Below are 105,714 nucleotides of genomic sequence, written 5' to 3'. Positions count from 1 at the left end.
TGTGGATATATTGAAGCAACATCTCAAGACATCAGTCAGGAAGTTACAGCTTGGTCGCAAATGGGTCTTCCAAATGGACAATGACCCCAAGCATACTTCCAAAGTTGTGGAAAAATGGCTTAAGGACAAAGTCATGGTATTGGAGTGGCCATCACAAAGCCCTGACCTCAATCCTACATAATATTTGTGGGCAGAACTGAAAAAGCTTTTCTGAGCAAGGAGGCCTACAAACCTGATACCAGCTCTGTCAGGAGGAATGGACCAAAATTCACCCAACTTATTGTGGGAATCTTGTGGAAGGCTACCCAAAACATTTGACCCAAGTTAAACAATTTAAAGGCAATACACTGAATTAGTATTTTGTAGCATGTAAACTTCTGACCCAATGGGAATGTGATGAAAGAAATAAAAGCCGAAATGAATCACTATTATTCTTGAAATAAAGTGGTGATCCTAACTGACCTAAAATTGAATTTTTACTAGGATTAAATGTCAGGCATTGTGAATAACGGAGTTTAAATGTATTTGGCTACGGTGTGGAGTCAGAAGTTTACATGCATAGAACTAAGTGCACTACAATTGGGATGTCTCTGGAGCAACACACAAACCACTCATCCTGAGATGGAGACTTGTCCTGTCTTCCCATTAATTTAATTGAGAGGTATCACGATTATTGTAAGAAATATTTTGAAGTACACATTGTAGTTGACTTGATTTAACAGAAGGCTTTTCTGGTGAAGGTTAAATAGCAGCCCTGTAGTATTATTTATTACAGTATACTACATGTAGAGTTATAGAATGTCTTTGAAAAAGCTGTACCTTAAGGTTTATGGTTAAATATAACAGGTTCCAATCTGCTGAATGCATTTTGGGACTTTTGAAAAGTTTGGTTTTTACTTTGTGGTACATGAGGCAGTATCTTCCTGTGACGAGCTTTAGCTGGGGTCAGGGTTAGTTCCAGAAGTAAAGCCTGTATGTTCTGTCAACTGTATCCTGCTGCATCAGGAAAGCTCCAATCACTAGGCACAGTTAGCATTAATTCCAAACCAAAGGAGTGTAACCTTACATCACCTTCCTGAAGTGAAGACCCAGGTGTCTTTGTCATGAGCTTGAAGGATGGTAGGTGTTCTCCCTCAGTGTGGAGAAGAAAGAGCTGCACCTCCACTGTCTGTGTGTACAGGAAGCCTGCGGTCTCTCATAGTGAGGCGGTCAGTTCGCTACTTAGGCCGTGTACCAGCTGACTGAGCTTGGACAGCAGGGAGAAGCCCAGAGATGCTCCCCCAACAGGATTCACCCACACGGCCAGCAACAGATCATGGGCCAAGCCTCCAGGGTGACTCCCTGCCTCTGTCCTACGAACCATCAGCAGAATGGTGGGCATGGCACAGCAGAAGAACCAAGGCACCGGCTCTTCCACCAGCCCTACGATGGTACTCAGCAGCACAAGGATGATTTGAGAGGGATAGGACTATGGGCAGTGGTGGATTTACCAGCGCCTCCACCTCCCAGAACAGGTAGAACTTCTCCAGTAAGACCAGGGGAGAGTCTTCGTCCTCCACGGCCGAGCCCAGAGACAACAAGTCCAGCTGCTCCTGTGTGGAAGGGTGGCACCATAATATACAATCAAAGGTGAGGAAGACATTTCATGACAATAGCACTGACCCAGGCTATACTTACCACCAGCTCCAGCCTTTGGATGAGTGGATCGTAGGCCAGAAACACCACCACGCTTGCGTTGTCCAGGGCCTCCATGAAAGACTATTCCTGGCAAGCACCAGCTCCAGACCATGGAAGTACTGTTCCACAGCCTGCCGGCCCTGCCTCACTAGGCCCTCACAGCTGGCCTTTGCTGCTCCCCCAGCTCACACACCTTCAGGTAAACTATCCAGAAGACTACAAAATGGTAAATTGGTCAGAAGCATTAAATCCATTATTACAGGTAATTACTGGTAAGTGATAATGGTGCCAGAGGGGATGTCTGCTGTTTTTACGGGCTCCTAACCAACTGTTTGTCCAGTGACGCGAGCCTACCAGACGAGCTCAATACCTTCTATGCTTGCTTCAAGGCAAGCAACACTGAAGCATGCATGAGAGCACCAGCTGTTCCATACGACTATGATCACACTCTCGGTAGCTGGCCGCGGGGCCAGATGGATTACCAGGATATGTACTCCGAGCATGCGCTGACCAACTGGCAAGTGTCTTCTCTGATATTTTTAACCTGTCCCTGACCGAGTCTGTAATACCTGTTATGTAATTTTCTTGTTACTTTTTGATTCGAATTTCATTTATTTACTAAATATTTTCTTCACTATTTCTTGAACTGCATTGTTGGTTAAGGGCTTGTAAGAACTTCACGGTTCGACACATGTGACAAATAAAATCTTATTTGAAATAAACTGGTAAATCACCTCTGCCTGGTGACCCAGGCAACACCGACCCGGGCTATCCTTACCTGCAGCTCCTTAATGAGTGGATCGTAGGCCAGAGACACCTCCGCGCTTGCGGTGTCCAAGGCCCCCATGAAAGCCTTTCTTCCTGGCAAGCACCAGCTCCAGCCCCTGGTCAAAGGCATTAAATCCATTATTACTGGTAAATCACCTCTGCCCGGCGGTGGTCTGAGCGCCTCGCCAGCAGGTGAGCGGGCGCCTGCCTCTCCCTGATAAAGGCTGCCTGCAGGTCATCGATGGGGTTTCCCTGGTGCTGGCCCACTGTTAGGCAGACGCCACGGATGAGCTGGCGGTCCTGGACACAGACGTTGAGGGGCTGTCGGTGGTGCGCAGGGCAGGAGGGGGCCTTGGGTGGCTGTCCTTCTGGAACTGATAGATAAGGATGGGAATAAAATAAATGATATACCACTTCATTATACTGTACACTGTAAAGATAGGTCATTGTCCCATCGGGACATAAGCTCAAAAACGTATTAAACAAATGGTTTCCTTCTCAATGATGGCGTGGAGAGGCATTTTTGGGCAATGCGTCAACACCCGTTGGTGGTAGCTCTACCACACTGGCAGTTAGGGAACTTGAGTGGGAGCCGCAGCAGACGCCAGATGGAGTAGATGGCAGAGACTTGGAGTACGTTGTCCATGCAGGACTTACAGAAGGTGTGGGAGCAGGGCAGGCCCCGAGGATCAGCATTGAGGGAATAGCACACTGAACAGGTCCCCCTCTAGGTTATCCATGCTGAGTTGATGGCACAATGAGGCTGCGTACCTGGCTTGTTTCTTCCCTTGCAATTCAATGCATCGTTTAGCCTGTAATTGGAGAAGCAAACAACACTTGAGTATTCTAAATCAAGACAGAAGTTCAAAGATTTGTGTTGTCCTGACAGACTCCAACCTCACTTGGCTTGATATGTGTAAACTAATTGATGAGTGAGTGTTTGGTTCTTTAGGTGTTCTTTACCATTCGGCCATCAGATTTTCCACCAATGCTCCTTATAGGACACATCACTGCACTCCTCTGTAAACTGGTTCTCTGTATACCTGTCGCAAGACCCACTGGTGATGCTTATTTATAAAAACCCTCTTAGGCCTCACTCAGCCCTCATCCTCCACATACAACACCCGTTCTGCCAGTCACATCCTGTTAAAGGACCCCAAAGCACACGCATCCCTTGGTCACTCTTCATTTCACTGCAGCTAGAACAAGCTACAAAAAAAAAATTAACTGGACAGTTTTATCACCATCTCTACATTAAGACTCAATTATGTGCACTCTTACTGACAGTTGTGGCTGCTTCATGTGATGCATTGTCTCCACCTTGCCCTTTGTGCTGTTGTCTGTGCCCAATAATATTTGTACCATGTTTTGTGATGCTTCCATGTCATGCTATTTTTAATACCCGCAGGTGGCCTTTTGGTAGGCAGTCATTGTAAATGTTGTTCTTAACTGACTTGCCTAGTTAAATAAAAATGTGGAGTCGCTTCATGACAATTTGCAAAGTTAAGTGGTTGGTACTTCTGTGGCCAACTAGCATATTAAAATGACTGTCAAACCCGTACCTCCAAACCTGAATAGCGGTGGATGACGACTTCACACCGGATGACTCCCACCTCACAGCTAGAAGCTATTTCAGTCTGACTGGATGATCTTCAGTTTCTACTGTCTCGGTCTAACCCATGTATCGGTTTGTAGGGCACTACAATTATTGGCACTTGCATATAATGAATAAGGCTGGTTGACTGAGATGAACAACACAGACCCACATGAGAATTGTTCCAGGACAATAATTAATTCAAATGGGGATGCAATATACAGGGCTGCTTGGGGGTCCTGATTCTTACCACCAAGTGGAAGAAAAGTGTCCCTCACAGAATTGACATGTGAATGTCCTACACATTTTTGCCATGGGGTGGAGAGAAAATGTAGCAGTTTTATAACACATTTCATGAAATTCTACATGGTTTGCCATGGGGCAGAGTGATTTTTTTTTTCTCCTGCAATTCTACAAATTTTTCCTTGACTGAGTGACTAAGTCAATGGCGGCCCAGTGCAGGTCAGGGCATGTGTCCTGCGTGCCTGTGTGATATTCGGGCAGGATTACTACAGGTTATGCCTTATGCCAGCCCTGGTTACAAAATGACTAAAGAGTGGTTTTCCTGGGACAGGTTTCCCAACTACAGTATAATGCAGTCGGTTGGGCTGGTGTAGTGCAATTGCCTGAAATGTAACAGAACAAATAAATCTAGGAAACAGTAAAAGCTCCAGCTACCAGAGATCAAGACTGCATTTACATTTAAGTCATTTAGCAGACGCTCTTATCCAGAGCGACTTACAAATTGGTGCATTCACCTTATGACATCCAGTGGAACAGTCACTTTACAATAGTGCATCTAAATCTTAAAGGGGGGTGAGAAGGATTACTTATCCTATCCTAGGTATTCCTTAAAGAGGTGGGGTTTCAGGTGTCTCCGGAAGGTGGTGATTGACTCCGCTGTCCTGGCGTCGTGAGGGAGTTTGTTCCTCAAGACTGCTAGTACTGTATTATGTTGATACTGTGGGGGTTTGAAGAGCCTACTCATTTTGGTGGCAGGTTGCACTAAACTAATTGTACAAGAGCAGTTTGTTCAATTGGCACCTCAGGTTAGATTGCACCGCTCATGCGATGCTGCCCAACACCTGACTAACACTATTCTAGTTTTAAATAATATCATGGCGGTCTGACCAGGTCTAGAATGATATTTCGCTTAAAGGTGTTGATTAATTTGGATTTATCACGAAATGTGGGCTACAGGTGTTTAACTTCCTATTTGTGCGGCACTGTTGACAATAGACATAGCGTGTAAACATAGTAGCCTATAACATGGACTTCGTTCACACTCCCAATATTTCTGGCATAAATAATATCTTAAAATAAAACATTTAACATTAAAACAAAAGCATTGAGACACTTTAAAAACGCTGCCGGAAGTATTTGCTTTTGGAAGAAAACAGTGATACCAGTATAGGCTGGAAAATAAAACCGAGTCAAAATTTGCCCAAGGCCGAAAAATGGCAAAAGAACGTTAGCTAAACTGGAACACTATAGCGCGAGCCGATAGCAAATGAATGGAATCGAACGATCTGTTTTGCCTGAAGTGACGCTTAGAATTCCATTTCGCCTTAATAGCAACAAATAATGTATACATTATTTTACCACTCCAATCTGTTCTTTGGACGAAACTGAAAAATAACTCGTGTAGAAAGTCAACACCCTCACCTTGATGGTACCAAGTGTGCTTATGTCTGCATATCGAGGTAGGGAAAAAATGTCAACTTGACTATTTCTGGTCGAGCGATCGATGACAGCAAGAGTACGCTGACAAACTTTAATTAGAAATAAATTATCCTGATTAAAAATGGTGTCCGACTTCAAAAAATAGACACATTTCCCTATAGTAAACAATGATCTCAAAGTTGCACGAGGAAATGTGTTTACATTTGAACTACCAACGTGGGCAGGTCTAATTGCAAACAATAGCAAAGCAGACATTGTGACGTAGAACAATAAACTGGGAATAGAACGTTCCGAAGGCGAGTTGGTGCCACGGTGCTCAATAGAACTAATAGGAGCTGGCATTGTTAAAAATGCACTAAAATAAGTCAGTTTTTTTCATGATTACTTCCAACTACGGCAAGCAGCTGAGATATATGGTGATAATATGAAACTGGCCTCCACCGCGGATGCAAAGAACTAGTTATCATAAAAAAAGCATAGTTAAAAATGTAGTGTTTCCAGCGTAGCAGTATATCTGCCTGACACAGCTGGTTATTTGGGCTGCGTTTCAACGAGGTTACTGTGCATTTTTAATCAAACTCAAAACGGTTTCAAACTTCGATACTTTCAAAGTACAGTGTGTAATTTTAAAACACTCACCGGTGCCCGGACTTCGCAGATACGTGGGGAAGATACCGTTCCGTCCTCGGTTTGGTCCCTGACTATAGTATCTCAGTGCGCATGCGAATTACCCAATGGTTTGACGATCCTAATCTTGAGAAAACGTACACTAAAAATGTAGAAATCAATCCGCCATAATTTAGAAATCAATCCACAATGGAAAATCAATTTTATTTTGAATAGCATGAGCGACCGAGAAACTAGTTGATACAATTTATGAGCAAGTGGCAAAATAATGCAGGCCGGATGGAGGTGTGAGAATGCGGGTCTGGGTAGATGAGATGTTTGTAGTAAAATATATACACTAATGCTTAACTTCTTTCACCATAACACTGCATTAAGGACATTTATTTTTGACAAAGATATTGAAATGCTGCAAATGCTGATCCTCAATGAAATATCAAAGGCAACAACACAAAATGACAGAGCATACTTGTAGGTTTCACTATTTATTTTCTTGAAGACAACCTAGCCTGTAGATCCAACTCAACAGGATAACCAACTTCTTCCATCCCATTTTTTTTGAAACCACATCTTTGCTAACAAGGAATGCTGCTGCTAAAAAAAAAAAAACCTAAGGGGAAGATGGTGCACCTAAATGGTAAAAAGGGGGAAGGGGCAAGGGGTTTGGGAGGTACTGCAAACTTGTTCATGAGTTTTAGATTAAGGAAGAAGGCTCAACATGTATCATTGAGACAACTTGTCGAGGCTAGGGGGTCCAATCGTTGATACTTACCTTTCCCTAACTCAGGGGTGCCTCAACTTCGAGACAGAACAATTATTGCCCCCCTTTAAAAAAAATGTTTCTCATTCACTAAAATGGCTCAACATGAGTTGATCATGGCTACAACTGAATATAAAACAAAGATTGTGGTTGGATGATGCATATTGTTGGTGTTAGCAGGTATGATTGAGAGTCTAACCACACATTTTGAACAACTTCAGGCCTCACTCTGCAGTACATGTGCAAAACTGTTCAGATTAATCTTCAAATCAGAAATTTAGGTCAGTAGGGGAGGGGGAGACATGTAACATTTAAAACAGCACAGTTTACAAAAAAATTAAAATGACACTGTGTACACAGCCTAAAGAAACAAAAAAAAATGTTTTAATTAACTGTGCTATAGTTTAGTACATGCAAAGGTTATGAATCGGTGTTACATAACTGCCATTTTTCATTCCCCCTTATGTTAAGTCAAAGCTCAAAGCTATGGCAACAATACTGCAAAGCAGTGATTTTTGCTTCAAGAGAAAGAAAAAACATCAAATCATGCTAGGGGAGTATATAAGTCATTTGGTTGACAATAGTCATGTCAGAATTTCACAGCATCAAACCCATATCTGGTGCAAAGGTATGGTTATTGTGGGAAGGTGGAATATGATCCTTATCACCATAAGCAATGAAAGTAAAAGCAGGGGAAAAAAATAAAATAAAATTTTACACTGGATGCAAAAAGAAAAGCCACCAAATGCATCTGAATACAATGCACCCACTGCTCCACCTGCAAAAAGTATTGTCCAGTGTTAATTAATACTAACTTAACAATCAAAACCCTTATGATGATGTCTTTTTTTTTTTCCATTTCCAAAGTTCTTCTTTTCAGGGATTTGTATCTGCCTCTTAAGGCAGAATTTCTTCTGGTATTTTCCTTCGTTTGCGCTTCTCGGTTTTGTTACTCTTATGTATTTTTTTCTCTCTGCATGCGTTCACATCCAGTCTTCTTGCACTCTCCAGACACGCACACACACCACTCGTCCATTCTCTCGCACAAGCGCAGCTGGACTCTGGCCCTGCCCACCTCTGCGGGGGGGGGAGACGCCCCATCGAGGGCCTCTGGTTGGAGGAGATGAACCTGGCTCCTCAGCACTGAGTCCAGACATTCATACACAATGGGTCCATTCACACACGTCTGATGGCGTGGCCGATTTGGGGATGGGAGCACAGGTGGCGCCCCCTCCGGTCGGAGGACCGCAGAATTGTCATATGGTTCATCTTATGCTTGTTTTGTTGGTTTTCCTTTTGTGTTTTTGTGATTTGTTGCCTCAATTTCTTGATTTTGATGTATTTGGTTCTCCCCGGGCTGACACCGCATTTTTGTTGTCATTGTAGTAGTTTTCCGTTTTAGTCGACAGCTCCAATAACATGGAAGTTACTTGGCATGTCTCAACGCATTCGATGTAGATGTTTGGTTTTTTGCAACATGTAGCCACTCACTCACTCGCACCCACTCGCCATCTCAAACTTCATTTGGGCTGGTTCCCCCGGAATGCCAAACGAAATCCACACATTTTCTCAGATAAGATGCAGCCACGGATCCCACGAGCCAAGCACAATGGATCTAATTTCTCTCACACTCTTTCGCTCTCTTTTTCTCCTAATTTGTTTTATGTTGAACAGAGTGCTGCATCGCGAACAAAACTCCAGACTCCCGAGATGCCTTCTAGAACTGGAACCCCTCTGTTGGCACGTTGGTGGAGGAATTGAAGCCGTACGTTCCCCCCTGGATCGCCTCCGGAACCAGGCTGGAGTCTTCGTCAATCTGAACATCAGACAATAAGTTCATCATCTATACCAATAAGACATTCCCCACAATGGAGTATGCAGTACCTTCCCCAACCAAAACATGACCATATCAGTGAACTGACTTACATCATCAGATGAGAAGAACTGATCAATAATTTCATAGGCCAGTTTATAGATGTCTTCATTCTCATGATTCTGGAGCTGCTCCACCTTCTCCAGACCTGAGGGGCAGGAAAGAGAGATGGTTCAAGTCAAATCTACACAGCCACTGAGATACTAACACTATACTTCAACATAATTGTTCCTACCTACTGTTTATGTTTGAAAGGTAACTCTGGGCTGGGCACTCACCTCCACACTCCTCGATGAGGTTGGCGATGGTCTCGGCCTCGTCGTCGGCCATCTTGAGGATGTTGCTGAGTCCGTCCAGGACCACCTGCACCACCTGAGCATCCTTCACTGTCAGCAGGTTACAGAAGGGAGGGATCACCTGCTGCTGGATCAGGTACGCCACCTACAGGACCGGAGAAGGGTCAGCTTTAGGGTTTACAAAATACATTTTTACAAAGTGGCAATTTGAGTGCATGTCTAGATGACAGGTCAGGTGTATGTGGTAAAGCAGGTAGGCCTCAGTTGAGCTCACCTGGTCCTTCCTCCCGCTAATTGTCAGGTTGCTGATGGCCCAGGCTGCTTCTTTCTGTGTTCCAAAGTCTCCCTGCAAAAACATTTGTATTAATTTGTCATTTTGTGTGACAGAAAGCACTGATGAAGTGATGAATGAAGCCGTGAAAGTGATGAAACAGACCTTGTCCAGAAGGTGGATGATCATGGGTACCAGGTTGGCGTCGATGACGGCCTGCACCTGCTGCTGGTTGCCTGCTGTGATGTTGGACAGGAACCACACTGCCTCCTGCAGGATGGGAGAACAGCAGTACTCAGTCTGACTACTCCTTCAAGTGTTGTGTGAGAGCCAGGGCTTAGAGACTGAATAAGCAGTCAGTGTGTGATAGAGCCAGGGCTTACAGAGACTGAATAAGCAGTCAGTGTGTGATAGAGCCAGGGCTTACAGAGACTGAATAAGCAGTCAGTGTGTGATAGAGCCAGGGCTTACAGAGACTGAATAAGCAGTCAGTGTGTGATAGAGCCAGGGCTTACAGAGACTGAATAAGCAGTCAGTGTGTGATAGAGCCAGGGCTTACAGAGACTGAATAAGCAGTCAGTGTGTGATAGAGCCAGGGCTTACAGAGACTGAATAAGCAGTCAGTGTGTGATGTGTCAGGAGGACTGCAGACATGGTGATTAGTTCCCATGTGGAATTCAAAGGAGTGCGGACTGAGCTAGATCAAACTCCAGGGGCCTGCTCAGAGCTGAGGGGTGCTGGAGGCGGGTCAGGGGTGGTAGTGAGGCCCTAATCATTGACTCAGTCACTGAGGGAGGGACCTCTGAGTGACAGGCCTCAGATGCACTCCGATATCAGCAGAGACCCATGGGTCTTCAACGCCCACTATCCTCCACCCAGAAATACTACACACACACACACGCACTCACATCTCATACTCTACCCACTATCCCAGACCACCCCAAAATCTACTTAAACTGCAATTTCCATCAGCTTCTTGATCCAGGTCTTCCATGATGTGAGTACCTAACTAATAGTTGTATCCCCATTCACCGTGATTCATATAGCATTCACACTAGCACCATGTCTCTGATATCATCATGTCTAGCATGATCAGTCCCACTGACACACCTGCTATGCTGTGGCAAGGTGAAGCAGTGCAGAGTGGATGTTTTACAGTGTGTGTTACCTTGTTGATCTTCTCCTTGGGGTGTGTGAGGAGAGAGGGGAAGTGTCCCAGGGCGTCACAGTTGAGCACCACCTGGGTCTGTTCATCTGTTCCAGTCACTATGTTGCCCACCGCCCGCAGAGCAGCAGTCTAGAGAAACACACAATCGAAGTTTCACATAAGTCAATACAAACAACTCCAAGCATCAATGAACATTCATGCAACTAACTATAGTAAGCAAACCAACCAATAAATGCAACCGCCACCCAAAGAATGACTTGAGTATGAATATCAGCACAGTAAGCACCAGACTGGGGATCAGGGCCAGGAGTAAGACCCATTCAAGTCCTGAGCAGTATCATCTAGGGCCAACTTACCTACTGCACCATAGTAACTGTCTTACACACACCCCCCCCCCACAGGCCAGACAGGAATCGGTCTCCAGTCAAAACACCGCAGCAAAACACAAGAGCTCTTTTCCTAACACTTGCCCTTCCCCCCAAACATAACTTTATCTTGCCACCACAGTGCACAGGTCTCCAAGTACTTGACCACCCCTAGCCACGACTGTCAGTGTTTGCAGACCTGAAGGAAACTGATATGGATAAGTAATAGGATGCTCTACCCATCATTCGAATGAGCATAGAGAAGCCACCTCCATATTGCTTACACACCAATCTGATTCCATCACATCTGTAAAAACAGCCATGGTAGGTCAAAGGCTCAGTCCTTACAAAAGCAACCATTCCATTTGGTGTGCATCGGTCTTCCTGAGCCCCACTGAGTAGGATGAAGCTGCTCCTAGATGCTGATCTACGGACAGTTTTGTAGTTAATGATGGGATTTGGGGGGGCTAAGCTGATCCTAGATCTGTGGCCCACTAGCATCTGTGTCTCCGTACCTGGACTTTGACCTCCTGGTGGCTAAGCAGGGGCACCAGGTTGGGAACGATGCCCGAGTCGATGACCATCTGAATCTGCTCGTTGCCAGCGTCCGTCAGGTAGGACAGAGCCCACACCGTGTCCACCAGGATCTACAGGGGTCAAAGGTCCCAAAAACCAAATATTCACTCTCATTCATCAACACATGGATCATATACCAATATCTGTTTGTGGCTATTAAAAAACATCAATATTATCAATGTCAATGTTTTACTATTCAGGTTCTCTTTCTGGATACCATCATGGAATCAGGAATACTCACATTAACATCAGTGTGGTGGATCAGCACACAGAGAGCTGGAAGAATCTGAGAGAGAAAAAACAAGGGAGAGAGCAAGATAGTCAATGAGGGAGATGCCAACATGACAGGAATAGGATATTCCCACTATGGATGTGACAACTGGACAATTTTTAAAACAGCCCTGTGAATTCACAATGTGGCTGTGCTGCTGCCAGCAACGGTTTTCAGAGCATCCCCTTCAGATGGTTAGCATTGCACCTGTACTACCATTACTGTACCTCTCAGAAGTTGGCCTTCACTTCTCATTTAACTTGTCAAAGTTGGAAGTTTACATACACCTTAGCCAAATACATTTAAACCCAGTTTCACAATTCCTGACATTTAATCCTAGTAAAAAGGTCTTAGGATCACCACTTCATTTTAAGAATGTGAAATGTCAGAACAATAGCAGAGATTATTTCTTATTTCTTTCATCACATTTCCAGTGGGTCAGAAGTTTACATACCTTCAATTAGTATTTGGTAGCATTGCCTTTAAATTGTTTAACTTGGGTCAAATGTTTTGGGCAGCCTTCCACAAGCTTCCCGCAATAAGTTGGGTGAATTTTGGCCCAGAGCTGGTGTAACTGAGTCAGGTTTGTAGGCCTCCTTGCTCGCACATGCTTTTTCAGTTCTGCCCACAAATTTTCTATAGGATTGAGGTCAGGGCTTTGTGATGGCCACTCCAATACCATGACTTTGTTGACCTTTTTGCTACAACTTTGGAAGTATGCTTGGGGTAATTGTCCATTTGGAAGACCCATTTGCAACCAAGCTAACTTCCTGACTGATGTCTTGAGATGTTGCTTCAATATATCCACATCATTTTCCATCCTCACTATGCCATCTATTTTGTGAAGTGCACCAGTCCCTCCTGCAGCAAAGCACTCCCACAACATGATGCTGCCACCCCCGCGCTTCACAGTTGGGATGTGTGTTCTTCAGCTTGCAAGACTCACCCTTTCCCACCAAACATAACGATGGTCATTATGGACAAACAATTATATTTTTGTTTCATCAGACCGGAGGACATTTCTCCAAAAAGTACGATCTTTGTCCCCATGTGCAGTTGCAAACCGTAGTTTGGCTTTTTTTATGGCGGTTTTGGAGCAGTGGCTTCTTCCTTGCTGAACGGCCTTTCAGGTTATGTCGATATAGGACTCATTTTACTGTGGATATAGATACTTCTGTACCCGTTTCCTCCAGCATCTTCACAAGATCCTTTGCTGTTGTTCTGGGATTGATTTACACTTTTTGCACCAAAGTACGTTCATCTCTAGGAGACAGAACATGTCTCCTTCCTGAGCGGTATGATGGCTGCATGGTGTTTATACTTGCGTACTATTGTTTGTACAGATGAATGTGGTACCTTCAGGCATTTGGAAATTGCTCCCAAGGATGAACCAGACTTGTGGAGGCATACAATTTTTGGGCTAGATTCTTTTGATTTTACCATGATGTCAAGCAAAGAGGCACTGAGTTTGAAGGTAGGTCTTGAAATATATCCATAGGTACACCTCCAATTGACTCAAATTATGTCAATTAGCCTATCAGAAGCTTCTAAAGCCATGTCAACTTAGTGTATGTAAACTTCTGACCCACTGGAATTGTGATACAGTGAATTGTAAGTGAAATAATCTGTCTTTAAACAATTGTTGGAAAAATTACTTGTGTCATACACAATGTAGATGTCCTAACCGACTTGCTAAAACTATAGTTTGTTAAAAATAAATTTGTGGAGTGGTTGAAAAACAAGTTAATGACTCCAACCTAAGTGTATGTAAACTTCTGACTTCAACTGCTGTTGCTTGCCTTTCTCTGACATTTTCCCCAACTGTTAACAATGACGACGTAGTGGTGGCGAGTCAACTCCAAAATAATTGATTCCGAGTGTCAAGATTAGATTCCACTAGGAAATCGACTCCTAAGACTCAGTATTTTTGGAACGGCGGAGACTTATTAGTTGCTGTATTTCCGAGGACACAAACAAGAGCTAGCGAGGGATGGAAAGAAAGGGGAGGGGCACAGTTTAGGCAGGTCAGCCAACAGGCAGACAGAGTCAGAACCATGCACTAGGCCCATCTATCAGCAAGCTGTATCTCACAATGTTTGGGGCTTGCCATGTCTCGCAACTTCAGTAAAGCAGGGCCTATCATCACTGAATAGATTAGGATATTGAGATGGAACACTTCGCACTCTGACAGCCACACACAGTATCTGTGTGGGTTCACTTCACGCCATTCACAGGGTGGTAGCTCAGGCACCAAAACAGTGGAGAAGTTGAGCCTCAAGCTAAAATTGACCCACTCTGCCGTTTACTTTCTGCATCTACTTCATATCACAGAGTCTACCTTCAAATTACACAACTTAACTTTATTAAAAACGTATATAGCGTGATTGAGTACATACAGAAATCTCAAACGGATTTAAAGCAACAACAAAACAAGCGATTTAAAAACAATGTAATTAATCATCATGAGTTGATCGATGGACAAAAATCTGAAGGTTGAGAAAGTTCATGGCTTGAGTGAGGTCAGCGGAGGGAGGAGGTCAAAGGGGAGAGCCTTTATAGCCCATCATCTAGTTAGGCTATAACAATGAAAATAATGTTTTGTGATAACTGCACTGCGATTGTTTTCGGTTAAGGATCCCAATTTCCCACGCCTTTTTTCTGAGGGGCTTATGGCAGTTTAGAGACATGGTCCAGTATTATTCAGCAGTGGTGCCTCTTCCACAGACATGCCTCTCTGAGCACTAAATCAGCCCTCATTTCCCCAGCTTAGGAGCACACCTGCTGGGTACCGACTAATCCTGCCCTCTCCCTCCCTCCATTCATCCCACTGACAACCAGCCAACTACTGATCAATTCCTCCATCTCTCACATGAGGGGAGAGTGACATTGGCAGGAAACAGGAATGTACAGCAGGAGCTAGGAGGACAGACAGATGAATACATATACCCCAGGGGCACACACAGACACTGTACACTACTGTAAATAATGCTCAGATTCAACAACATACTGACCGACAGAGATTCAGAGACAAACAAACAGAGCCAGTAACTCCTGGACAGTGTCCTCAGGTAATTTTGCCAGGACAGAGGGACCATAACTCAGGTGGCACACACACTCCCTCTCTTACCTCCTGGATGGTCTCCATGGGTGGCGGTGGGTCCTTGTGGCGGCAGAGGTTGACCATGACCCAGGTGACGTTACGGAGGAAGGTGATGGGGATAGAGGGGCTGATGAAGGACAGCAGGGGCTTCACCACGCCAAGACTGATCACATAGTCCCTGCACTGGGGGCCGTCGCCTACGAACAGACACAGAACAGACGGTGTCAAACACTCACCGATAATGCCTCGAGACAAACCTCAGAGAATCCCTGAGCCATTCCTAAAAATCAGCCTCCATTGTTAATGTCCCATAATGAAGGATCCAGACTCACCTATGATGTTGCCTAGGGCCCAGACCGCCTGTTCACACACATTCTGGTGAGGAGAGTGCAGCAGCCTAAGGAACAGTGGCACAGCATCTGCAGGAGAGGAAATACTCTCAATATTCAATAGCTAACTCAATCACCAAAGACCACAAATAATCTACTTCTCAGGGTAACATAACCAACAAATCCAATACTTGGTAGGCATGACGATCGAAAATCCCACCTAGCCCCCAGAGAGTGCTGGCAGTGGTCGCGCAGAGGTTGAGAGCTGGTACTTACTGGACTGGACTACTGCCTGGGTCTGCTCTGAGGTTCCTGAGGCAATGTTGGTCAAAGCCCAGGCAGCTTCAAACTGTAGAGATGGACTGGAGGCAGGAGTAAGATGCGGTAGAAAGAAAAAAGGGGTAGAGAGGAAGAGGGGAGAGATAAAGACACAAAGAGTGATGAAACAAGAAATGGAAAGGGTTGTTATGGTAATACAAGGGCTTTGACAATCCTCACACCTGATTCGGGAAAATCCTGACATTTGCACTTTCATCATCATCTGAAAAGATCTGTTCTCAGTGCAGCAATGCTTAGGTCACAACCACTGTGTTGTGTTATGTAAGAAAGAATATCTATAATAAAGTAAAGCCCTGCATACTTGTCATCTCTGTCCAGACAGTGCACCAGGATGGGCAGAATGCCCGACTTGATCAAGTCATCTATGGGAGGGTTACGGTCACTAGACAACAGCTTCCTGCAGGGAGAAAAAGTTATTATTTCACACGTTTGCACTTACGATACCCAAAACACACTGAAACACAGACACAAAATAAAGGAATGTGAAATGTAGACATTGAGCTGTTGCGCAACACAGGTGCTGTTGAGTACAGATACGACATCGCAATACAATCGCACAACGATTACACAAAACCGGTGACAATGACACAGAACTAAGTCAGCATGCTCACCGGAAACCATGAAACAATTAACTGCACAACATTCTAGAGATGGTTTTTGGAACCATGTTTGAGTGTGAATCACCATAGCAACCAGCAGGGCCGGGTATAGGAGGATAGAGTTCCTACCTTGCAGCCTGCACGGCACTCAGCTGAACTCCCTGGTTATCACTGGTGGCATTCTGCAACAACAGCACACAGGGGATCACATACATGGGAAGGAAATCAGTGTCTAAGACCTTTTTCAAACATGGAAGTGAGATGCACTTACTTGTACTATTGCTTCAAGAGAGGTGTTTTGCTGCAAAATAAAAGTAGGTACTTGGTTAGGGAACAATTTTATTTTGCCAAACATGACCAGGGGTATTGTCATGTGTTTGTTTGCACTGTGGCCACACCTCAGGGTAATTAGTCAGGCCTTAAGAGGCAGTCCTGACCGGGAAAAATAAGTCAGAATCTATATAGACACTAACCAGTCCCTGAGGAACGTCAATGGATAAAACGTTGTGTCACAAATCGTTACAAAAAATGAAAAAAACATTAGTCGATATTCATCCTATATATATATATTTTTTTACTGCAACGGCAAAAGGCCCCCTCCCATTTGATTAGGACTGCATGTGGATATCTTTAGCTAACAGTTCAAGGAACTCAGTCTTAACATAGACCTCAATCCCCATCAGTCATTACTTCAAGGAAGGACAGAAAGATGCTTTTTCAAAGTATTTGAACAGAGCCACGTACCGATCTGAAGTCTCCGTCTGCATCAGAGTCCTCACAGATGTCCTCGTGGGGCACGTTTCTCCTCTTCAGAAGGTGCTCGTCCCTTTTGTTCTGCATAGAGCAGGGAAAGACAGCCGTCTTAACATACATGTATCAGCATGGCAACAGGCTCAACTATTAAACAGGAATTTAAACGGATACTTCGGGATGCTAGCAGATACCCATCGACTTCAGGTCATTGCGCTAACACTAGTTAGCATTGGCTCGTAAAACTACCTTCAAACAGGAGACATAAAAATGGTATCCACAAGTTCATCGGACTCATGGGAAGCAGTTAAAGGGCCACAATGCCAAAATCAAGAAGTATCCCTTTAAACTCATCTTTGATAACCTGACTGAAATGCATTTGTATCTTACCTGACAGATTAAAGGAAAGAAAGTGAATGATTACCTTGCGGAGTTCCACCACCACCTCCGTCCTCTGTCTTCTCATCGTCTGTAGGGGAGGAAACGCACACATTAGTCCAGATATACACTGTGTGCCTGATTGATTGTTGATTCTTCCACAAACCAAGCCCAAAAAATAAAATCAGATGTTTATCCTCCCAATATGATGAGATGACGGCATCCGGTGTACTCATGCCTAGAGCTGTTCAGAGTCTGATTTCATTCGTTTCCATGGACATTTGTCATGATCGGATTAAGTTAAATTCTTCCTTCGGTCTAGAAGGGAACTACCCATTTCCTTCTTAAAAAATTCTTATATTCCCTCTCCACAGTGAAGTGGGAGACAGTTCAGCACTTTATCATGTCTTGGTGTGATTTAGCCTAGTCATGCACATTAGTTGTTATTCAAGCAATATGCTTGTTCCCACCACAAACAATGCATCTGCCGTTAACTAGTCATATTACTTAATTAAAAAGAGGCAGGCACTTCTTGTTAAACAGGATACAAAGACAACACGATTTCCTGACCATCTAGCTGAAACACAATAACACATAGGCCTAGCTAGTATAGGTGTTCCTCTATCATCTGTTTCCCTTGCCTATAATCATGTTGCTTCCACTAGTTTGAACTGAAAATGTTTCAAAGTTGAAGAAGCCTTGGGTGTTGGTGTGGCGCCCTCCTCCTCCAGAACGTTACAGATGGGGTGCAAACTAGCTTTGGGACACATCAGGAGTCTGTATTGGTTGGACTCCCGAAGTGTAAAATAACCCTACCACAATATAGCCTGCTTCACAAAAAAAACAAAAAAACATTCCCTGTCAACAAATGCAGGTGCATAATTTCTAGGAACTCTACATACCAGATGTAAAAGTGAAATGTGTCCCTCGCTATCAAATAAACATCTGAATCCAACTTTTGTCTGAACAGCACCATATTACTGTTTAGTGAGACAGTGAGCTGACATTAGACCACACACACACACATCCTACCACATTACACAGCATGAATATTGTGCAGTTGGGTCAAAAGTTAGATTAAGATTTTTATCTGATAGCGAGGGTAACATTTCACAATATATCTAATAAATATAGTTCCTAGAGATTATACATATGCATTTGTTGACAGGAAACTGATTTTCTGTCGCCAACCACCAGAACGATTTACAACTAAAGGAGTCCAACCAATACACTGACTCCCGATGTTGTGTTCCAAAACTTGGGGAAAAAAACACTGGTTAGTATAATGTAACGCTAATGTTAAACTCCTCTACACTTGTTGCCTATCCATCCATCTACCTCACAATGCTTATAACTTACGTTATGGGTGTGCCAAGGCCTGTAAAGGGGCCCTGACCAGCTAAATTCCGCCGTTGTTTTGAGATACTAGATACTATATATATTAGATACTAACCTAGCTACCGTCAACGGGTACTGGCTAACTATATAGTGTAACGACCCTGGGTTTATAAACGCGGATTTCGCGCTTTTGGGACACAGTCGATAGCGCGCTGGACTTCAGCTAGAAGGTCGTGGGATCGAGACCTGCTCCATTACAATAGTTAAAGATTTGTAGTTAAGAACGCTGCTAACGAGTATGAGGTAAACATTTACCATTACATTTGACACTTTGAACTTTATATTCGTAGTTTGTACTATGACAAACTTAGTATTGTAGCTAACTTAGCTGACCAGCTAACGTTAGCTAGTATAGTTGAGGTTCTTACTGCGTAATTTTCTGAGGTCATTAGTTAGTTAGCCAAGTTGGCCAACGGTACCCACTAGTTTCAACATTTTACTGGTTACTTTGCTATAACTAACGATGTATACCATCTGATAATTAAGTATAAATTAGTTAACTAGCAAAGTAGAACGTTAGTCGGGGAGGGGTGGTACTATAGCTGGCTAGCTAACGTTAACTAATCCAACCTACTGAGATGGCTGACTAGCGCCGTTGTTTGAAAGGGATACGAATCTCGTTTAATGAAATTATCCCCCGACAAGATGTGGTTAGGTATGTCAATTACAAACCTCAACACCAAACTGCGTGGGCTCTCTGACACAGGTACCTAACTACATTTCAGATGACAGTCGAATAGCAAATCTAGCTATCCCGAACAGCGTGTTTGCTATCACGGCCTGTAGTTAGCTAGCTAGCTTAGATGAAACTGGAAGTCATTGCTAGTTTGGTTAGTATGGGACGATTAACGTGTTGATTGTTACTTTTATTTAGGTTCAGAAAGTCGGGTGGATTGACAGAAATTACTTGATTTGACGATCAGATAAGGCTTGGTTTGGTGTGGGTGCAAAGTTCCAGATCCTGAAAATTACAAACGACGTCACACAACGCAGCCCCAAGCCACAAAATAGCGCATATATGAAAAGGGACCCCTCGACGGAATCAGATACTTTACCTCCAAATCGCGACCCTTGTTCTTGAAATTCTTCAGCCGCTGGTTGTCTAGTTTCTCGTTGTCAGCCATATTAGCAATTTTAGCTATGTTTTAACACCGTTAGAAATTAATTAGCTAGCAGCTACCCCTTTCAAGTTCTTTTTTTCTCAGGCCTTTCAGTTACCGGACTATTTTTTGCTGGTCTGTCCGCGGTGCATACTGGGAATGCCGGTGGTAGAGGCACAGCCTCGCTCTGGCGTGGAAGGGTGGGGAATTCCCCTTATTGCTCACTCATTGGTCTTGCGAAATAGGTTATCATTCTATTAAACCCTCACTAGGTTGCGCTGTGGTAGTTCAGACCACCACACTCTATCTCCAATTATTATCATCAATAAATTCTACAAATAGTGGGAATGAAAGTTATGCTATAGTCTCATGATTGAGTAACGTTATGATCTGTCAATGAGTCCATTCTGGTCAAGCGTTAGGCCTAAATAGTTACTAGTCCTATACTGATATATAGATATAGACTTCTTCCATGTCGGTGCCCATCAGTAATATACATATCAAGTTATGTTTTAATGCCTTTTGGAGCCTGAAACTTTCAATAGTAATCACTATGGCAACAATCATAAATATCGCTAGGCACCAACTGCCAATGTCAAATGTCAAAAGTGTTATTTAACTTCACAATCTTTTATAATTAGAATATTACACACAAGGACAACATATGATATACTAAAGTACACTGAATATCTATATCAATTGATACATTAACGTTAACAATGTGAATGGACATTCAGAATAGGCTACAAGCACATAGCTAGTAACATTACAACAGTAAGTTAACGTTAGTTGGTAACTTTAGCTATGACTGTTATAATTGGCGAAAGTAAGACATATATATATATACCATCAAATATGTTGTTTTCAACATAAAACAACTATGTTGTGCATTATAGTGAGCTTCATAGTGTATAGGCCAACATACCTGCAGGTCCATTTGCTGAACACTTAATTAATATTTCCAGGGCAGTACCAAGTTGTCTAAAATGCAAAATTCTCCAGTTTCATCAAAATAATGATGTGTCCCACTTATGTAGATTCTAGAAGGTTGAACAGGGAACTAAAACTAAATTGGATGTTACAGAGCCAATTGAACTGTATGGGACATACCATTATGGAAGCACTGTTTTGGGACATATTTATCATTCTAATCCACAGCTCCTACACACTATTTTGAAATCTCTCAATTAGTGTATTTGGTATAGGCCGACTACTACTTTTACTAAACTTGTAATTTCTAAACCACAGCGACTGAAATGACACTTAACAACGAGTTAAAGTTAGTTTCAGAGTGGGTGGCAAGGAATAAGTTAGCCCTAAATATTTCTAAAACTTAAAGCATTGTATTTGGGACAAAACGTTCACTAAACCCTAAACCTCAACTAAATCTTGTAATAAATCATGTGGAAATTGAGCAAATTGGGATGACTAAACTGAGTGGAGTAACCCTGGATTGTAAACTGTCATGGTCAAAACATATTGATAAAACAGTAGCTAAGATGAGAAGTATGTCCATAATAAAGCGCTGCTCTGCCTTCTTAAAAACGCTGTCAACAAGGCAGGTCCTACAGGCCCTAGTTTTGTCTCACCTTGACTACTGTTCAGTCGTGTGGTCAGGTGCCACAAAGAAGGACTTAGGAAAATTGCAATTGGCTCAGAACAGGGCAGCACGGCTGGCCCTCAGAATAGGGCAGCACGGCTGGCCCTTGGATGTACACAGAGAGCTAATGTTAATCATATGCATGTCAATCTCTCCTGGCTCAAAGTGGAGGAGATATTAACTTCATCACTTGTATTTATGAGAGGTATTGAGAGGTATTGACATGTTGAATGCACCGAGCTGTCTGTAAACTACTGGCACAAGGCTTGGACACCCATACCCCACAAGACATGCCACAAGAGGTCTCTTCACAGTCCTCAAGTCCAGAACAGACTATGGGAGGCGCACATTACTACATAGAGCCATGACTACATGCAACTCTATTCCACATCAAGTAACTGATCAAAGCAGTAAAATTAGATTTAAAAAACAGATTAAAATACACCTTATGGAACAGCGGGTACTGTGAAGCAACACAAAGTTAAGCACAGACACATGCATACACACACACACGATAACATACGCACTATACACACACATGTATTTAGTACTGTAGATATGTGGTATCGGTGGAGTAGGGTCCTGACGGCACACAGTGTGTTGTGAAATCTGTGAACGTATTGTAATGTTTTTAAAATGGTATAAACTGCCTTCATTTTGCTGGACCCCAGGAAGAGTAGCTGCTGTATACTTAAAAAATGACAAGAAAATGCAGAAATTCACACTTTTGAATAATCAGCAAACGTGCAAAATACTAGCTTTCAGCGTGAGATACGTTGTGATCTCAAGTTTGTTCTGGAGAGTCTTATTCCCATATTCAAGTATGAGTGGGTCAGAATGAACCAACACTGGTCATTCTGAATCTTAACCTACTCTGCTCAACATAATCCTGAAGAAGAATACAAAATAATCCAAGGGAGATTATTATACCCATCCACAGAGTTTTTTAGTCACTGCAGCCCAGTCCTTTTGTCTCGGTCATCATCGTTATGGCTTTGGGTTTCGGTTATTTTATTGTGTTCTTTATATCCTCCCGAGTGTCGCAGCGTTCTAAGGCACTGCAACTTAGTTCTAAAGGCGGCACTACAGACCCTGGTTCGATTCCAGCTTGTATCACAACCGGCTGTGATTGGGAGTCCCATAGAGTGACGCACAATTGGCCCAGTGTCGTCCTGGTTAGGGTTTTCCCCGGGGTAGGCTGTCATTGTAAATAAGAATTTATTCTTAACTGACTTGCCTAATTAAATAAAGGTTAAATACAAATATATTTATATCCGCCCCAGTCTGCTTTAGCGAAGTCTTCAACAGATAGGCAACCCTTCTGAAGCCTTCCAGGCCCAAGCCAGTCCTCCCAGAGCATGACTGGACAAACCAGTCCTTATTCCCACACCCTGCTCAGGTTCAATCTGTGGGTGATCTCCTGTGGGCTTGCTGAGGTCCTGCTTAATGGTCAGCATCACCAGAGGAATGCTCTTTAGACTCCCACTCCTCAGCACCTGTTGGGTGAAAAGATCAGTATACACATCATTATACCCAAGGACTACATGGTCCAATATGACAAGAAAGAGAACTGGATATGACCTGTAATTTATTTACATTCATGCATCAGGATTTGGCTGAATTGTATAAAAAAGTTTTACTATGAATAAAAAAGTATTACCTGATGGAGCCCTTTGCCTCCTCCAGACGCCTGCGGTCCCAGCTGTCCACCACAAACACCAGGATCTCCGTGCCCAGGCAGTGGTGCTTCCGGTGGGGCCTCATCCTCTGCTGGCCTACCACGTCCCACATGGCCAACCCCAGACCCCTTGCCTCCGTCTCCAGCATCTCTACTCGCTGTACTTGAGCGTGTAGAGCAGGGTGGACTTCCCCGAGCCGTCCAGGCCCAGCATCACAACCTGAGCCTGCTGAGCATGCTTAGACCCATGCAGTCCCATGCTCAACCCAAACACAGGTCCTGTTGTCTGGAGAAGAAGGCTGGCTTGTGTTATTGTTGCTGCCTCAGCTCTGTGCAGCAATGCCCTTCCCTGCCCTGCCTGCAGTTACTTTGTGCTCTGCTCTGTAAGTTCTGGCTGTGATGAATCCCCTCTTATAAAGGCAAGGTGCAAATCTGAATGGCTTATGTACACAGAGGGTTGCAGAAAGACCTCGCCCCTCATTTTAGTAAGATGCCCAAGTCATTACGCAGCTTTCAGCTGGTGATGGTTCAGGTTAGAGTCTCTGTGTCTTCTATTACTATTGCACCGCTGAGAGTCACCTGCTTCAGACCATCAAACTCAGCAGAAAGTCCTTTTTAGGGCGTAGGGGGGTCTGTGTTCCTTCTTGAGTGACCTTCTCCTGGAAATGGCATCAGTGACAGTTTTAGACCAGTAGGTCATGGGTACTCGTCTGGCCTGTATGGTTAATGGGTTACATCATACAGTTACAGTATCTTTGAAGCCACAACATGCCAGACCAGCACTCCGTCACAACAAAATCATTTAGCAAAGTTAGCTGAGGGTGTTGATTTCAGGCAGCATACATAGCATGAGAACTTTCATAGCCCCCCATATAAATAGGCTGGTCTATTGTTCAAACATAAAAGTCATGATTAGGATCACCAGTAAAAATCATATAATAAATCATATATATTGTATATCATAGGCTAAGGCTACACCCATTTATCTACACTGAACAAAAATATGAACAACATGTAAAGTGTTGATCTCATGTTTCATGAGCTGAAATAAAAGTTTCAAGAAATGTTTAATATGCGCAAATAGCTTATTTCAGTCAAATCATTTAACATTTACATTTAAGTCATTTAGCAGACGCTCTTATCCAGAGCGACTTACAAATTGGAATGTTGGCACAAATGTGTTTACATCCCTGTTCGTGAGCATTTTATCCTTTGTCAAGATAATCCATCCACCTGACAAGTGTGGCATATCAAGAAGCTGATTAAATGGCATGATCATTACACAGGTGCACCTTGTGCTAGGAATAAAAGGCCACTCTAAAATGTGCAGTTGTCATAGATGAGGGAGTGTGCAATTGGCATGCTGACTGCAGGAATGTCTACCAGAGCTTTTGCCAGATAATTGAATGTTCATGTCTCTACCATAGGCCATCTCACAGTACATCCAACTGGCCCCAAGACCGCAGACCACATGTAACCAGCCCAGGACTTCCAGATCCGTCACCTGCGGGATCGTCAGAGCGCGGGGGGGGATATTTCCGTCTGTAATAAAGCCCCTTAGTGGAGAAAAACTCACTCTGATTGGCTGGGCCTGGCTCCCCAGTGGGTGGGCCTATGCCCTCCCATGGCTGCACTCCTGCCAAGTCATGGAATATCAATAGATTAGAGCCTAATTAATTTAAATTGACTGATTTGCTTATGAATTTAGCAAACTCTTGGAAATTGTTGTATGTTGCATTTATATCATTATACATAGTGCAGTTCAAAATGCTGAAAACAGGGCACATAAATTGTCAGATCAAAAAACAATGTATTTTAACAGTTTAGATTTATAAAACAAACAATTACAAATGTATAAAATACATAAAGCCCATTATAAATAATTTAAAGTACACCTTAATGTAAAGTGTTACCTGGATTTACCCAGTCAACATCTACCACCATGTATCCCATTTACCGTACAAAACAAGTGCTGGTGACAAACCAACAGGTGGCATGATCAGGCTTCTTTAGGCTACTCATTAAGCATGGTCATTGAAATACTGTATTTGCAGATCTCTCAAAATCAACATCAGTTTTTTCTCCCATGAATGAAGAGGAAAGACAATTATGATCATTAATCCTTTTATTGTTATCATCCGTTTGATTTTCTTAAAATTCACAGATTTATTTTTTACAGTTTCTTAAATTCAACAAAAACAAATACAAAGTTCACAAACATTCTGTAACATACATTATTTTGGAAGAATGTACAACTGAAAAAGCACATAAAAACATACTAGTCTAGTACATACTGCTTTTGTTAATCTACCAAAGAGTTGGTGCATTGCTTTCTTCATTGCAGATGTGGAGGGGAGGATAACATGGGAACAGCATGTACATTCATGTTACACTTCCTTGTCTCATGGAGACATCTGTGATGGTATTATATACGTGACATATGATATCTACATGCGATGTGAATGTAATGTCAAACATTAAATTTGAAACCATGGAGTTCGTTTTGGCAACAAATGAGGAAATGTGTATTTAAAAAAATAAGGCAACAAGTACATATTTCATTCAAAGGCTTCATATTACGTTGAGTCCGTCAGTTGACAGAAAAACTTAAAAAGTTAACTGTACAATATGACAGGCAGTGACATGGGTCTGTTTATTGTGTACTCTCCCACCCCAGAGAACCCTGATGTAGAGGGAGCATGAGACCACAGAACTAAACCCAAATTCAGAAAGACAATCGGCTGCCAATGATAAGAATAAAAGACGTATAGACTATTCAAACAGTACAATGCCATTGCGCCTGTGAAAATGTATTTGTATACTCCATTCAAAAAGACTGACATCACAATAACAGCATGGCGCAAACATTTGTCAAAAGTGCCACTCATTCCTAGATCAGGGTTAACTCTGGGAAATGCATTCTGGGCAGAGGGTTATACACAGATAGTTGACAGGCAGGCATAAATGATATCATTAGTAGTTTGCATGAATGAGGAAAGGAATATTATATTTAGTACCAATGAACTTCAGAACTTCAAAATACAATTGCAATTTTCAGTGCAGCCATTCAGGGGGGGTACTCAACTGCAGGTCAAAAATCAACATGGAGATCGGGAGCTGACTGGTTTTAAGGTCTATGGAGCCGACAAACAAGATGGAATGTTTAGAATGACAGAACATTAGAAATCAAGGGGGGACAGTGAATCATCAAACTGAATGTGATTTCTATAAGACTCATTTGATATGATGCACTCACGCATGCAGCAGTCCATTGATTAGGACTGCAGAGCATGTACGTATCTCCTAATGCCATTTAAATCCAATCAGTCACATTGTCTGTTTAATTGGCCCTCCCCAAAAATAGGCCATGCCAGACAAAACAGAACACAGTTAAGTTGGTCTAGTCTCAGCTCTCTTTAAAACATACAAACTATTTAGCCCCTCCGGCTAACCAAACAGGTGCCCAGTTACTGGTGCTCTGATGTATGTAAGCACCAATCAGATGAGACATCTGCTGATAAAGGTTCTCTCAGAGATGTACAAATTACTGCCTCGACTTCAAATTATGTCAATATCTCAGTGTACCTCTTATGCAAAACAGTGACTCAGTATAGGGCCTGGAGGATATGACTGCTTAAAAAAACTAAAAACATAAATGACACGTTATGTAGATTGAAGGGGAAAAAAAGAAAAATGACTGTCGGACTGAGTGAATTTGTAAGTGTTCGTTTTAGTGTTTGCATTATGGTGGTGAACGGCTCATTTCTGTAAATATCTTCGATACAAACAGTTCTCGCTCCAAAAACTGCGGGCTTGTTTTGTCTTTTCTCTTAAACCTGTGCATATACATACAGTACATATATAATATAGATCTCTCGTTTGGATGCATCAGTAGGTCTACTGCTCTGTGGCCTTGCCACCGGCACCTTTAAACTTGACCACCATGACAGTTATGTTGTCTGGGCACCCGCGGTAGAAAGACTGCAGGACGATGCTCTTGGCGCCAAAGTGGGGTTCGTCGAGACGCTCTTTGATGAAGCGAATGGCCTCCTCGTTGCTGAACGCATCCCACAGCCCGTCTGATGCTAGGATCATAAACTCTGGCTGCAGCTTATCTAGGTCAAAGGTCATGATGTCAGGGTCAGGGATGACCACATTCAGGTTCTTCAGAGGGTAGTCGCCCAGCGAGCGAGACATGGCCAGGATGCCCTGAACACGCCACGAACCGTTGAAACTGATGAAGCCACCTGGAGGGGGGAGGATGGGGAGAAGAGAGGACAAGAGAGGAGAAACCGATGGCTTTTAGTTACAGCAGACGGGATGAAGAGATAAAATGCAAAAAAGTATTTAGTCAGCCACCAATTGTGCAAGTTCTCCCACTTAAAAAGATGAGAGAGGCCTGTAATTGTCATCATAGGTACACTTCAACTACGACAGACAAAATGAGGGGAAAAAATCCAGAAAATCACATTGTAGGATTTTTAATGAATTTATTTGCAAATTATGATGGAAAATAAGCATTTGGTCAATAACAAAAAAAAATCTCAATAATTTGTTATATACCCTTTGTTGGCAATGACAGAGGTCAAACATTTTCTGTAAGTCTTCACAAGGTTTTCACACACTGTTGCTGGTATTTTGGCCCATTCCTCCATGCAGATCTCCTCTAGAGCAGTGATGTTTTGGGGCTGTTGCTGGGCAACACAGACTTTCAACTCCCTCCAAAGATTTTCTATGGGGTTGAGATCTGGAGACTGGCTAGGCCACTCCAGGACCTTGAAATGCTTCTTACGAAGCCATTCCTTCGTTGCCCGGGCGGTGTGTTTGGGATCATTGTCATGCTGAAAGACCTAGCCACGTTTCATCTTCAATGCCCTTGCTGATGGAAGGAGGTTTTCACTCAAAATCTCACGATACATGGCCCCATTCATTCTTTCCTTTACATCGATCAGTCGTCCTGGTCCCTTTGCAGAAAAACAGCCCCAAAGCATGATGTTTCCACCCCCATGCTTCACAGTAGGTATGGTGTTCTTTGGATGCAACTCAGCATTCTTTGTCCTCTAAATACGACCAGTTGAGTTTTTACCAAAAAGTTATATTTTGGTTTCATCTGACCATATGACATTCTCCCAATCTTCTTCTGGATCATCCAAATGCTCTCCAGCAAACTTCAGACGGGCCTGGACATGTACTGGCTTAAGCAGGGGGACACGTCTGGCACTGCAGGATTTGAGTCCCTGGCGGCGTAGTGTGTTACTTATGGTAGGCTTTGTTACTTTGGTCCCAGCTCTCTGCAGGTCATTCACTAAGTCCCCTCGTGTGGTTCTGGGATTTTTGCTCACTGTTCTTGTGATCATTTTGACCCCACGGGGTGAGATCTTGCGTGGAGCCCCAGTTCGACAGAGATTATCAGTGGTCTTGTATGTCTTCCATTTCCTAATACAGTGCCTTGCGAAAGTATTCGGCCCCCTTGAACTTTGTGACCTTTTGCCACATTTCAGGCTTCAAACATAAAGATATAAAACTGTATTTTTTTGTGAAGAATCAACAACAAGTGGGACACAATCATGAAGTGGAACGACATTTATTGGATATTTCAAACTTTAACAAATCAAAAACTGAAAAATTGGGCGTGCAAAATTATTCAGCCCCCTTAAGTTAATACTTTGTAGCGCCACCTTTTGCTGCGATTACAGCTGTAAGTCGCTTGGGGTATGTCTATCAGTTTTGCACATCGAGAGACAAATTTTTTCCCATTCCTCCTTGCAAAACAGCTCGAGCTCAGTGAGGTTGGATGGAAAGCATTTGTGAACAGCAGTTTTTAGTTCTTTCCACAGATTCTCGATTGGATTCAGGTCTGGACTTTGACTTGGCCATTCTAACATATGTTTATTTTTGAACCATTCCATTGTAGATTTTGCTTTATGTCTTGGATCATTGTCTTGTTGGAAGACAAATCTCCGTCCCAGTCTCAGGTCTTTTGCAGACTCCATCAGGTTTTCTTCCAGAATGGTCCTGTATTTGGCTCCATCCATCTTCCCATCAATTTTAACCATCTTCCCTGTCCCTGCTGAAGAAAAGCAGGCCCAAACCATGATGCTGCCACCACCATGTTTGACAGTGGGGATGGTGTGTTCAGAGTGATGAGCTGTGTTGTTTTTACGCCAAACATAACGTTTTGCATTGTTGCCAAAAAGTTCAATTTTGGTTTCATCTGACCAGCGCACCTTCTTCCACATGTTTGGTGTGTCTCCCAGGTGGCTTGTGGCAAACTTTAAACGACACTTTTTATGGATATCTTTAAGAAATGGCTTTCTTCTTGCCACTCTTCCATAAAGGCCAGATTTGTGCAATATACGACTGATTGTTGTCCTATGGACAGAGTCTCCCACCTCAGCTGTAGATCTCTGCAGTTCATCCAGAGTGATCATGGGCCTCTTGGCTGCATCTCTGATCAGTCTTCTCCTTGTATGAGCTGAAAGTTTAGAGGGACGGCCAGGTCTTGGTAGATTTGCAGTGGTCTGATACTCCTTCCATTTCAATATTATCGCTTGCACAGTGCTCCTTGGGCTGTTTAAAGCTTGGGAAATCTTTTTGTATCCAAATCCGGCTTTACAGTATCTTGGACCTGACTGGTGTGTTCCTTGTTCTTCATGATGCTCTCTGCGCTTTTAACGGACCTCTGAGACTATCACAGTGCAGGTGCATTTATACGGAGACTTGATTACACACAGGTGGATTGTATTTATCATCATTAGTCATTTAGGTCAACATTGGATCATTCAGAGATCCTCACTGAACTTCTGGAGAGAGTTTGCTGCACTGAAAGTAAAGGGGCTGAATAATTTTGCATGCCCAATTTTTCAGTTTTTGATTTGTTAAAAAAGTTTGAAATATCCAATAAATGTCGTTCCACTTCATGATTGTGTCCCACTTGTTGTTGATTCTTCACAAAAAAATACAGTTTTATATCTTTATGTTTGAAGCCTGAAATGTGGCAAAAGGTCGCAAAGTTCAAGGGGGCCGAATACTTTCGCAAGGCACTGTAATTGCTCCCACAGTTGATTTCTTCAAACCAAGCTGCTTACCTATTACAGATTCAGTCTTCCCAGCCTGGTGCAGGTCTACAATTTTGTTTCTGGTGTCCTTTGACAGCTCTTTGATCTTGGCCATAGTGGAGTTTGGAGTGTGACTGTTTGAGGTTGTGGACAGGTGTCTTTTATACTGATAACAAGTTCAAACAGGTGCCATTAATACAGGTAACAAGTGGAGGACAGAGGAGCCCCTTAAAGAAGAAGTTACAGGTCTGTGAGAGCCAGAAATCTTGCTTGTTTGTAGGTGACCAAATACTTATTTTCCACCATAATTTGCAAATAAATTCATTAAAAATCCTACAATGTGATTTTCTGGATTTTTTTCCTCATTTTGTCTGTCATAGTTGAAGTGTACCTATGATGAAAATTACAGGCCTCTCATCTTTTTAAGTGGGAGAACTTGCACAATTGGTGGCTGACGAAATACTTTTTTGCCCCACGGTATATATAAAAAAAATGTAACCTTTATTTAACTAGGCAAGTCAGTTTTGAACAAATTCTCATTTACAATGACTGCCTGGGAACAGTGGGTTAACTGCCTTGTTCAGGGGCAGAATGACAGAGTTTTTACCTTGTCAGCTCGGGGATTCGTTCCACCAACCTTTCGATTACTGGCCCATCGCTCTAACCACTAGGCTACCTATGGTTAGAGCTATAATGAAATCAAGGAAACATTAAGATAATAATCTGAGATCAAGGTCGTGCGAATAGTCATGATACTGCTCCTGATTATAATTTTTTAAAATCTTAATTTGGCAGAGACTTGGTTTTTACACCTCAGTATATCTACAATATAACAGCTGAACCAGGGATAGTTGTGTCGTTTCATCTATAATGTTTAAGATCAGGGCTAGTGGTGGAGAGAACTGATCCTAAACCAGTTATTAAGGCATGTTATTTTGCTTACCAGCTTTCTTGATCCTCTTGCGTTCTTTGAGCTGGTAGGGCTTGTGATCATGTGACAGGGCGACGGCGTTGCCGTCTTTGTCACAGAGGACTCCGCGCGAGTCGCCAACGTTCGCCACCGTCAACTCTTTATCAGACAGCAGGGCCACCAGGCATGTGGTACCTGAGAGAGGCAGGATAGAAGAGGAGGAGAAAAATAATACTTCCATGTTGGTCTAGAATAGAACTTCAACGTCAAAGACTGCCAAAGACACACTATAGCAGGGGCGTCAACCTCATTCCAACCAGGTGAGGGAAGTTCCTCTAATCAGTGACCTTTGTTTGTTGAACTAAGTCAAAGGGAGGAGCGAAAACCCAGACACTCGGCCCTCCGTGGAACGAGTTTGACACGTGATCTATAAAAGGTTCTGCTTGTCCTCTTCTACTTGTCTTCTCCCTTTCCCTTCTTTGTTTGGTTTCCCAGTCTCTGGGCTGAGACTGAAACCCATTGTCTGAGATCCAAGGCCCTGCAGTGGGAACAGACCAGTCTGTTTGACCATCTGTCTGTTTGCACACCACACAACTCAGAACATTGGGGGGGGGGGGTGGGGACATCTGACTGGACCACCCCAAGGAGGAGAGAGGCTTTGGGAATGGCAGAGAGAGTGAATGAGGGGAGGTCCATTTCATCAAATGAACTGAACCTGCCTTTAGTTTCCACCTCGCATGTCCATACTTATGATTGTGATATACACTGCAGTTTGAGGGCTTAGTGAGGAAATTAAACAGGTCCAGCTCCCTGGTGATGTGTTTTTTCATTCACTTCAATCATTTAGCAGCAAAGATGCACAGAGCCGCCTGAAGCTGACCAAGAAATAAAGTGGGAAGAGAGAAAAATGGGGTGAGATGCAGAGAGAGAGATGGTGAATAAAAGGGGAAGGAGAGAGAGAGTGAGGGGAAAATTAGATTACTTCTCAGCAGGACAGTGATTTTATTATTCCCATGTATAGCTTTGAGTGAGGGGAAAATGACAAAACAAACTGAGAAAACCGACACACACACACACACACGAGAATGACAGAAGAAACAAGGGAAGGTGGGAGACAAAAAGTTAGCTATTCTATCTTTTCATCTCTGTGTGTGCCTAATCCTCTCCTGCTCCGGTGTTCAGCTGGCACCTCTGTCCCATGCCGTCCAGCTAATTATTTTTATCAGGTTCCCGTGGTGATGGAGAAAATGAGCTGCACTGCCCTGCAAGCGCACCCTTCCCCAATTAGCTTCACGAGCCGCACAGACACACACCTACCCTTCTCCATTGAAACTATCATCCTAGCACAGACATAGCACTCTCTGATTAGCTAAACTTTACCCTGTGCACATCCACAACTCCAATTAAAACCTAGCATATCTACACAGACTGACTTCTCCAAATTAGCCTAGCATACCTTCGCTAGTTCACTTCTTCAATTTGCCAAGGATACCTACACAGGCTGACTTCTCCAATTAGCCTAGCATATCTGCGCTAGTTCACGTCTTCAATTGACCTAACAAACCTAGGCTAGCTCGCTTCTTCAATTAGTTAGGCTCTACCATGTTCCGATCTCTTTTTGCTGAGCATTAGTTATGGCCTGGGCACGTCAACTTCTCCAAATAGTCTACTTTAGTGTGTGCGCATGACATTGTCTACCCACTTAATTTTTTTAAAAATAATATGGCTTCCCCATACATCCTCGGAGGCTGCATTTATTGTAGCTGGGGATTTTAACAAGGCTAATCTGAAAACAAGGCTCCCTAAATTTTATCAGCATATCGAATGCGCGACCGGTCCTGCGAAAATTCTTGATCATTGTTACTCTAACTTCCGCGACGCATACAAAGGCATCCCTCACCCTCCTTTCGGAAAATCTGACCACGACTCCATGTTGTTGCTTCCAGCCTATAGACAGAAACTAAAAACAGGAAAACGTGCTCAGGTCTGTTCAACGCTGGTCCGACCAATCTGATTCCATGCTTCAAGATTGCTTCGATCACGTGGACTGGGATATGTTCCAGATTGCGTCAAACAACATTGATGTACACGCTGATTCAATACGAGTTTATTAGCAAGTGCATCGGTGATGTTGTACCAACAGCGACTATTAAAACCTTCCCCAACCAGAAACCGTGTATTGATGGCAGCATTCGCGCAAAACTGAAAGTGTGAACCACTGTTTTAAAATCAGGGCAAGGCAACCAGGAAACATGACCGAATATAAACAGTGTAGCTATTCCCTCCTCAAGGCAATCATTTTAGAGGCAAAGTAGAGTCGCAGTTCAACGGCTCAGACACAAGAGGAATGTGGCAGGGTCTACAGTTAAGCACAGACAACAAAAGGAAAACCAGCCCCATCGCGGACCCTGATGGCTTGCTCCAAGACAAACTAAACAACGTCTTCGCTCACTTTGAGGACAAAACAGTGCCACCGACACAGCCCGCTATCAAAACCTGCATACTCTCCTTCACCGCAGCCAACGTGAGTAAAACATTTAAACGTGTTAACCCTCGCAAGGCTGCCGGCCCAGACGGCATCCCTAGCCACGTCCTCCTGAGCATGCTCAGACCAGCTGGCAGGTGTGTTTACGGACAAAATCAATCCCTATCCCAGTCTGCTGTTCCCACATGCTTCAAGAGGGCCACCATAGTTCCTGTTCCCAAGAAAGCTAAGGTAACTGAGCTAAACAACTATCGCCCCGTAGAACTCACTTCCGTCATCATGAAGTGCTTTGCTCTCAAAGCACTTCATGATGACGGAAGTGAGTGCTACGGGGCGATAGTCATTTACTCAAATGTAAATTAGTTTAACAGCGTTAGTGCCTTCGCTAAGTGGGCACGTAGCAGGAGGAGTAACCTTGCCTGGGAGTACCTTAAATAAGTCAACTGCCGCCCCCAGCACGTGAGTTAACTTACGGTCTCGGGTTCAACATCGGTCCATTCTACTTTTCCAATCAGGGTGTCACATGACCTCCGGTAGAATGTGACTGACAGCTTGAATGGCCCTTTTATACCAGCCACTCATTCAATTACACACTCATCTGAGTCATGTGAGGTTCTGTGCTGTGAATAAACTACTATAGTGTTCTGTACACTCAACAAGGAACACTCCATCGCTCTCTCCAACCCGCACTCTCCACCTCATAATAAAGTTAACATGCAAAGAAATACACTGAACAAAAATATAAACGCAACATGTAAAGTGTTCTTCCCATGTTTCATGAGCTGAAATAAAAGATTACAGAAATGTTCCATACACACAAAAAGCTTTTCTCAAATAAATGTGTTTACATCCCTGTTAGTGAGCATTTCTCCTTTGCCAAGATAATCCATCCACCTGACAGGCGTGGCATATCAAGAAGCTAATTAAACAGCATGATCTGTTGCCAGAGAATTGTATGTTCATTTCTCTACCATAAGGTGCCTCCGACGTCGTTTTAGAGAATATGGCAGGCAGTACGTCCAACCGGCCTCACAACCGAGGACCATGTGTATGTCATCGTGTCGGCGAGTGGTTTGTCAACATTGTGACAAACCCATGGTGGCGGTGGGGTTACGGTATGGGCAGGCATTAGCTACGGACAATGAACACAATCGCATTTTAGCAAATGTCAATTTGAATGCACAGAAATACTGGGATGTTATCCTGAGGCCCAATGTGTGGCCCATTTGTTTTAAGGTATCTGTGACCAACAAATGCATATCTGTATTCCAAGTCATGTAAAAATCTTTGAAACGGTTGCATGTTGCGTTTATATTTTTGTATATTTGCGTTTATATTTTTGTTATGTAAATATTCCGTAGACACCCTCCCTCTCAATCTCTTACTAGTTTGTTCTCTTCCTCTCTCTCGGACTCTCCCTCTTTCTCCACCTCCCACTCTGAACATTAAGGTAGAATGTCAGGATCAGGAATGCGTGGAGAGGCAGAGACGTTCCGTGTGCTGCATTCCTGAAATCGCAGTGTGTGAAGGGAGTCTTTACCGCCAGCTTATCATGAATATTTTAGCTCTCTTTTCTCTTCCCTACATTCTGAATAAACCATCAGTGCATCTGTGGTGACAACTTCTCTCCCCACGCTCTCTCCCTCAAGGCTTTCCCTCCCACTGCTCTTTGGTCCTGTAGGTGCTAGATGAGTGTGGGTGGAGGTGAAGACGGATGGAGCTCCATCTCTCGCTCCTTCCCTCTCTAGGAGTTCAGGACTACACCCTTCCCCTTTCAGTATCACCTTCTGTCATCTCTTCATCATATCACTGTCTCATCCCTATTTTTGTCCCTTGGCTAACACCTTCTTCTCTCGCTTTCTCCCCCAACCTCACATCTTTTTCTCGCCTTTCCATACACTGGCCCTTTGTCGCTCTGTCCAGCCTTTTGTTCTCTTTTTGTCCTATTTCCCTTTTATGTAACTCTATACTCTCTCACCCTATGTACAAGGCCTTCAGAGACATTCACACCCCTTGACTTTGACACATTTTGTTGTGTTTCAGCCTGAATTTAAATGAATACATTTGCGATTTATTTTGTCCCTGCCCCCCACACACACACACACACACACACACACACACACAGTCAATGTGAAATTATGTTTTTAGACATTTTTACAAATTATTATTTTATTTTAAAGGAAAAGCTGAAATGTCTCAAATCAATAAGTATTCGACCCCTTTATGGTAAGTATGAATAAGTTCAAGAATACAAATTTGTTTAATAAGTTGCATGGACTTTTTGAATGACTACTTCATCGCTGTACCCCACACATACAGATAATTGTAAGATCCCTCAGTCAAGCAGTGAATTTTAAACCGATTCAACCAAAGACCAGGGAGGCTTTCCAATTCTTAGCAAAGAAGGGCACATATTGGTAGATGGGTGTAAAACAGTTTTTTTTATAACAAAACATTGAATATCCCTTTGAGCATGATGAAGTTATTAAATTGCACTTTGGATGTTGTATCAATACACCCAGGCACTACAAACTCAGTTTCCGGTGAGGAAGGAAAACCACTCAGAGATTTCACCATGAGGGCAATGGTGACTTTAAAACAGTGAAGAGTTGAATGGCTGTGATAGGAGAAAACTGAGGATGGCTCACCAACATTGTAGTTACTTCACAATACTAACCTAAATAACAGAGTGAAAAGAAGGAAGCCTGTACAGAATAACAAATCTTCCAAAACATGCATCCTGTTGGCAATAAGGCACTAAAGTAAAACTGCAAAAAATGTGGTAAAGCAATTAACTGTATTCAAGAAAAAAAGTTGTTTTGGGCAAATCCAATACAACACATTCCTGGGTACCACTCTCCATATTTTCAAGCATAGTGGTGGCTGCATCATGTTATGGGTATGCTTGTAATCGTTAAGAACTGGAGAGTTTTTCAGGACATAAAATAAACAGAATAGAGCTTAGCACAAGCAAAATCTTAGAGGAAAACCTGGTTGTCTGCTTTCCACCAGACACTGGGAGATGAATTCACCTTTCAGCAGGACAATAACCTAAAACACAAGGCCATATCTACACTGGAGTTGCTTACCAAGAAGACAGTGAATGTTCCTGAGTGGCCGAATTACAGTTGACTTAAATCTGCTCAAAAATCTAGGGCAAGACCTGAAAATAGTTGTCTAGCAATGATCAACAACCAATGACACAGCTTGAAGGATTTTTAAAGAATAAATGGGCAAATATTGCACAATCCAGGTGTAGAAAGCTCTTAGAGACTTACCTGGAAAGACTCTCAATGAGCTTCTACAATGTATTTAGTCGGGGTTGTGAATACTTACGTAAATGAGATATTTTCCCATTTCATTTCTAATAAATTTGCAATTAAAGAAAAAACAACATGTTTTCACTTTGTCATTATGGGGTATTGTGTGTAGATGGGTGAGAAAAAAAACATCCATTTTGAATTCAGGCTTTAACAAAATGTAGAATAAGTCAAGGGTATATGAATACTTTCTGAAGGCCCTGTATCTGCCAAGCCCCCCTGAGGAGAGGCAGCGTGGGCACCATCTCGCTCCCTCTTTTCTCTTTGGAATCAGAAGAGATAATTGCTACATGTCTGATGAAGATAAAGCTGTATTTTAATAGCTGAATAAGCAGCACGGCCGGAGCCTGAACAACACAGGAACTCTATGCAAGACTAAATTTAGGGCTCCTACAAAAACAACAAGAGTAGGAATGGGCAACCCCATGTGAGCAAACATTGCACGAGAAATGGGATCCTTCCTTAGAAGAGTCCAAGAGACACCCATGTCTGCACCTAGCCTACCCCACCCATGTACACAAAAACTAATGCATACACTTACGTGCACGCACGCACACACACACACACACGCACAAATGCACACACAAACACACACCCTTGAACCACAGCTATTTGTACAGACTTCATTTCCACTAGCTCTAACTGTCACAAACACCACAGCTATTTCAACAAACTCTCTGCCCTGTCCCCAAACATACCAGAGCCATCATTTGTGCATTTTTCACAGCCTACGTGTTAGACAACACTATTTAAGCAGGCAGGAATGAGTGCAATCAATCCAAAACAAAGAATTGCGGTCACGGTAGAACACAGATCTCAAGACTGACGCATCCAACTAAAAGCTAAGTCAACTCTACATATTCTAGCATAGTCATTCTATTTCTGTGCCAAGTTTGTGTGAAATAATTAAAATAATTCCCTTGAATGGTTAAATTCAGGATTAAGGTATAAACGGTTGCTAGATTAGTGGCTAGGGGCAGCTGTCTGCCCACAGAGGTGTGGCTGTGACCTTTAACCCCTGGCTGCCCTGCCCTCTGACCTGCTTCGTTGTAGACGGCTGACAGCTTGTCCAACATGTCCCTGTCCAGAGCCAGGATCTGCTGCTCCAGAATGGAGGGATAGGACAGACCATCGCTGCGCTCCTTCTCATCCTTCTCTTTCTCCTTCTCTCGGTCGTAGCTCAGGAGCTGCTGACGCAACGCCTCAGACAGATGGGCCTTGGCGAAGTCAGCCGCCGCCTGGGAGGAAGAGGGAGGGGAGAGAGGGCTACAGTGAGCTGGCTATACTGAAGTCAGAGTTAAGTATGGTGTAAACTGTAAGCCAAGTGATGTTCACAACTCTGCCTCGCAGCTATAAACTTTTTGTGTGACTACAGTGCATGCGAGCACACACACACACACACACACTTGGGGGAGAAGACAGAGGCTACAGTAGCGGTGACCTGGCTGTCCTTCGTTCCTTGCTGAAACCCAGATAAAGCAGGAGATAAAAAGCCAGAGATGAGGGGGAGAAACTACACCACTAGCCAAACACGCTTCCCCTCCCTCCGCTGTGGAATACAGCTGAGCAAGAGAAACTCAACCCTCCCCTATCCATTTCAGCCAGATGATAACGGCACTGCACACCCTTTTACGGGCAAATATGCAACGCTTCCCAGCAAAAAGATTGGCTTGTTTCTCAACTCCTTTCCTGAAACATGGCCAGAGAGCGAGAGAGAAAGAGAGAGAGATTCAAGCCGAGCCAAAAGAGAAAGATGGCAGTGTAAGCTAATGAGGGTTTTTTGGCCTGTTATATTGCCTCGCCATGTTTCCATCCACTAGCCTTGTTTCAGCCATGTTGTGGCCTGGCTGATTATCAAGGGGCTTGGCGTCTGTATACGAGGTCAAGGGCCGCAGACAGTGCCTGAGCCTCATCATTCTGAAACCTCTGCCAAACATTTCAACTCGCTTCACTTTCTCTCTGACTCTCTCTCACAATATCTCTCTCCGACTCTCCCTCACCATCTCTCTCTCTGACTCTCTCCCTCCCTCTGAATGTCCCTTGCTCTCAGTGTCTGACCCCTTGCCCTCTGTCTGCTGTTCCCACAACCCCTCAGTCCTCTGTGTTCTCTTTGGTGCAGAGGCCTACGGGTAGAATAGCCGTCTAGGCCTCTTTCTCTGGCCTTTCTTGGAGCTGCATGGGGACGTATCTGACGCAGTCTCAGACATTCCTTCCCTCCTGTGGTTACCATAGTGACCACAGGGATCATAAACAGAGGTCAGAGAGAGAAAGATAAGTCTTTCTGGAGGAACTACATGGGACAGTAATGACCACATGAATAGCTGCTTTGGAACATTGTTATTGTGACTTACGAGGCCTGTCTGGGTTGACAATGGCAATTCATCCTTTCAGACATCCCAAGAGCAGCGGTGAGTGTGTGTGTATATGAGTGAGTGAACACAGCCATTAAAGCTTGGATAAGCAAACAAACAATGAAACAACACAGGGATATACGTCTTAGTTATCCTGTTAAGTAACAAAGTGGATGATTAGACACCTGTTAAGAGCTCAGCCTCTGATCCCTGATCTACTCTTACCTGTCCTACTCCCACTGCACCCTCTGACCTGTCCTACTCCCACTGCCTGCACACTGATCAACACCACATGTAGTACACTACTTTAGACCTACTGGGATGTCAACGTGTCTACGATTACCCAGATATGATCAGATGCCTGAAAGGAGAAAGTGGGGTGGTGGGGAAACAGATAAAGGGGCAGCAGTCACGGTTTGGACAGACAGAGTGTGTGTGTGACTTATCTGGGCTGTGTTATTTGCTGTGTCCACTGATGAAGAGCAGAAGGGAGGTCTGTGGAGAAAGAAAAATAAAGGGATGACAGAAGTATGGAGAGAGGGATGATGGAGGGATGGAGAGAGGGATGATGGAGGGATGGAGAGAGGGATGATGGAGGGATGGAGAGAGGGATGATGGAGGGATGGAGAGAGGGATGGAGAGAGGGATGATGGAGGGATGGAGAGAGGGATGATGGAGGGATGCTAAAGGAGTGTGTGTGAGAGAGCAGAGTGGTGTTATCTGCTGTGTGGGCGGGCACGCACGACACCAGCAGCCGACAGTTCTGCTGCTGCAGGGACATCTTAATCATTACAGTGACTAACTAGTGTGCGTGCTGACTGGAGGGTTTCAATAGCCACAAACTACATCATTCTACCACACCGTCTGATGGCAGTCGGGTTTCAGGACTACGTATTCTCTAATTATGCTTAACAATCTTTAGTTCCTAATTTACTGCCTAAGTATTTAGTTCCTAACTTTATGTATTCTTAATTATTTAGTTCCTAATATTCTACATGTCTGTCAGTTAGAATGACATCACTCACCTTGAAAAGAAATGTGTACCAAAAACGTGGAAGTCATTAATTAACACAATTGAAAAATCAAATGTTTAATTATTGAAATAGCACGTTCGACCGAGAAAAATTGTACCAATCTGTTTAAGGCCATGTGGCAAACAATAATGCAGGCACTAGGGATGGGGGAGGGGGGTGAGCATGCGGGTCTGGGCAGAGGAGATGTCGTTTGTGTGCGTATGTATACGTTTGTTTTTGAATGTAACAAAAAACATATTTTTTAAAGACGCCATGGACGGCAGTAGCAGAAGGCTCAACAGCCTAGCCTAATGAGCAAAATGACCATGTATTGGTGGACGGCAGTAGCAGAAGGCTCAACAGCCTAGCCTAATGAACAAAATGACCATGTATTGGTGGACGGCAGTAGCAGAAGGCTCAACAGCCTAGCCTAATGAGCAAAATGACCATGTATTGGTGGACGGCAGTAACAGAAGGCTCAACAGCCTAGCTTAATGAGCAAAATGACCATGTATTGGTGGACGGCAGTAGCAGAAGGCTCAACAGCCTAGACTAATGAGCAAAATGACCATGTATTGGTGGACGGCAGTAGCAGAAGGCTCAACAGCCTAGCCTAATGAGCAAAATTACCATGTATTGGTGGACGGCAGTAGCAGAAGGCTCAACAGCCTAGCCTAATGAGCAAAATGACCATGTATTGGTGGACGGCAGTAGCAGAAGGCTCAACAGCCTAGCCTAATGAGCAAAATGACCATGTATTGGTGGACGGCAGTAGCAGAAGGCTCAACAGCCTAGCCTAATGAGCAAAATGACCATGTATTGGTGGACGGCAGTAGCAGAAGGCTCAACAGCCTAGCCTAATGAGCAAAATGACCATATATTGGTGGACGGCAGTAGCAGAAGGCTCAACAGCCTAGCCTAATGAGCAAAATGACCATGTATTGGTGGACGGCAGTAGCAGAAGGCTCAACAGCCTAGCCTAATGAGCAAAGTGACCATGTATTGGTGGACGGCAGTAGCAGAAGGCTCAACAGCCTAGCCTAATGAGCAAAATGACCATGTATTGGTGGACGGCAGTAGCAGAAGGCTCAACAGCCTAGCCTAATGAGCAAAATGACCATGTATTGGTGGACGGCAGTAACAGAAGGCTCAACAGCCTAGCCTAATGAGCAAAATGACCATGTATTGGTGGACGGCAGTAACAGAAGGCTCAACAGCCTAGCCTAATGAGCGAAATGACCATGTATTGGTGGACGGCAGTAGCAGAAGGCTCAACAGCCTAGCCTAATGAGCAAAATGACCATGTATTGGTGGACGGCAGTAGCAGAAGGCTCAACAGCCTAGCCTAATGAGCAAAATGACCATGTATTGGGAGTTGGCCTTGAGGCTATGCTTCACCAAGGCAACAACAATGCAGCAGATCATAGGAGAGAGGTGTCTGTCAACAAAGAGATGGAAAGGCAGCAAACATGCTCTCCTGATGAGATACACACATTTATCACCTCACACAGGGAGTATGCCCACTGTTCTTCAGCTTTGTTCTACAAGGAGATTCCCCCTCCCTACACACATGAACACACACAGTTCCCCTTAAATATCCAAACACTGAAGACCCCCCTCCCCCATGTACACTTTGCAAATTCCCTCTGCCCCCCATACCATCACCGTATTCCTTGCCCAATCCAAATGCATAACCCATCCACACTCATCCAATGATAACAGACAGATACCATAGAAATCCATCAGACAGTGAGGTAGAGCTATATAGGGGAGAGCTATATACTGTATGTCTCTTCAGGCTGACTGAGGGAGGAAGAGAGAGGGGGACTGAACAGAATGACCGCAAGACAGAGGACTGAACAGCTTCTTTACTGCCAGGTTTAATGATGGATAAGGAAGGGGGAAAGTTATTTTTTCATAAGGAGGGGGGTGGGTCTGTCTGATTTGAACTGCTGTTTCTCCAACAGAGTGAGAAAGGGAGAGGGGCAGTTAACTAGCAAAGCTGAAGTAGATCATTAAAATACATCCTCCATTTGTACAAAGAGAGGACGAGAGAGCGGGAAGTAGAGGGAGCGAGAGGAAGGTAGTGGATTAGCTTTGCTGAAGTACATCATTAAAATACTTTAGACCTACTGGGATTCCGGGTTGGATGCGCGCTGTGTTAAGAAGCAGTGCGGCTTGGTTGGGTTGTGTATCGGAGGACGCATGACTTTCAACCTTCGTCTCTCCCGAGCCCGTACGGGAGTTGTAGCGATGAGACAAGATAGTAGCTACTAAAAACAATTGGATACCATGAAATTGGGGAGAAAAAGGGGTAAAAAAAAAAATAATAAACTTAGTGCATTAGGAAAGTATTCAAACACCTAGACTTTTTCCACATTTCGTTACAGCCTTATTCTAAAATTGATTTAAAAAATGGTCTTTCCCCCTCAATCTACCCCATAACGACAACGCAAAAACCATTTTAAAATGTTTGCAAATTTATATCATATTTACATAAGTATTTAGACCCTTGACTCAGTACTTTGTTGAAGCCTCTTTGGCAGCGATTACAGCCTCAAGACTTCTTGGGTATGACCCTACAAGCTTGACACACTTGTAGTTGGGGAATTACTCCCATACTTCTCTACAAATCCTCTTACGCTCGGTCAGGTTGGAGCGGGAGCATTGCTGCACAGCTCTTTTTAGGTCTCTCCAGAGATGTTAGATCGGGTTCAAGTCCAGGTTCTGGCTGGGCCACTCAAGGACATTCAGAGACTTGTCCCGAAGCCACTCCTGTGTTGTCTTGGCTGTGTGCTTTGGGTCATTGTCCTGTTGGAAGGTGAACCTTCGCCCCAGTCAGGTCCTGAGTGCTCTGGAGCAGGTTTTCATCAAGAATCTCTCTGTACTTTGCTCCGGTCATCTTTCCCTCAAGCCTGACTAGTCTCCCAGTCCCTGCCGCTGAACAACATCCCCACAGCATGATGCTGCCACCACCATGCTTCACCGTAAGGACGGTGCCAGTTTTCCTCCAGACATAACATTTGGCATTCAGACCAAAGAGTTCAATCTTGGTTTCATCAGACCAGAGAATTTTGTTTCCCCATGGTCTGAGAGTCCTTTTTGACAAACTCCTAGCAGGCTGTCCTGTGCCTTTAACTGAATCAAATCAAATGTATTTTTGTAGCCCTTCGTACATCAGCTGATATCTCAAAGTGCTGTACAGAAAACCAGCCTAAAACCCCAAACAGCAAGCAATGCAGGTGTAGAAGCATGGTGGCTAAAAACTCCCATGAAAGGCCAAAACCTAGGAAGAAACCTAGAGAGGAACCAGGCTATGAGGAGTGGCCAGTCCTCTTCTGGCTGTGCCTGGTGGGGATTATAACAGAACATGGCCAAGATGTTCAAATGTTCAAAAATGACCAGCATGGTCAAACAATAATAATCACAGGCAGAACAGTTGAAACTGTAGCAGCAGCACGGCCAGGTGACTGGGGACAGCAAGGAGTCATCATGCCAGGTAGTCCTGAGGCATGGTCCTAGGGCTCAGGTCCTCCGAGAGAGAGAATTAGAGAGAGCATACTTAAATTCACACAGGACACCGGATAAGACAGGAGAAGTACTCCAGATATAACAAACTGACCCTAGCCCCCCGACACATAAACTACTGCAGCATAAATACTGGAGGCTGAGACAGGAGGGGTCAGGAGACACTGTGGCCCCATCCGATGATACCCCCTGACAGGGCCAAACAGGAAGGATATAACTCCACCCACTTTGCCAAAGCACAGCCCCCACACCACTAGAGGGATATCTTCAACCATCAACTTACCATCCTGAGACAAGGGGGGGTGCCAAGCGGGAGTGCCAACCCAGACAGGAAGATCACATCAGTGACTCAACCCACTCAAGTGACGCACCAGTAAGCCAGTGACTCAGCCCCTGTAAATGGGTTAGAGGCAGAGAATCCCAGTGGAAAGAGGGGAACCGGCCAGGCATAGACAGCAAGGGCGGTTCGTTGCTCCAGAGCCTTTCCGTTCACCTTCACACTCCTGGACCAGACTACACTCAATCATATGACCCACTGAAGAGATGAGTCTTCATTAAAGAATTAAAGGTTGAGACCGAGTTTGCGTCTCTCACATGGGTAGGCAGACCATTCCATAAAAATTTAGCTCTATAGGAGAAAGCCCTGCCTCCAGCTGTTTGCTTAGAAATTCTAGGGACACTTAGGAGGCCTGCGTCTTGTGACCGTAGCGTACGTGTAGGTATGTACGGCAGGACCAAATCAGAGAGATAGGTAGGAGCAAGCCCATGTAATGCTTTGTAGGTTCGCAGTAAAACCTTAAAATCAGCCCTTGCCTTGACAGGAAGCCAGTGTAGAGGGGCTAGCACTGGAGTAATATGATCACATTTTTTGGTTCTAGTCAGGATTCTAGCAGCCGTAATTAGCACTAACTGAAGGTTATTTAGTGCTTTGTCCAGGTAGCTGGAAAGTAGAGCATTGCAGTAGTCTAACCTAGAAGTAACAAAAGCATGGATTAATTTTTCTGCATTTGGACAGAAAGTTTCTGATTTTTACGTAGATGTAAAAAATCTGTCCTTGAAACAGTCTTGATATGTTCGTCAAAAGAGAGATCAGGGTCCAGAGTAACGTCGAGGTCCTTCACAGTTTTATTTGAGACGACTGTACAACCATTAAGATGAATTGTCAGATTCAACAGAAGATCTCTTTGTTTCTCGGGACCTAGAATAAGCATCTCCGTTTTGTCCGAATTTAAAAGTAGAACATTTGCAGCCATCCACTTCCTTATGTCTGAAACACAGGCTTCTAGCGAGGGCAATTTTGGGGCTTCACCATGTTTCATTGAAATGTACAGCTGTGTGTCATCCGCATAGCAGTGAAAGCAAACATTATGTTCTCGAATGACATCCCCAAGAGGTAAAATATATAGTGAAAACAATAGTGGTCCTAAAACACCGAAATGTACAGTTGATTTGTCAGAGGACAAGCCATTCACAGAGACAAACTGATATCTTTCCGACAGATAAGATCTAAACCAGGCCAGAACTTGTCCGTGTAGACCAATTTGGGTTTCCAATCTCTCCAAAATAATGTGGTGATCGATGGTATCAAAAGCAGCACTAAGGTCTAGGAGCACGATGCCATTAAAAGGTCATTTACCACCTTCACAAATGCAGTCTCAGTGCTATGATGGGGTCTAAAACCAGCCTGAAGCATTTTGTATACATTGTTTGTCTTCAGGAAGGCAGTGAGTTGCTGCGAAACATCCTTTCTAAAATAATTTAGAGGAATGGAAGATTCGATATAGGCCGATAGTTTTTTATATTTTCTGGGTCAAGGTTTGGCTTTTTGGTAGTTTGGTACACATCCGGTGGATAGAGAGCCGTTTATTATGTTCAACATATGACGGCCAAGCACAGGAAGCAGCTCTTTCAGTAGTTTAGTTGGAATAGGGTCCAGTATGCAGCTTGAAGGTTTAGAGGCCATGATTATTTTCATCATTGTATCAAGAGATATAGTACTAAAACACTTGAGTGTCCCTCTTGATCCTAGGTCCTGGCAGAGTTGTGCAGACTCAGGACAACTGAGCTTTGAAGGAATACGCAGATTTAAAGAAGAGTGGCTTCCATCTGGCTACTCTACCACAAAGCCCTGCAGAGATGGTTGTCCTTCTGTGAGGTTCTTCCATCTCAACAGAGGAAATCTGGAGCTCTGTCAGAGTGACCATTGAGCTCTTGGTCACTTCCACGACCAAGGTCCTTCACAGATTGCTCAGTTTGGCCAGCTCTAAACTTCTTCCATTTAGGAATGATGGAGGCCACTGTGTTCTTAGGACCTTCAATTCAGCAAACATTTTTGGTACCCTTCCCCAGATCTGTGCTTCAACATAATCATTCTACCTCATGGCTTGGTTTTTGCTCTGACATGTACGGTCAACTCTGGAACATTATATAGACAGGCGTGTGCCTTTCCAAATCATGTCCAATTGAATTTACCACAGGTGGACTCCAATCAAGTTGTAGAAATGTTGATGATCAACAGAAACAGGATGCACCTGAGCTCAATTTCAAGTCTAGCAAAGGTTCTGAATATTTATGTAAATAAGGTATCCGTTTTTTAAATTTAAAAACCTGTTTTCATTTTGTCATTATGGGATATTGTGTGTAGATTGATGAGGAAAAACGTTTTATTTAATCCATTTTATAATAAGGATGTAATGTAACAAAATGTGGAAAAGGGGAAGGGGTCTGAATACTGTCCGAATGCACTGCAACATCGCAAAACAAGTGATTCAGATTTTGTTTAATTTCTAATCTTGAATCATCCATTTTGGATGGAAACATTTATGGCCTCCTTCACTCACGCCGCCAAACCTACCCTAGTAAAACTGATTACCCTACCGATCCTCGACTTCGGCAATGTCATCTACAAAATAGCTTCCAATACTCCACTCAGCAAATTGGATGCAGTCTATCACCAAAGCCCCTTATACCACCCACCACTGCAACCTGTACACTCCAGTTGGCTGGCCCTCGCTACATATTCGTCGCCAGACCCACTGGCTCCAGGTCATCTATAAGTATATGCTAGGTAAAGCTCCGCCTTATCTCAGCTCACGATAAACAACACCTACCCGCAGCACGTGCTCCAGCAGGTATATCTCACTGGTCACCCCCAAAGCAAACACCTAATTTGGCCGCCTTCCCTTCCAGTTCTTCGCTGCCAGTGACTGGAATGAATTGCAAAATTGTTGAAGCTGGAGACTTATATTTCCCTCACTAACTTTAAACATCAGCTATCTGAGCAGCTAACCGATCGTTGCAGCTGTATATAGTCCATCTGTAAATAACCCACCCAATCTACCTACCTCATCCCCTTACTGTTTTTATTTACTTTCTGCTCTTTTGCACACCAGTATCTCTACTTGCACATCATCATCTGCTCATTTATCACTCGTGTTAATCTGCTAAATTGTAATTATTCGCTCCTATGGACGATTTATTGCCTTCTTCCTCACACCATTTACACACACTGTATATAGACTTTATTTTTTTCCCACTGTGTTATTGACTGTACGCTTGTTTATTCCATGTGTAACTCTGTGTTGTTTGTGTCGCACTGCTTTGCTTCGTCTTGGCCAGGTCACAGTTGTAAATGAGAACTTGTTCTCAACTAACCTACCTGGTTAAATAAAAAGGTGAAATAAATAAATCATTTAAAAAAATGTCTGGAAAAGCCATGATGTTCAACCTCAACAGGCCCATGTTTACCACCACTCCTCCTGTATATGTATCTGGCTACGTGACAATGTACTGCAACTCTATAGATTAGTTTGCTGCAGAGGTGTAGCGTACTGTAACTATATCCTTACAGTGACATTGCAGAGGTCTGTCCTTAGCAGTGGAGAGTGCTAGCCTTGGGTACAATTTCATTCGGCTAGCATCATGTGTCAAAACTGCGTCAAGTACAGGTTTTAACTGGGAGTGCGTATGTGAGAAAGAGGGGGTCATTGTACCAAATATAGAAACCATTCAAACCCAACATCCGTGGCAATGTAATGAGTCTCTCTCTCTATATATATATATATATATAGAAACGGCTGCTGTTTGATGTTTTAATAAGTGAAACTGTTCTGTTGATTTCTGTCCCTGTTCACCCGAACACTGCAAGCACCCCGGTGCAGACAGACTGACGAACGACACAACAGGGCGGTCATGGTCCAGTGCTTAGCCAATAAACCACAGTAGGTGCAGGTCTATAGTCAATCCCAGCTCCAGTGTTACTGGAAGTCATTAGGTGTTGTTCAGCTGGCTGTGTCTGACCTTCGGGGAATAACTCTCCTCATCCTGGGTCTTTGATCCAGACCGACCGTTGAGGGATCCAGGGAACGAGGCTTCAGTCCTGGAATGCTTCTACAGTACTACGACTAGACCCATCTGTCAGTAGGACCTGAGGATTACCATCAACCCCTGATCTCTCCTTTATGCCTACCAACACCAATGTGTGTGTCCTCTGTGTGTGTGTGTCCTCTGCCTGTCGAAGTCTCGGTCCAAACTGAAACACACCCCTTTAATGTTTACATTCAGTTGCCGTTCGTGTTGTGTAAATTAGGTGGAATGCCCCTTTAATATAAGAGTGAAGTGGGAAAGGAGGCGAGGGAGGAGAAGAGTGGGAGTAGAGAGCGAAGGAGGGTGTAGGGGTGAAAGGAAGGAAAGGTGATGGGCAGAGAGAGAGCTTGGGGGGTCTGAGTGAGGAGAGAGCTGTAGATGAGGACAGAAGGGAGCTCTATTCATGACTGGGAGCACTCCTGGCAGATGCTGATAAGGCGCACACACACACCACTCCACCAGCAAATCAGATTCAAATGTAATATTCATATTTCAGAAAAGGAGGACTCAGGCTGTGGTAGCCTACACTGGGCTCTGTGACAGAGTGGACTGGGGGCGTGAAATGCTGTAAATTCAAAGTGAATGGAGGTTTGAGATCTAAAACGCTGGACTGTGAAAGTGGAGAGGTGACTAACAACATTAACGGAGGAAGCATACTGAATGAAACCCACAGACGAATGGCTCTTCCTCTTATGAGTGGTGTGTGTGGTGAAGTAAAGCCTCACTATTGACTGTTGAGATTTGGCGAGGTGTGAAGACTGTGTTGACATGAACAAACGTCATCAGAGCAACCCCTTCAATTGGCTGTTCTTTCTGACCTTGCCAGCTGTGACATTCCAGGTCTCTTCGGCACAATCAAGCTCTTTGACATGCAAAAGCCCACCCCCCCAGGGGTCAGTGGCACAGATGGTTGGCTCTTTTGAATGCCAATAAACAGTCAAGGTGACCATCTTCACCTTTAAAATCATGACATTCAGGGGAGTCAACTTCTAAACCGACACACGCCCCTCCTTCCTCATAAAGAGATGGGCATTATGACAGCAACGCACACCCTGCTTACTCATAAGGATGGGAAAATAGTCACTGAGAAGTGATTCACATTCAGTGAAAGGGAAGGAGACATCTGTCAGTATGACCCCATCCATCTACACACACACACACAACCTCTTTACCCATAAAGTGATAGGAATCATGAAAGCAACACACGCACAAGCATGCGTGCGCATTCATACACACCTTCAGAATGATCAGTGTGTGTCCCTGTGAGGACAGAGGACACCATTACAGAAGGTGAGGCACATTAAACAAACTAGACAACAGGAGGAAATTGTCTTTGTAGACTATTTCAATTAGGATTAAGGATTGAGAAACAGAAGACTCACTGAAGAATGCTGAAATACATGCATACTGCTGAAGCATGAAATGAATTCAAGGTCTGTCATGCTTTCCAGTGTGTGTGTGTGTGTGTGTGTGTGTGTGTGTGTGTGTGTGTGTGTGTGTGTGTGTTAAAGATTGTAATGCACAGAGATGTGCTGATATACAGACATTACAGCAAGGATGTAAGCAAGATTTACTCCCATCTCTCAAAGTCACATACACACAGCTGCCAAAATGCTAAGACTTGCACCTTTTTACAGAATGCCTTTCGTTAGGTATTGCAGGCCTGTAATTTCTGTGATCTATATGGTGTTGGTTCTGCAGTGTGTGTGTGTAAAACCAGCCATTACTCTCACACGGGCGCTCCCCACCTCGGCGCTATGGCTCTGGGGCCAGTAATTAGACTCCTATTGACAAATCAACACTGGCCATAAAAACACTTTAGCTGTGGACCCTGCTGAGGAGGAGAGCGAGGGAGGGAACAACCTCACCATGAAACAGAGAGATGGACAGGAAGAAAGAAGTGACAGAGGTAGAGAGGGGTTGAGAAAGACAGAGGAGGATAGAGAGAATAGAGGTTAGAGAGTAGGGGTGAGAGAGAGAGAAGAGAGAACGGGGTGGAGCCTGAGACAATGAGAGACAATGTGAACTTGATGCTTATATACACACACACACACACACACACACACACACACACACACACACACACACACACACACACACACACACACACACACACACACACACACACACACGGTTATTGTAGGAAGCAGATTGAACTTGTGCACAACAGCCATTTTTCAAAATGAACAGAAAGATAATTGTGAGTATTTCCTTTTAGAACACAGCCGGGAGCACTGAGATCTGTATCTCACCCAACAAACGTCCTTGGGCTGAGAACAACACTGTACAATATCACTAACAGAGCAGTGAACTACTAGGCTTACCAGTCATCTTGATACTATCCTGCCATTACCACTCACAGCCATTCTTGTACTCTGCTCCATCTCCCCCCACACACACATAGAGCTCCATGAAAAACCTGCTTACTCAATAAACCCCCAGCTTCTGTCCCTGTCTGCACCCTAAAGATAATACCTGGCCTATAAAACAGGTAGAGAGAGGTATAACAGGAGAGTGACACAGACCGACAGAGAGCGTGTGAGGTTTGCGACAGAATAGATGAGTGAGAAGTTCAAAGTTTCCTCTCCACAGGCCTGACCTGAGACCTCAGTTATACATTCACTTGTCCTCTCGCCCCTTATCCAATCCCCAGTCTATTTTTATACACACCTCTGTGGCAGATTTGTGTGTGTGCGCATGATGTGAGGGTGTGTGAGAATGCTGACATTTATTTTCCTCTACTCCCCTTCAGGCTCTCTGTGCTCAATATTTAAGAAGTAGATGGACAATAATTGAAGTTCCGTGAAACACATTTGGTGGATGCCTCCACGGTATGGCAAAGAGGTGTATAGTCCAGCAGCAACCCAACATTGGATCCCGGGTGTAGTCCAGCAGCAGCAACACGCAAACCCTGGTAACTGAGTATAGTCCAGCAGCAGCAACAGCCCAACACTGGATCCTGGGTGTAGTCCAGCAGCAACACACCAACCCTGGATACTGGGTGTAGTCCAGCAGCAACACCCAAACCCTGGTTACTGGGTGTAGTCCAGCAGCAACACCCCAACCCTGGATACTGGGAATAGTCCAGCTGCAGCAACACCCAAACCCTGGTTACTGAGTATAGTCCAGCAGCAGCAACACCCTAACCCTGGTTACTGAGTATAGTCCAGCAGCAGCAACACCCTAACCCTGGATCCTGGGTGTAGTCCAGTTGCAGCAACACACCAACCCTGGATACTGGGTGTAGTCCAGCAGCAACACCCCAACCCTGGATACTGGGTGTAGTCCAGCAGCAGCAACACCCAAACCCTGGTAACTGAGTATAGTCCAGCAGCAACACCCCAACCCTAGATACTGAGTATAGTCCAGCAGCAACACCCCAACCCTGGGTACTGGGTGAAGTCCAGCAGCAACAACCCAACCATGGATACTGGGTGTAGTCCAGCAGCAACACCCCAACCCTGGGTACTGGGTGTAGTCCAGCAGTAACACCCCGACTCTGGGTACTGGGTATAGTCCAGCATTAACACCCCAACCCTGGTTACTGAGTGTAGTCCAGCAGCAGCAACACCCCAACCCTGGGTACTGGGTGTAATCCAGCAGCAACACCCCAACCCTGGATATAATCCAGCAGCAACACCCCAACCCTGGATACTGGGTGTAGTCCAGCAGCAACACCCCAACCCTGGATACTGGGTGTAGTCCAGCAGCAACACCCCAACCCTGGATATAATCCAGCAGCAACACCCCAACCCTGGGTACTGGGTGTAATCCAGCAGCAACACCCCAACCCTGGATATAATCCAGCAGCAACACCCCAACCCTGGATACTGGGTGTAGTCCAGCAGCAACACCCCAACCCTGGATACTGGGTAGTGTCCAGCAGCAACACCCAAACCCTGGATACTGGGTATAGTCCAGCAGCAACACCCCAACCCTGGATACTGAGTGTAGTCCAGCAGCAACACCCCAACCCTGGATACTGGGTGTAGTCCAGCAGCAACACCCCAACCCTGGATACTGGGTGTAGTCCAGCAGCAACACGCCAACCCTGGATACTGGGTGTAGTCCAGCAGCAACACCCCAACCCTGGATACTGGGTGTAGTCCAGCAGCAACACCCCAACCCTGGGTACTGGGTGTAGTCCAGCAGCAACACCACGACTCTGGGTACTGGGTATAGTCCAGCATTAACACCCCAACCCTGGTTACTGAGTATAGTCCAGCAGCAGCAACACCCCAACCCTGGATACTGAGTGTAGTCCAGCAGCAACACCCCAACCCTGGATACTGGGTGTAGTCCAGCAGCAACACCCCAACCCTGGATACTGGGTGTAGTCCAGCAGCAACACCCCAACCCTGGATATAATCCAGCAGCAACACCCCAACCCTGGATACTGGGTGTAGTCCAGCAGCAACACCCCAACCCTGGATACTGGGTGTAGTCCAGCAGCAACACCCCAACCCTGGATACTGGGTGTAGTCCATCAGCAACACCCCAACCCTGAATATAATCCAGCAGCAACACCCCAACCCTGGATACTGGGTATAGTCCAGCAGCAACACCCCAACCCTGGGTACTGGGTGTAGTCCAGCAGCAACACCCCGGCTCTGGGTACTGGGTATAGTCCAGCAGCAACACCCCAACCCTGGTTACTGAGTATAGTCCAGCAGCAGCAACACCCCAACCCTGGATGCTGCTGCTGGACTACACTCAGTAACACCCCAACCCTGGGTACTGGGTGTAGTCCAGCAGCAACACCCCAACCCTGGATATAATCCAGCAGCAACACCCCAACCCTGGATACTGGGTGTAGTCCAGCAGCAACACCCCAACCCTGGATACTGGGTGTAGTCCAGCAGCAACACCCCAACCCTGGATACCGGGTGTAGTCCAGCAGCAACACCCCAACCCTGGATATAATCCAGCAGCAACACCCCAACCTTGGATACTGGGTATAGTCCAGCAGCAACACCCCAACCCTGGATACTGGGTGTAGTCCAGCAGCAACACCCCAACCCTGGGTACTGGGTGTAGTCCAGCAGCAACACCCCAACCCTGGGTACTGGGTGTAGTCCAGCAGCAACACCCCAACCCTGGGTACTGGGTGTAGTCCAGCAGCAACACCCCAACCCTGGGTACTGGGTGTAGTCCAGCAGCAACACCCCAACCCTGGTTACTGGGTGTAGTCCAGCAGCAACACCCCAACCCTGGTTACTGGGTGTAGTCCAGCAGCAACACCCCAAGCCTGGATACTGGGTGTAGTCCAGCAGCAACACCCCAACCCTGGGTACTAGGTGTAGTCCAGCAGCAACACCCCAACCCTGGGTACTGGGTGTAGTCCAGCAGCAACACCCCAACCCTGGATACTGGGTAGTGTCCAGCAGCAACACCCCAAACCCTGGATACTGAGTGTAGTCCAGCAGCAACACCCCAACCCTGGATACTGAGTGTAGTCCAGCAGCAACACCCCAACCCTGGATACTGGGTAGTGTCCAGCAGCAACACCCCAACCCTGGATACTGGGTATAGTCCAGCAACACCCCAACCCTGGGTACTCGGTGTAGTCCAGCAGCAACACCCCAACCCTGGATACTGGGTGTAGTCCAGCAGCAACCCAACCCTGGTACTACTCCTGTGCTATCCCCCTGGCCCACTGACCTCATTCACACTAGTGATTACACACATCTCAATTTCACAAGGTGACCATTTCAGTGGGGATGTGTGATGAGGACACAGGACGATTCCTTTTCCTGGAGCACAGTAGAACAAAAATGTCAACAACAAACATCTCTCACCCACCCCCCCCAGAATTCAGATTCCGAGAGAGACACAGAGAGACAGAGCGACGGAGGAATGAGTCCTGATGAGCCCCACGGATGGATGATTCAACAGTTGCAGGGGAGACTGGGCTTTCCTCTAGACCCGACCCCGTCAACTGGGACATTACTCTGGCTGACGAACTACCTGTTCACCCACTGTATCGCTCACACAGAAAAATGATTGCAGTCTTAAATAACCCTCAAGCCTCTGATCAATCATTTCATGTTTGATTAATCTGGCCTGGAATGATCTCCCGTTTGATTGCTCATGTCTGAACGCCTCTTTATGGTCTGTCTGACAGCCCTGGACGCGTCACTGAGGTGGCCAAAAACTGACAGCGCAGTGCACACTCGTGCACTTCATCAGTAGCCTACCCTTACATGCCGGGCAAGGGTTCGCCTGCTGTGGGGGTGACAGGGCAAGGGTTCGCCTGCTGTGGGGGTGACAGGGCAAGGGTTCGCTGCTGTGGGGGTGACAGAGCAAGGGTTCGCCTGCTGTGGGGGTGACAGGGCAAGGGTTCGCCTGCTGTGGGGGTGACAGGGCAGGGTTCGCCTGCTGTGGGGGTGACAGGGCAAGGGTTAAGCCCTCTCCTGGAAGAACTAAAGACCCCCATTGCTCTGAAGTCATCTCCCCTCTACCACTATGTTTTTTCTGCCTCATCGTGCAGCAAAAGGCCCCTACCTCACATACGAAGAAACTCACCGAATCCAACGCAATCACCTAGATGCACTCTTTAGACCTGAAAGGTCTATTTGCACTTTTCTTCTTCACTGCAGGTACAATGCGATATCACACTACCTCACTCCTTGCTCTCGTTCTGTCCGTCTCCATCACATCGTCTCTCCAGCTCAGGGCCTGATAAAAGTCTAACATGTATCATTAATAATGCAGGCCTGTTTCTCTCTTTTGCTCTCCTTTGAGAAGCCAACTGGAAGACACCTGCCCTGCTCTTAATTACAGTAAAAGGTGAACAGAGTAAGTGAGCTCCCAAAATCCCAACAGAGCGACATTAGAAGAGTGATTTGTACTGCAAAAACAAATAATGGAAAGGATGAAAGATTTAACCATGAAATAACTCCCCCAGTTGTCAGCCAGTGGAGGCTGGTGAGGGGAGGATGGCTTATAATAATGGCTGGAGCGGCACGAATGGAATGGCATGAACCACATGGAAACCATGTGTTTGATGTTGTTGATACCTTTCCACTGCATCCATCACCACGTGCCTGTCCTCCCCAATTAAGGTGCCACCAACCTCCCGTGTTGTCAGCTGTGTAGTTTGAGAGAAGCAAGCAGAGTTTACACCTGCCATCAGGCTCATGAAAGCAGGGCCTGTACCAGGAGGGAGAGAAGAGAAAAGGAAGGAGTTGTTTGCCTTCTGAATCAAGAACACTGCTTCACTGTTCTTGAGTTTTCCCTCCTCCTCTTCTCTTCCTGTCAGATGTGGAAGCATTCCCAGAGATCTGAGTAGGATGAAGTGGTCCCTAGACACTGGTCTATGGTCAATGTTGTTCTGTTCCTTCTCAGGGTTAAGGTAAGGATTTGGGGAAGGCAAGCTGATTCTAGATCAGTATCAACAGGCAAATGACTCTCGCTATACCAGGCAACACACTGCCACACTGACAGGAGATGTCATCCTAATTCCCATTACGATTCGGTCCTTCTCTCCTGGCTTCCTGAGTTCCTCCATCCATTTATCCCCTTCCTCTAACCATCCATTCATAGGCTCTCATCTCCATTCAGCTTGCCAGCTCCCGACACCACATCACATCCTGATGGTATCCCAGATCACATTCAACAGTGGGATTTTGGTACAGCTAAGACTGATAATTCGAGAACAGGTAAGACTTGACTAGACTTGCAAAATTCTAGGAAATTTCAGTAAATTCGGTAATTCCTGCTTACTCCCCTTATTCCCTTCCAGGTATCCACCAGCCAGGAATTCAGGAAAACCTGAGGATTTATTGAAAATTCCCGGTATCTTGCAACCTTAGTCACAAACAAGCAAACGCACACCCACACACAGCTTGTGTGTTTAATTTCCATATATATATGATGCATGTTGAACAGGCACCCCTAAAATAAGGGCGAGAGAGAGAGAGAGAGAGAGAGAGAGAGAGAGAGAGAGAGAGAGAGAGAGAGAGAGAGAGAGAGAGAGAGAGAGAGAGAGAGAGAGAGAGAGAGAGAGAGAGAGAGAGAGAGAGAGAGAGAGAGAGAGAGAGAGAGAGAGAGAGAGAGAGAGAGAGAGAGAGAGAGAGAGAGAGAGAGAGAGAGAGAGAGAGAGAGAGAGAGAGAGAGAGAGAGAAAGCATCATCCTGTAGGGCAGATGCGTGTCTCACACTGAGGCAAGCCTGGTTTCCGTGGTGATTTGCTTTCCTGGGATGCATATTATGAATAAATTGATGGCTCTTCATTTCAATAATACCTTACCATCACACACTAAAAACAACGCCTCATGTCCCCTCACTCCATCTAAATAACCCAACTTGCACCTCTTTTGTACCAATATTACTAGTCCGTCTTCCTCTCCATGTCTTCCCTCCATGCCTTCACCTCCATTCCTCCCTCCCTCCATGTCTTCCATCCATGTCCTCCCTCCATGTCTTCCCCCCATTCCTCCCTCCATGTCTTCCCTCCATGTCTTCCCTCCATGTCTTCCCTCCATTCCTCCCTCCATGTCTTCCCTCCATGTCTTCCCTCCATGTCTTCCCTCCATTCCTCCCTCCATGTCTTCCCTCCATTCCTCCCTCCATTCCTCCCTCCATTCCTCCCTCCATTCCTCCCTCCATGTCTTCCCTCCATTCCTCCCTCCATGTCTTCCCTCCATTCCTCCCTCCATGTCTTCCCTCCATTCCTCCCTCCATGTCTTCCCTCCATTCCTCCCTCCATGTCCCCTCCATTCCTCCCTCCCTCCCTCCCTCCCTCCATGTCTTCCCTCCATTCCTCCCTCCATGTCTTCCCTCCATTTCTTCCCTCCATGTCCTCCCTCCATGTCTTCCCTCCATTCCTCACTCCATGTCTTCCCTCCATTCCTCCCTCCATGTCTTCCCTCCATTCCTCCCTCCATGTCTTCCCTCCATTCCTCCCTCCATTCCTTCCCTCCCTCCCTCCCTCCATGTCTTCCCTCCATGTCTTCCCTCCATTCCTTCCCTCCCTCCCTCCCTCCATGTCTTCCCTCCATTCCTCCCTCCATGTCTTCCCTCCATTTCTTCCCTCCATGTCCTCCCTCCATGTCTTCCCTCCATTCCTCACTCCATGTCTTCCCTCCATTCCTCACTCCATTCCTCCCTCCATCCCTCCCTCCCTCCATCCCTCCCTCCATTCCTCACTCCATTCCTCACTCCATGTCTTCCCTCCATGTCCTCCCTCCATGTCTTCCCTCCATGTCCTCCCTCCATGTCTTCACTCCATGTCTTCCCTCCATGTCTTCCCTCCATGTCTTCCCTCCATTCCTCACTCCATGTCTTCCCTCCATTCCTAATAATAATATATAATAATAATATATGCCATTTAGCAGACGCTTTTATCCAAAGCGTACATTCTACGTATGGGTGGTCCCGGGGATTGAACCCACTACCCTGGCGTTACAAGCGCCATGCTCTACCAACTGAGCTACAGAAGGACCACATTCCTCCCTCCATGTCTTCCCTCCATTCCTCCCTCCATTCCTTCCCTCCCTCCCTCCCTCCCTCCATGTCTTCCCTCCATTCCTCCCTCCATGTCTTCCCTCCATTTCTTCCCTCCATTCCTCCCTCCATGTCTTCCCTCCATTCCTCACTCCATGTCTTCCCTCCATTCCTCACTCCATTCCTCCCTCCATCCCTCCCTCCATTCCTCACTCCATTCCTCCCTCCATTCCTCCCTCCATCCCTCCCTCCATTCCTCACTCCATGTCTTCCCTCCATGTCCTCCCTCCATGTCTTCACTCCATGTCTTCCCTCCATGTCTTCCCTCCATGTCTTCCCTCCATTCCTCCATGTCTTCCCTCCATTCCTCACTCCATGTCTTCCCTCCATTCCTCACTCCATGTCTTCCCTCCATGTCTTACCTCCATGTCTTCACTCCATGTCTTCCCTCCATGTCTTCCCTCCATGTCTTCCCTCCATTCCTCACTCCATGTCTTCCCTCCATTCCTCACTCCATTCCTCCCTCCATCCCTCCCTCCCTCCATCCCTCCCTCCATTCCTCACTCCATTCCTCACTCCATGTCTTCCCTCCATGTCCTCCCTCCATGTCTTCACTCCATGTCTTCCCTCCATGTCTTCCCTCCATGTCTTCCCTCCATTCCTCACTCCATGTCTTCCCTCCATTCCTCACTCCATGTCTTCCCTCCATGTCTTCCCTCCATGTCTTACCTCCATGTCTTACCTCCATGTCTTACCTCCATGTCTTACCTCCATTCCTCCCTCCATGTCTCCCCTCCATTCCTCCCTCCATTCCTCCCTCCATTCCTCCCTCCATTCCTCCCTCCATTCCTCCCTCCATGTCTTCCCTCCATTCCTCCCTCCATTCCTTCCCTCCATTCCTCCCTCCCTCCATGTCTTCCCTCCATTCCTCCCTCCATGTCTTCCCTCCCTCCATGTCTTTCCTCCATTCCTCCATGTCTTCCCTCCATGTCTTCCCTCCATGTCTTCCCTCCATTCCTCCCTCCATGTCTTCCCTCCATTCCTCCCTCCATTCCTCCCTCCATTCCTCCCTCCATGTCCTCCCTCCATGTCTTCCCTCCATGTCTTCCCTCCATGTCTTCCCTCCATTCCTCCCTCCATGTCTTCCCTCCATTCCTCCCTCCATGTCTTCCCTCCATTCCTTCCCTCCATTCCTCACTCCCTCCATTCCTTCCCTCCATTCCTCCCTCCCTCCATGTCTTCCCTCCATTCCTCCCTCCCTCCATGTCTTCCCTCCATTCCTCCCTCCATGTCTTCCCTCCCTCCATGTCTTTCCTCCATTCCTCCCTCCCTCCATGTCTTCCCTCCATTCCTCCCTCCCTCCATGTCTTCCCTCCATTCCTCCCTCCATGTCTTCCCTCCCTCCATGTCTTCCCTCCATTCCTCCCTCCCTCCATGTCTTCCCTCCATTCCTCCCTCCATGTCTTCCCTCCCTCCATGTCTTCCCTCCATTCCTCCCTCCCTCCATGTCTTCCCTCCATTCCTCCCTCCATGTCTTCCCTCCCTCCATGTCTTTCCTCCATTCCTCCATGTCTTCCCTCCATGTCTTCCCTCCATGTCCTCTGTTACGAATCCCTTTTGGCCCGACAGTCTAGGGGGGGATGGTAATGAGACCCGTAACATAACTCATGCAAATTATAATAGTGACAAAGTAAAAGTGTGAACGAAATAACCAGGACAACTGAAATCTACAGTCAAACTCAGGGTTTATTGTAAAACACACGGTAATGGGGGGAGCAGGAAAAGGGGCTGAGCTGGACCCAAGGAAAGAAACAAGTCACCCAAGGAGTGAAACACAGAGACCTACAGACATGGCATTTACAGAGAGATTGAGCTCTAGAGCAAACTACTGACAGGGTTTTTAAACCAAGGGAAAGGAACTGTGATAGGGTAGGAAACAGGAGGAGGTGTGTCTTCTGATTGATTGGATTGGTGACTGATTGGGGAGTGATGATTTTCAACAGTGAGGGGAGAAGGAGAAAAGAACACAGGATACACACACACACACAGGATACTGGTATCCGTAACACTCCCACCCTTAAAAGAGCAACCCTAGGGATTGCGACTACAGTATTACAATGAATACTCACAACAATAACAAAGTCAACCTTGCAAAACATTCAAAAAAAATCATTACACACGAGACAAAGCATCTGCCAATACATTATCAGAACCCTTTTTGTGGCGGATCTCCAAATTATAATGTTGTACAATCAGCGCCCAACGCATAAGGCGCTGGTTCTGGTTGTACATCCGGTGGAGAAAAACGAAGGGGTTATGGTCAGTATATACAATCACTGGTAGGGCACTGGAACCAATATATACTTCAAAGTATTGCAGAGCCAACAACAAAGCAAGAGCTTCTTGTTCTATTGTTGCATAGTTTGTTTGACATTTATTACATTTACGGGAAAAATAACAAACAGGATGATCCACTCCACTCTTGTCCTGCTGCAGTAGAACAGCACCAGCCCCTCTGGCACTAGCATCTACCTCAAGTTTGAACGGTTGTTCAAAATCTGGAGCAGCAAGTACAGGGGTACTACATAAGAGTGCTTTCGCAGATTCAAAAGCTCTCTTACATTCAGGGGACCACACAAATGATCTAGCCGGACTGAGCAAATCGGTCAATGGAGCAACTACCGCAGAGACATTTTTACAGAAGCTACGGTAGTAGCCAACCATCCCTAAAAAGCGGCGTAGCTCTGGTCTGGTGGTAGGTGCAGGGAATGCAGTTATAGCCAAGACCTTGGCATCAACAGGGCGCACCTGTCCATGGCCAACCTCTTTACCGGGACGCTCATTCTTCTGGCGTACTTGATATACTACTGCTGGCCGACTAGGGCTAAAAGTAGGAAACTCAGTGGCTCTACTCTCAGTATGAGCCGAAAATACACTCTTGTGCGTCAACACAAACTCGTCTGCCAACACAGACGCTTCTGCCAGGGAGGATACTTTCTGTTCGTTTAGGTAAACTACAATGCGTTCGGGTAAGCAATTTTTAAACTCTTCCAACAAGATTAACTCCCGGAGAGAGTTGAAATCAGTTACCTTACTAGCAGCATGCCATTTATCAAACAGATTTCCCTTATCTCTAGCAAATTCCACATAAGTCTTACTAGAAGACTTTCTATGAGACCTAAATCTCTGTCGGTATGCCCCAGGCACAAGCTCATAGGCACGAAGAACAGTAGCTTTGACCACTTCATAATTCAAACTGTCCTCCAGAGGTAACGCTGACAAAACCTCTTGGGCTTTACCAGTTAATTTACACTGAAGTAATATACATCATACGCTCAAATACACAAAAATAGGAGTCAACCTCCGACTCTCTGAACAAAGGTACTAAGGCAATCTGCCTACTAATGTCAAACGTGTTTGAGGACACAGCAGGTGAGGAAGACTCACTAACAATGACAGCAGGACCGGAGGCTAGCCTCGCTGTCTCTGCCTCCAGTTCCACCTGGCGCATTTTAAACGTCATCTGCCGCTGTTCTTTATCTGCCTCAATTTTACACATCTCCAAATCTAACTGCCGTGGTTCTCGTTCTTTTTCTGCCTCAATTTTACACATCTCCAAATCCAACTGCCGCTGTTCTCGTTCTTTTTCTGCCTCAATTTTACACATCTCAAAATCTAACTGCCGTGGTTCTCGTTCTTTTTCTGCCTCAATTTTACACATCTCCAACTGGAGAGTGTCTTGCCTAATTTGGACTGTGCTAAACGGACATCCCTCCTGGCATCACCGTTTGACAGTGGGGAGAGTGGATCAAAAACGGGACAATGTGGCTGGTGTTTTAGCCTCGCCCTCATTATCAGACACCAATGGGCTTACAGGAGCAGCAACATCCCCTACAGGGGTAGTAGGCTCAGGCAGCGGTAACAACAATCTTCCAACAATACATTTAACACTAGATGTTTAACCTCCGCCTTAACTAAACTCTGCGGAATCGATATTGAATAATAGTCAGCCAAGGTCATTAAGTCAACTCTACAACATGTCAAAAACCTCCCACGAAGGGTTATCCAAAAAGGACTTCAACTCAAAAGTAGCCATCTTAACCTACTTCACAAGAGCCAACGAAAATAGCAAACACTAATGCTATCTCAGCTATAACGTTCAACACTGAACTATACCACTAAAACAATCTGCATGAGCGGCATGGGTGTCAGTAAAGACAAATCCCGGACGAGCCCCCACTTATGTTACGAATCCCTTTTGGCCCGACAGTCTAGGGGGGGATGATAATGAGACCCGTAACATAATTCATGCAAATTATAATAGTGACAAAGTAAAAGTGTGAACGAAATAACCAGGACAACTGAAATCTACCGTCAAACTCAGGGTTTATTGTAAAACACACGGTAATGGGGGGAGCAGGAAAAGGGGCAGAGCTGGACCCAAGGAAAGAAACAATAAGTATTCAAAAACACCCCTAAGCTAGACTAGTCTACTTTAACAACAGCTAACTAACCAAAAATACAGTGGGTGCTCCACCCAGTTCTAACTAGTGTATTTAACAAAGTCTACCTACAGGTAGTGTATGCCCATGGGCGACTTGTCTTGGTTTCCCCTTTTCCCACCAGCAAACAAACACCATAACCAAAAACAATACTCACAGGTGAGGACAAAGTGCTATGGAGGTGCTCAAACAAAAGAGAGGTTAATTACACAAAGAGAGTGTGAAACAGAGAGACCTACAGACATGACATTTACAGAGAGATTGAGCTCTAGAGCAAACTACTGACAGGGTTTTTAAACCAAGGGAAGGGAACTGTGATAGGGTAGGAAACAGGAGGAGGTGTGTCTTCTGATTGATGATTGGATTGGTGACGATTTTCAACTGTGAGGGGAGAAGGAGAGAAAAGAACACAGGATACACACAGGATACTGGTATCCGTAACATCCTCCCTGCATTCTTCCCTCCATTCCCTCCCTCCAAGTCCTCCCTCCTTGTCTTCCCCCCTCCATGTCTTCCCTCCAATTCCCCCTCCATGTCTTCCTCCATGTCTTCCTCCATTCCTCTCTCCATGTCCTCCATCCAATCCCCCCTCCATGTCTTCCTCCATTCCTCTCTCCATGTCCTCCCTCCATTCTTCCCCATGTCTTTCTCCATGTCCTCCATCCATGTCCTCCCTCCAATCCCCCCTCCATGTCTTCCTCCATTCCTCCCTTCATGTCTTCCCTCCATTAATGTCCTCTCTCCATGTCTTCCTCCATTCCTCTCTCCATGTCTTCCTCCATTCCTCTCTCCATGTCTTCCTCCATTCCTCTCTCCATGTCTTCCTCAATTCCTCTCTCCATGTCTTCCTCAATTCCTCTCTCCAGGTCCTCCCTCCATTCCTCCCTTAATGTCTTCCCTCCATTCGTCCCTTAATGTCCTCCGTCCATGTCTTCCCTCCATTCCTCCCTTAATGTCCTCCCTCCATTCCTCCCTTAATGTCTTCCCTCCATTCCTCCCTTAATGTCTTCCCTCCATTCCTCCCTTAATGTCTTCCCATGTCTTCCCTCCCTTAATGTCCTCCCTCCATGTCTTCCCTCCATGTCTTCCCCTCCCTCCATGTCCCCCCTCCATTCCTCTCTTAAATGTCCTCCCTCCATTCCTCCCTCCATGTCCTCCCTCCAATCCCCCTCCATGTCCTCCCTCCAATCCCCCCTCCATGTCCTCCTCTGGAGATGGATGCAGCATACATCACATTAATTAGAAACTGCCTCCTCTCACTGAGCGCTGACAGGTGAGAAAGAACAGCAGTGATGAAGACAGAGGCAAAGACAACAAATACTTCAGAGACTGAGGCTGCTCCTCCTCCTATACTAGGCCTGTATAATATAATGTGAACCTGTTCCCTCTCATAAACCCAGTGTGGCAGACTTAACCCCTGACCTGGCTCTCTTCTGATCAGACTGGGGCCTCCTGACATTGATCACTCTATCACTGAATTGAATCCCCATTCATCAATAAGCAGGAAAAACACAGATCAATGCAGCAGCCCAGGTAAACGCCGCATGACGCAGAGCTCAGCTATTAGCTGATAAACATTCAGACTCATGAAAATCAATATTCATCCACAGGCCTCCAGCCGCTGCGGCTGTTAGGGGACTGGGAGAGAGGATGACGGAATTAAACGCATGCCACTGGGGTAAGTGAGTGTGTGTGTGTGTGTGTGTGTGTGTGTGAGAGAGAGTTCATGAAAGTGTGGATTGATTGTTCTCAGCAGGTCAGTGCTTTGATCCTCTCCAACTCGGTGTGTGTGTGTGTGAGAGAGAGCGAGAGAACGAGAGACAGAGGTTGAACGTTTTGTTTAGAAGATCGGGTGTAGATGATGTATGGGAATGAGAGATGAGAGAGAATGTGTCTGTATGAAAGTGTCTAGGATGAACAGTGTGTGTGAGCGCACAGGTGAACTCCAGGGCTACATAGATGAGAACAGCATTGACCAGGGAGGCCCATAGCCACACATTGAGTCCATATGGGCTTTAACTCAGACCACAGCCAATTTTCCCTAGCCAATAAATCAGGGAAGAGAGCACAGCCAAACACCAACAGCGCAGCGCAGTTTCCTTACACAAAGCCAATCCCCAAGTGACTCCATTTTGGCTCAAATTCATACCATAAGTCTTTTTCAGAAGCCTCCACGCGGTAGCCTGAACAAAGCCTGAGGTAGGCACAGTCCAAATATCACCGAGCAGCACTAACCTACAAATCACGTCAACGTCCACCACCCCGCACCTCTCTGATTCAGAGGGGTTGGATTCAATTACATTTCAGTGGTACAATTGACTAGGTATCGCCATTTCCCCTTTCCAAACAAATGGCCATTTTATTTACTATTACATAAATATTAGTAAATCTACTCATCGCTAGGCTAAGGCCCACCCTTTACTTTCAGACGACAGGCAATTCTATTGATTGTCCAATAGGAACAGTCCTCTTGCTCACGGTTGGTCCAGTTAGGATCTAGGGAAGTGAACACCCAGGGGCAGGTAGTACAGGCCAGGCTGACTGCCATCTGAAGCCCTGTTTCCACAGCAGGTGCCTGGTCAGAAACCAGTTTGGCCTGTTCACAGTTTCCAGTTTTAACCCAGAACTAGAGGAAAGCCTGCTCTTTCTAAGTACAGCAGCAGCCAGGCAGCAGCATTGTGATTATCAGTCTGTCCAGACAGCTGGCCGACGGCCCAGGCAGCGTTGCCAGTAGAGATGAGTCAGGATTCCCAGGCTAGCTTCACTGAGGCGCAGAGACGCACAGCAATTACACCCACCAGCAGAGTTCTGGCATTGCCACCGCACACACGCTCATCTGCACACGCGCTCATCTGCACACGCGCTCATCTGCACACGCGCTCATCTGCACACGCGCTCATCTGCACACGCGCTCATCTGCACACGCGCTCATCTGCACACGCGCTCATCTGCACACACGCTCATCTGCACACGCTCATCTGCACACACGCTCATCTGCACACACACTCATCTGCACACACTCATCTGCACACACTCATCTGCACACACTCATCTGCACACACGCTCATCTGCACACACTCATCTGCACACACTCATCTGCACACACTCATCTGCACACACTCATCTGCACACACTCATCTGCACACACTCATCTGCACACACTCATCTGCACACACTCATCTGCACACACCTGCGGATGTGGAAACGCTATAGCAAATGAGAAGAGAAATAAGAATTCTCGGTGAAGATAATATACAACAACTGGAAATCCATGGCTAAATGTGTGTTTCTGTGATGTCATACCAATATGGGAGTGTGTTGTCAGGAAAAGATAAGGGCAGCTGACAGGCAGCATACGTGTGTCTAGACATGGACCCCTCAGGGTTGTAGGCAGCAGACTCCTCAATATTGCAGAGAAGTGATAAAACAGAGACTGCAGGGAGATAAGGTAACTCTCCAAGGGAAGAGAGAAAAACCTCCTCTCACTACAGGGGTTAGAAAACACTCATCTCAGCATGGAGATGTACCATGAACAAAACACACAAAGCTAAAAGAAAACTAATTAGCAAACAAACATTCATTTCCTCTCCCGTGGAGAGCAGAACACAATATGGATGGGGGTTGTAATATGGCAAGCCTCAGAGATTAACAATGCAGTGCATAACACACACACACACACACACACACACACACACACACACACACACACTTCCCGCAACCACCTTTCTGGGAGTGGTGCGGTGATTCAGATAACATTGACCAAGGCCAGGCAGCCAATCAGTGAAGAGAGCCGAATTGGAGTGGGATAATGCTGATATAAAAAGGTCTGATTTATTGTTCCAGAAGTTGTAAATTGCAACTTCTAAGCAGAGCGAGGCAGATAACGGGTATACAGTGCATTCGGAAAGTATTCAAACCCCTTACATTTTTTCCACGTTGCAGCCTTATTCTAAAATGTATTAGTTCTCAATCTACACGCAATACCCCATAATGAAAAAGCAAAAACAGGTTTTTTGAAATATTTGCAAATGGATTAAAACAAAAACATATTTACATAAGTATTCATACCCTTACTCAGTACTTTGTTGAAGCACCTTTAGCAACAATTACAGCCTCAAGTCTTCTTGGGTATGATGCTACAAGCTTGGCACACCTGTATTTGGGGAGTTTATCCCAGTCTTCTCTGCAGATCCTCTCAAGCTCGGTCAGGTTGGCTGGGGAGCGTTGCTGCACAGCTATTTTCAGGTCTCTCCAGAGATGTTCGTTCAGGTTCAAGTCCGGGCTCTGGCTGGGCCACTCAAGAGAATCTTGTTTCTCATAGTCATTTAGGTGCCTTTTGGCAAACTCCAAGCAGGCTGTCATGTCCCTTTTACTGAGGAGTGGCTTCCGTCTGGCCACTCTACCATAAAAGCCTGATTGATGGAGTGCTGCAGAGATGGTTGCCCTTCTGGAAGGTTCTCCACAGAGGAATTGTGGAGCTCTGTCAGAGTGACCATCCATCGGGTTCTTGGTCACCTCCCTGACCAAGGCCCTTCTCCCCAAATTCCTCAGTTTGAGCGGGCGGCCAGTTCTAGGATGAAGAAAAAAAACACTTTTTCCATTTAAGAATGAGGGAGGTCACGGTGTTCTTAGAAACCTACAATGTTGCAGAATTTTTGCGGTACCCTTCCCCAGTTGTGCCTCGACACGAATCCTGTCGTGGAGCTCTACAGATAATTCCTTGGACCTCATGGCTTGGTGTTAGCTCTGACATTCACTGTCAATGGTGGGACCTTATATAGACAGGTGTGTGCCTTATCAAAAATCAATTGAATTTCATGTCCAATCAATTGAATTTACCACAAGTGTTTTCCAATCATGTTGTAGAAACAGTTCAAGGATGATCATTGGAAACAGGGTCCGTAATTTTTTTTTCTTTTTTCGCTTTGTCATTATGGGGTATTGTGTGTACATAGGAGGGGGGATCAAGGGGTACAAATACTTTCCGAATGCACTACATGTTGGGTGTCTGAACAGGACAGTGGGAAGTGAGTACAGTAGGAGACCTCTGTCTGTGTCCTTCACCCTGTTAACTTCCTGTCTCACAACACAGGCAGGCAGGAGGCTCGGCTTGCACTCCCCTGGCATTAGTCTCCCAGACACTCAAGGTGAAGAACAGTTAGATTTCTGGAAGGGAGGGAGGGTTGGAGACATGGAAGGAAGATAGTGTGTGGTATGGAGAAACAAAATGAGAAAGTAGAAGAGCAAAAGTTCAAAACAGACAGGAAGAGGGGGAGAGAATATAAAGACAGACAAAGAGAGAATGCCATGTTCATATTGTCTGACACTAGAGAGAAGAACGCTCGTCAGTCTGCCCCACAGTTGAAATGACTCATGATCAAAGAGAAAAGGGCTGGTGCCTCTTCTTTCACACACACCATTTCTCCCTTACTAACAGACAAATAAAGAAAATTGTCACTGCCACTCCTCACTAATGTTGTTGTTGTGAGTCGGTGTCCCTGGGCTGCTAAGCCTTTGAGGTAGGAATGTTCTCCTGCACACTCAAGCAGAAGATCAAAGACGAGACGAGCACCTGACTGGCTGCATGTTCCACTGACACTCACTCTTTACATCTGCTTTGATGCTGCTAATGCAGCCTTCTGCATGCTACACACAGCACATAAATACACCCTGCAGACATGAGTCTTCTCATCCAGATATAAAAATATAGATACACAGTTCAGTCTCTCTTCCTCCCCACCCGTTCACTTCATCCTCTTCTTATCTTACATAGTCTTCCTGCCGCTCTCACTTCTATCTCTCCCCTCCTGCGGCGGTTGTAAGTCCACAACAAAACAAAAGTTCTAAAGCTGGACTCTCCCCTCCCTTATCCCTTCTACCGCTTATTTGACTATTCTACTCATCCCCTTTCAACTCTCCTCCTGTGGATGGTGTACGCCTGTTAAAAGCAGCTGTAAACTTAGAGCCACTTTCCAATCAATAAAATTTAGTCCTTCATTATCCCCTTCTCCCTCTCATCCTTCACCCTCGCCCCATTCCTCTCCATCCTTCACCCTCCCCTCATTCCTCTCCATCCTTCACCCTCCCCTCATTCCTCCCCATCCTTCACCCCCTCCCCCCCATTCCTCCCCATCCTTCACCCTCCCCTCATTCCTCCCCATCCGTCACCCTCCCCTCATTCCTCCCCACCCTTCACCGCCCCCTCATTCCTCCCCATCCTTCACCGTCCCCTCATTCCTCCCATCCTTCACCGTCCCCTCATTCCTCCCCATCCTTCACCCTCCCCTCATTCCTCCCCATCCTTCACCCTCCCCTCATTCCTCCCCATCCATCCTTCACCCTCCCCTCATTCCTCCCCATCCTTCACCCTCCCCTCATTCCTCCCCATCCTTCACCCTCCCCTCATTCCTCCCCATCCTTCACCCTCCCCTCATTCCTCCCCATCCTTCACCCTCCCCTCATTCTTCCCCATCCTTCACCCTCCCCTCATTCCTCCCCATCCTTCACCCTCCCCTCTCCTCATTCCTCCCCATCCTTCACCCTCCCTCTCCCTCTCCTCCCGTGGATGGTGTAAGCCTGCTAAGAGCAGCTTGAAACCTCGCTGACAGCTCTGCCGCTGGCTAAGCTCATTATACAGGCAACGCACAGCCTCCTATAGCCACCGGCCTTCCCTGTAGGAGAGATGGAGAGAAGAGAGGAAGAGCAAAGCCAACAGTGAGATGGAGAGATAGTCAGAGAGATGAAGACAGACCAGTGGAGGCTGGAAAGGAATAAATGGAACAGAAACAAACATGTGGCTTCCTTATGTTTGATACCTTTTCAATGAAAAAGGAAAAGGTTATAAACATATTTCCAATCTCTGAACTGGGATTAGTGTAGTTCTAAGCCGCCCTGCAGTCTCCTCTCCTCCCTTCAGTTATTGATTTAGAGAGACAGTCACAAGTCAGGAGGAAGACGGCAGAATTTCCCTGCAGCTTCAGCGGTTACCATTAGCCACAGTCACCATACTCCGCCCCTTACTTCACTAATCAATTTAGCAGCTCAGCCCTGAGCCACCAGCCCATCACTCATAAGCCATCACCCTCAGCTCTACAATCCACCTAGCTCTCCGGTCTCCACATAGAAAATATCCAGGGAAATTCCAAGAAAAAAAGGACATTCGGTTGTAATATAAGGAGCTCCTCTCTGGCAGACGATCATGTAAGGTGACCTACAGAGAGTAAAATAATCAGTCAGTCAAGCTGAACAAAAATGCTTGCTTGCCTATGGAAGACTCAGTTGGCATGGATTCAGAAGCATGTCTGAGGATCCAAGTCAATTTAGCTAAGCCATAACTTCATCATGGTTATTCTCTAAACTTCCAGCCTGGTCTAACAGAGGCAGTTTTTAGCTCAGGCCTCAGTGCACTGGGGGGGTCACATACACCACAAATTGTCACACACACACACACACACACAAACCATCTAAACACATTTAGAAGAATACAAAATAAGAGAATGAAAAATCTCAGAGAGACGTAATCAGAAGTACATAGCAGAGTTCCAACAGGTCTACCAGTATGGGGCGCAGGCACCTTTAACCCTAAAATGAATACAACTGCTCCTCCCACTAGGAGTTCACACACTCATGACAGATAAGAACATTGAGTATTCATATCCTTGAGAAGCCCAGTCTCTGCACTAAAGAGAGTAGAGTTCAGGTCCATGTTGTAGTAGATAGAAACCATCTGCTCACATCAGCCACTCATATGTGCTGCATTCCTCCTGTCTGACCAGCCAACACACATGCCCTGCAGACAGTCTTGTGTTATAGATTACCCCTCCTACACACCCATACATGCACCATAGTGAGGAGAGTGAACCACACACACCATAGCGTACAGAGTAAACTATACACACACATACACACTACGTACAGAGTAAACTATACACACACATACACACTACAGAGTGAACTACACACACTGCCCCCAAAAAGAATGCACCTGCCCAATCCATCCCAACCCACTGGTCAGCAGCTCACCCAAAGAGGAGTCCGGTAGAAGTGACAGCTGGGACAGACGCATGCACCAGTGAGCATCACACAAACCTACCTGTATATCCATCACAAACACACTGTGTCAACATTCCTCTGCCTGCTCTCCCCACTGCCAAGACAGCACCAATCAAAAATAGAAACATCCATTCCCACTGCCTCACACCTTCTTAAGCATGTAAAAGGCAGCTGACGCCAGTCCAGTCAGCAGGAGCCTCAAGTCACCATGGCCATTTAGCCCTGTTCATTCATAACCGATACACAGTGAGAAAGAACAGGTTAAACAGAGCACCTCCCCAAACCCCACAGGGAGAGGACAAATAGGTGTCCTGCCCACCATCCACAGAGGCATAAAGCAGAGAGACCTGGCAGCACAGAACATACCCCTGCCCTCTATAGAACCACATCAGAGGCCATGGAGAGGAGTGTGTGTGTGTGAGCGTGTGTGAGAGATGTAGAATATGAGGGGTCTCCTCTCCACATCTCCGTCCAAAATCAGAAACAAGGCCAACCTGTCCCTCCTCAGCCCATCCACAAGCCTCATACACAACATTACAGGGAGCAGACAATAGTCAGCATTACAGATTTTTAGATAGGGGGCTTTTAGCAGAAGACGCACCTAGCTGGCAGAGGGAGTGTTGAATTATTTTACCACCGGGAGGGACACCATGCTGGGACCTTTTTGGGGGCTCCACATACAGCACACACACAAGAAAAAGGTAGGTGAACCCTTCGGAATTACCTGGATTTCTGCATAATACAGTCATAGATGAAGATCAGATCTTCATCTAAGTCACAACAATAGACAAACACAGTCTGCTTAATCTAATAACACAAACAATATGTTTTCATGTCTTTATTGAACACACCGTGTAAACATTCACAGTGTAGGTTGGGGAAAGTATGTGAACCCCTAGGCTAATGACTTCTCCAAAAGCTAATTGGAGTCAGGAGTCAGCTAACATGGGAGTCCAATCAATGAGACTAGATTGGAGATGTTGTTTAGAGCTGCCCTATAAATAAAAAAAACTCACAAAATGTGAGTTTGCTATTCACAAGAAGCATTGCCAAGAGATCTCAGAAGACCTTCGATTAAGAATTGTTGACTTGAACTGATAGTCCTTCTGCAGCCTACCTGCATGCCCCACCTGTGTTGCTCTATACTACTGCAATTTATTTTGCTGTAAATAATTGTTTATTTTACATTTCAGAAAATAAAGCAATGTTAATTCAGTTCTTAATTTGTTAAATAACTGGTAAGAATACCGTTAAAAGTACCAGATTGATAAGCAGTATCGGTAAGGATAGCAATACCGTTACAATCTTAATGATACCCATCCCTATTCACCCATCCCTATTCACACCAGACATCCCAAGAATATTGATGAACTGAAACAGTTTTGTAAAGAGGAAAGGTCCAAAATTCCTCCTGACTGTTGTGCAGGTCTGATCCGCAAATACAGAAAATGTTGAGGTTATTGCTGCCAAAGGAGGGTCAACCAGTTTTTAAAGCCAAGGGTTCACATACTTTTCCCACCCTGCACTGTGAATGTTTACACTGTGTGTTCAATGAAAATGTATAATTGTTTGTGTGTTATTAGTTTAAGCAGACTGTGTCTACAGTTGTTACTTAGATTAAGATAAGATCACATTTTATGACCAATTTATGCAGAAATCCAGGTAATTCCAATGGGTTCACATACTTGTTCTTGACACTGTTCTTGCTTAATAGAAAAGAATGTTGGTGGGAAAAACAAATGTTACACTCAATGAGTGTTCAATACTGTACGAAACAATTGCCCATGGAAGAAATACTTAAAATGGCAAATGGGGGAATTGTGACATTTGGGTTCCGTATTTACAGTGTTCCACTTGTCAGGTTCCGCTTCTCAAACAGTCCGTGACAGTCTTCTGGGGCCAGTTGCAACATCTTGGTCTTAACTCTACGCCCAATCTAGATTGAAGACTACTTTTTTATGCCCAACTGGTGCAGAATGAGTAAAAGGTCAGAACTGTAGAAAAGCTCCCAGTCCATCTCTACAGGGTGTTTTTCCAACAAAACACCACCTTTCCTGCTCACTGCTCTTTCCATAACATCAACGCAGGCTGAAAGAAATGTTGAGCATCTGCTTTTGCTAAAAGCAATAAAAAAAAAAAATGTCCAGGAATCTGCCTCCAGAATGAAGGGTGGTTTTGAGCAGAAAAAACAAGAGTGGTGCAGAGTATTTTTAGTCAGCCAGAGTGAAGGGTGTATTCGTTTTGTATATTATTCTCATCAATTCTATTATGGCTCCTGGAGGTATACATTTCATTTTGATTTCCGGGGTCTGAGGCTTGCGGGGGACAATCGGCAGGAAATGACATAGTCTAGAGCAGGTGTGTGAAGCCCAGATTGGCGTGTTATCGTGAAATGCCACTGCCGTCGCTGCTGGGCGTTCACATCATTTAACGTCCCCTGGAAATCCATTACTTTAGATTTGCACGAGGGAACACACCACACACACAGAGTAATCCTCTAGAATGCTGACACTACAATTAGTCATGCTGCTTCTTTCATCTCCAGTGTGAGTGGGCTCAAGAGAGATCCAGGAGGCTGAATATCTAAACTACACACACACACAGAGCCTGACACAAATACACCACTGCAGACAACTGTCCACAATCACAAATAGACACACTCCTGGAGACCAGCCAACTGAGCCCAGCAGCCCTCCATAACAGGTGAAGAGGGTTTATTCCCATGGGGAGGGAACCATGAGCCTGATGCAGAGACACACACTGGAGCTATTCTGCACCAGGGCCACAGTATAGAGATGAAGTGAGAGAAAGTGGCAGTAGTGAGATGGGAATTAAAGGAATTCAATTGAAATCTCAATCAAATAGTGCTCCAGTAATCAGACTGCAGTTACTGAGCTGCAATCACACTGACAACCTGAGATGAAAGAGAGGAGAAAAGGAAAGAGAGTGAGAGGGAGGAGAATGAAAGCAGGTCAACTATAAAATTGAAGGGTTCAGCAAACTGCAAGGAAAGGGCTTCCCTCTGTAAGAGTCTCTCACGCATGCCCGACTCACACATCGTCTCAGACACTCACATTCTCTTACACACATACTCTGTCCCTCCCCAGGATTAAAATGCAAACGGTGCCCTTTCCACTAACAGAGGCCTTTATTGTTAGTGCGAAAGGAAGGTGAACTCCGGTGAGGGCCAAGGTAAGAAAGGGAACGAGTACATTTTTTTTAAAGACCCACTTAAAAAAAGGTCAGCCTTGTGTTCTTTCCTCTCATCCCTCAACACAATACTTCTCTCCATCTTCTCCTGTTCAGAAACTGCTTTACGCACACGCATCCACACCACTCTCCTCTAAACTGAACTTGAAGACGGCAGAGTTGGGGGAGTGAGGGAGAGGAAATATCAGCACAAAAGGAAAAAGATGACTTCATTTTCAGAACTGCCTTTCTCCATTGAGCCATTCAGAGAAAAGGAAAGATAACATATTAGGAAAGTAAGGAGTTCTAAATGTCTCCACTTGGTATTCTATTGGGGACATACAGTAATTGTGTAGAGCAAGGAGTAGTAGGACTATTCATCACAGGCTCTTCAGCCAGACCCCCAGGTTAAAATCTAAAAGACCATCGCCCATGTAGAGAGCATCTCTCCCTACAGAATATCAACAAGGGATGAATGTTAGTCAGGTTATTTTTACAGAACAAACAGCCTGGAATGGATAGATTACTTAAACATCATTAATTGCTATCTCCAGACACATCCACATGCATGCATACCAAATAACCAGCAATTAAGGAAAGACATGTTCATTCTTTGCAAGGTATCCTTGCAAGGTATTGCATGTTGTGTGTGTGTGTGTCTAGCTTACTATTCTTCTCCGAGAAGCGATGTATCTTTCTGTGGGTAAATCGGTTCGTTCCAGGCCAGTGTCAGAGCTAGGACAAGGTGTTCTGGCTGGTAACTCTGGCTACCAACCTGCTCACCCACCTCTCCCAATCCTACCTCAGCCTTCAACCCCTCTCCTGCCACTAGGGCTTGGCAAATCATGTCAACTTCGTTTTGAATAGGAGATAGAGAGATAGAGAGAGAGAGATAGAGAGATAGAGAGAGAGGCTATCTGGCCCAAAAGATCAACAAATCATTGACCTGTTTAGAGAGGTAGAGGGAACTAACCAATAGGCTGAACCGAGTCCTCCTCCAGGCCTGGTCTACACTGCAGCTCTCTGCTGACGCACCGCCCCCGGCCAGGAATACATAAACAATAACATACTGTATCCGCAGAACCATTTGAAAAGCTGGTGTCTGGCAACAGTTTCACACACTTCAAAAGAGAGTGAAGGAATAAAAACAGACAAAATTGTCACCAAAGGCCAAAGCGAAGGGGGGCAAAAAAATCCCCTCGCCTACATGAGCAAATCTGAAGTGAACACCCTCTTTCTCTGCTCTCCCTCACAGAGCAGAGGATGGCTTTTATAGCCTGGTTTACCATCCTCCATAGGGAATCTAGGGAAGGACAAATGAAGGCCCAAACTCAAACATGCTGCAGGGACAACCAGACAAATGGCCAGTTTTGATCAAAGGGAAGCAGTGAGCTGATGCACTAGAGCCCACATTTGAATCTACCCTGAAAATAACAGTTATCCTCCACCTCCATCGCTGTCTTTTTTTAGAATGTTATCTTTCAGCCTGGGTCAGGCCAGAATAGTCAACTTCTATATTAAACAGACTAGAGAAAGCCTGAGCAGTAGAGCTCCTTAGAAAAACACTGGCAGCCCATAGACTGGGTCTGGGAGAGAGGCGGTGTGAGGGGGAGAGAGGGGCACCTTGTCAGAAAGAATTTGCCAGTGAGTTTCTTCACGTAGCTCCATGGCATCAGTCAATACTGGGCTGTCAGGCCCGCGTGGCCACAGCTGCAGCCCACAGAGACAAGGTTGCTGTTGAGGCAGGCCTGGCCATCATGATCAATCAGTGTTGTTACCCTGCCAACGATGGAGATAAACCCCACCCCCCAACAAAACAAAAACCCACACATTTTCACTTCTGGTCAGGTAGAGAAGTAACAAGACCAGTATACCACTTTCTATCTTTTGCATGGAGTATGACCATTACATTGACTGACTATCTCACTCTAACACACACACACACACACTTTGCCCCTCTATAGGGACATCTGGCTGATGAGAGTAGGAAGTGTATTTCTGTGAGACAAGCTGCTCGATCTGTGCCACTCAATGCTTGTCATGGAGTCAAAGACCTACAGCTGCCAGGGAATTGTCTGTGACCAGAACATGGAGAGGGTGACAGGTGCATGGGCATCAGATGACAAGTTATGGTCATGCACAGGACACCAGTGATTTACTGTATTCAGACCAGAATATGACCCATATCTGAAAGCACCTCTCACTGGGGTTGGAAATTATCAGCTCTCTTGTACAATCCGTTTAGACTTTACCTGCAGCATACTACACAATCTTGTTATGTCTATAAGTATTTTAAACGTGTAAGACCATGAATGATGGTCTCTTATGTTTGGCACAACTTCACAAAGTAAAGTGCTAAAGTGCCTTCTGCATGTCCCTGTGGAGAGGGAATAATTTGATGCATAGCACGTGCATGTGCTGACCAAACCAAAACAAGAATAGCCTCTCAACAAATGAAATATATTAGCCCATTTGTCTTACCTCTCCCCCATGGCCATCAAATATCCCAAATATAGAAGGGTGACTCTTGTTCACGATGTCAGTGACGACCTCGAAGCGGTCTTCCATGTGATCTCTCCGGCCTTGGATGGAGTACACGGCCACATTGTTGCTCTTGAACTCCCAGGTTTTGGAGAACTCTGCGTCCAGAACGTCGAGACCCCCGAATTTGTCATTCTGCATAATCTCCGCCACTTTCCCCTTGACCATTTTGACAGCATCCCGGCTTGACTTAACGATGGTTTTCACCTCGTCAGTGTGGAAGAAGTAACTCCACAGAGCCAGGCTTATGCATAGGAGGAACAAGGTCTCTGGTCTGAGCAGAAAATAACGCATGATCCGACCCAAAAGAGACAACAGTGTCATCGTATCCTCTATCATTTATACAAACAAGAAATCACTGCAGGTTGTTATTGTTTACCCGCAACTTTCAGTCCATTATTATCGACGCTAGAATAAATAATCAGCGAAACCAAATTCAAACGTAGTCTACAGCAAATCTGGTGTGAAAAGCTGAATTAATTCAAACCAACACTAATAGCTCAATGTAGCAATGCGGCTTGATGTATTGGAGAATCCGTAACGTTAGACACTGCGGGGTGTAAGACTGCCTTGGCTGGCTCACTCTAGCATAAAGCCCAATGAACCAGCGATTGTCCCTTGTCCATATGAGGCAGTGAATCACAACCGTTGCAAGGAGGAGAATGGTAGCTATATTAAACCTCAGTAGGAGAGACCCCACTTTGAAGTACCTCGTTTAACGCTGACTTGAAAGCAAACTGCATGCTCCCTCAACCTTTGGCAGCGAGGTTGTGATTGAGTTGTAAATAGTGCACATAGTGAAGCCGAGGAAGTGTTCCTTTTCAGGACCGAACCAATTGGAGCACGTGAGGTGTGCACCATTCAACCTTGTTTAGGATAACATACATCATATTTCTGGAGGGGCAAACTAAATGTCATTTGCAACTTTATACTGGCTGAATAGACCATTTATAGATTTTGGGTAAATTAGTTTTTGACCTACGTAATTTATTGACGGATGCACGCACCCCCCACAGCGGATTTTTAAAATCTGAGCCCACCTGTTTATATTTGTTACGGCAAGCCCCGAGGATCAGACCAGGGGTTTGTCTACTAAGGGATAGAGCTGTGGTGAAAATGGACTTTTCGGATTGAAGCATGTTAGGAGAATTTACGCAGTAGGTTATGAGAATGAACCTAACAGGTTTTGGGAGAATTGGGTTAAGGTCAAGAAAAGAGTTAGCGTAAGCTAAAATGCACCAACAAAAATCGACTTTGACGTCAATTGGACAAAAACTGTATCCCATCTAGACATGACCCCAGTTCGGTTATAAAACAGATAAGGCAAAGGTTTAGAAACTCTATGGATAAGGTACTTTGTAAAATTCTACTGTGTTTGTTGTTGTTTTTAATACTGGCGATGAAGAAAGATAGAGGAGGAAGGTATAGATAATGATAATGCCTTTGGTTCGATAAATCGATCTTCTTTGGGTAAATTAATTGACCTTATTTTTTTAAATACGTATTGCGTTCTTGTCCAATGTATATCAAAATTAGTTAATTTGAGTATTACAACATTTGTCAATCATACCGTCCATATACCGGTAGTGTAGTTTATTCTGTCTGTATTTAATTTGAATGGTTTCTGAAGCTACTGCACTCAGGCAAACGAGAGGGGACTGGGTCCTTTTCTCACCAGAAAGTTGTGTGTCGTCATCACCCTGCTCCTCCTTTCCAGATTGTGGTGGTGAAACGTGGAGGTCCGCAACGTGGCTTGGAAAAACATTCTGCAAGTACGTGTTGTTTATCAGTTGTCTCATTAAATGCCACGAAGCCCCCCGAAACCTTTTAACACGGTGCCTCCTATGTAATGACAAAACTGTCACGACCATCGCAAATTAGTCAGAAGGGGAAAGCTGTTCCCTGTTAGCTAGGCTAAGGCTGGCTAGCAAGTAAAGTTACCGGCCATTTAAATCTGCCCTTTTCTATCTAACGGTTACTGTTTGGCGAAGTTAATCCAATTGTATACATAGCTAACGACAACTGGCAGCAAAAGGGGGTTTGTCAGATGAGTTGTGACATTGTGATAAATGGTTAACTACCTGAGCGATATCATAGAATTGTAGCTAAGTGTCGTGTGGGTAAACATATTTACCAGGGAAGTTAGTGCACTAGATAACGTTAGCTGGCTACCATGTATTGACCATAATCAATACACATTACCCATGTGGATGTGTTGTATGCTAATAGCATTACGTTTTTGTATATCACCTAAAAAGTACATATTTATCTGATTCATAACATCAGTCTGATCTGTCATTTATCTAGATCTCACTACAATACCCACACCATTTATAATGGAGTACATGCAAGCTCCTGCTACAAGCAGCCAGGGGAACATGTAAGTAGAATATATGTTCAGCCTCCTAAATGCTACAAATAATTGTCCTTTACCTTCAGTGTGAAGGTGTAGATTCATAACCTTTTCAAATGTATCATCTGGTACACAGTACTAATCAAGGAATGATTTCTCTCCTCCTTAGCCTGTGCTGCACCTGTGGCATCCCCATCCCCCCAAACCCAGCCAACATGTGTGTGTCTTGCCTCCGGACCACAGTGGACATCTCTGAGGGAATCCCCAAGCAAGTCAATCTGCACTTCTGCAAGCAGTGTGAACGGTACTGCCCAGACCACCATCACAAGCGTGTCAAATTTAGGGCCACAGCTAAGAAGTTTACATCCCGGTCTTGTGCTCTTACTGCCCAAGGTTCATTAGTCAGTAAACTGTGGGATCTTACCAAGGCTCCAACATTAGTTCAGATGGATTGATTGTGCCTCTTTCTCTTCCATGCAGGTACTTGCAGCCTCCAGCCTCCTGGGTGCAGTGTGCTCTGGAGTCCAGGGAACTGCTCGCCCTCTGCCTTAAAAAACTGAAGGGCAACATGACCAAAGTGAGTATCCCTGCCCTACTTTACTCTATTTACATTCAAACATACACTTGTTCAAAATTTTCAACAGGGCTGAAGCCATTCACCTCAGAAACTCGTGACCTCTCAATCCAGGTGCGTCTGATCGATGCTGGATTCCTGTGGACGGAACCCCACTCCAAGCGGATCAAGTTGAAGGTGACCATACAGAAAGAGGTGAGAGGAGAAATAAGAGGTGTCAGTGTGTGATATTTAATAGAATAGATTAGGGTGGATTAGGAACCTGATTAGGTGGACGTGTCCCACCACTGACTTCCATGTTGTCATTATTTAATCCAGGTGACAGTAAAGGGGTAAAGGGCTGACTTCAGAGCACAGTGATTGGGTGAAGATTAGCCAGTGGCTGTCATCTTCACTGCATGACCTTTCAGAGGAATCTGAGCTCCTCAGGGCCCAGGCCTTAGTCTGGAGTGTGGGAGGTTTTGTGTGACCAGTGATCTTGTATCTAGATGCCCTTTAGTCACCAGAAATAGCAGCACCAAACCCTGATGAATAAAGTCTGACGCATCAGTGTTTCCCAAATTATGGTAATGATCCGCTGGTGGGTCACAGCTTTCTAGCCCAGTTCTGTATTTTTTTTAAACAAGTGTTTACCTGGTGTGTCGCATTACTCGGTCATATAAGAGAATCGTTGTTGATGGTAGTTTGGCCTGTCCTGTCCAGGTGATGAACGGAGCCATCCTGCAGCAGGTGTTTGTGGTGGAGTTTGTCATCCAGGGCCAGATGTGTGACGACTGCCACCGTGTCGAGGCCAAGGACTTCTGGAACTCTGTGGTGCAAGTCAGACAGAAGGTACCACTGATGATTAGAATTATATTATTCATGTTGCTCACCACAACAATCATTTTTAACATGTTGTGTTGTTAACCTAATATTGGGCTGGTCCTTTTTAGACTTCTCACAAGAAGACCTTCTACTACCTGGAGCAGCTGATTCTCAAGCACAAACTCCATCAGAACGCACTCAACATCAAGGAGATCCATGGTGGGTTTGGGATACAATATACTGCTCTAAAGTGGGGTTTCATCCAGGAAGAGACACCAGACCATTGATATTGATGATTTTCTAAAAGCTTTCCTATCCTGGGCTTTAGAACAACATGGCCATGTGTTTATAATCACTGTGGTAGGATCATAGTACTGAGCATTCCATTTACCATGCCAACAATGCTCAGTCCTATTTTCAGTCACACACACTGTGTAGTGAGAGATATTTCAGAAACAGCACCCAGTGTGGTTGGACCAGATTGTAAGGGAAAAGCTGCCCTTTGAAAGTTCAATATAAATGACCTCCCTCTCTAGCCTGAGTTAAAAGCCTTGAGGTTTCAACATGTGGTGGCCATATTTCTCCCTGCGGTGCCCGTCTGGGCTATATTACTGAGGCTGGCGTGTTGGAATGGTGATGACGGCGGTTATGTGTGGTGTGTGTGCCTGTGATTGATCTATCAATTGAAGACTGATTGGTTTTGAATCTTTCTCCTCTCTCAGAGGGTATTGATTTCTACTATGCCACCAAGCAGCATGCTCAGAAGATGGTGGATTTCCTCCAGTGCACAGTCCCCTGCAGGTAGGAACAGTTCACCAGAGTCCCTCCACTACGTTTAGAGGTTGCCCTGTAGTGACAGAACTGTCTGACCTGGGGTCAGTGTCTAGGGGGTAACATCATCTTACTCTGGATGGCGCCTTCATGGTTATTGTATAATGCCCATGCAATGTTCATTTGGTGTTGAGACATGTTAATGTTGAATTGAACAGTGATGAGCTAGACTGTACTAACCACAGTAATTGCAGTCTGTGTGGCTAGTGCTATGATTATTCAATGTCTATAGACTTATGTTTGGACACACCTACTCATTCCAGGGTTTTTCTTTATTTTTACTATTTTCTATATTGTAGAATAATAGTGAAGACATCAACTATGAAATAACACATGTAGTAGTCAAAAAAGTAATAAACAAATCAAAATATATTTAAGATTCTTCAAAGTAGCCACTCTTTACCTTGATAACAGCTTTGCACACACTTGGCATTCTCTCAACCAGCTTCATGAGGTGTAGTCACCTGGAATGCATTTCAATTAACAGGTGTGCCTTGTTAATTTGTGACATGAATGTCAGTCAATGCGGGAAATGTGAAGAACTTTGACATTTCTTCAAGTGCAGTCGCAAAAACCATCAAGCGCTATGATGAAACTGTCTCATGAGGACTGCCACAGGAAAGGAAGACCCAGACATCTGATGCAGAGGATAAGTTCATTAGTTAACTGCACCTCAGATTGCAAATCAAATAAATGCTTCACAGAGTTCAAGTAACAGACACATCTGAACATCAACTATTCAGAGGAGACTGTGAATCAGGCCTTCATGGTCGAATTGTTGCAAAGAAACCACTGCTAAAGGACACCAATAAGAAGAATAGATTTGCTTGGGCCAAGAGACACGAGCAATGGACATTAGACCGGTGGAAAGCTGTCCTTTGGTCTGGAGTCCAAATTTGAGATTTTTGATCCCAACCGCCCTGTCATTGTGAGATGCGAAGTAGGTGAACAGATGATCTCCGCATGTGTGGTTCCCACAGTGAAGCATTGAGGAGGAGATGGTGTGGTGACAGTGTCAGTTTATTTAGAATTCAAGGCACACTTAACCAGCATGGCTACCACAGCATTCTGCAGTGATACGCCATCCCATCTGGTTTGGGCTTAGTTGGACTATCATTTGTTTTTCAATAGGACAATGACCCAACACACCTCCAGGCTGTGTAAAGGCTATTTTACCAAGAACGAGAGTGAGTGGTGGAGTGCTGCGTCAGAGGACCTGGCCTCCACCCAATTGAGATTGTTTGGGATGAGTTGCACTGACTGCAGAGTGAAGGAAAATCAGCCAACAAGTGCTCAGCATATGTGGGAACTCCTTCAGGACTGTTGGAAAAGCATTCCTCATGAAGCTGGTTGAGAGAATGCAGAGAGTGCCTTGATGACAACATTGCACAAAGGGTGGCTACTTTGAAGAACCTAAAATATATTTTGATTTGTTCAAAACTCTTTTGATTGCAACATGATTCCATGTGTGTTATTTCATAGTTTTGATGTCTTCACTATTATTCTACCATGTAGAAAATAGTAAAAAATAAAGAAAAACGTAGGTGTCCAAATTTTCAACTGGTACTGTATATAATTTTTTTCAATGTTTATTTTTAGCTTTGCATGGAGATGCTTGAGAATGTTGCCTATTTTCTCTCTGACATGATACATTCTTGTAGTGTTCTTTATGGTTTCTTTATCACCCTGTCTTGTTTAGGTCGAAGACCTCCCAGCGCCTCATCTCCCACGACATCCACTCAAACACATTCAACTACAAGAGCACATACTCCATTGAGATCGTTCCTGTTTGCAAGGTATATAGCATTTTCCTCAAAAATATTGAAGGTCAAATGCTCTACATGTATCTGAAGGGGCTGAACATTTGTTGAATAGGTGAACAGAGTGCACCTATACTCAAATGCTCAGGTCCAAACAGGCCAAGGCAGACCTGTACAGATTACCCGTTCTTATCATAACAGACACGGCTTCCATTGGATAGAACTGTAATGTTTTAAAAGATGATTTTGAACCGTCCAATGGAAACTACATTTGAATCAATCTGGGTGTGTAAGTCTTTACGCAAGTCTTTAAGCAAACGTTTTTGTTGAGTGAATGTTTCTTGTCAATGCTCTTCTGTTGGATTCATGTAGTAGATTCATCTACACACGTATGCTTGGCTTCTGACCATACATGTGAAGAGTGATTTTAGTTCATATCCAATTCTATCCATGTGTTTTTCTGCATTTCTATCCAATGACTGAATGACTTAACATTTTCAAGATCAATGAAATGCATTCCTAATCAGCATCTTATTTTCTTTTGCATTGTGAGACAAATTGTAATCACGCTGATGAAACCAAGAGAACATAGCCGACCCCTTGTATAACCAAACTGGCAATTCAGCCTCTGTTATTCAGATTGTTCATGAAGGTGTAGCCTATTCCAGAGTTGAATGTTAATCTCTGCTGTACTACAGTTTACTGTGGGTTTCTCTGGGGAATAATCCGGTGGGAAGGTTGGCATTGGGAAGAGGTTTCAAAGTTCCCTCTGACCTGACCTCAGTCTGACCCCTGGTATGTTTCGTCTCATTGCCCAGGACAACGTGGTGTGTCTGTCGCCGCGTCTGGCTCAGAGCCTGGGGAACATGGGCCAGGTGTGTGTGTGCGCCCGAGTCACCAGCACCATCCACCTCATTGACCCCAACACCCTGCAGAGTGAGTACAGTACACACCATCCACCTCATTGACCCCAACACCCTGCAGAGTGAGTACAGTACACACCATCCACACACCATCCACCTCACTGACCCCAACACCCTGCAACAGTACCCCATCCAGACACCCTGCAGTGAGTACAGTACACACCATCCAGTAGAGTGAGTACACACCATCCAACTCATTGACCCCAACACCCTGCAGAGTGAGTACAGTACACACCATCCAGTACACACCATCCACCTCATTGACCCCAACACCCTGCAGAGTGAGTACAGTACACACCATCCAGTACACACCATCCAACTCATTGACCCCAACACCCTGCAGAGTGAGTACAGTACACACCATCCACCTCATTGACCCCAACACCCTGCAGAGTGAGTACAGTACACACCATCCAGTACACACCATCCACCTCATTGACCCCAACACCCTGCAGAGTGAGTACAGTACACACCATCCAGTACACACCATCCACCTCATTGACCCCAACACCCTGCAGAGTGAGTACAGTACACACCATCCACCTCAATGACCCCAACACCCTGCAGAGTGAGTACAGTACACACCATCCAGTACACACCATCCAACTCATTGACCCCAACACCCTGCAGAGTGAGTACAGTACACACCATCCACCTCATTGACCCCAACACCCTGCAGAGTGAGTACAGTACACACCATCCACCTCATTGACCCCAACACCCTGCAGAGTGAGTACAGTACACACCATCCACCTCATTGACCCCAACACCCTGCAGAGTGAGTACAGTACACACCACCCCCCTCATTGACCCCAACACCCTGCAGAATGAGTACATTACACACCATCCACCTTTACTGTCGGCCCCTAGCTGCCAGGGGACAGAGGCTGTTTCAACACGCGATTTTATGACTACTGAAAAATGTATTTTACAGATATGCTTTGCTTCTTTGATTGATGTATTGCTGATGTGTTGACAAGTCAATGTTTCAAGGCGATTGGACGAGTGTGTGTGCATGAGTTTGTGCTTGTGTGATAAAGCATCAACAGTTTACCATCTGTTCCAAATGTTTAGCATCCGTTTTTGATTAGACTGATGGAATGTGATTATATTCCACTTGATTTAAGTCTTTTGTACCGAACTGAACCCAGTATCGTTTACAGTGTGTCTGTTCACCACATGCTCATCACCCTCCCTTCACTCTCAACAGCTTCCCTCTGTGTCTAATCAGGGCATTCCACACATGACACACACACTCATTTGCTGTCACTACTGCCTGTGTGCTGTGTGTGTTTAAAAAAAAAAAAAAAAATCCCTCTGTGTTTAATTTGAATATTTCGAAAGGCAGGGCACATGTTTTTAATTAGTGTTCAAAGAAAGGATATTTTTGCTCCAGTCTCAACGCCAGCCTCTGGGCAGCACAATGATCCATGCGAGCCAAATCACTCGACTGCAAGAGGGAGTGAAGTTCAAATAAATCCATTTATCTTGTGTGTGCACACAAGCATGTCATCAGTGAGTCTAAGACATTTTGGGGTTTTGAGCAGTGAAAATTGGAACTCTGGACTGTCCATAGAGATAAACATCTAATTCTATTTCTCTCAGTCGCTGAGGTGGACGGGGGCACGTACTGGCGCAACCCCTTCAACAGCCTTGTTAGCCCACGGCAACTGGAGGAGTTCATCGTCATGGATACTGACATCATCAGGAACCAGAAGCTGGGGGCGGGAGCAGGCATAAGGTCCAATAAGGTAGGAGTTCTGAGGGAAATGGGCAGTGATTTAGAATTGGGCTGTCCCGTCGCTACTGCTCGATGGGACAGGAACATCCCTGCCAGCCAAACCCTCCCCTAACCCAGACGACGCTAGGCCAATTGTGTGCCGCCCCATGGGTCTCCCGGTCGCGGCCGGCTGCGACAGAGCCTGGACTCGAACCAGGTTCTCTATTGGCACAGCTAGCACTGCGATGCAGTGCCTTAGACCATTCTGCTACTCAGGAGGCCCACCAATTGTCATACTTTAATAAAAGTATAGATACCTCAATAGAAATTTACTCAAGTGAAAGTCAGCCAGTAAAATACTACTGGAGTAAAAGTCTAAAAGTATTTGGTTTTAAATATCCTTAATTATCAAAAGTATAAATCACTTAAAATCCCTTATATTAAGCAAAGCAGACGGCACCATTTTCTTGTTTTCAAAATGTACGGATAGCCAGGGGCACACTCCAACACATTATTTACAAAAGATGCATTTGTGTTTAGTTATTCTGCCAAATCAGAGGCAGTAGGGATGACCAGGGATGTTCTCTTGATTAGTGTGTGAATTGGACCATATTCCTGTCCTAAGCATTCAAAACAGGTAACAAGTATTTTTGGGTGTCAGGGAAAATGTATAGAGTAAAAAATATAATATTTTCTTTAGGAATGTAGTGAAGTAAATGTTGTCAAATATAAATAGAAAAGTACAGATACCCCAAAAAGTGACTTAGTAATTTAAAGTATTTTTACTCAAGTACTTTATACCACTGTGTGTATTCATGCGTGCAACTTCCCACCTGACTGTGGGGCTTTGGTGTGTTTGTGGCTTTAATGACAGTGTTTTGAAGCAGATTGAATTATGGGGATCATTTCTCTTTTCTTGGAAGAAATGTCAATGGGTAACCATTACATTATTCCTGAAGCAGCACATCAAATTAGAGAGAAACCCTCCACATTACAATGAAGTGTTTCTGCAAAATGAAACAGGAAATGGGTTTGCTACGGTACGATAATGTCCCCTCCCCCATCTAAGGGTGTTGGACAACTAAACACCCTTCATCCGTTTAGTGTAAAGGAATAGAAGTAATGGTGGCGCTAGGGTAAATCTTGTGTGTGTGTGTGTGTGTGTGTGTGTGTTCTGATTTGTGTGTTTCCAGCACACCCTGGCTGAGGTGTGGGTGCAGAAGACCTCAGAGATGGACACGGCTCAGCAGTACCACTGTCGCACCCACCTGGGCCACCTGCTCAACATAGGAGACCTGGTTCAGGGGTAGGTGACTGTCATGGGCTGCTATACAGCTACTAAACTCTTAAATGTTCATCTAACTTCTTGCTGTATAAGAGAATCAAAACAATACCTTACTCTTTTGATTGTGAAGTTAGAGAAAATATGATTTCACTTTTGTTTCACTCTAGCTTTGACTTTGCCAATTCCAACGTTAATGATGAGTTTCTGAACAAGATGAACCCGAGTCATATTCCTGATGTGGTAAGAACCAGTACATACTACTGTGTGGACACACTCATGTATCCTTCAAAACAGGGATCTCCAACAGGTAGATTGTAGCTTGCAGCCCACATATGAGTAGCTGCCAATCAATTCTGAAAGTACATTCAGTTTTCCATCACAAACTGTCATAAACATAAAGCTCCCAGCTACTATTCAATCAGTCACATTGACATTTTCCCAACCCTGGTTAGCCACTATTGGCTTAAAAAGCCAAAAGTAATATAACATCTGCATATTAATTTCCAGCAATGTTGCCCCTGTCTGTGTGTTTTGTACGGGCATTTGTCTCACTCCGTATGTAGCCAGTTAGCGACGCTAATGATTACGTTTTTTTTTTTTCAATTGGTTTGTGTGTTTGAGGTTCAACCCCACATAATGTACATTGTGCACAATTTAATACAGTAGGGTGGACAGACTTCCCCAAAACTTTCTCTATTAAATGTTAACCTCAAAGTAGGCTTACCTGACAGAACTATAAATCATGATTATTTGTTTGAATTGGGTGGCCATTGTTTTTCAAACTCTGCCATGGCATGTGCTTCAGCAGTAGGCCTATCAGCAGAAACATCGCTAGACTGACACATTCCACTCTTGCCTGATGCTCAGTTAAAGGGGAATTACACACTTTTTCCCGACATCATAAATGTTGTTCTGATGTGATTTAAACATGGACATGGACTCAGAACATCAATTTTCGTTGTTTCTGGAAAACATAAAAAAATATCCAAAACCAGGAAAAATACAATTCTGGAAAATATAAAATATAATTTTATGGGGCCTGTCATGCCAAATACTGTTCATCAACCATTATTTGACCAGGTATGTTGACAGAAAACAGATATCTTGTACACCAAGGACCCTGGGACGAGGTAGAGGAGAAGAAAACAATGTGCCTATCGGAAAGCAATAAATTAAATTATAGCTTGCAACGTTTATTTATATATATATAAGTAGCTCGTGCTAGAAAAGGTTGGAGAACCCTGCTCAAACTAGACCTCTTTTACCATGTACTGTACTATCTGTATAAGATCACATTGCCCCCTGGTGGACATTGTGGTATTGGTTTGATTTTGTTTGCTGCATTGAGTTGAAATGTCAATTCTTTAATGGGAAAATTGGCCACCTGACCACATACTGTTCACTTCATTTTGAAATGAGAGTTCAACTGCATACCTGTCAGCACATGACTGCAAAGGACAGAATGCATCATAACAAAACTAAATGAATGCATGTATTGAAGCCATTTGGGTATGTTTGTTGTGGACTTGCAGGTGCTAATCAAGAAGAGCTACAACCGCAGCAAGAGGGTGAAGCGCAGGAACTGGAAGCTGAAAGAGATGGACAAAGATAGAGAGGGCATGGCGCCTGAAGATGAGAGGTAAGGAGGAGAGGAAGAGCTGATGAGAGAGGAGGAATATAGAGGGGTAAGAAGCAGGAAAGGATGAGGAGAGAGAAAGTGAAGGATGGATATGCTCTATATCCAGGTGATGACTTTGTAAGTTGTGAAAGGTGTTGTGATTTATTTGTTCTCTCTTCCTGTTTCAGACAATACCAGGACTTCCTAGAGGACCTGGAGGAGGACGAAGCCCTGAGAAAGAACGTCAACATCTTCCGAGGTGAGTGGGACCGCAGCTTTCTGCTTGTCTTTATAGTTCTTCTTGCAAGAATCTGGATGTTTTCCTCAATTGTCACCCATAGCTTTCTATTGATATCAGCTGATGTACGAAGGGCTATATAAATCAATTTGATTTGATTTATTGATCTATTTTAGCTGTAGCCTCATGATGAAGTTGTTTTATATCGCAGATGCGTCTAAGATCCCAGTGGAGAGTGATACGGATGACGAGGGCGCCCCTCGGATCTCTCTGATGGAGATGCTGGAGGACCTCAGCCTGACAGACGCCACCGGGGGAGAGGGAGCCGACATGCTAACCGAATAGACCAATCACCAGCATGCTTACATCCACATAATGACTGTTCAGACCAATCAGGTTTTTAACAACATCAACATGATGTTTGACTAGACAAATGGGCTCCCGAGTGGAGCAGCGGTCTAAGGCACTGCATCTCAGTGCAGTGTTCGAATCCAGGCTGTATCACAACTGGTCGTGATTTGGAGTCCTATCGGGCGGCGCACAATTGGCCCTGCGTCATCCGGGTTTGGCCGTCATTGTAAATAAGAATTTGTTCTTAACTGACTTGCCGAGTTAAAGGTTCAATAAAAAATCCTACTAATAACATGAGTGATTAGTAGTCCAATAAGAATGGCAATGCCATGCGCTGTCAGCTACCATTACTTACAGTCTCCCCCCAACAGCAGCCACTCAGAATGCAGCAGAAGGGTCACTTCTGAGGATGCTGAGTTATTGAGTGGATCCTGCCCTTTGTGACGTTTCCCTGTCTCCATATTAGAGGCAGTGGTTTGTGGTGATGTACACCAAATAAAATATAACCTGGTTACAATATGACTTTTTCATTCAGAGATGCACAGCATCCACTAAGGAAGTGGGGAAGATGTTACTGAACCATAAGCATGGACCTCACTCTCAATATGGTACCTAACACTTAAAAGCAGAGACTGGCCACATGATGAAATGTAGAATGTACCAGTTGGGAATGCATGGGCACCTTCTATGAGTAGCTAGTTCTATGTGTAGATATCCCAGGGTATACGTGTATGCATTCTGGCTTGGGTATGCTTATGCTTGTAATAGGCTGCAGACTGACATCTAGATTCTCTACCTAACAAAACCAACCCCACTCACATGCAGAGCCATTGCCTTGTGAAATTGGTTCCCCATCATCAAGCTGAAATTAGTTTGCTAAACTTCAGAAATGAATCCATTCAAAAATCATTTGGGACTAGGACTGTGGGCACATGTCCCCTACTATTAGACTTATCCAATGCAAGCTGCTCTATTGTTGCCGGGTAGACATTGTAATTATAGTAGGGGCTGAAGGGGAGAGGTTGGTGCAGGGGGAGGTTGAGTGCTTCAGAGGAAACTTTATCTTGGGGGCTTAGATATTTTAGGGGAGAGAGAGGTGTGTTATGTGCCACCACAGTCTTGCTTGAAGAGGGAGGAGGGGGGATCTTGTTTTTTTGGCAACTTAAACAGGTTGTTAGGGGTAACCAGATCCTTGGGAAAGTAACTTTAGATTCCTTCGAGTCAGAGGAGGACAATAAGGTAGAGCGAGGGGTTCTCTACCTTCCCTCCCACTCTCTCCCCCTGACTCCCTTTTCTCACCCACCTCCCCACACCTACAGTATATGCTGTCTCTGTCGACCTGTTCTTGTCATCCACTTCCCCTCCACACCTACGGTATATGCTGCCTCTGTCGGCCTGTTCTTGTCATCCACTTCCCCTCCACTTCCCTCCATCCACTTCCCTCCACACCTACGGTATATGCTGTCTTTGTCGGCCTGTTCTTGTCATCCACTTCCTCTCCACACCTACGTTATATGCTGTCTCTGTCGACCTGTTCTTGTCATCCACTTCCCTCCACACCTACGGTATATGCTGTCTCTGTCGACCTGCTCTTGTCATCCACTTCCCCTCCACACCTACGGTATATGCTGTCTCTGTCGACCTGTTCTTGTCATCCACTTCCCCTCCACACCTACGGTATATGCTGTCTCTGTCGACCTGTTCTTGTCATCCACTTCCCCCACACCTCCACACCTACGGTATATGCTGTCTCTGTCGACCTGTTCTTGTCATCCACTTCCCCTCCACACCTACGGTATATGCTGTCTCTGTCGACCTGTTCTTGTCATCCACTTCCCCTCCACACCTACGGTATATGCTGTCTCTGTCGACCTGTTCTTGTCATCCACTTCCCCTCCACACCTACGGTATATGCTGTCTCTGTTGACCTGTTCTTGTCATCCACTTCCCCTCCACACCTACGGTATATGCTGTCTCTGTCGACGTCATCCACTTCCCTCCACACCTACGGTATATGCTGTCTCTGTCGACCTGTTCTTGTCATCCACTTCCACACATCCACACCTGTTCTTGTCATCCACTTCCCCTCCACACCTACGGTATATGCTGTCTCTGTCGACCTGTTCTTGTCATCCACTTCCCCTCCACACCTACGGTATATGCTGTCTCTGTCGACCTGTTCTTGTCATCCACTTCCCGGTATATGCTGTCTCCACACCACTTCCCCTCCACACCTACGTATATGCTGTCTCTGTCTTGTCATCCTGTTCTTGTCATCCACTTCCCCTCCACACCTACGGTATATGCTGTCTCTGTCGACCTGTTCTTGTCATCCACTTCCCCTCCACACCTACGGTATATGCTGTCTCTGTCCCTGTTCTTGTCATCCACCCCTCCACACCTACGGTATATGCTGTCGACCTGTCGTCATCCTGTTCTTGTCATCCACTTCCCCTCCACACCTACGGTATATGCTGTCTCTGTCGACCTGTTCTTGTCATCCACTTCCCCTCCACACCTACGGTATATGCTGTCTCTGTCGACCTGTTCTTGTCATCCACTTCCCCTCCACACCTACGGTATATGCTGTCTCTGTCGACCTGTTCTTGTCATCCACTTCCCCTCCACACCTACGGTATATGCTGTCTCTGTCGACCTGTTCTTGTCATCCACTTCCCCTCCACACCTACGGTATATGCTGTCTCTGTCGACCTGTTCTTGTCATCCACTTCCCCTCCACACCTACGGTATATGCTGTCTCTGTCGACCTGTTCTTGTCATCCACTTCCCCTCCACACCTACGGTATATGCTGTCTCTGTCGACCTGTTCTTGTCATCCACTTCCCCTCCACACCTACGGTATATGCTGTCTCTGTCGACCTGTTCTTGTCATCCACTTCCCCTCCACACCTACGGTATATGCTGTCTCTGTCGACCTGTTCTTGTCATCCACTTCCCCTCCACACCTACGGTATATGCTGTCTCTGTCGACCTGTTCTTGTCATCCACTTCCCCTCCACACCTACGGTATATGCTGTCTCTGTCGACCTGTTCTTGTCATCCACTTCCCCTCCACACCTACGGTATATGCTGTCTCTGTCGACCTGTTCTTGTCATCCACTCCACACCTCCCTCTGTCACACCCCCTCCACGGTATATGCTGTCTCTGTCGACCTGTTCTTGTCATCCACTTCCCCTCCACACCTACGGTATATGCTGTCTCTGTCGACCTGTTCTTGTCATCCACTTCCCCTCCACACCTACGGTATATGCTGTCTCTGTCGACCTGTTCTTGTCATCCACTTCCCCTCCACACCTACGGTATATGCTGTCTCTGTCGACCTGTTCTTGTCATCCACTTCCCTCCACACCTACGGTATATGCTGTCTCTGTCGACCTGTTCTTGTCATCCACTTCCCCTCCACACCTACGGTATATGCTGTCTCTGTCGACCTGTTCTTGTCGACCTGTTCTTGTCATCCACTTCCCCTCCACACCTACGGTATATGCTGTCTCTGTCGACCTGTTCTTGTCATCCACTTCCCCTCCACACCTACGGTATATGCTGTCTCTGTCGACCTGTTCTTGTCATCCACTTCCCCTCCACACCTACGGTATATGCTGTCTCTGTCGACCTGTTCTTGTCATCCACTTTCCATCCACTCCACACCTACGGTATATGCTGTCTCTGTCGACCTGTTCTTGTCATCCACTTCCCCTCCACACCTACGGTATATGCTGTCTCTGTCGACCTCTTGTCATCCTGTTCTTGTCATCCACTTCCCCTCCACACCTACGGTATATGCTGTCTCTGTCGACCTGTTCTTGTCATCCACTTCCCCTCCACACCTACGGTATATGCTGTCTCTGTCGACCTGTTCTTGTCATCCACTTCCCCTCCACACCTACGGTATATGCTGTCTCTGTCGACCTGTTCTTGTCATCCACTTCCCTCCACACCTACGGTATATGCTGTCTCTGTCGACCTGTTCTTGTCATCCACTTCCCCTCCACACCTACGGTATATGCTGTCTCTGTCGACCTGTTCTTGTCATCCACTTCCCCTCCACACCTACGGTATATGCTGTCTCTGTCGACCTGTTCTTGTCATCCACTTCCCCTCCACACCTACGGTATATGCTGTCTCTGTCGACCTGTTCTTGTCATCCACTTCCCCTCCACACCTACGGTATATGCTGTCTCTGTCGACCTGTTCTTATCATCCACTCACCTCATTTTATCATCCCCTTTTTTTCTGCCCCCCGTATGTCCACTTTTCACTCTCCTTCCAAGAATACTATTGAAGGATCATTGGGCTACCTGACTGTTCAACGGTTCAGGGTCCCAGACAGTGACATGCTCCTTCATGTGGTGAGTTTGGCTTCCAGACTTCCACCCGGTGCAGAGTCTGTATGCTTGTATGCTGTTCAGTCAACTGGACAGAGCGGCTCAGCCATGTCTTTACACATCAATAATGTAAGCAGTTGAGAAGTTGTAAAAACACATTTTATTCCCATAGACAGACAATGAAAGAGAGTACTGGGATATCAATGTGCTGAAAATATATCTTCATTAGATTTATAAAAGAATAAAGGCTATCAGCTAAATAGGCTATCCATTCACTCAACATTTTGGAGCAATCTCAGTCATTTTGCCAGTGTCTGTGTGCGCATGGGCAGTGCTATTGAGGCCATCTCCATTTTGAAGTAGTCCATTTTCTTCAACTACTTCTATGAGTTTTCAAACATACTGGAAGGGTGCATACTGCCACCTGGAGAGTGTTGTTTGAACAGGTGTGAAGCCATGGTTGGCTATTTACTGACACCTGCAGTTATGGAATGTTTACTCAAGTATAAACAATTACATGATCCTTCCTTAACCCATAGGAAGTTCCTCTCAGTTGATTACTTCAAAATGAGCGCTGCCCATGCTAAAACAGGCTTTTGGACACTAGAGTCCTGTATCTCTATGAGGATGCCATTCAAAAGTTGCGCGGACACGCGCCTCAGGTGTCTCCTATCCAATAAAGCAGGACAGAGTTTTGAAGACTATTCCACTGACTAAACGACTATGGATTAGCCCTATTTGTGAATAATCGTGCCTCATTTATAGTTTCAAGACACGTGCGCCAAACGCTCTGTCCTTAAAAACCCATACCCAACTCCACATGAACGCCGGGTGAGTGTAAAGAGTAGTGGGTGTGGTGTAGACTGTATGACCTGCTACGGGTAGTCTATATTTGTGAACTGGTAGTGCAGTTCACACCACAGTAGTGGGACGCAGGCCATTCTTTCTGAACCGGGGGAGCACTGACAGCGGCATGTTATCAGACAGGTAAGCTCACTGGTGTCAGTTGAGTTTACCTGACACCTGTCAACGCACACTGAGGCACTGACTCTGTGAGACAGAGGCTTTCCTATTATGCCCTTAGATACTTAATGTCAACTACCCTGGGTGGAAGTAGAGTAAATATCTGTTCTCGTTCCTTATGATGGAGTAAATGTCTGTTCCTTTCCACCATCTGTACGGTGGTGGACATTTTGACAGCATTGACAATAAAAAGAAAGGTGCCGTGTGTGCTTGTTTGAGTGGGATACTGTGTGTATGTGCTATGCATGCGTGTATGCAGACTAATTTACCTTGTCTGGGGCTCTCAGGAGCTAATTTCTGCAGTGCCTCCCCACCTGAGAGACCCCAGAGGCCCCCAGGGGCCATGGGCTGTGATTGATCCTGGACCTTCTCATTAATAAACACAGACCCACGTGTAATGTGTTTTCTAACACCATGTTCCATTGTTTCCTCCCCCAAGGATATGGTAGGTATGTAAGACGTGTAATTACATAACAGGTGCATTGAAAGCTGAAGAAGACTAGGGTTTAAAATGAGACTACGACAAAAAAAATGTAGGTTATACCACTGAACTACTTTTTCCCCCCACAAAACACCCACACACATGGTAAGTTCATCTTTCACCTACTAAGTGTTTTCCCTTTTACAATTGGTGTTTCCTCCTGGGAAAATAGGTTTAATTCTATCAGGTAGTGCAGGTGAAGCGACTAACTGTATATCTTTCCACATGATTGATGTTGTGTCGTCTGTCTTGTGTATTTGTTTGTGTGTTTATGCCCATTATGTGTCCCCTGCTGCCATTATCACTGCCATCCTCCTCTCTTCTGTCTCTTATCTTCCTATCACTCCCCCTTTCCTCTCTATCTTTCTCTCTGTTCCTTTCTCTGCTCCACCCCCCTCCCTCCTCCTCTCCCATCCTCACCATGACCACTGGAGCAGCATGAGGATGGATTTTAAATACCCAAAGGAGTACCCAGGCTGGCTGTACTACCAGTACCTGCTCATCACAGGCATGTATGTGCTTGAGCCCTGGGAGAAGTCCATCTTCAACTCTGTCCTCTTCTCCTCCATGGCCATGGTTATCTACACACCCTACGTCTTTGTGCCTGTCCACGTGCGTCTGGCACTCAAGTTCTTCTGCGGGGAACAGCCAGAGAGCACTGTGGCACTCATAAACTAAGCAGTGGATGGATAGATGGATGGATAGCGGGAGGGAGGGAGATTGGGAATGAGAAGGGAGGTCCCGTATCTAAGATTTTGACCTTACTTGATTCGATGGCCGTCTTACCCCTCAGGTCTCTCTCACCGCCCTTACCCACACACAGTCACCCACGACTCTCTCGAACCACAATACTCTACTACCTACTCAGCAAAAGAAGTCTGAGTTTAGGATGTTTCCGTGAAATATTCTGGGAGTATACCTCCCTTTACCCCCGGTATTATACTGTACATCACTGTACACTACTGTCACACCTTTGCTGTGAAACACCTTGTTTGTTCTTAAAATGTTTTATCATTCTATAACATGCCATGGGCCTGATTTATAAAAATGCTCTTAGATTTATACTTGACCTTAGTGGTAAAATAATTTCCGACGGTGTGCTTACGTTCGATTCATAAAAGATACTGAGCATAAAAAACGTGCTTACGCAGGTTCTAAGAAGCCCATTTGTAATTGACGCACCTGTGATCTATAAATCTCAAATTAACTTAAAATTGACGGCACCTGAACGTGCCTTACAATGAGGGTTTTGTCAGTAATAGCCATGGACCAAAAGAGAAAAGCTAACTTTTTGGAAGACGAGATCCCGGCGATGGTAGAGGAGATTGAAGACAGGCAACACATATTATTCGGTGGACTAAATAGTGGGTTGACAAACAAAGCCAAACAGGTATTTTGGGAGTGTCTCGCGCTGCAGTGAACGACGTGGGGCAGCAAGACAGAACTGTGGCTGAAGTGAAAAAGAAATGGTTTGACAAACTGCAAGGGATAAAATAGAATAGCCCTACATAACCAGCAGGAAGATCACTTACGTCAAGTCTAGACTTTGAGTAGAGATAAGATCATTTCCACGTCAAAGTAAGGTTTTTATAAATAATTACTTATACAGTGCCTTGCGAAAGTATTCGGCCCCCTTGAACTTTGCGACCTTTTGCCACATTTCAGGCTTCAAACATAAAGATATAAAACTTTATTTTTTTGTGAAGAATCAACAACAAGTGGGACACAATCATGAAGTGGACCGACATTTATTGGATATTTCAAACTTTTTTAACAAATCAAAAACTGAAAAATTGGGCGTGCAAAATTATTCAGCCCCCTTAAGTTAATACTTTGTAGCGCCACCTTTTGCTGCGATTACAGCTGTAAGTCGCTTGGGGTATGTCTCTATCAGTTTTGCACATCGAGAGACTGAAATGTTTTCCCATTTCTCCTTGCAAAACAGCTCGAGCTCAGTGAGGTTGGATGGAGAGCATTTGTGAACAGCAGTTTTCAGTTCTTTCCACAGTTTCTCGATTGGATTCAGGTCTGGACTTTGACTGATTGTGTCCCACTTGTTGTTGATTCTTCACAAAAAAATACAGTTTTATATCTTTATGTTTGAAGCCTGAAATGTGGCAAAAGGTCCCAAAGTTCAAGGGGGCCGAATACTTTCGCAAGGCACTGTATGAATATGTTTGTGTACAGTCTATTAAACAACAGGAAAAGAGTATAGCCTTCTAACCTACTGTATAATGTAAATGGGGTTGCAGAGTGGTTGGGACTGAAAACTCATCAAAATGACAAAAGCCTGGGTGGCATGTTCCATTTATAAGGGACAGCTGTCGGTCCAGGGCATTGAGAGTGCTGCGCCACCCAATCAGTTCCCCTCACAGCACAGGAATGAGTGGGCAGGGGGTTTGGTTTACATACCTGAGACATATCCTTTTATCTGGAGGATTATTCTTACCACAGTAGTCTACTAGTCTGGTCTAAAGCCTAGACGAAGAGGCTACTGTACATGTTCCTCTCTCTTTTCTCCCTCTGCCTATACATCTGTTAAGCTCACTCTTACATAATGTCACATGTACAGTACCAGTCAAAAGTTTGGACACACCTACTAGGGTTATTTATTTGTACTATTTTCTACATTATAGGATAATAGTGAAGACATCAAAACTATGAAATAACACATATGAAATGATGTAGTAAACAAAAAGTATTCTTCTAAGTAGTCACCCTTTGCCTTGATGACAGCTTTGCAGACTCTTGGCATTCTCTCAATCAGCTTCATGAGGTAGTAACCTGAAATGCATATATGCAGCCCTATTAATTGCTACATACATTGTCTAAATCTGCCATCCTAAAAGTAATTTGTGTGACTTCAAAATGAGGGGAGTTGGACAAACCAAATTTGATCAGCGACTGGATCGTCTAACAAATCTAATCAATCAGGCTCTGGCCTAACTCAGTTTCTGTGACCAATGAGAACAGTCAAAATGTGTTCCCATTCTAGAAATCGTAGGGGAGGGAGTCAAATCCAGACTCATTTTGGAGAAGAAACGTCAGTTTGGCCAGGGGGATGTGGATAGGTAGCCAGGCAACATCAGTAATTAATCGATCAAATGTATTTATAAAGCCCTTTTTACGTCAGTCGATGTCATGAAGTGCTGTACAGAAATCCAGCCTAAAACCTCAAACAGCAAGCAATGCAGCAGTAGAAGCTCGGTGGCTAGGAAAAACTCAATAGAAAAGTCGGAACCTAGGAAGAAACCTAGAGAGGAACCAGGCTATGAGGGGTGACCAGTCCTCTTCTGGCTGTGCCGGGTGGAGATTCTAACAGAACATGGCCAAGATGTTCAAACATTCATAGATGACCAGCAGGGTCAGATAATAATCACAGTGGTTGTAGAGGGGGCAACAGGTCAGCACCTCAGGAGTAAATGTCAGTTGGCTTTTCTTAGCCGATCGTTCAGAGTTAGAGACAGCAGGTGCGATAGAGAGAGAAAACAGCAGGTCTGGGACAGGTAGCACGTCCAGTGAACAGGTCAGGGTTCCATAGCCACAGGCAGAACAGTTGAAACTGGAGCAGGCGGGCTGGGGACAGCAAGGGGTCATCAGGCCAGGTAGTCCGGAGGCATGGTCCTAGGGCTCAGGTCCTCCGAGAGAGAGAGAGAGAATAAGAGAGTTAGAGGGAGCATACTAAAATTCACACAGGATACCAGATAAGACAGGAGAAATACTCCAGATATTACAGACTGACCCTAGCTGTAACGATGTGCATTGAGAGACGGGAAGCAAGTTCATGGAGTGAGTATTTTAATAAAATAAACATAATATAATATAAAACAAGAACACATGAAAAACACACAGGCCTGAAACAGAAACACCTGGGAAAGGAACCAAAGGGAGTGACATATGTAGGGAAGGTAATCAGGGAAGTGATGGAGTCCAGGTGAGTCTGATGACGCGCAGGTGTGCGTAACGATGGTGACAGGTGTGCGCCATAATGAGCAGCCTGGGGACCTAGAGGCCGGAGAGGGAGTACACGTGACACTAGCCCCCCCACACATAAACTACTGCAGCATAAATACTGGAGACTGAGACAGGAAGGGTCAGCAGACCCCTGTGGCCCTGTCTGACGATACTCCCGGACATGGCCAAACAGGCAAGATGTACAGCTCTCAGTGTAGATTCAGAGGGTATCTAAGTTCTGTATTGCAGTTCTATTATGTATACCATTGGCAGATAATTATATGTACAAAAATAAGGTACATTGTACATAGTTATACAATATGTGTTATAAAAAGTACAATCTTAGGCGATTACATGGAAAGCCGTATCTCTGCAGATGAGCTGTCTAACTTGTCAAAATCACTGATACAGGTCACTCTCCACCCTCTGGTGGAGGGTGAACATGCTCACATTTACCTTCCTGTTTTTAAAGAGAATCAGTTGCTGTTTCTAGACAACACTACCCTATTTTCCAGGATTGTGGGACATGCAACGTCTATTCTCTATGGGGGAAATTCAGACTCAAGTTATACGTGTGTAAATTGAACTTTTTCCATTTCTATGCACTTTTCTCTCTACGTGTAAGCCAGAATGAGGTCAAATCAAATTGTATTTGTCACATGCTCTGAATACAACTGGTGTGGTCTTTAACTGGTGAAATGCTTGCTTACGAGCCCTTCCCATCGTCGCAGAGTTAAAATGTTTTAATTGTAATAAAATAGTAACATGAGGGATAAAATACACAATAATGGAGCTACATACAGGGAGTACCAGATCAATGTTTAGAAGTACGAGCTATTTATATTTTTGGCAACTTTTAATTTTACTTCACTACATTCCTCAAGAAAATTATGTATTTTTTACTCCATCATTTTCCCTGACACCCAAAAGTACTCGTTACATTTTGAATGCTTAGCTGAACAAGAAAATTGTCTAACTCACACACTTATCAAGAAAACATTCCTGGTCATCCCTACTGCCTCTGATCTGGCAGACTCACTATACAAATGCTTGGTTTTAATATTATGTCTGAGTGTTGGAGTGTTCCCCTGGCTATCAATAAATAAAATAAAATGAAGAAAATGGTTTGAATAATATAAGGAATTTGAAATCAGTTATACATTTACTTTTGATACTTAAGTATATTTAAAACCAAATACTTTAACACTTTTACTCAAGTAGTATTTTACCGGGTGACTTTCACTTTTACTTTAGTAATTTTGTATTAAGATATCTTTACTTTAACTCAAGTATGAAAATTGGGTACTTTTTCCACCACTGCCGAGGGCCCATGCCAAATCTTTTCAGCCTCCTGAGGGGGAAGAGGCACTGCTGTGCCCTCTTCATGACAATGAGGGTGTGCGTGGACCATGTTAAATCCTTAGTGATGTGGATGCCAAGGAACTTAAAGCTCTCGACCCGTTCCACAACATTCCTGTGGATGAGGAGGGGGCTCTCCCCTCTTTCTCCAGTAGCCCACGATCAGCTCCTTGGTCTTACTGACGTTGATGGAGAGGTTGTTGTCCTGGCACCACACTGCCAAGTCTTTGACCTCCTCCCTGGAGGCTTACTAATCACCGTTGGTGATTGAGCCTACCACTGTCATGTCATCAACAAACTTGATGATGGTGCTGGAGTTGGAGTCGTCCATGGCCATGCAGTCGTGGGTGAACTGGGAGAAGAGGAGGGGACTAAGCACACATCCCTGAAGGGCCCCCGTCTTGAGGGTCAACTTGGAGCGGACTATGGTGTTGAACACTGAGCTGTAGTCTATGAACAGCATTCTCACATACTTATTTCCCCTCTGCTACCGTTGGCAGAGGGCAGTGTAAAGCACAATTGAGATTGCGTCATCTGTGGCTCTGTTGGGGCGGTACGCAAATTGGAGTGGGTCTATGATGATGATGGTGTTGATGTGTGTCATGACCAGCCTTTCAAAGCACTTCATAATTACAGCTGTGAGTGCTATTTAGGCAGGTTAACTTAGAGCTCTTGGGAACAGGGACTATGGTGATCAGTTTGAAACATGTTGGGATTACAGACTGCGACAAGGAGAGTTTGAAAATGTCTGTGAAGACACTTGCCAGCTGGTCTGCGCATGCTTTGAGAACGCACCCTGGTTTTCCGACTGCCTTGTGATTGTTAACCTGTTGAAACGTTTTGCTCACAGAGAGCGAGATCACACAGTGATCAGGAAAAACAGGGGCTTTCATGCAAGGCCCGGTGTTATATTCCTAGAAGCGAGGATAAAAGGAATTTAGCTCGTTTGGGAATTCTGCATCGCTGAGCAACTCATGGCTGGGTTTCTCTTTGTAATCCGTTATCGTCTGCAAGCCCTGCCACATACAACGAGCGTCGGAGCCAGTGTAATAGAATTCCACCTTCCTCCTATATTGTCCTTTTGCGTGTTTGATGTCTCATCGGAGGTTGTAGAGGGCTTTCTTGTGTGTCTACAAATGTGTCTGACCTGGACTTAATTCACTAATAATTCCTCCACCACGTGCAAGGAAACCATGAATAGGGTGGAAAAAGCATATATTTTTTTCAGATGGAAATAGCACCATTCTCCATGCACTGTAATGTATAAATTGATATGATAAGAGCTACTGATAAGAGCTAGGCACTGTAAGTGAATGTAACGGATGTGAAACGGCTAGCTTAGTTAGCGGTGTGCGCTAAATAGCGTTTCAATCGGTTACGTCACTTGCTCTGAGACCTTGAAGTAGTAGTTCCCCTTGCTCTGCAAGGGCCGTGGCTTTTGTGGAGCGATGGGTAACGATGCTTCGAGGGTGACTGTTGTCGATGTGTGCAGAGGGTCCCTGGTACACGCCCGGGTATGGGCGAGGGGGACGGACGTAAAGTTATTCTGTTACATGAACAGAAAAACTACCTGATCAAAATGATATGCCACCTCAGTGCTGCAGCTTAATTCCAATGAAGCATATTAAGTGTGACAATGCACGGGAACCCTCTCCTCTCCTCTCCTCTCCTCTCCTCACCAGATTTGGTTATGCTTCATTTATGTCAGGAGATTAAATCAGAAATCCCTTATCTAATGATCAAATGTAAACAAAGAGAGCTATCTGTCTTCACGCTGACTCAATAAACACATCAACAATGGGCCCAATGCTAAGTAACACTGTTTACGTTTGAAACTCTCAGCTCGCTTGGCTTGCTGCTTCTCACAGGAAAATGATTAGCATCTCACACACAAGCGCTCTCTCTTTCTCTCTCTCTCTCTCACACACACACACACACACACACACACACACACACACACACACACACACACACACACACACACACACACACACACACACACACACACACACACACACACACACACACACACACACACACACCCTAACCTTAAACCTAACCCCTAGCCCTTTTCCTTGTGGGGACCTGCAAAATGTCCCCACTTGAAACACACACACACACACCGTGTCTGATCCGTCAGTATGAAATTGATCAGGGTTTGAAAGCCTACATTTCTTATGTAAAACACGACAGCACAGCTTTTTAGGGCACCCCAAGAGTCTGTAACTCAGCGTTTCCCAATCTCAGTCCAGGGCATAAACCAAAACGTGTACCCCTTGGGGTTCCGAAGACCGGGTTTAGGAAACCCTGCTGTAATTCCACCTATCCATTCACTCAGTCATACACACACGCTGCTTTGTTAAGTTTTAGTGGAGTGTAGAGGTTTGGCATTACTAACATTATGCCCATGGTAGTGAGCAAAGTTTTAGTCAGAAATGTGATTGACAAGGAGCAGAGGGAGCCAATTTCATTCACTCACAGAGAGAAAGAAAGCCACATCTCAGCATGATACAGATTTACTATCATAGCCATGTAAATTACAATGTTCATGGATTATTCTTTTATTAGTGAATCTATCTGTTCTCTTTGTTCGGTTTCATCTCTTTGGGTGTGTTCTGGTCCCCACAGATTGACACACAGATAAATCACACAATCACAGACAGCAAAAAAAGCCTAGCGCCATTTTTACTGTTTGTTTTGAGGGTAGTGTGTTTGCTTTACCAGGTTGGATGGAGAGATCGTTGAGGTCAGTCACAAGACTGGTGTGTGTACATGCGTGCGTGCCTGTGTGTTCATGGGAGAGAGGAAGAAAGGGTCATCTATGGTTGAACAGGTGTACAACTCCCTTCTACAATGCAAAGATGTAGGGGATCAAGGTGAGAACCTGTTTCTGTGGACAGCTGGATGCTCCCCTTGCTGTCCCCTCCAGAGATCAGGTGAGCTAGGTGAATAGACTGACCCATGGAGTTATAGAATTCCATTACGCCCTGAGCAAACTCAACCTCACATGATCACTATTGATGTATTGTTGTCTCTACCTTCTTGCCCTTTGTGCTGTTGTCTGTACCCAATACATTTGTGCTGATACCATGTTGTGTTGCTATCATGTTGGTTGTCATGTTGTGTTGCTATCATGCTGTGTTGTCATGTGTTGCTGCCCTGCTATGTTCTCGTCTTAGGTTTCTCTTTATGTAATGTTGTGTTGTCTCTCTTGCCGTGATTTGTGTTTTGTCCTATATTTATATAAATGTGTGTATATATATATTTTTAAATCCCCCGTCCCCGCAGGAGGCCTTTTGCCTTTTGCCTTTTGCCTTTTGCTAGGCGGTTAAATAGTTAAATAAATAAAATAAAAATACTGGTTTCAAACTAAAGAGGAAAGGAGGCATGGGAGAGTGGGACCGATAGTCAGTGGTGGGAAAATTACTCAATTGTCATACTTGAGTAAAAGTAAAGATGTAGACCTCAATAGAAAATGACTCAAGTGAAAGTCACCCAGTAAAATACTACTTGAGTGAAAATCTAAAAGTATTTGGTTTTAAATATACATAAGTATCAAAAGTAAATGGAATTGCTGAAATATACTTAAACGTATAATTCCTTAAATGAAGCAAACCAGACTGCACAATTTAATTTTAATGTTTTTTTTTTTAACAGATAGCCAGGGGCACTCAGACATAATTTACAAACAAAGCACTTGTGTTTAGTGAGTCAGAGGCAGTAGGGATGTCCAGGAATGTTCTTTTGAGAAGTGCATGAATTTAATCTGTTTCCTGTCAAAATGTAACAAGTACTTTCGGGTATCAGGGAAAATGTATGGAGTAAAAAGTACATTATTTTCTTGAGGAATGTAGCGAAGTAAAAGTTGGTAATAATATAAAATAGTAAAGTACAGATAAAAAATACTTAAGTAAAAATACTTTAAAATACTACTTAAGTACTTTACACCACTGCCGATAGTCACCCCAGAAGGGTTGGCTAGGAAGTTAATTTCAATACAAAGTGCAGTATGTAGCCAGCCTATAGGTGTTTTTTTTAAATAAATATTTTTTACCCCTTTTTCTCCCCAATTTCGTGGTATCTAATTGGTAGTTACAATCTTGTCTCATCGCTGCAACTTCCGTGCCGCACTGCCTCTTGACGCAATGCCCGCTTAACCCAGAAACCCAGAAATGTGCCCGGCCCGCCACAGGAGTCGCTATAGCACGATGGGACAAGAACATCCCTGACGGCCAAAACCTCCCCTAACCCGGATGACGCTGGGCCAATTGTGCGCCGCCCCATGGGTCTCCCGTTCATTGCGATAGAGCCTGGACTCGAACCAGGATCTCTAGTCGCACAGGGTTTGAAGGCCACTGCGCCACTCGGGAGGCCCCTATATTATAGCTTTACATGACGACAGCACACACAGATCAGGCAAATGAGGCTGCATTAGAGTAGTTTAGTCAAGCAAGTACAAGATAGTGATGAGGTGGACATGTCACCATTTATATGGTTATTCATGTGGAAAGATGGTTAGGGTTAAAACTGCCTACCCAGTTCCACTTCTTGTCTTTCTGTCGTGCACCATCACATAATGAGATTGTACTCTACCTATAGATAAAAGCCACCAGATAAATCAATATGAATCATGGTGTTTCACACTGCAGACCTATCTATGTTATGATGAGATAACGTACAGGATTAGCTCAGGACAGACACGCTTTGGGTCCTGTTGTTCCAAGTTGTGTACCTCAGTGACTTATTTGATCAAACAACACTGTCACCTAGTGGCTATGTAGTGGGAACAGGGTGTTAATGTCAGCGAGAGAGGGGAAGGGATAGAGAAGGAGCAGATTTTGAACACAGAGGAGCCCAGGGGACAGGTCAGGTTTGTAGGTCAGGGTTACTATTAAGTGTGTGGCTTGACATCACTGTGTTCCACTACAGATGATGGTAGAACTGATCGCTCAACCATAAGCGATGCCCCCCTCTGTCAATCTGTTCTCATAGACATACTGCTAATGTGACATATACAAGCATCATTTGACCATCAGTGCTGCTTAGAAAAATCTCTGTCACTCTCTCTTTCCCACTATTTTCAGCCCTCCTCTCGTCTGCATCATTTCTTGTTCTCTCCTCTTCTCCATCAACAGTGAATACTGACCGTCAGACTGTCCGGACACAAGACCAACACCTGACGCTGGTGAACGTGCATTTTTACCGTCCTTCTGTAGATATTGAGGCAAATCTGACTATAGCCTAATTTTTAGCAAATTATTCAAACATGCTTGTAAGTAAGTATCTCTATGTCAAAGTGGAATAGGACTACATTTATGTTTAGGTGAACTAGACCTTTATACTAAACATTTGCCTGTTTTGATGATAAAGAAATCTAACTTTTTAAAACAATTTATTAATGTAAGTAATGGACATTTGATAAGTTGTAGAATGTTTGCCTGAATGAACTATTCTGTAGGCTACGTGCTTTGCCTTGAATCCTGGCCCTAGGTTTTTTTAAACTTCTGTAAAATATGAAGTTTTGGCATATTCTCTGGAAAATGTGTGTGGCTATTCTTTATTAGTAAGATGTGGGCCTAAAAGCAATGGATAGAACACCAAACCCTGTGTGTTGGAGAGAGAGCGTGAAAGTGAGGTGGTTTTTAAAAGCTTTTCTTATAGTTCATTGAGGACTTAAAGCCTGTCCTTTCTCCACGGGGTCATAGAGAAGTCCATTAGGAGTTCTACACCTGATCACAGTCTGGGCTAGTCTACCTTTACCGTGGGACGGGGTCGGAGCTGGGGCTATGGAACAGGTGGAGAATGGAGGTGGGGGGGAAACAAGTGGGTGTTACCAGAGCACCTTCACCTTGTTCCACCTGTCCCCCCCCATCTCCCTTGCACTCACCTGACCATGACCCCCCTCTCTCTCCCCTGTAACCCACCCCCGGACCCTGTTTCCTCCCACTACCCCCACCCCAGCCCTGGGCTCCTTGCTCCCCACCCTCCATCTCTCAGCCCCCACAACCCCCTACTCAGGGATCACTCTCCTGGGGTCTCTCTCCACACAGACACCCCTCTGTGTCTCTGGGGAGTCCACCTGGGTCTCTGATACCCTTGCAATGCTTCAGCTTCCATCTCACAAGACAATTAGGCT

General features: G+C 45.0%; 4 protein-coding genes, 3 long non-coding RNA genes and 1 pseudogene across 10 annotated transcripts; 3 read left to right on the top strand and 5 right to left on the bottom strand.

The window, feature by feature from the left end:
• Positions 1–699: 699 nt before the first annotated feature.
• LOC118377745 (uncharacterized) lies at positions 700–6,055 on the bottom strand. 2 transcript variants are annotated; one of them, XR_004824347.2, is made up of 4 exons: positions 5,705–6,055; positions 2,456–3,257; positions 1,678–1,893; positions 700–1,592 (listed from the first exon to the last, which is right to left on the bottom strand). It is a non-coding gene; the product is annotated as an uncharacterized LOC118377745 (long non-coding RNA). The 2 variants fall into 2 exon arrangements; XR_004824340.2 differs by lacking the exon at positions 5,705–6,055 and having other exon boundaries at positions 2,456–3,964.
• Positions 6,056–6,815: 760 nt separating this feature from the next.
• On the bottom strand, positions 6,816–20,141 carry LOC118377658 (importin subunit alpha-3). The gene is made up of 17 exons (XM_035764635.2): positions 19,875–20,141; positions 17,468–17,512; positions 17,038–17,127; positions 16,565–16,594; positions 16,423–16,475; positions 15,996–16,091; positions 15,632–15,717; positions 15,359–15,445; positions 15,054–15,223; positions 11,897–11,941; positions 11,595–11,726; positions 10,715–10,843; positions 9,712–9,816; positions 9,550–9,621; positions 9,258–9,420; positions 9,033–9,127; positions 6,816–8,922 (listed from the first exon to the last, which is right to left on the bottom strand). Exons 1-17 carry the CDS (start codon positions 19,941–19,943, stop codon positions 8,824–8,826), a joined length of 1,566 nt encoding a protein of 521 aa, XP_035620528.1. The 5' UTR covers positions 19,944–20,141; the 3' UTR covers positions 6,816–8,823.
• Positions 18,598–24,725, top strand: LOC118378005 (uncharacterized). Its single transcript, XR_004824381.2, has 3 exons — positions 18,598–19,062; positions 23,206–23,580; positions 24,625–24,725. It is a non-coding gene; the product is annotated as an uncharacterized LOC118378005 (long non-coding RNA).
• On the bottom strand, positions 20,651–23,456 carry LOC118377916 (ADP-ribosylation factor-like protein 14; annotated as a pseudogene).
• A 579-nt stretch (positions 24,726–25,304) lies between the features above and the next one.
• Positions 25,305–77,771, bottom strand: LOC118378217 (protein phosphatase 1L-like). 2 transcript variants are annotated; one of them, XM_035765288.2, is made up of 4 exons: positions 77,633–77,771; positions 38,010–38,208; positions 31,199–31,360; positions 25,305–27,444 (listed from the first exon to the last, which is right to left on the bottom strand). In XM_035765288.2, the coding sequence occupies exons 1-4, from the start codon at positions 77,720–77,722 to the stop codon at positions 27,095–27,097; spliced, it is 801 nt and encodes a 266-aa protein (XP_035621181.1). In that variant the 5' UTR covers positions 77,723–77,771; the 3' UTR covers positions 25,305–27,094. The 2 variants fall into 2 exon arrangements, with proteins under 2 accessions (XP_035621181.1, XP_035621113.1); XM_035765220.2 differs by lacking the exon at positions 77,633–77,771 and adding an exon at positions 75,898–76,784.
• On the top strand, positions 77,024–88,931 carry LOC118378074 (60S ribosomal export protein NMD3). 2 transcript variants are annotated; one of them, XM_052522575.1, is made up of 17 exons: positions 77,024–77,114; positions 77,675–77,729; positions 78,265–78,337; positions 78,480–78,614; positions 78,791–78,887; positions 78,999–79,079; positions 79,587–79,715; positions 79,817–79,907; positions 80,411–80,489; positions 82,219–82,315; positions 83,098–83,215; positions 84,808–84,953; positions 86,116–86,228; positions 86,375–86,447; positions 87,740–87,846; positions 88,014–88,084; positions 88,275–88,931. In XM_052522575.1, exons 3-17 carry the CDS (start codon positions 78,294–78,296, stop codon positions 88,406–88,408), a joined length of 1,515 nt encoding a protein of 504 aa, XP_052378535.1. In that variant the 5' UTR covers positions 77,024–77,114; positions 77,675–77,729; positions 78,265–78,293; the 3' UTR covers positions 88,409–88,931. The 2 variants fall into 2 exon arrangements, with proteins under 2 accessions (XP_052378535.1, XP_052378532.1); XM_052522572.1 differs by lacking the exon at positions 77,024–77,114 and adding an exon at positions 77,138–77,308.
• LOC127931125 (uncharacterized) lies at positions 83,393–83,993 on the bottom strand. The gene is made up of 3 exons (XR_008139855.1): positions 83,858–83,993; positions 83,571–83,745; positions 83,393–83,521 (listed from the first exon to the last, which is right to left on the bottom strand). It is a non-coding gene; the product is annotated as an uncharacterized LOC127931125 (long non-coding RNA).
• A 5,778-nt stretch (positions 88,932–94,709) lies between the features above and the next one.
• On the top strand, positions 94,710–94,943 carry sptssb (serine palmitoyltransferase, small subunit B). The gene has a single exon (XM_035790281.1). The coding sequence runs from the start codon at positions 94,710–94,712 to the stop codon at positions 94,941–94,943; it is 234 nt and encodes a 77-aa protein (XP_035646174.1).
• Positions 94,944–105,714: the final 10,771 nt, after the last annotated feature.

Source organism: Oncorhynchus keta, chromosome 1 (genome assembly GCF_023373465.1).
Source record: "Oncorhynchus keta strain PuntledgeMale-10-30-2019 chromosome 1, Oket_V2, whole genome shotgun sequence".
NCBI lineage: Eukaryota > Metazoa > Chordata > Actinopteri > Salmoniformes > Salmonidae > Oncorhynchus > Oncorhynchus keta.
Note: the sequence above shows the minus strand (reverse complement) of the source record. Positions and strands in the feature narration are given on the sequence as shown.

Bases quoted from the DNA above. Each gene is read 5' to 3' on its own strand.
- LOC118378074 (XM_052522572.1), top strand. The intron at 79,080-79,586 runs GTGAGAGGAGAA...TGTCCTGTCCAG, and splicing joins AGGTGACCATACAGAAAGAG to GTGATGAACGGAGCCATCCT. The intron at 83,216-84,807 runs GTGAGTACAGTA...TATTTCTCTCAG, and splicing joins TGACCCCAACACCCTGCAGA to TCGCTGAGGTGGACGGGGGC.
- LOC118378217 (XM_035765220.2), bottom strand. From the start codon at position 76,296: ATGATAGAGGATACGATGACACTGTTGTCTCTTTTGGGTCGGATCATG. The intron at 31,361-38,009 runs GTCAGAGGGCAG...TGCCTCTCTCAG, and splicing joins AGCCGTCTACAACGAAGCAG to GTACCACATGCCTGGTGGCC. The intron at 27,445-31,198 runs GTAAGCAAAATA...TCCCCCCTCCAG, and splicing joins CAAGAGGATCAAGAAAGCTG to GTGGCTTCATCAGTTTCAAC.
- sptssb (XM_035790281.1), top strand. From the start codon at position 94,710: ATGGATTTTAAATACCCAAAGGAGTACCCAGGCTGGCTGTACTACCAG.
- LOC118377658 (XM_035764635.2), bottom strand. From the start codon at position 19,943: ATGGCTGACAACGAGAAACTAGACAACCAGCGGCTGAAGAATTTCAAG. The intron at 15,224-15,358 runs GTGAGTCTGGAT...GTCTGTTCGTAG, and splicing joins GGCCCTAGGCAACATCATAG to GCGACGGCCCCCAGTGCAGG. The intron at 10,844-11,594 runs GTACGGAGACAC...GTGTTTCTCTAG, and splicing joins ACCAGGAGGTCAAAGTCCAG to ACTGCTGCTCTGCGGGCGGT.